Consider the following 144,179-nt stretch of genomic DNA (forward strand, 5'->3'; position numbering starts at 1 on the left):
CAACATTCATTAGGCACTCACTGTGTGCTCGCCTGTGTTCGAGGTCATTAAATCCTCCCGACAATATGATAAAGTAAGTATTCTTAAATTTCCACCGTTGAGGGGCAAAGGCTTCTGTTGCAAAAGTGCCTTAGCTGTCCCCTCCCTCAGGCTCTGTAAGAGGAGGAGGAAGCAAATATCCTGGGAGAGGTAATGAGATTTAGCAGAAAGAGTACATAAAATTTGGAGTCAGACTGGGCTAGAATCCCAACTTCTCCATGGATAGCCTGTAGATCCTGGGAGAGTCACATGACTCCTCTGCATTTCAGATTCCTCACCTGTAAAGTGGGAAAAATACTATGTACTTCAAAGGGTTGTAAGAAGATGACAGAGAATGTATTAAAGCTCCTGTCTCCTGGTTTGTACTCAGGAAAAGGCATCATTGTTATTAAGTCTGCTCTGAGCTCCCAGATCCCATGCCTGGGCTTGGCCTGGCATGCTAGTGTGTGCAAGTCTATTTCTTTTCCCGAACTGCTTCAGTTTCCTTTGGGCACCTGTGGGCAACTGTATGAAGGCAGAGGGGAGGAGCTGTAGCTACCTTTAGCCACCACCCTGTCCAACCGGTGTTGAGCTAGAACTCCAGCCTGGCTCTCTTAGGTCGCCAGTGCACATAGGTCTGGCCAGCCTGACTCAGATGTCCTAATCCTTTTATAATTCTTCTTGGGGCTGTCCTGACTTCAAGGCAGTTTAATTAGGTTTATATTTAACTCTCCCTGAACACAGAGATGGGGCCCAACAAGTCTTTGCAGAGGGAGAAGGTTGTGGGGTGAGGGTTTATGGCCAAGCCAGAGCTGGGGGTAGGCAAAGCAAGCCCCAACTTTGTGGCCTTAACAGGACAGAACTCCAGGCTCCAGGTAATTTCCTGTCAGTCGGTCACTTCTCAACCTGCCTTCTCAAATGCCAGGAACATAGCTGGAATCTTGGCTGGAAATCCCCAGGCATTGCTAGATAATGCCTTTTAACTTGTACCATAGCAGAACAGTCCTTGCTCATTTAAACTATATTTAACCTCTTTAAATGCAATCCATTTCTAGCTTTCTGTTTTGCTTGGTCTGTGTCTTTAACAATCTGGTTAACATGTCCTACAAGCTCTGGCAATGACAACTCTGAAGATCCCTGGCTAATCTCACTTGAACCTGAAAACAACGCTACAAAGTAAGCAGGTCAGAAATGGTTATCCTGAGGGAGAGGTACTTGGCAGAGGTCGTATAGTGTAAGCCCGGCAGAACAGGGATCCAAATCCTCAGGTCTTACTATTACTCCATACTCTTAATTTAGAAAGTTGACAAGACATATGAAGTCAGTGACCTTAGAGTAAAATCCACAGTCCTTACTCGGGTCTGCAAAAGCCTGCATGATCTGGCCAGCTCTCCAATGTCTTCGGGCATCTTTGTCGCTTCCCTCTCTGCTCTTCTGCCCCTCTGGCCATCTGTTATTTCCTAGAACCTATTCAGCTCTCACTACCTCCAGGACTTCGCACTGATGTTCTTTGCCTGTATCTTTCACAGTGACTCCTTCTCATCCTTCAGGTCTTGTTTCGAAGTCCTTTTCTCAGGGAAAAGACTTTTACCCTGCCTAGGTAGAGCCCCTCTGCTATTTATTCCATAGTATTTTCCTTCCCAGCCCTTACTTATCACAATCTGTAATTATTTTAATTATTGAATGAACAGATGGATTAATGACTTGGTACCCAAGTCATTCAATTCAATTAATTTAATTATTCACTTATTAGGCAAACATTTATTGAGCACCTACTAAGGGCCACTCTTTCAGGAGCTGAGGTTACAATAGTGAACAAAGATACAAGTCTCTGCACGATGGGGAAAATGTCTAGGGAAGAGAAGAAAAACAAATGGAGTTAAGGGTCACTCCAAGGGTTTTGGCTTGAAAGACTAGAAGGATGGTGCTGCCATTTGCTAAAATGGGGACGAGAGTAGGTCGAGTGGATGAGAAGGTAAAAAGGAATTGCTTTTTGGCTATGTTAATTTTAAGATGCCCTTTAGACAGTAAGGTGGAGATGTCAGCTTGGCAATAGTATATATATCTCCAGAGTCAAGGGGAGAGATATGGGCTGGAAATACATTGGGGAATCTTCTGAACATTAATTATATTAAAAGCCATGATCCTGGATGAGTGATTCTGAGAAGTGAATGTAGTTAGAGAAAAGGTCCAAGAGCCTCCAATATTTAGAGTTCAAAGAGATGAGGAAGAAATTGATTGATGGCCAGAAAGGTAGGAATAGGAAGCAGAGTCTTCACTTGAGAATGAAGATGAGGGAGGAGGTATTGGAGGTTTGAAAGAAAGAGGAGAAAGCAGGAAGACATCCTCTAGGAGCGAGAGAGTACGAATGAACTAGAGTACAGTGAAATGAGGGAGGGCCCAAAAAAAGAATGTTTGCAAGGATGGGATTATATGTTTGATTGTGGACTTAAACTGAATAGGAAGGGAATTGGGGACATGGCAGGTGGGAGGGGGATGGACAGTAAAAAGTGAGTTGAAGGTCCCAGTGGGCTGAAGGGTTATTTTGAGTCAGGGTACTAAAGGGAGTGGGATAGGAAGTAGGCATTGACAAGAGGATGCTTGAAACGGAAATTCAGGTCTTTAAGGCCTAAGGTATGAGCAGGAAGGGAGTAACGAAGGGGAAGGAGAAGCAGAGGTTGAGGAAGTCAGAAGCTAGGATATTGAAAGGATCATCTATGTGCATATTGAAATCATCAGGAATTATGACAGATTAGTTTTGGAGAGTCTTAGTGTGGTTTTGGGGAATATTTATGGGAGATAAGGTGTGTGCCTGGCACAGATTGGGTTCTCAATCAATGCAATTTGATCACTTATTTGCTTAATATTTATTCAGGGCGCTGGGGCTTCTCCCTCAGGTGCTTCCAATGGAGGGCCCCGTGGAGGGTCGTGACACTGCATTTCAGGTTGGGGTGGGGGTTGGGACACACGGTTGGGGTACGATCCTGCCCTCAAGGGAATGTATGGGTCCCTGCTGCGAGGCTGCCCCCTAGTCTAGGGTGCAGGCCTTTCTGCGGGCTTCAGGCTGGACTCCCACCAGAACCGCACGCCTTCAGCTCCGCGGCGGCAGCAGCAGATGGTGAGAAGTGGGTGGGCTGGGGGTATCTGCAGCTGATCCCACAGTCGCTGGATTAATGAGGCCTCGTGCCCGCCTTCTTTTCTGCAGCGTGCCAGCCGACAGTAGCTTCCTTTGCTGGGGTGGGTTTGTTTGTGGGAAATTTTTTGGCAGTGAAAGCCCAGCACCTGATTGAAAACTTCCTCTCCCCCTCATTTTCCCCCTCCCCCAGCTCCTAGGCTTGTTTTAATGTATTCTGGGGCCTCAAGCCTGCCCCCGGGGTTCTTCCTGCTATCAGACTGATGAAGCTAAGATCAGGTAGTCCTGCTCCTGCATCTACCAATGGGGAAACTGAGGCCTAGAGAATTTAAATATTCATTCTGTCACAGGAGGCTCAGGACTCTGCACATATTCTAGGCCCTTTCGGTGTCTAGCTGCCTCCCCAGGGTAGCACAGGCTCCACAAGTAAGAACTTGGACTGTTCATATCTGAGGTTCAGATGTATATAAGCATATCTGATGGATATTGAGGTTGTGGGGAAAGGAGGCATTGGAAGCCAGATCACAATGGAGACAAGGGGGTCCCGAGAGAAAACATCGCTGTAAGTGTGGAGGGAGGCTGGCACAGAGGACCAGGTTAGTCAAGTGGCTTGAAGATAAGAAGCACTAGTTGTGGGCATAGTGTAAAGCTCTTCTTAGCCCACTTTGGTCTGGCCAAAAAACTATTTCAGTAAGACACTCGGGGTCCAGCAAAGTGGGATAAGAGAAATAAAGGGTGCACCCCTAATGATAAGCAAGAGTGAGAGAGCAGGTGAGAAAGAGAGATAGCCCTGGGGATCTGGAGGTGAGCGAAGATGCTGAGTTAGTGGGGTGGCAGGGATTGAGCTCACACGGAGCATGAGAGGTCAAAGGTAGGTCAGTGCCCCTGAATGGGTAGCCCAAGAGGAGCCCTGGCTGCACGGCAGACTGAGGCAGGCAGCAAAGCAGCAATGACAATCTGGAGGTGAGTTGGGATGGAACTCATAGCAGTGGAGACAGTAGGGGCAGTGGACATCTGGGGTGAACCTGAAGTCCCATATAGGCTTCATCAAAGTGGTCAAACTGAGAGACGCAGGCAACGGCCAAGTGGGACAGAGTAATAAGCAAACTTAAACCACTGAGACAAAGTTTTCTAATCTTTGTCACATAGTGGTGTATGTACAAAAATATTTATTTGTCCCAGCAGCGTAGAGGGACAGACTGTTTGGGGCCAGAGATGAATGGATTGGGGGTTGTAAGAGCCCAGGGCTTGGGTTGTAAAAGCCCAACCCCCTGGCTGCTCAGAGGCTTGAGGAAATAAACTGAACACATCAATAAGAATGTGTTCACTGGTTGGGAAGCTCTGCAGTAAGGAATGTATTTTTCTCAAGTAAGAAGAGGTCTTGGGGAGATAATCCAGGGTTGCTGTAACAGCTTAGAGATACCACTGAGGACCTAGGCACCTCATGTGCTTCTAATGTGTTGTTCATAGTTTTCGACTATTGCCTTCATGGTTGCAACAAGACACTTGCAGCTCCAGACATCACATGAGCATTCCAAGTGGGAGGAAGGAAGAGGGGAAGGAGGGCAATGGCAAAGGGAAAACACTGTGTCATCTTTTTTTTTTTTTTTTTTTTGCGGTACGCGGGCCTCTCACTGCTGTGGCCTCTCCTGTTGCAGAGCAGAGGCTCTGGACGCGCAGGCTCAGCGGCCATTGCTCACGGGTCTAGCCGCTCCATGGCATGTGGGATCTTCCTGGACCAGGACACGAATCCATGTCCCCTGCATCGGCAGGCAGACTCTCAGCCATTGCACCATGAGGGAAGCCCTGTGTCATCTTTTAAAGAGCTTTCCTGAAAGCCTCACCAAGGACTTGTTACATCTCATTGGCCAGAGCTGTGTGATGTGGCCACCTCTAACTGTAAGGAAAACTGAATGTAGCTAAGCATTTTGTTGCCCCAATAAAATCAGAGTTCTGTTAGAAAGGGAGAAGAAATGTGGGTAGGCCTGTGACAAATGCTGCATGTATTCAGGGAACAGTACATAGTTTTGCATAGTTGGACCACAAACTGTGAGGCAGGAAGAGGAGAAGGATGTGGCTAGTTGAGCCATCAGAGCCTAGGTGATGCAGGGCCTTGGAAGTCATTCTCAGGCTTCTGGACCATATCACCTTGGTGATGGGACTCCACCGATGGGATGTAGGCCGGGAAGTGGTTTGGTCAGATTAGTGTTTTTGGCAGATCATTCTGGCTGAGGGGATGAAAGGAGTGCAGATGTTGAGGAGGAGAGGTCTCCTATGAGGTTAGTACCATAATCCATGTACATACATAGAAGGTCTCCAGTTAATCTCTGAATGAGATGATAAGACTTAAACTAGGATATCAGCCATGAGGAGGGGGAGGAGGGGAAGAATCTGAGAAATTTTCAGGGGTAAAAATGACAGGGTTTGGTAAATGATTGTATAGTTAGGGGAAGGGGGTTGGAGTTTAGAAATACCCCTGGATTTCCCTCATTTATTGGGATAAGGAATACAAGAGAAAAAGTAGGTCTGGAATATATAGTTGACACTTGAACAACATGGGTTTGAACTGCATGAGTCCACTTATACACGAATTCTTTTCAATAGTAAATACCACAGTACTATACAATCCATGGTTGGTTGAATCCGGGATGCAGAGGGCTGACTATAAGTTATATTCAGATTTTCAACTGCCAGGAGAGTTGGTGCCCCTAATCCCCGAGTTGTTCAAGGGTCAACTGTATAATTTGTTCAAAATCTCACAGGACGTTGGTGGCAGAGCTAGGAACTGAGTCCTGCTCTCCTGGGCCAGTGCTCTTTCTATTACTCTATTCTCCAACCTCTATCCTCTGGAGCCAGGAAAAACAGTCCACTGATGTCATTGGATACACTGATTCTTCTCCCCCTTCTCTACTCACCAAGTCATGAGAGTCCAGAGATGAAGTTAATATGATGGTAGCACCTTGCTCCTGGAGGGCCCAGTTTGACGAGGATGTGCTAAGGGGGTGGGCAGATGGGGCCACCATAAACCCCAGCCCTGCTCTCACTGATGCTGGGGATCAGGGAGGGCCTGAACTGAGCATTAGCTTCTCCCCACAACTATTCTTTCTCTAATCCCTGCTTCATGGTTGGCTTGTATGTTAATTTCCCATTGCTGCTATAGCAAATTACCACAAACTTTGTGGCTTAAAACAACACAAATTTATTCTCTTATAGTTCTAGAGGTCTGAAGTCTAAGATCAAGGTGAGGGACTTCCCTGGTGGTCCAGTGGTTAAGAATCCACCTTCCAACACAGGGGACGTGGGTTCGATCCCAGGTCGGGGAACTAAGATCCCATGTGCCATGGGACAACTAAGCCCGTGCTGCAACTACTGAGCCCACGCGCTCTGGAGCCCGAGCAACAACCAGAGAAGCCCATGCGCTGCAACAAAGAGCCTGCATGCCTCAACGAAAGATCCCGCATGCGGCAACTAAGACCCGACGCAGCCAGAAATAAATAAATAAATAAATAAATATTAAAAAAAAAAGATCATGGTGAGGACAGGGCTGTGTTCTTTATGGAGTCTTTATGGGAGAATCCATTTCCTTACCTTTTTCAGCTTTTGGAGGCCACCTGTGCTCCTTGGCTTGTGGGCCCTTTTTCACATCACCAGCACATTTTGCTTCCATCATCACATCTCCTATACTACTGACTGATCCTCCTGCCTCCCTTTTATAAGGACTCTGTGATCACATTAAGCTCATCTAGATAATCCAGATATAATAATCCAGAATAATCTCTCCATCTCAACAGAATCACATTTGCCAAGTACTTTTGACCATGTAAGGTAACATACCCTTGAGGTCCAGGGATTGGGATGTGAACATCTTTGGAGGGGCCGTTATTCAGCCTACCACAGCTGAGCACCTTCATTCTTTTTGTGCTCAGCCTTGTGCCTGACAAATAGAGCACAATCCTTGCCCTTGATGAACTCACGGTTTAGGGGCAAAGGCAGAGAAGTCAATAGCAAATTACCGTGCAGTGTGAGAGAGGGAAGAACAGGGACTTTGGGAAACCAGAGGACTAGTACATAACCTGGTGTGGGTGGTCGATGGGGGGAGGGAGCTCCAGAAGAGACAGTATCCATGCTGAATTTTGAGGAATGTGTAAGAATTAACCAAATGAATAATAATGATAATAATAATAATAAAAGCAAACATTTATTAGTTACTGCTATCTGCCAGGTTGTGTTTTAAGCACTTAACACATGTTAATGCATTTGATCCTCTCTATACCATGTAAGGTGGGTACTTTATCATCGCTGTTTTATAGATGAGTAAACTGAGGCTTTGAGAAGATGATCCATCAGCTGGAATTTAGGTCCTTCCCACTACTCTTTTTTTAAAAAAATATTTGTTTATTTATTTTTTAATTTTGGCCGTGCCGGGTCTTAGTTGTGTCATGTGGAATCTTTGCTGAGGTATGCGAACTCTTAGTTGTGGCATGCAAGCAGGATCTAGTTCTGTGACCAGGGATCGAACCTGGGCCCCCTCCATTGGGAACACGGAGTCTTACCCACTGGACCACCAGGGAAGTCCCCCTTCCCACTACTCTTCAGGTAAATATCAATGTCTTTCCACGACTCATGAGGTCCTTGGTGATCAGGTCCCTTCTACCACTCCCATCCCAGACCCATCCCCACCTCCAATGCTGAGTCACTGGGGGCTCCTTTCAGCAGAGCCTCGTTCCTCTCCACCTCTGGGCCTTTGCCCAGGCTATTACCCTCTGCCTAGGATGGGACATACTCACCTTATCCTTCAGATCTCAGCTGAAATGCCACAGTATCAGGGCATTCCTGTCCTCAGCGGGGCAGGTGTCCTTGTTACTCACTGTCAGAGTAGCCTGCACTTAACCTTAACAGCACTTACCCCCTACTGTATTCAAACATCTCTTTTGTCCCCTCATTGTATTCTCAGTGCTATATAGTAGGGGGTCAATGAATATTTGCTGAATCAATAAAAAATATAGGGGAAGATGAGTCTAGGAGTAAAAACAGGAGCAAGACTGTCAGACAGCACCTAGTCCAACACTTTCTTTAAATCTTTGGGAAATTGAGGCCCAAAGAGGTGCAGTGACTTGCCCAATATCACACAGTAAGTCAGAGGAAGAGCTGAAGATTCTGACCCCTGGTTCTGGGTTACTTCCATGGTTCCCAGTGTGATGCACCTGACCTTGCCCCAATGTCTGCCTGTCCAAGTATGATTCATCCTTCAAGATATAGCTGATTCCTAAACATCTCTAGGATGCCTTTCTTTTTACACCTCAATTTCATCCCACCCTGCCAAAGTTAGAATTGACTGCTCTTTTCTCTGTGCTCCCCAAACACCCTCTGGCTTTGATCTCACCCTGCGATGCTCAGCTTACATTTTTTTTTTTTTTTTTTTGTGGGCTGCGTTGGGTCTTTGTTGCTGCGCGTAGGCTCTCTCCAGCTGTGGTGAGCAGGGGCCACTCTTCATTGCCGTGTGCAGGCTTCTCATTGAGGTGGCCCCTCTTGTTGCAGAGCATGGGCTCCGGGCGCCCTGGCTTCAGGAGTTGTGTCTCGCAGGCTCTGGAGCACAGGCTCAGTAGTTGTGGTTCATGGGCTTAGTTGCTCTGTGGCATGTGGGATCCTCCCGAACCAGGGCTCGAACCTGTGTCCCCTGCATTAGCAGGTGGATTCTTAACCACTGCACCACCAGGGAAGCCCTCAGCTTACATTTGAGCTCTTCCAAGGCAAGCACTGTGTCTGATTCCTCTGTACAGAGGTGATGTGTGAAGTGTGCTGTGATACAGGAAAGCAGAGAGAGGTGGGATTGTCCAGGAATCCCTAACCCAGCCTGAGGGTCAGGGAAGGTTCTCTGGAGGCAGTGAATCATGAGCTGAACAAGCTGGATTAGCCATGTGGGTGGTACATGTGTGTATGTGTGTGCTTTGAGTGAAATGGGGCCTGGTGGTGGAGGGCAGGGCATTCTAAGGAGGGGAATCTTAATATTTGTGAGTTGGGATAATGAGATATTCACATGGTGGGTGGGTTGGGGGGCAACCCAAAGCCCCTTTTCTCCGAAGGATTCAAATAAGGAGGTCGAACTGACTTCCAAGGACTTTCCATAGCTAACAAAGCAGGCAAGGCCAAGACCAATTGTGTGACAAGTTGGGGAGGGCTTCCCTTTACAGATAGTCTGATTGGATCATCTTGGGTGAGACAGAACTTATGACTCTTGTGCCTACAGCCAAGAGGAGTAGGGCTTGGGGATAACAGTCTTTTCCCAGGTGTTTGCTTGTGAATGGAAGAGCCTCATTCTCTGCTCCAAAGCCTTCTGGCATCCTGCTTTTCTAAAGAAGTCCCCTGCCTCAGCCTGAGCATTCAACTCTTTTTCTGTTATTCTGCTGCCATCCACCCACCACTGCCTACCTAAGCTCCTCAGTACCTGCCATCATCCCTTCACCATCCCCAGGAAGGCCTGTCTTAGCTCCACCTTGCCCAACCACTCCCCACTGTACTGCACAGGCTGCTCAAGCTGCCTGCCCTGCCCAAGCCATTCTTTACCAGCGGGCCATGTTGTCTAGCACATGACCCCAGCCCTGGCTTCAGCTATTTGGACCAGGTTGGGCTGTGAGAAGGCGAATTAATGGTACCAGCAACTTGTAAACACCAACCAACCAGGGCCAATCCGGTCCCACTCTCTGGAATTTGAACTGTTTATTCAGGGAGAAGTGGACCTCTGGTAAAGAGAAACCATTGAAAAGCCACAGTGAGTAAGGAAGTGAAATGGCTGAGTCACTGTAGTGGCCGGGCTCCAGAGGACGGACCAATTTGTTCTCTGTTGGCTGAGGAACAATCAGAGCCTCTGCTGGTGTGCGGCTGGAGTTACTGTATTTCGAAAGCAGCTGAAGTGCAATGAGACCAAGTGAGATTTCCAAGAGCTTATTCCCACACGCATCCCTACTATTTTGTCTCTCCTTTACTTCAGGGTTTCTCTGTTCTTTACATCCAGGGGCATCCACCAACCTGGCCAGTCGGCCCTGTCCAAGGTGGTCTTTTCCTCTGGGAATCTTTCTGGCTACAATTTAATTCCTACTATTCTTCACTGAGTGCTAGAGACTTGATGTATTTTATCTCTAATTCTTCCTTCTCTGATGAGGAATCTCGGAGACATTAAACAATTTGCCAGGGAATTCAAACCCAGAACTTTCTTTCACCAGAACTCTCCTCTTACCTCCAGGCCATATTCTCTTCCCTTTCTGGGCCCCGGAATACTCCTTTCACTCCCCACAGATTTTATAAAATTTCCTGTAATTCTCCTTTCAGCACAGAAACTATCTGGCATGGCTAAATAATTGTTTCATATGGCTTGTCTTTGTAACAGAATCCCAAACTTCCATGCCTGTTTCTTGTTTGTTTGTCTTCTGTCATAGCCTACTGCACAGTGTCATGCACGAAATAGGTGGAAGAAAAAAAAAAGGCTGCATATGTTTACTCATCGTGTGCCCCTAGCTCAGTGCCTGGCATGTGGCAGATGTTCAGGGTAAGGATTCTAATGTAGACAAGGCTTAGGTGGGTTTCTTCCTGCCCCCCACCACCCTGCAGTACCTCACAGGTAGGTGGGTGTTCAACTGATGGTGGTGGTCACATTAAAAGGCCGTCAGTGTGCTTTAGTGGAAAGACACTGAGTTGGAGCCAGATGGCATGGGTGTAAATTCCAGTTCCGCACAACCTTGGGCAAGATACTTAACGTCTCTATTTTGTCAGATGTAAAGTGGGGATTATGTTCTGTGCCTCCCAGGATTGTTTTGAGGATTTGGGGGCAACACAGGTAATGAAGGAGCTCCCACCGCAGTAATACTGGTTCACACAATGCTTTAGTTTGTAGGGAGACTCATAGGGCCAGCTCCAAGGGCAGCTAAGGTGGCTTGTAAACACTCTTACCTTCTGATCCTATCCTTGAGTCTTTTCTACCTCAATGACTTTTGGTGGTTTAAATAGATCTATCAACCAATAATCTTGTTTTTTGGCACTGCTGAGCAAACTGTGTTTAAAAACCATTACTTTTAGTTTTTCCTTGTCAATTTGCTTATAAACCAATATTATTGGATCTGTTTTTCCATTAAAGATTTGGGGAGAAGGTTAGCCCCAGGCACAGGGCATTAATGTTATTTCCCTTGTTCGTTACATAACAGGACTCATCTCCACCTTTAATTGAAATGAAGCTCTAATTGTGACAGAATTGGATCATAGCCAGGGTGGTATAACCGGGGGCTTTGGGGCCAGATAGGCCTGGGTTTGAATTCTGTCTTCACCACCTACTCACTTGCAAAAGATATCAAATCTCTCTGAATCTCTTTGTGTTCAATGTTAACGGGTGATGTTACCCTTCACTGGGTTGGCAGAAGGACAGAATGCTAAATGTATAGTGTCTGGCATATTGGAAAGATAATAAATGCTAGTGCTCTTTCTAGAAAACATTTCTTAAACCTCGAGGACTTTGCTGGAAACTCTTTAAAATAATTACATGGCATCTTGGAGTGGCATGTGAGTCCACTTTGTATTTGAACTACTAGTAGATCAAGCTGGACTTGCATAGGGAAGCTTTTTGGTAATTAACCCGGGGTTGGGTGATTTTAAGCCAGTTTTCATCCTGCTGCAGAAACAAAAAAAGATGAGACTGGAGAAATGCTATTCCTTTAATTGAAGGAACACTTTTATGTTCTCAGGTCTATTTTAATCTTAAGTGCCGATTATGCATCATTCTCTCCTGTTAACAGACACTTCTGTAAGTGATCTGCACAGAGAGAAATATGATTCTAACATAAATACTGTACCATGAGAAATTATCTTATTACTTAATATGCCAAAAAGTTAATAAGATAAAGGAACAGTACGAGCCATTTTTGGACAATGTTAAAACTTGATTTTAGCTCATGGAAATAAAATGTAATTTCCTTTTATCATTCTCTTTTTCAGGTAGAACAAAGGCAGTGAAAGGTGTAAGGATATTATACAGCTGTGTTCTGTGAACTCCTGTTAAGGCTGTGGAATGGATCCAGGAAGGATGGCCTCAAATTAAGATTTTAATGGCTCTTCCATTTAGAAATTACACTCTTGCTTTTAATGCTGTCTTGTTAGATCTGATTTTTGACTTTGCAGGTGAAAGTAGAAAACTCCATTTCCTATTCAACTGTACAAATGTTTGCCTCTGTGTGTTTGCACGTGTATGTCTGTTAGGGAACAAATGCATAGTGCCTACGGAAAGTCAGGACAAAACAATTTCAGGAACTGGGAGTTTCCTGAATCATCTATGGTAAAAGGCAATTAAATGCCAAATTTTGACAAGGATAAAGTAGCCAAACCCAAATACTGACTGAGTAGGGGCCCCGAGAGACTTTGTGAATGTCAAATGTACTTTTAAATGTTATTCTTTGGGGTTTAAATGTTTTATTCAATAAATAATGATTAATTTTGATGAAGGAAATTTAAACAGGACTCAAGTTGATAAAAACTGCTGGCTGCAACCATCATTTGGCCAGTGCTTGATCTTTGGTAGTGGATGTAAGTAGTTTTGATGCTGGTGGTGATGATGTGGGGTGGTTATAGATACTAGCACGTGTTTTTGGCCCTCTTCTGTTCCTATCACTTTGACAGAAATAACACTAAGTAAATGCCTTCAGCCTTCTCTGGCATGCCAATTCTTCATCCAAGCAAAACATAACGTACCTAGGACCTGAAATTTAATAATCTCTGCATTCTTGCGATTTGTTAGACCTTTCCTACAAACACCTACAGAAACTATACAATGTTTGCCTGGAGATTTGAGGTAACAGGCTTACACTTGCAGCAAGACAGATTTTTTATTAGATGTTAGGCAGACAACTTGTGCTGATGATGGGAAGTGTTGCCAAGAGAGTGTATGTAGAATGTCCTTCATTGGATGTTTTAAAGATCTATTGAAACACCTACAGCTAATTGTGAAACTTTCAGGACCGATCTGTTGGAGGCTGGGGAATGAACTACATGAACTGGTGAGATTCCATCAACTTCCAATATTCCAAAATAAGTATCCATTTGTTTAAAGTGCACTAAAATGACCCCTTTAACGAGCAGGGGTGGTGATGATTGCTAATAACTATCATAGGTTTGGCAGCAACATTTTTAGACCCTATGTACACATTTGCGAAGCTCTGTTATTACTGGGGGTAGTAATTCATTTGAATGCCCATTTCTCTTCAGAAAAGGAACATAGCAGCTTGTCTTTAAGACAAAACTAAAAGAAGAATCTTTAAGTATGTGAAGTTCAGGCTGACTTAGAGTTTTAATATTTAGCTTGGTTAATTAAATCCTATTCTTTGCCCTGAATTTAATTATCCCAACCATTGAGGTAATTTAATATAATAATAAAAAAGGAGCTAATGAGAAATGGAAGAGACTCTGACTATTCCTTCATCTGGATCAGTGGGGGCATTTCTTCTTCAAGTGTCAGTTTGTGGATGGTGATGTGATGTTTTATGGGGTATTATGAATTTTCAATTAGTGAGAAGATGAAAAAGACAGACAGTAGATCATCAATGAATGATCATATCAGGAAATCACTGAAAAGCTCATCTGTAAAGTTCAGGGCATATTTTAATATGACTTCATGATACCTTAGGCAGTCTTTTCCCCCTAGGCTGAGCTTGAATCACGTTCTTCTACGCAGTATGAAAAAGTCCTTGTTTAAGGTTTCTGTTCAAAGGTAAGAAAGTCAGATACTTGACACTTCTAAGCAAAAATGAGTTTAAATAAAGAGGTGACCTTTCTTTTCACTTCGAGTACAAAATGGTCTGTTTCCTTACTGTTGCGCAAGCTTTGCCACCTCAATGCTGAGGTGCTGTGCAGTTGTATCAGACTTGGATTCAAATCCCAGCTGGAAATTTGCTAGCTGTTTCAAGTTAATCTCACTGAGCCTCAGTCTTGTCATCTGTGAAATGAGGATAGTGCTATCTCCTTCTTCCAGATGGCTGCAGGACCAAGAGAGAGAACGTAGAGGGCACCACACAGCCTGTCTGACGCATAATAGAAGCTCTGCAAATAGTGACTCCCTTTCTTCTGCACAAGTCACAAGTATGCTTATAAATGAATAACAGACACTAGTGGATCATAATGCCAAACACAGTGCCAAATGTGTCGGCTCATTATCAACCAGGACAGTGCTCCTCACACTTTAAAGTACCAGTGATTCACCTGGGGAGCTGGTTAACTATAGCTTTGCATTCAGCCAGAGATTCTGCATTTTAACAAGCTCTCAGATGACAAACTGCTGGCTGGAGACCATACCTTTAGTAGTGTGGAACTAGGGCAATGACTTTTGAATACTGAGTTGACTTTGAGAGACTGGGCTAAGTTGCAAAACAGAAATTTACTCTACTTTTTTTGTTTGTTTGTTTAATGGTAAAAATATTGGGGAAATCGGAAGATGCTACAGAAAAAAAAGTGTGAGTGAACACATTTAAAAATCTGGGAAGCTCGAATCCATTCTACACACTTTCATTTATTGTCTGGACAAAGTACAAATAATTCAAACACAACAAGATTATGAAAAAAAAACATTTACAATACTTTCCCTCAGAAATCATCTAAACTAGCAAGATTAACATGAAGTCATTCATTATAACTAAAGTATACAACTGCCTGGTCCTAAGATTTTTTTTCCTTTTTTTTCCCCCCCAAGAGTGAACACTTTATAAAGAAGAGATTTTGGCATGCCTTTCCCACTAATGCTTAGCAAATGCATCAAACTTTGCCAGCAAACTGAGTTCATTCATAGCAGGTGATGTTAAAAGGTTTCCCTGAATGTTGAATGAGTGTTCTCTGAACTGAAATCTGGTGTTTTTTTCTCAAAACCGAAAAGAGGAAAAAAAACAGAAAAAAAATTTAAAGGAGGAGTCTATGATGCAGCCGTGGTTTTCGTTACCTCTCTACCACTACGGCTACTACTACAAAGTTTGCCTCTTCAGTGTGAAAACAACAGTTCTGTCTACATGCACTTAGTGGGTTCAGCATGAGAAAAAACGCACAAAATAAGCACAAGTTATAAATAACCATAACGTTTTATTACCATTAAGACTAAACTGGTATTGAAAAGATTGTATATAACAAGACAAGAAAAGCAATAGCAAATTTAACTATCAACTAGATTATGCATAGCGAGTAACTGTTTCTATTACCCAGGGAAGAGCATGAACCCTTGTATTTTTTTGTTTTGTTTTTGTTTTAAATATATAACCGTACAAAGCACAAATATACTAAAATGATCAGTGCACTGGACGTGGGATAATGCTCCCTCAGTCATTTTGTTCCCTTAGCTCTGTTTTGTTTTCCCCAATCTGAATTACGTTAAAATAAAGACCCAGTTGTTTTTATTTTTCTACTGTGCAGTAAGAAAAAATATTCACAACAAACATGACAATATATCAAACAATAGTTCTACACAAGTTACCTTGATACCTCTTTAACTGTCACTTAAATATCATAAGAAAACATTTTAAGACATATACAAACAAAACTAGCCAAGTGTTACAACTTATAATAAATTAACCCAAAGAAAAAATAACTTTATATATATATATTTATATTGTATATACACATACACACACAACAGAATGACACAATAATATGCTTCTTCCCATAGTTTAAGTAAACAAATAAGTAGTCTAGCCAATCTAGCTATATTTGATCTCGGCCATAGGCATCATCACATCTGCGATTAAATAAATAAGTGTTTCAAGCAACATAAACAGTGTTTCAAATGTACCAACACAGCCCAATTCTATCAGCATGGGCTACAAAGTGAATTTGAAAATTCCTTAATGAATTTAAAGCAAATGTAGTTTTTGTTTTCCTCTCCTAAACACATTACATTTAACTATGATACTAAGATATGTAAATAATTTCGTAGCACCTACTGCTCAAACTAAGGAAGTTTTAGATCAAAAGGAAAAATTAATCTTTTTAATTTTTGTTCTGCTGACATCCCATACTGATGACTTAAAGAAAAACTGTCTTTCAACTCATCTCCTTGCTTTTGGGTTTTGACTGTGGGGAACTGTGGTACCCTGGGTAGAATGAACACTCCTTTCCCCTAGTAATTAATAATTTTTTTATTATTATTACATGCTATGAAAAGATATGAAGATCATCTGTTTATAGCCCATCCTTCAAAAAACAGTCTACGAATCCAGTTTAAAACACACATCTTGATCTCTAAAAAGTTACCAGTGCAGTATGAACGCGACAAAGTTGTCAATTTCCCCTAAATTAGCCAGTCAAAATATTTTTTTCTCAAATCCAGATTCTCTTGTAAAAATTCTTTATATTTTATAAAAATAGATTTTTCTTGAAACCCATTTTCAGCAAAGAGACCACCTCTTTGGCAACGTTAATGTTATTAAATTGTTAATGTCATCAGGTATCCCCCTCGCCCCCATCCCCTAACAGAAGACTGTTTTAGTTCACATGATATAAAAGAAAAAAGGAAAAATAAAAAAATTTGCAAAAGTTTCTTTAATTTTTGCAATTTTTATTATTCCTCTTTAATTTGTGTGGGTTTTTTTTTTTTTAACCAATCTGATTGGATCAACATTTTGACAAAAAAGAAAAATCTTTATTTTCTTTCTTTGAATCCCATTACTTTGTAAAAATTGTTTTATTTTTATTATTTTTTTTTTGTTTTTTGTTTTTCTTCTTCAAATGAGCGAATGGTCATCTTAAAAAGACCCACCTTCAAGGAAGGTAGTAAAATTAGCTGGCTGGGTAAAAATCCCTGCACGTCGCTATCTATGTATATTATAGTCAACAACGACAGCTATGAAAGAACATTCAATGCATCAAAGGTATTTTTTTGTGTTTTTTTCTTTTTTTCTAAGCATTATAAAATCCTTTCCTGGTACACCTCAGGATAATCCAATGTTTTAATACTTAGGCAACACTGGCTTATAAAGTCCATGGTTGAATATAAGCCTTGAAAAGTTTGTTTCTCTCTCTTTTGTGTGTGTGCGTGTGTATGTGTGTGTGCGCGCGTGTGTTTTGTTCGTATATATTTATATATATATTTTAATAAGTAAGGATGGGAAATTCAGGACTTGTGGGCTTTGTTGGTTTTAAAGGAAACTTGCAACACTCGGTCTCCCAGGCGGTACCCGTTGAGGCTGGCAATGGCCATGGCTGCCTCATCATAGTTGGTCATGGTGACAAAGCCGAATCCCTTGCACTTGTTGGTGTTGAAGTCACGGATGACTTTGACGTTGTTCACCGCACCAAAGGGGCCGAAGAGCTGCCAGAGGACACTCTCGTCGGAATCAGGGGACAGATTGTAGACAAAGATGCACCAGCCTGTTCCTGTGTGACCAGGGATGTTCATTCCCACAAGGCTTGTCATCCCGTCAATGGTGATTGGGGAGAACCTGGGGGGACAAGCAGAAGGGGGGACTGGTCCAGACATCAGTCTGACCGTGGATAACACACAGATGCACAGACACAGACACGGGGCAGAGGCCTGAGTGAGTGTTTGCAGGAGAGTCTTCAGGGTTTGAAAACCAAAATACAAAGACTAATGTCTGTGGCATTTCTTCTAATGGGAACAGTTAGACTGGCTAAGGCACGTATATGCCAAGAGAAAGGCCTAGGTCAACCACTAAGAACCACGAAGAACTCCCAGAGCAAGTCTCTGTCATACTATCAAGTATATGTTCATAGGGTATCCCACTCTGACCCTCACCCTCCCTCCCCACAATAGAGCGTGAGCTCTTCAGAGAAGGGGCCCCACTTCATTCATCCTTTTGCTCTACTTATTTATTCAGTGGAGCCCATGTGGGAATCTCACAGACATGACACGTAGAAAACACTTAATAACTGCTTATTGATTGAACAGGTGAATAACACTGGTGGATGTCGATGCTCGGGACATTTCATTTATTTTTTAAGGCAGTTTAGGAGATGGCCCAGAAGTGCTCAAGTCTACCATCTTTGCAGTCCCTTGACTTAACGGTTGTCAAAGATCTCTCAGTATTATCAGGCATGGAGAGACATGAGATCTCTAGATATTATGGGGCACGGAGATACACCCATTGTTATTAATCCAATGGGTGGCTTATGTTTCATTTAGCATTTATTCAAAAGAGTTCCAAAAACAACCCTGAGCAATAATAATAAAGATGTATCACTCCTTGATGCTATATTATCTGGAATTCATTTCTAAGCGTCACAGGAGTGAGATTTCAAGTGGTGTGTGCACTTATATATCTTGAATCACTGTACATCAGAAAGGCAAAAAAATGTTTTTTGTCCTATTACAACTACTTTTGTATTAGGCTTCAAAATCTTCTTAGTTTTCACGTAATCTTGAAAAGAAAAACAATCCTTTAGATTCTATTCACGTCTGATAAAATATGTATGTGATTCATGATGGATGCATCAGATGAAACAATTAGGTTACCAGTGCCTACAGCAGAAGAAATATTTATTAACAGTTTACTTTATACCAAACTCATACAGGTATTTTGACTCTATACACTGACTAGTATCTTGCTTTTCATTTGGTTAGTGTTTTTTTTTTTTTTTTTTTTTGAAGTTGGGGATAGGAGGAGAGGAAGCAAAAACTGGGGAAGTGAATGGATAAAGTGTCATTTAGGAATGTTTTAAAAATATGCATATATTATTAGAGATTCAAAAGTCCTATGAAAGAATAGTTGTGTATCTAACTAAAATTTAGATAATCCAATGGCCGCTGAAGATATGCTAAACATAACGACTCAACAGATATTATTTTTGGTATTGTTCACTACATCAGTCTTCCCTCTTACTTAAAAACAAATAACAGGACAAAACCAAAAACATCATGGTACAGATTCTTAGAAGGGCAAACCCATGTCTAATCGTTATTTGCATTATTTCTGAACATTGTCTTCTCAACCTTCTCTCCTCCAACTGAGTCAACTGACCTCTTTCGGTTTATAGGTGGAGAACGGCTAAATATGGTAAGGCCAAAGTCAGGGCCAGCAAAGAGGTTTCAAGGAGACCCTCAACTCTAGATGGTAATGTTACCTGGAGCACTTCGGTAGGAAGGACTCTGGATCCAAATCTGGGTTTAACAGGGAAAGAGAATGCTCTTATCAACTTGTGAAGTTTGCTGTGGGTGGGGAACTGGAGGAGATGGCAGTGTGCACACTGCCTTGCAGTGTCTTCCCTGACCTCACCTATGTATAAGCATCACTCTCTTCACAATATTTGGTGCAACTTCACAAAAGTTCAAGAGGAGCAAAGGTATGGGACAGAGCTGGGGAAAAGTGTAAAATGCATGGGAACAGGCAAGCAGTATGCTAGACATGTGGAGATAATTCACAGTTACCCTCATGGGGGCTGGGATTGAGATTCAAGAGGCTGGCACCCTGACAGTGAAGTCTGCAGTCGAGTTACTTTCTCCACTGCATGCCAGTTTCCAGAGCAGGGTACCTACCATGCACCACAAGTGGTGAAAGGCCTGCCTCATACAGGGAGTGTGACTTGGACTATTCAAGACCACATCTCTTTCCCTTGACCGCAGGAAGGGGAATTAAAGTGTGCGGCTCTACAGAGCAGGATGATGAAGATGCTATCTCCCTAGCAGCTCAGTGGGGCTTATCAAAAGTACACGTGGGAATCTCATGGACACAGTGACATAAAGCACCCAACCTCCCGAGATTCAGTTTTCAGACTAGGTCTGGAACACCCTTGTGACTACATTCAGAAAGTCCCCCAAACCTTAACACCACAAAAAGGTTTTAAATAAAAGAAACAGCAAGTTTAAAACATACATACATATATAACCAAGGGAGGATTGCTAATAGCTGCTAAAACCTGTAACGAAAGAAACCCCTGGTTGAGGTGCACACAGATACACTTCATTCTCAGGCTGGGCCCTGAAATGCACTTTGAGCTGGGGGCGGGAGTCATAAGGTCATCCATGCACTTATTCATGCTTTGGCCAGGGCTGGTAGTCCGAAATCTAATTTTTCCACTGACAATCATAAGATGATTAGCAAAATGTTCTAATTTTCATTTGCTGGAATCTGCCCTCTTAACTGAATCTTGGCATTGCTAATGTAAAACAGTTGCTTTGCAAGTTTGCAAAATCATCTGGCAAAGAGTCACAGCCTTCCCTCTTAGGGGAGCCGCTCAGAGGACCAGATTATTAAAGGCTTGGTAGCTGTGGCACCTGAACCATAGGAGAAGCCCACCTGCAAATAAAAGAAAAAGTGAAACACACAAACACACTTTGTGTGCCCTAAAAGAAACAAAACCAACTGAGGTCTGAAAGTAAAAGAGAATTTGACATGCTGGTGGAAGAAAAAGGAAGAATTAAAAAAAAAAGTAAAGTTAGTGAATTAAAAAAAAAATTCTAGCCCCAGTCTGTGCCAACACGGACATCTGGCAATCTGTGGAGTTTTAATTACCTCTTTACGCCATAGGCCATATTAAGCAAATTGTCCAGCCTGCAAAGAGAAGGAGGGTCTCTGGGTTAATGCCTCACAGATGGCAAGATCGCTCAATGGAACTATTAATAAGAATGCTCCATTTTCAAAGAAGAAAAGCTCAAAAACTTTCCCCAGTGCTTAGGAGTCTATCCACTGGTAGTTCCCCCTTTTCCTGCCTCCAACTAAAGTAATTCATGTTCAGGTCAACGCCGGAGTTTAAAGCAAGTGTCTAATGAACCTTCCTTTCTTTCAAGGTCTCAATTAATCCCCCCCCCCCCCCCCCCACCTCTCAGAACATTTGTGAGGATTTTATTTTACGTTGTGCTGTGAAAATTTTCAAAGAGGGGTGGCATCTTAAGTTGTTCACCTTTTACTGTAATGAAATTTATGAATAAAGGTCTCTGCTCCAGATTAACAATATAAGTACACACGTCCTGCATATCGGAATGGATCTCTTCTCTTAGCCTGGCTACTTTCACTAAATCTTCTTACCACACCCATTTTTTTTTGATGGGGGGGGAGGTTTGAGGGTTCAGATTTTTAAAAAATTAGCTTACTCTTTACAACCTGAAAGCACCTCCCAGCAAACTGCCATTTTGTTATAATCTCCTTCACCTTCAGTATCTTCCTTGGGGATAAGCTATTCACGTCATGGGGCAGTAGTAACCATAGTTTCCACCATTAGAAGCCTGCTGGAAAGGTTTTTTACACAAATACTGCATGTACTCTCACACAAAATAAAAATTAGATGACTTGGACTCTTCGTGAAATCATTAACCCTTTCATGTTCAGGGGGCATGTGGAAGTACACTCCAGAGGCTGATTTTTCTCCTCCTTGTGGCTAGATGGAAGGGCCTACTATCTTCCCATGTGATGTTCGAAAAAGAGAAAGACCCTTTCGTTAAAGGGAAGTTGGGACCTGGGTGGAATAAAATAACTATTTAGAATTATTATGGGTAGGTCAAGAATATTCTTTTTTTTTTTGGTACACGGGCCTCTCACTGTTGTGGCCTCTCCTGTCACGGAGCACAGGCTCCGGACGTGCAGGTTCAGCGGCCATGGCTCACGGGCCCAGCCGCTCCGCGGCATGTGGGATCTTCCCGGACCGGGGCACGAACCCGTGTCCCCTGCATCGGCAGGTGGACTCTCAACCACTGCACCGCCAGGGAAGCCCAAGAATATTCTTATCTCTTGCATAACAGAGGTCGGACTACCTACATGGTCAAGGTTGGACTGCCTACATGGAGAGAAATCTGCCTTTCAGAAATGTCCCAGGAGAAGGGGAATGCCCCGTTGCACCTGGAGCTTCCTGGAGGTTGGGTACCCAGAGGAAACACTAGTAAGGCTTGGACAAAGTCTTCCTCCTTGTCTTTCCGGAGTCTGCTGACAATGTCAGAGTAAAGGTAACACAGAAGAGAGGATCCCCTCTACCCCCACCAACCCAACAGAGTTACTGGCACAAGAAGGAGGAGGGCAGAGACCAAACCATTCCCTCTGGCAAGGATGTGCCTTCTGGGCTACTCTTTTCTTTGACTTTATTAAAAGCCACTGCTTTAGCTTTAAGTCTAAACTGCTGAATGTGGTCACTTATCTGTGATTAACTCTCGTTGAAACTGAACCTCCTTATTTGGTTAAATGAAGAAATTTTGTTTCAATCAAAGAATCTGAAGATTAATCACAGTCACAGCGGTAGTTTGAAAGGGGGCTTAGAAAAGCTTAGAAAAGTCCAATCATCACATTTTACAGCGGTGGAAACTGAGATTTGGGGGCAATTTCCCACAGTGATTCCTAGAGGCAGAGGTTCTCACCCCGCCCCATGCTTCAGGGCCATGGGCTTCCCTGGCTCTTGTCCAGCACTCGTGTAGCAGGGCTCTTTCCCCTGTGGGCACGCCTACCTGAACCTCTGAGCCTGGTGGTGAAGTGGGCCAGGGTAGCGCCGGTTGGGGGACTGGTAGAGCTGGGAGAGCAGGGCCTGGCTGGACTTCTGGCTGGGGTTGTTGGCGAACTTCACAGTAATTGGTTCCGTAGCACCACTGGGCTTCTGGCCATTCAGCCCTTTGATTGCTTCTTCTGCCTCAATCCTCTTATCAAACCGGATAAATCCCACCCCTCTGGACACTCCTGGGGAAAGAGAAAGAGCCTTGATAAAGAGTGAACAAACCAAACTGGTAAACATCTCCAGGAAGAGATGCGCTGGGTCCCATGGATTCCCTTGGGGAGTCAGCCCACCTGTGGGGCCAGGGCTGAGCCTGCCTTCCTGAATCTTTTTCACCCATCAAAATGCACCTGCCTGCATTTCTGCCATCATGGCCCTGGACTGTGACTCCTACCCACAGAACACAGGCATCTTTCTCATCTGTCCCTTCCAGCTCCCCCCCACCACCCTGCTCAATCCTCAGGTCTCCCTTTAGTTGCTGTAACTGATCACCCACTGTCCAGTTTCTAGTCCTCCAATGTGTCCACCACACCTGGCAACTAAATAATCTATTTGAAAAGCAAACTCTGACCATATTATACCAGTTAAAAACATCTTTTATACTTTTTCTGTACCTTTTCAATTTTTTACCTTGTGCATAGTACCCATTCCTCATTGCTCCCTATTCCAAACACAGAAAAACAAATGAAAAAAAACCCCACAAAAATCCCTTCCATAGCTCCATGCTGCACACGGATGAATTCCAGACTGCTTGGCGTGGCATTTAATGTCCCTGATGATCTCGCCCCAACCCCCTGTTGAACCTCATGTCAGCCATGCTGAACTGCCAGATACTCCTTGAACAGGTTATGTTCTGCCTCAACTCCACGCCTTAGGGTATGTCCTATCCACCTATTCTACAGGATACATCCTATCCACCTAGCATGCTCTGTCCCTCCTTCTTGCCAGATAACTGCAAGTCATCCTCCAAAACTCTGTTCAAACATCACCTCCTTGATGGAAACTTCCTTCCCAACAGTGCCCACCAGGCACAGCATGCCTTCTCCTGAGCTCTCGTTGGGCAACGGACAGCCCTAGCAGGTACTCATCACACTGGAGTCTTGTACGGGCAGGACTGTGCCACTTTCATCCCTGGTCGCTGGTGTCCCTCTGCGCAGCGTCTGGGGCAGAGCTGCCTTCAGTGAGGGTTTGTTGCATAGTCAAATGATAAACACATGCTAAATGGCTCCCAGGGGGTGTTTTAAATTAGAGTAGGTGAAAACCTTCTGTCATCAACAATGCAGCCTGGGGGTAAGTGGGGGGAGGGATAAATTGGAAGATTGGGATTGACACATACACACTACTATATGTTATACAGATAACTAATAAGGACCTACTGTATAGCACAGGGAACTCTACTCAATACTCTGTAATGGCCTATGTGGGAAGAGAATCTAAAAAAGGGTGGATATATGTATTTGTATAACAGATTCACTTTGCTGTACACCTGAAACTAACACAACATTGTAAATCAATTATACTCCAATTAAAAAAAAAATGCAACCTGGGTGCCTCTCTTACTGACAGGTGGTGGCCGCGGTTGCTTTTCTTTATGATGGCCAAAGTATCACAGCACCAGATCCTGGGTTATCCCTGCACTGCTGCTAACTAACTGGACAGAAGTCACATGCCCCACTTTGGACCTCTGTTTTCTCATGTGTGAAATGAGGCAGTGTGAGGTTGCCTCTAACTTTACAATGCTATCATTGGAGACAGAGCTATACATATAGGCTCTTTTCACATACAAAAGTAATGTTATTTGGTTGAGGGTTGAAAGAGACTTTGAAGGTCATTCAACCCCACTCCCAGCTTGATGGCTGAATCCTCTTTACAGCTCTGCCAAGTAGTTTAGCTGCTGCTGGAACAATTCCCACGATGGAGATCTCCTACTTCCCAAGATGGCCCATTTTAAATTTCGGCAGTTGATTGACAAAAAGTCTTTCTCTTAGGTCAAAATCTGTTTACTCATGACCCACATCCTTTTCCCCAAGTAACCACTACCTCTCTGCTCTTATGGGTCACAAGGCACTGGCTGGTGACACTGAGACACAAAATAACGGCAAAAAAATACTTAACCTGTGACTTGATCCACCAGGATTCGTGAGGTGATGATACGGCCATATTGTGAGAAGAGCTGCTCCAGTTCCTTCTGGGTCATGGTTTTGGGAAGGCCGCTAACGTAGAGGTTAGCATCCCTGATTGAGGCAGAGCTTGGACGGGCATATGAGACCTAGGAAAAGGCAAGAGGCGCTAAATCCATTACAGGCAACACCCTCTGAGTAGAGACTGAGTTGACAACTGAGATGACAGCCCCGCGTCTATCATTCTAACTCACAGCGTCAGTTCAAATAACTCTGTAGTTCAGATGTTTAGCTACTTTTGTAATAGTAATGAGAACCAGGAGAACAGCAATAGAGGAACAAGAGGAGAGCTGGTGATAACTTAAAACAAATGCACAGATAAGGGTCTCTAAGTGCAGAACGAAATAGCTACTGTATGGCAGCTGTTAAATGCAGAACTACCCACGCATGGAGTTCTGAAGATGAACCTCCTGGATGTGGGTGTATAGAGGATTTACTGTATCCAACACATAATAATCTTTGAAAAAACAAAACAAAAAAACCCCATGAAATTCTGCTCTGCAGATTTCTTTCCTTGCCAACCCCACCCCACCCCCATCCCCTTCTTGAACACATAAAAGCGATCAGGTTCTCTGCAAGATTTTTTTATGTCCCATCCTTTGCGTTGATCCAATCTGTTCCCACAAGGTCTGCTCTCGCTGAATGACAAAGTGCTGGTGAAATGGGGCTGAATGAACATCTGCTTGCGAAACTGGATATATGACCTTGTCATAACATCTGCAAGAACCAGTTGCCTTCTAACTTTGAGGCGGAGCAGATGAAACCACAATAAAAAAAAAATGAGGGCACGATGGAAAGGAGGGAGGGAGAGGGCAGTGGAGAGAGAAGTGAGCCTCACCGATGGTTATAATAAGTTCGACTTTGTAAATCTGTCCTCCCGGATCTCTCAACTGCTTTTTTTTTTTCCCCAAAAAGCTAACACAGAAGTGTAAACAGATCTGAAATTCCATCTGCAAGAAGCCAAATCTGTAGCAGTACACATAAGCAAAGCAAACCCCAGCAGTCATTAATTTTAGACTTTCATTTACTTATTTATTTATTTTTTAAGAAAACAACATCAGACATTTGAAATATAATTTACAGCTAGTCTAACAAAAGCACTTTCCTGCTAAAGCTATTTCTGGGGCGGTTATGGCTCAGAATAGATGATGAAAACAGTCATTTCAGAGCACATCTGACAATGTTGGACAGGGAGGGACCTATATGCCTTATTAGCATTTTTTAGTTTTATTTAATTTGTATAACCAATTCACAGGACCTGCTAAGACTATAGGGGTGAGTGAGTGAGTATGTGTGTGTGTGCTCTGCATACACAAAAGCATGTTTGCAAAAGGAATTATACATGTTAAACTGGACTTTTGGCATTAGGAACTAAACCTCCAGCAGGGAAGGAGACCTTGCATCTGAGAATGGGTCTAGCAGCGGATCACACAGAGGCGTGAAGGATGAGCAGACCCCCTCACCCACGGCACTCTCTCCCTTTCCATGCAGAGATGCCAGGTCCCTTTCTGGGTTCCACACCTAAAAATAGATGTTGACTCAACAGATAAAATGATGTGAGTGACTAATCTGCCTTGCTGGCCTCCTCCTGCCAATGGAGCAAGGCAGCCAGTCTGAGCATTTACCTCTTCTAGAAACTCATGGGTGGCCTCTGTAGGCTCTTTCCCAGCACATGGATGACACGCACAGAGGCCATTTCATGGAGGGTCCCTGTGTGTGTATCTGGGGGTGGGGACTGAAGGACCAAGAATCCCATGCGACTGCCAGCACAGGGCATCACTCTACACAAGGTTCTCCTCCCCCTGTCCTTTCAGGTTATAACTTAGCAGAACTATTTTTTTGGCATGAGGAGGGAATGGTAGGAAGAGGGAAATAAAAACATCACAGCGACATGTCTATGGTAATGAGGGTCACCCTTGTCTCACCCCTGCCAATTACTGACAAATTAATTGTCTGAATGATCTTCATGCTCCTCAAAAACAAACCTTCCCACCTCTATGCTTTTGTTCACAGGGAACATTTTTCCACCTACTTCCTCAGGTCCTAATCCTACTCTTTCTAAGGCCCAGATCAAATGCTACCTTCTCTAGACAGCTTTTCCTAATCTTACCTCCTCCTAAAAATCCCCCTCGCAGTGCTCTCGATGAACCGCACCCATGGCACTTAAGCCATCTGACCTTGATTTTCCATTTATCCAGTCTGCTGATTTCCTTGAGGTCATGGCTTGTGTATGTGTGTCTTATTCATCTCTGTAGTTCTAGCTCCCAACACAGAGCCCGATACTCGCAGGGTGCTTAACACCCACTGAAAGAGCGAATGAACACCCACGGATCATAATGAATGACTTGGGCATTCATAGCTCTTTGGGTTAATTGCAGCTTGGATTCCTCCACTTAAGGGGATCGCTGAGAGTTAAGCATTCTGTTTTCCTACTAAGTCATAGCTGTGTTTCCTACTAAGCTAAGAGCTAAGAGACATGTTTCCCATTCTCCAGTATCTGGGGTTGGAAGGACTAAATCTTGTTCGAGAACTAGACTTAGAGGCCTCTCTTAGCAAGCACTTCCTGAGGATCTACCATGAGCCAGGCATAGTGCTGTATGCTGGGGATACACAACAAGCAAGAACACGCATGGTCTCTTGCACTAAAGGACTTCCAAGTCCAACAGGGGCAACAGACAACACACAGCAGGTACTCAATAAATAAGTTGAATGGAAGAATGGTGCATATATGGACCAGTTATCATAATGCCACAAGATGTGTGCCATTCCAGGGCTGTATATTTGGGGCTGGAACATAGAGAAGGGGAGGCTAGTCTCCCTTTTAATTAAGGGTTAAAAGGGCCAGGAAGGAGACAGAGCTGAAGTGAGACTGGTGGTGAGGCAGGTCGTATCACAGCGTGTGGTGGGGTCAGGGAGCCATGGCCTGATGATAGCCCTCCTCTGTTGTGAGGACAAAAGAGATGATGAAGGTCAAGGGCTTAGCGCAGTGCCTGCCTGGCACCCAATTAATGCACAATGCATAGTAATGACCTTGATCCCCTTATTTTTGTGCAGCTAGAGCTGGGGTACAGGCGAGAGCAGGCCTGGGACAGATCTGCTAGGGAAAAGGAGCTGGAACTGGAAAGTCAAAACCATTTCCCCAAAAGAGGATTCTGACAGAGGCAGAATCTCAGAGAGGGAGAATTACTGTGACAGACCCCAGCCACTGAGCAGTGACACATCCCTAGGGTGAACAGTACCTCAACCATTCACCAAGCCTAAATCCCGCTTAGTTTTTCTCCTCTATTTGGAAACTTAGGTCTATTGTTCTCTTAGTTCCCTGTCTAGGAAACCTGCAGAAGTGGGAGTGGGCGAAAAACAACAGGAAAAGGATCTTCCCACATTCAACATGCAAATGCTTGCCCCAGTGTCGAAACTTTTCAAGTTTCTTCATACATTTATTAAACCCTAACTGACTGACTACAGGTGTCAGGCCCTTTGTTAGGCTGAAACATTTCTAAAAAAATCGCTGACTCTTAGCCCCTCCAGAGAGTCCGCCATTGCTGGCTTATTAACCCCACTAGAGCCCGAGGCTTCCAACGCTGTTAGAAGTGCCCTAAAGAACACTGTGCCTCAGACCATCAGGATCCTGCTCACTTCTTTCATCCAGCACCTCTGAAAACAAGACTGGTATTTCTACGCCCGCACCAATCTTGCTCTGGAGCTCAGGAGCTGGAGTGGGGAAGGGTAAGGGTGGCCCAAAGGCAGGTGACTGTACGAATGATCTTGATGGAAGATTTGCAGTCACTCCAAACTCCTTATCCCTCCCCATCCCTGCAGGCTCACAGTAACCTCTACTCTCTGCAAGGCTGACCGTACAGCACGGAGCTTATGAGACATGGGCTGGCTCCAGTACTCACGAGCTTTGTGACCTTGGGCAAGTAATTTGATCTCGATAAGTTTGTTTCTTTACTGGTAAAAAGGGGAACAATTCTCCTTTGATGGGTTATTGTAAAGAATGAAGACGACAGACTTAATGTGTCTAGCACATACCTAGAATTTAGTATCAACTTGGTAAATATTATTCTGTGATGACTCAGATAGGTTTTTGTGGGTCAGTCTGGGACTAGCCCCCATTGGGACACACCTTCCAATTTTACCACACAAGCAAACATCTGGAACACGACCAGTAAGCGCCTATAAAGCACCGTCCTCCTCCATCAGACTGGTCGGGGTCTGGATCATCCTTTATCACTTCACAGCCATGAATTTCCTTTAGCACATTCCTACAGATTCCACTGCCTCACATCCACAAAGTACTTTCCACATTCCAAAATGACTTTACAAGGCTGTTCTCTGCGGTAAGGCAGGCATTGTCATTCATCACTGATGGGGCAGCAGGACCAGGGCTGGGGCTGCCCCTTGCGACACAGCACTCACAGGTTCCTTCACCTGCTCACAGCCAGGGCTTGGCAAGGTGGGAGGAACAGCACGGCCTGGGGAAAAGCTTTCCTGAGTCATCGGGCAACACCTTGGTCCTTGTCTGTCCCGCCATGGTACAGAAAAAGAGAGCAGTTGGAAAGCATGATAAAGACGTGATCTTGGGTGCTATGAGGAGGGTAAGATGAGAGGAAAGGGGCTTCTTTAGGAAAACACTGGTATTAGAAGATGAGAGTTCATCCATTCCTCCCCTTCTTGAACACTTACTGTGTGCCAGGCCCTGTGCTGGGAGAGTTTTTGCTTTAAGCGTTCCACAGTCTGGTGAGGGAAGTAATCAAACAAGTGGAGAGTGTCATACAGAGGGCTGCTCCTGACAGGGGGAGACTCGTTTCCCACGCCCGGTGTTTCCTCCCATGCGGAGGATATGCCCCCTGGAGTAACATTCCAGGCCCTTTGTACCCCTGCAGCCCCTCTTCTCTGGGGAAGCGGAGCAGTGGCTCTGAATAGGCTTCAACAAGGGAAATGAGCAGGTGTGCCTCAGACTCTGCCTGCTTTCTCCCTTCTGGGAGCCAGATGCCAGCCGGAAGCCCACTTTCTACTCCAGGCTCTAAGTGCTATGGAAGCCGCCTATGCTCTCCTGTGGGGAGGCCTATGGGGTCCAGAGCACCTGTGACACAGTACGTCAATCTGTCAAAGTGTGGGGTTCCATGTTAGGAAGCCCATTGCGTCCACGGAATCCATCTGGGCCTTAATCATTAATAAAGAATTCAGGATTCCATAAGTTTTTCTCTTTTTGTCTTATCTTTCAATTGGTTTAAAACTGGGATGTACAAAACAGGGGTGTCATTTGTTGGGCCCTTTTGAATTACAAGGATGTCTACCATTAACTGGATGTTTTCACGAGCTAGGCATTCTATTCACAAAACTGCTAATCTCCACAACCGTAATTCATGGTAAGTGGAAATAAGGGTGACAGGTGACGCTGGTGAACTCAACAGAAAGCATTATCCTTGAAATCTGTTTCACAGAAACTTGATGTTGGAAGTGACCTCAAAAGTTCAGGGCAGGGCTTCCCTGGTGGCGCAGTGGTTGAGAGTCCGCCTGCCGATGCAGGGGACACGGGTTCATGCCCTGGTCTGGGAAGGTCCCACATGCCGCGGAGCGGCTAGGCCCGTGAGCCATGGCCGCTGAGCCTGTGCGTCTGGAGCCTGTGCTCCGCAACGGGAGAGGCCACAACAGTGAGAGGCCCGCGTACGGGAAAAAAAAAAAGTTCAGGTCAGGATGTAAGACAGCTGGCCAACCACCTTACACATTTCCAAAGACAGGAAGCTCACTACCTTACAAGGCATCCTACACCATCACTGGCCATCACTGATTATTGGAAAGTTCTTCCTTCTGCTGAGTTCAAACCTGTCTCCCCTGTAGCTTCCAACCTTCTCCTATTTCTATTCTGGCTCCACACACTAGGAGCATCCTTCCTGTCCTCTACCCCCTTATCTTGTGGGTCTCACTGATAGGTGATAGAGCATCAGTCAACTATATTTTGAGACAGGTCACTCCAAGGAGTTTCTCATTTATGTTACTTTAACTGAAATGGAGCATCTATTCTGGAATGGAGACAGGGGTTAAGAGCAAGAGTTTTGGGGTTAAAGAGATGTAGATTTAAATCCTAATCACTTACTAGCTATAAATGGTAAGCCTTGAGGTAAGTCACTTACACTTTCTGAGCTGTATCACTTGAATAACCTAGTTGAGAAGCTTTCTAATAGAGCTATTAGAGCGTTAAACAAGCTAATGCGTATACGATTCTTAGGCACTATGCCCGGCACGCAGTAAGTGCTCAATAAATAGTGGCTTGGCTACAATTGTTGTGTACTTAGGCCTTATGTCAGACACTGGGGGTACGAAGATGAATACAACAGTCCCTGACACGTAGGACTATTAGTCTAGCAGAGGAGACACACTCCTTTCAGAAGATCAGGCTGCAGATTTTCCCCTGTCTGCTGTAACACCGTACTCTCTGAGTGAGCAGAAACTCCCTAGAGCAAACAGATCCCTGGGGACAGACATTCCAGAGAGACCAGGAGGATGGCAGCAGAGAACAGACTCTGGTGCTTCCAGGGCCTTCTAGGGGCACACCCTCCCTGGGACTTCTGATCCCACCACCAGGAGCTGGGAAAGAAGAAAGAAGCCAGCTGGCTCCTAGAAACAAGTGTTTTCATTGTGAGGATCAGCTCACCCCTGTGCCCGTGGCTGCAGCCCTGCCCACAGGCAGGACAGGTGTCTGCTTATGTGGCCCCACTCCTCGTACTTCCCCCACCCACCACCTGATATATGATCTATGATTGATATGATATTCTTTTATCATGGGCAACCTGATGGTAATGTTTCTAATGAGCTCTGATTGTGCTCCTTGTTGCTGCTCAAAACCTTCAGTGTTCCTCCAGCACCTTGTGATGGAAGCTCAAATCCCTTACCTGAGCATCCAAGGCCCTCTGGGATCTGGCCCAGCCTCTCATCTCCTGCTAACCCCTCTAAGCACCCTATGCCTCAATTCAAACAAAATGTCTCTGGTTCTTACTATCTGCTCATCCTCGTGGCAAAATGAACTCCTGCCCATCCTTCCAGGCCCAGCCTGAGTGCCACCTCCTCCATGAAACCCAGGCACAAATGCCTGCTCTCTCCTTGGACTCTACAGATGATACACATTTCAGTGGCAGCAGCTATCACACCCTGCCTCCCATCACAGCCATCTGTGCTAACACCTCATCTGCCCAAATAGTCTGAGCATTCTAGCGGTCTCTGCAGACCCCCTGTGGCATCTAGTCTCAAAGCCTTACATAGGGCAGGAGCGCAATAACATTCTCTGAATTGAAACAAAATGTGTAATATACTGTATGTAATGCATTTGAGCTCCTTTCCCAGGCACTGACTCTGACGTGGAGAAGGAGCTAGAGGGAACCACAGATCTGAAGCGAATCCAAGAATATCATGAGAGTACTTCTGGCACAGAGTAGGCTGGATAAATAATTCTTTAAAAAAATGGTGTGGTGATAGAATTCGTGTGCCTTAAAACTTCTTTTAAAAAGTCCATCTAATTATGAAGGGGGATTATTGGTATCAGGACCTTGCTGTCTGTCTAGTGACCCCCAGAAGGGAGAGATGTGCTAAAGGTTTTATGGCCTGGTTAGCGGAAGAGCTGGTCTCAGACTCAGGGTGTAAGATACCGAGTCTCTTCACTAAACTTCAACTCCTGCATCTTGCTATACTGGTAAGACAGCTGTGGCCACTTGGAAGCTCCATGATACTTTCCACTACACAAAGTAAGACTCAGATTCGTTCTTTATGTATCTCTGAAACATGTAGATGGGAAAAAGTCTTCCCCTCTCCCCATGTAATTTTTACCTTAGGGGTAACCCTATTCACTATCATCTTCATGCTGGGGAGCATTACTCAAGCAATCCACTATAAGCCGGGACTACCTATAAGTGAGATATTATTAGTTCCATTTTCCAGACGACAAACTCTGGCTCAGTGAGCTCAAGTACTTGTCCAAGGTCACACAGCTGAACTAAGACAAAGCTGGATATGACTAAGTTCTGGGATCTTTCCGCTATGCCAGGCTATCGTGGACAGTGAAATAGAAGCTGTGTACTTGGCACAAACTGGTACTTTCCCTGGAAAGTTACCAAGCTGGAGAGATCGCGCTATAATATTTTATTAGTTAGACTTAAAGTTGGAAGGAACCATTCTGTAGATGAGGAAGTAAGTCCAGAGAAATCAACTAAGTTGTCCAAGGTCATCCTAGTAGTTTCTAACGGAGCTGGACCGGACTCTCCATCTGAACTCAGAGCTCTTTTGAATGGACAGCAAGGGGAAAAGGGAGAGGGATGTGGCTCTATGACCTTTGACAGACCAGCTGATCTGCTCTGGGGCTTCATGGTAACCATGGAGAAGTGATCCTTTATTCCCCAGGGCTGCTGACGTTCTAGGCCAGCATTGTCCAACAGAACTTTCTGGGATCTAGAAAACGTTCTAGATCTGTGCTGTCCAACATGGTAGCCACCAGCTACAGGTGGCTATTGAGTACTTCAAACATGCCTAGTGTGACTGAGGAACTGAACTTTTCATTTAATTTTAATTATTTTAAACTCAGATGTAAGGAGCCATATATGGCTAGTGGCTACTAGACAGAACAGCTCGAGGCCCAGGAACAACACAAAGTTATAGCATCTCAGAGCTAGAAGGAAACTTTAGATCATTTAGTCAGACTCCAGTCTGGTATAGGAATCCCTCTAAGTCACCCCTAATGACTCCATTTGCATGTGTCTGACAATCAGGGACTCACTACCACCCAAGGCAAATGATAGACACATAGATTCTCTTTCCAGATTCTTGACATATAGGATTGAGCCTCAGAGTCACTTTTTTTTCTCTAGAGAATGGAAAAGCAACCATTGTGGAGTGAATATGTGAGTGCAGTACTGTTTGGCCATCTTCCTCATTTGCCTCTGGACAACCCTTACAGCATCTGGTCTTTTCAAAACGTGGAGCTGAGAAATGGAGACAAGATACCAGGGATGGGTTGACCAGAGTGGACAAGAAAGGACCACTGTTTCCTGGGATCTGGAGTCCACAGTTCTCCTAAGACACCTGGGGTGTGCTGAATTATTTTGTAAGCAGCTCACATCACACCGTGGGATCTTTTACACTTGTAGACAGCTAAAGCCCCCAAGCCTCATTCCACACACTTCTGAAAACTGAAGTGTCCTTGTAACCTGCGCCTGACCAATTTTCTTTTGTAACCCAGACACAGGACACTGTGGATGACCTTTGAGATACTGGGAACATAAGAGCCTCACTGGGCAGAGTAAGGGAACTGTATATCCATCTCTCAAACTCCTACACCTGTATCTGAAATTAATCACTCAATGGAAGTTAACAGGGCGCTAGGAAGCAAAGCAGTCAAACGGAATGTGTCACAGGAGAGAAAGTGCCTGGTACAACTGGGGCAGACGGGTCTCCCGTTTCCACTGGTGTTGCCACCCCCTCTCTTCACTCCTCGGGGATTCAGTGATCCAGTCGCCCCTGCTGACCTTGGCAGGGAAGCATTCCCACACCGGCTCTGACTACAGCCATAATGGGGGAGGAGAGAAAATGCCTTTTTATTATTAACGAGACGGAGGGAGGTAGTCTATCATTTCTGGGTGGGGTGATATCTGCCAGCAGAAAATGATCTGCTAACTCTCCGGGAAGCATTAAGAGCAGTGATAGGAGAAATAATTGCTTATGCCAAGAGCAAAGAAAAGATGCCTCAGCGGAATGGAGGCCCTTAGCAAGGCAGGTGGATTGCGGGCGCGCGGAGGGAGGGAGGTAAGGCTCCCTGATGACCCCTGGCAAGAGAAAGCAGCAGGAGGGGCAAGCTGGAAACTGCAAAACTCAAGTGTGGAAAGATCCCCCGGAGGCACCGTTAGTGCTATTAGAAGAATAACGCGAAAATGGAGAAATGGCTAAGCAACATCAGAGCAAGAGGCTGAAATAAAGGAGCTGCTCTCCTTTCCGGAGAAGCGAGGGTTTTTTCTCCTTCCGAAAAGCCTTCACTCACGCACCTTCCCCTCCTCTAGCTCTGCTCCCTCCGGAACCGGGCTGTTGCCTCGCGATAAAGCTTCTCCTTTACTCTCTCACCTCCTCTCCTGACTGAGCGCCAACCCTCCTGGGTTCGGCCGCAGTGGCAGGAACAGCTTTTTTGTCCCCTCCTCCCGACCTAATCCTGAAATCACTCACGCCTCCAGTTTGCACAAGAGCCGTGCTCTGGGAATGCTTTCTTTAAATTCATATTTTTATAATTTGAGTAATAGTTTAATGCAATGATTAGGAAAAGAAAAGCCACAACATCATTTGTAAATGTAATGCAATGAGAAAAGGAAGGAAAAATATAAAAACGTTAATAGCATGGAGATGGGAATGTCTGACATTGCCTTCATTACATGATAATGAATTTTCCGAATTATTTATAAATAAGCCTGTTTTGCTTTTAAAATGAGTCAAAAAAGCTCCTAATAGAGCTGAGGAAAACCAAAGTCTAAGGCTGACAAAAACCTAGCACAGCAGCCTGCAAGCCTCTGGTTTTGTTCGTCAAACAACCTAAGTGATGCACCAGTGCCAGATGAACCTACTTGGAGCTTTACTTTGATCAGATCCCTCTCCTGCTCAAACTGTGCACAGCTCCCTACTCCAGCTCCTCTACCCCAATCAAGTGGGAACCCCTGCAGCCCTGTGGCAGTCCCCATCTCACCGCATTAGAGGCGCTCCTTCGCATGTTTGTGGCTCCCATGAGAGACGAGTTTCCAGAGGCAGAGCAGTGAACACTTCTCTAATCCTGGTCCTCAAACTCAGGTTAAAACCCAAACAGGTGTCCCACTGCATGGAAAGGGTTAGGATCCTACATCCTCAAATCCCATTCTGGATCACTTTTTACTGAAGGCTCTCAGTGTAACTTGTATATCAATCCAAACTTCCGGTAAACATATCCCTCTTTTGAAGCTACTACAGAACCATCTACTTTTCTTTGTTCCTAATTAATGCAACACAGAGCTGGACTACTGCAACTGCTTTCAACAGAGTGCTTCTTAGAAAGAGGCTGGAATTCAGAAGCTGCTCTTGTAAATGCCCTGCAGAGGTTCAGGACTGCGACAGGCATCCACTGCGGGGTCCAGGAGTACTGGGGATCATCTTCCAGAACCCACAGCCATTTTGCTCAGTGCTTCTCAGCGTCTAAAGTGATCTCTGTTGGAGACAAACGGGGGGTTGGAAGCTAAACAGCACTTCCAAGGCCCTAAACAGGGCAAATAATCTCCACTGGGTTTATGGTTGAAATACTGAGAAAAGACCCAATTTTGGGTCTTTGGCAGCCTAGTCAGTGTAAGCCCATGGTCCATACCCCATGCCTCTCTTTTTTTTTTTTTTTTTTTTTGGTACGCAGGCCTCTCACTGCTGTGGCCTCTCCCATTGTGGAGCACAGGCTCCGGACGCGCAAGCTCAGCGGCCATGGCTCACGGGCCCAGCCGCTCCACGGCATGTGGGATCTTCCCAGACCGGGGCACGAACCCATGTCCCCTGCATCGGCAGGCGGGCTCTCAACCACTACACCACCAGGGAAGCGCCCCCCATGCCTCTCTGACTCACATGGGTGGAAGAATCTCCAGGGCACTGCCATCCCTAGGTCACCGAAGTCCTAGGACCTAGCTCAGGGCCTGGAAAGCAGGGGTCTCAGAAGATACGATCTGAAGTCAGGTCTGTCTCCTGATTGATGGCAGAAGCCCCGAACCACAAGTCTGTTTACTGAAGAACCCGGAGGAGCCATGCAATTCATCTGTTTGCTTTTTATATATCTTCCCTCACCAGGGAGTATAACCCATGTGTGCACAGAACCAAATACACACCCACACACTCACAGAATGCATGTGCCGCTGAGCAAGCAGGCAGTGAGACATTCCCACACTGACGACCTATTGCCAGAGTTATTTTTAAAACATTTTTTTCTTATTCCAAATCTCACTTACTAACTGTGTGATCCTGGATAAGTCTCTTAACCTCTTTGGGCCTCAGTTTCCTCCATTGTATAAAGGAGAGAATCACTATTTTAAGAATCAGAGCTGATGTGTGTAAAGCATCTAGCCCTAGGGAAGCTTCAAGGGTTAAACGTTATTAAACATGCGTAGCGGTTAGAATACTGTTGGACACAGAGTGAATGCTCAATATAAGGTATCATTACTATCATTATTATTATTATTTCCTTTCCAGCTCATGCTCACATATTAAGTAGCTCCTCTTCTGGAAGAATCTTTCACGGCACATTTAGATGCTAACTCAACTCAACTGCTGGCCACTTGTGTGCCTTCGGGCAAGTCAATTCATCTCTGAGCCTAATCTCCAAGAGGCGTGGGAACCTGGCCACTTTCTCCCACTAAAGAAGTTATAATCCAAAGAATAATTCCTCTGCAGTCATGTGTTTGCAAACATGTACTAGATGGTTCCAAGGAGATCTCCGTAATGCATGCTTCCAATGAAGATGCTTGGTTTTTTTCCCCAGATAGGCAAGTTATCTGCAGTCATCCACACTACTTAGAGGGGCTTATTTAAAGAAGCATTCTCTTTCTCTGCTTTGATGCTGTATCTATGCTAAGATTGTATTCTCCTTGAGAACAGGGGCCTGGTCTTCCCTCCACGTGCCCTCAGTATTCACACACAATCACATTACATCCCCCTTAATAAAGGGGAAACGAACATTTGTTAACAGGGAACCATCATTTGTGGGCACCTTCTACTAGCGGCCTAGTAATGAATCATTCACTTTCAAAATGCAAAATAGTGTGTGTGTGTTTAAATTTGAGTTCAGAGGCTGCAAACTGCTTCTCCGTAAGTCATCTCTTAAGTTTTGTTTGTCCCGGCAATCCCACTACTGGGCATATACCCTGAGAAAAGCATAATTCAAAAAGAGTCATGTACCAAAATGTTCACTGCAGCTCCATTTACAATAGCCAGGACATGGGAGCAACCTAAGTGTCCATCAATAGATGAACGGATAAAGAAGATGTGGCACATATATACAATGGAATATTACTCAGCCATAAAAAGAAACGAAATTGAGCTATTTGTAGTGAGGTGGATGGACCTAGAGTCTGTCACACAGCGTGAAGTAAGTCAGAAAGAGAAAAACAAATACCGCATGCTAACACATATATATGCAATCTAAGAAAAAAAAATGTCATGAAGAACCTAGGGGTAAGACGGGAATAAAGACACAGACCTACTAGAGCATGGACTTGAGGATATGGGGAAGGGGAAGGGTAAGCTGTGACAAAGTGAGAGAGTGGCATGGACATATATACACTACCAAATGTAAAATAGATAGCTAGTGGGAAGCAGCTGCATAGCACAGGGAGATCAGCTCCGTGCTTTGTGACCACCTAGAGGGGTGGGATAGGAAGGGTGGGAGGGAGGGAGACACAAGAGGGAAGAGATATGGGAACATATGTACAGCTGATTCACTTTGTTATGAAGCAGAAACTAACACACCATTGTAAAGCAATTATACTCCAATAAAGATGTTAAAAAAAAAAGTTTTGTTTGGCTTGCCTACATAATGCTCTAAAATTTTTTGAGTTGGTTTTTAACCTTTAAAAATTGGGAGATTTTGCATAAAATATCTAGCTTTTGGTTTCTATTGAATAGGTGGAAGATCTGACAATGATCTGGGTTTAAATAATCAGTAGTAGCGGAAGAACAGCTGCCCCTTTTAGTGCTCTCCAGCTCACTATAGTCTCCACTACTCCCTCAGGGCTTTCTAGAACTATCCCTGAATCTAGCTGTTCATCATTAACCTTCAAAGCTTAGGAATTAACTCTTGGTTTGCCTGCATCTATGTTGTACATTACGTTTGAAGTCGTGTGTTTTGCAGGAAGCAAAAGGAGGGACAGACTTGACCGAAGTTTGCAAACATGTACTACATGATTCTGAGGAGATTTCTATGATGCATGCTTCCAAAGAAGATACTTGTTTTTTCCAGATAGGCAAGTTATCTTATTCCTTCATGGGAATAAGAGCAAAGAGATAAATCTCATGTCACTTATCAAAGCAAACTGAAGCAGAAGAAGTAAATAGTGGCCTGAAAGGCAGAAAAGTAATTTAAAAAAAATTAATAAATGATGAGACTATTAACAGCACACAAAAAGGGTTTGCTTTTTTCCTTTCCTTTAATATGATTTTTACCTGAAACACTGTGTCCCTTTAGGAAAGGGAAGAAAAGTTAATAAAGGAACCTATCACTCAAACTTAATTTTTAGTATGGCAAATAAATGCTTTAATGAAAGGGCTGAAATCCCCAGGTTTGCACATTAAATTTTCATTCATCGTAGAGAATGGAAATTATTGATTCAGCCGTGGCATCATGCATTTTGAATCCTACAGTGCCTCGGAAGCCCACGTTGCTGCTGGGTGCAAATGTGTTGGCAGCATTTTGATGCAGGGTGAGCACAGGGTGGGTGAGGGAGTGGGGAAAGGGATATAGAGATGGGAAGGAGGCTGACTGGCTCTTCACAGAAAGAAAATAATCAATGTTCCTTGTTTCTAAGATCCACTGAGACAAAGCACTTCTTCTGATGGCATCATGGGCCAGGGGGGTTGCATTCTGAGATCAGAAAAGCCGGATCCACTCAGCCTTTTGGGAATCTTCAATGGCTTCATGGAATACTTTATTTTAAAAAAGCAGAATGGATGGCTAAGAATTTGACCCTAAGCTCTTGGGGAGGTTTGGGTTTTAAGAAAACTGTAGAGGAAAGAAAAGCATCTTTCTCAGTTTAAGATTAGGGAAGAGCATCAAGGGAAGAGCAAATGTCTGACATTCTAACGCTGAACTGGATAACACAAAAAAATCAATCAAACCCACAAATACACCTCTCAACCTGGTGTGGCCTCATCAAAGAATCAGGTGACAAGAGCATCCCATCTCAAAGCATCGAAAATAGGTATGTTTTTCCTTTGAAAGAAATTAATGCTCCTGTCTCTCAGAGGACTACCCCATCATTAAACAACTCTCGATTACTTCTCCTTTAGAGAACTCACAGGGACTGATTCTAAGCTGAGACTGAGGCAACCTGTGTCAAGCCCATTTTGGGGTCTTTGTGAAGCCCAGACTGTATGAGATCAGGAAAGCGATCATCTTTAGAAAATAAGCTAAACTAAATTGCAAAAGTAGAGTGGCTTAAAAGAAAGGAAAGAAGGAAGCAAGGAAGGAAGGAAGGAAAGAAAGGAGGAGGGAGGGAGTGGAGGAAGAAAGAAAGAAAAAGAAAGAAAGAGAGAGAGAAAGAAAGGGAAAGAAAGGAAGGAAGAAAGAAAGAAGAAAGAAAGATATAAAAGAGAGAGAAAGAAAGATAACCACATAATATATTCCAAAAAGAGAAGGTTTCTGTTTTGTTTTGGTTTTGTTTTGATTACCTCCCAGCTAAGATTTTCTTACACCAGTAGCCTCCTGTCAGTCTGGATGTTGGAAAAGTAGCTCTGTTGAACCATAAAGTTCTGGTTTTGTGTTTTCAAATGCTGAGAGCTGGTGCCATCTGTAGATTTCCGTTCTGGGAGAGGTTTCTCTTTTGTCCTACTTTGCGTCAGACCTGCTGTCGTGAGGATAAGAGCGCCCAGGACACACCTCCCCATGGTTTCATAGGCTATGAAGGATGGGACTCATTAATCGGCTGGCAGCTGCCCCCAAACAGGATGCTGCCTGGAGGTGGGGGAAGAAGGGAGAGGGAGGCTGAGGAAGAGGCAGGCTCCATCCAGGAGACCACCACTGGCTGTCAGGGGCCAGGGGCCGAAAGCAAACAGCACCACCTCCTCAAGGATCCTCACAAGGTGAAGTCTGAACGGAGAGAGTGACTATCCAGCCACAGAAATGTCCATTTGGAGGAGCAGGCTCTGGGGGACTGTTTTTCTTTTCTGACTTGAAACAACCCCTCCTGAGATATTACCTACCAGTCTGATTATTTTTGGATTGCTAGAATGTTTACTTTTTCATTCCTCCCCAGATGTTATAGTACCTGACCCTATTACACCAGTGCATTTCTTTTAAACTGATTTTTCCTTTTCAAGTCTTGTTTAGGAGGGTCCTCTTCACCTTTAGGTAAAACCAAGATGCTTGGCCTCACATGTGAGCCCCCTGCCTACCTCCTATCCTCATCTTTTCATCATCTCCCTGCTCAACCTTAGGCCATAGTGTGTTCTATATGTTGTTCCCCACTCACAATGTTTATATACATTTTCACAGCTTTGCATGTGTTGTTCCCTCTGCCTGGAACAGCTTCTTCCCTTGGCTCTGCTCTGACCATCTTTGCAGGCTTGAGCTCACAGGCATTCTTTTTTTTTTTTTTTTTTTTTTTTTTTTTTTGCGGTACGCGGGCCTCTCACTGTTGTGGCCTCTCCCGTTGTGGAGCACAGGCTCCGGACGTGCAGGCTCAGCGGCCACGGCTCACGGGCCCAGCCGCTCCGCGGCATGTGGGGTCTTCCTGAACCGGGGCACGATCCTGTGTCCGCTGCATCGGCAGGCGGACTCTCAACCACTGCGCCACCAGGGAAGCCCACACAGGCATTCTTGATGGGGTTAGTCATCCCTGGCATCTTACCTGCTTTCTGGAATGGAGGTCCCACAGCTTGTGGTCCCCTCCCTCTACTCAACCCTCACCTTTTTCTTCTGTAATGATCTGTGTCCCTCACTTAGTACAGTGGATGGTAAGTGTCCTTTGAATAATAAATAAAGAATGCCACTGCCAGCTCCCTCATAGCCTGAATTTATTAGATCAAAGGAATGAAATTTAACCAGTGCCTCCCAAATAAGGAGCTAACATGTAACCTCTTACCTTTATGGTTTTGGTCTGGAGTCTGAGTCCATTTAAAGTGTTGATGGCTTTCTCTGCATCCTTTGGATCAATATAGTTAACGAATCCATACCCTAAACTCTGTCCTGTGGAAACATTTTTTAAAAAAGAGAGAGAGAGAGCTCATTATCTTTATAGAGGTAACACTTCCCATTGCAGTGCGTCAAAACCCTCTAGTACATGGTTCCTTTTATACCAGGGTTTACTCCCAGGTTGAGAAGTTTCTAGTTCTTCCATCTCTCACTCTGGTCAGCCTTTAAACTCGTAGGAGCTGCCCCAGCTGGGAATAGATAAGTGCCCGTGCACGTCCACACCATATACACACAAGTGTCCACTTAATTGGGAAGAGGCAGGGCAGGGTAGTGGAAAAGAGCAGGTGTGGTTTGTTAGAAGAGTTCTGAACTGGAGTCCTGGGGCTTTTCCTATCAGCTGTGTGACTCTGAAGAGAATTCACTTAATCTCCTGTTTTCCCCAGACATTTCTTCTCTGCAGATACCAGCACTTGCCACAGACAGGTTTGAGAGGGTTAACGAGATATTGAGCATGCAATGCCTACCTAGAACATAGTAGCTGCTCAACAAAAGACAGCTCTGCTATGTTCAGTCCTGTAAAATTGGGACAAGTGCTGGATGCAGTAGCTGTGTCTGCTGCCTCAGTCATGCTATCCATGCCTACACTCAGAGGACTGTAGCAAGATCTGAGCAGCAAAGACTGGAGACATTTATAGTGAAGGCGCGGCCAGAATTTAAAGCAATTGCAACAAATCATTCATTGCCCTCATCATTCCCCCAGCCTAAGAACAATAAAAAATGGAAAGAACTGGGGAGCTCCTAACACTTTGCAGAGTGCAAATACACTCTGCAAAGAGGATTTAGCTACTTTAGGTGAAGATGGCATCAACTTGTCTGAAAAGAGAGGTAGCAAGTGACAGGGCTCCCCCACTAAGTGAAATAAAAATAATGTGCTTGCGATCGTGCCACTGATTATAAATAGTCCATCAGCTCTGCCATGTGTCATCAGCCAAAAATATCATTAGGAAACTTTACATTTTCTGACATACTCTTTAAGAAATACAGAGCTTGGGGTGGCTGCAAAGCCAGCTTGAACTTCCCAGGCAATGTTATTGATTTGTGGGCGGCAGCAGAGCCGAAGGGGAGGAAAATGACAGGACGTCACATGTCAGGAAAGACTGATTACATAAAGCTCTCTTTGGAGTACACTCAGACCAGGGCTGGGAGACAATACAGCAAAAAGTCTGCCATGTCCTGGTGACAGGAGCCCACTTCAGCAGCCAAAAAATCTTTCCAACAGCTTCTGTTTTGCTGGTAAATGTCTGTGTTTGTGTTGGTCGTAGGAGGGAACCTGGGAAAACAAGTTGGGTTCCGGATCAGAAAATGGATGACTTTATTATCCTTTATAGGGTGGAAGTAAAGAGAATCATGAGGAAACTCAGTTGCGTTTTTGTCCCCAAAATGGAAAACGCCAAATGACAATACATTAGGATATTCCTTCTGTTTTGGAATAACAGGGTTAGAACAGGAAAGACAGGCGCAAACTTCGCCAGATATGCCCTTCACCAGCCAGAATTAGTAACTGAAGAAGGGGGAGAAAATGTTGAGCACGCTGTAGCTACCAGGGCCCTTCTCTTTCTATTTCACTGGGTTATGTGTGGTGTGTGAGAGGTATGTGTGTATGAGTGGCGAGTGCACGTGTGCACACACACGCATGCACACACACACAGGAGAGTAACAGTTAGAGAAAGAGATGCGTGTGAATACAAGACCCTGCTACATGTTCTCAGAAAATTTTTTGCAAATCCAAAAATACATGAGACTAATTCATTGGTTTAAAAATATCATTCATCCTAAATTCAGCTTCACCTCATCAAGCCTAGCTAAATTCACCTAATTAAGTCTATTTTCATCATGCAAATTTATCAGTCCTTATTTACCTTGTATATAAGAGAAGCCTTAAAAATTGCTGTAAAAGTCTTACAGTTATTTCTTTTAAACAGTCATGCACCCAACTGAGGGGTTTAGAGGGCACTTTTACAGTAATAATCTCAATGACAAACCTTATGTATGAGGTCTAGGAAACAGGTCAGAGTCAATCTATCCAACTAAATTTGATTTGTATAAAATTAAAATGAAATACGAAAAATATAGACAAAACACTCACCACTTAACTGCACTTAACCACTTAACAATGACTCATTGTACTGATGGAATATATGTGGAAGAATTTATCATGCCTACCAGTGGTGCATGTTCCCTGATATACTACCTTTCTTTCCAGTTATTCATATATTTACGGAAGTCTTAAATATATATAGTGGCTATGATTTTTATATTCTATATTTTATCTTTATTTTAGAACATTGCTTCAGGAGGAAGGAAAACACACTCAGATTCTAGGAAGGTTCTGAAGGTCAAGTGAAGGAAAGACTCCTGCCCAGCAAGATACGCCACATCTACCCACCTGCCTGTGTAGTCCCAAACCCACCATCACCTTAGTACCTGACTGCAATTAGCACAACCGTGTTATGCTCACCTGCTCTAGGTTTAGAGAGAGACTGCATTTAATGTCAAGAATGAGGGTGCTTTGGGGAAAACTAAAACCTAGATGAACACCGTTTCAGAAAGGAAAGGGATAAAAGATCAGAGGTTTTCCTTGATATGAAATAATGAACTGCAAACTCTAAAACAGGACACTGCACTGAATAGGAGGAGGAGAGAGGTGGAAAGGCTTGCCTGTGAATTGAAAGATATAAGATAAACTGGCAGCACAATAAAACTACCTGTGCTTAGCCTGGTTCATGAACAGGCTTCTTTACGTGCTTCTTTGCCATCATGGAAGGAATACAGCTAAGTCTCATAAAAAAATACTCAGTGGAGCTAAGCATATTCTTTTAAAACACTCTTGAGAGGATTAGATCCCTAGGTAGAAAATATAAAAACCCAAGCCTCATTTCTTTCAGAAACTGTTTTAGTAGTGAGGGAGAGTAAAATGAGGAAGAATTTTATGTTTTAATTTTGGTGGCCATATACTGGTGATGGGTTTTGGATTTGCATTTCTGTATTTAAATTGTACACAGAACATAGAAAAATACAAATGAAACATATTCACAAAGAATACCAACACTATTTCTACGAGGACCAAGAGAGCCACCATGCTGGGAAGGCCCAGGGGACCCAGTCTGGAGCCTAGAACTAAGTGTGTCTATATGCATCCCAGAAATAGATAAGGTTTTCTTTTCTTTCTTCTTCTCAAATAGCTTCATTCTCTCCCTTTATCAGCAGCAGCAAGATTTGACCACACAGGTATGGCAACAGCAATTTCAGAACAGAAAATTAAAACAAACTTTATTTTGCTCCCAGTTTATGAGCTTATTTTGATAGCAAGCCAAGCATACAAATGAAATCATTGAAGTTATGTTTACTGAATCACCAATAAAGAAAAAACAAAATCATTAAAGACAAGATACAATATTATAAAATGAAGACTACCTCCAATATTCAGAAACTATAGTGAGTGCCTGCTCCCTGATGCCCAAGACCTACAACCCTTCCTTGTGACCAGTCCTTAGCAGTCCTGACCAGCAGGCTTGGGTAAGAGGCCCAGTGACCATGAATGGGCAAGAAAGGCATTCTTGGCAGTTTGGGATAGAAACTTAAAATTAGAATGTAGTTTCCAAGGGAAAACTGTTATACACAATGGCTACATTTTTAAGGCGCTTCAGTGTATTTTGGATTAAACAGATTCTTGTTTTTAACAAGCTTTTCTTAAATCTGCACCTGAATATTTCTATTTTTTAAACTGCGCACATATGCATATACACACACAAAGACACGACGTGTCCTCGTACTACAATGTGGCAATATTTCTCTTCTGTTATAATAATTTCTATACCTAACTTCTCCCCTTAGAAAGCAAACACTTCTCCCTACAAGAACTAGTTTATAAAGACTGCGTACTTGAACATGGTAGGTACTCAACAAATATTTGATAAGGGAACAGATGGATACATACACTTGTACTAATTCTCCATTGCTGGAAGCACATGACCAGGATGTGTTTATGTTTGGAGGGAGAAGAGGATGAGAGGGGCACCTGGGGAATTCATTTCGTATTTGTGAAAAAGGGAGAACAGGACAACAAGCTGACATCAGGGACTGGAAAACACAAACAAAAAATGTCCTGGTGGGTTCCCCTCCAGCACAGATCAGGTGAAAAATAAAAACCATCCTGGCTCACGTTTCCAAAGAAATCCTGAGTTTCCAAAGTGTCTTTCCACCCATTATGTCACATTTGAGTCTCCCAACAACCCCGTGGGAGAGAGAGTCATCATTTATAGATGTGGAAACTGAAGTTCTGAGAGAAGAGCGATTTGCTCTACTATCCCTGAATAGCTGAAACTGAGTCTAGATCAGGGGTTGGCAAACTGTTTTGTTGGCAAACTGTTTAGGGTGGGACAGTAAATAGTTTAGGATTGGTGGGTCCTCCAGTCTGTCATGATGACACTGCCATTGTAGCGTGAAGGCAGCCATGTACAATATGTAAACTAATGAGCATAGCTGAGTGCCAATAAAACTTTATTTAGAAAAAAAGAGGCAATGGGCTCAATTTGGCCTTTGGGCCATAGTTTGCTCACACCTTGGTATAGATCTTTTGACTCCAAATCTAGTCCCCTTTGCCATATCCACAGTTACTCCACTGGAACTAGTGTTGTTGACAACTATACTGAGGCCCTGAAGTATCTCTGAAGTTGTTTTGAACTGCCTGAGAAAAAAGTAAATTACCTTCAATAGTTTGTGTTAAGCACTTTTATTGTATTCAAATGCTAGGAAATGTCACCATCATAGCTGATTATAACCCCTCATTTCCCAGTCATTCTGGAGAGAAGTTGTTTTCCCTTGCCTTTGGGGTCCTGTGGGTTATGACAGCAGGACCCTAAATATGACACCCTTATGGCTGATGGCAGCAGCAGAGAAGCTGTCCCCTCACAGGGCTGACCGGGAGGAGCCTCAGCATTTCTGCACTGCCAACCTGCACACATTGCTCTTTCTTTCTTCAAAAACCATCATTCTCCAGAAACCGAACAGCTACTCCCCTCATCTGCAAAGCCCCCAAGGGGGCAGCCAGATGGGTACCTGCTGTTGATGAAACCTTCTGCGCTGAGTAAGGAATTTTTGTGGATGTTGGAACCCTTAGCTCAGGCTGAAATTCTGTTCTCAAAGCACATGATAAAATCCCCAGTCACCTCAAGATCACCTGCAGGGCAGTAATCCACATGCTGGGTTAAACTCAGCCAACTTCAAATCCTAGGACTCCCTCCCTGCCAGTCCTGAGATGACATTCCCTGTTGTCCACTGCCTTGAAATCTACTTCAACACACCCTAAAGAGGGTCAGAGAGCTCTGAGGCTGTTACTGCATGTACTCATGTATGTGTGGCCCAAAACTGTACTTGCTGTATATCCTTGGTTAATTCATTTAAGCTTCACCACCCTGTTCCCTTATCTGGAAAAACAGGGATAATCCCTTATCTTCACAATCAAAGGATCACCGTGAGGATTAACTATATTAACATGAGGATGAACAGAAGCTACAATTTATTCAGTGCCTACTTTGTGCCAGGCACTCTGCTAAGTGGCTTACTAAAATTACCTAATTTAATCCTGTGGAAATGGGTACCATTAGGCCCATTGTAAAGATAAGGAAAGTGAGGCTAACAAATGTTAAATAACCTGCCCCAAGTCAACCAGGAAGTAGGCCTCCAGGCTAGGATTTGAATGAACGCAGGTCTGTGGGACTTCCCAGCTCATGCCTTTTCTCCACAGGGTTTGGTCTCTCTGCAAAGGCACAGCAGTGTCTGGCATCAGGCAAGAACTCAAGGGGATGCACACCCCTTGTGTTGGGAACTCTTCCCCTTCTTCACAGTGACTGGGATGCTTTGAGATGCTAGAGCATCCATGGCTCTCTTCCTTCCCAGCCCACCTCTGTGGGTGTTTACACTTGCTGGACAGTCTGAGTCTTGGATTTTCTCCTGCAAACTCAAGTGTTAGTAGAGCCAACTAATCAGAGGATTTATTTTCTTTTGGTAGTTCACACAATTCCCTCAAATTAAGTATGGTTTAAAGTCTTGCTACTCTTAAGTGTGATCCCTGTACCAGCATCACTGGCATCACTGGGGACTTGTAAGAAATGCAGCTTCAGCTTATTGCTCTGTGACCGAGGCTAAGTTGAATGAACCTCTCCACACCCTGATTTCTGAGAAAACTACACATCTAACTCAGAGTCACAGGGAAGGGAAGCTCTGACAGGAAAGCTCTCAGGATTTCTTAATATATGCTATTTCTTTTCATCCGCAGATTTTGCATTCTTACTTTGCCTCTTTTTGCTAGAGTAATCTCATCTGCAAAATGGACTTAATATTACTTTTTTCATGGTGTTATTAGGAGTACTGAAAGTGATCATGCATGTAAGGTGCCTGGATATAACAGAGGCTCAATAGATGCTGGTTTCTCTTCTTTCGTCTCCCATGCCCCAGTAGATACTGCCTTACACCGTTGCGTCTGAGGATGCTATCTTCTGAATGAGGCCCAACCTCCTCAAAGGTAGAGAATGTTTCTGATGCTTTTCTTTCACATTGGAGTACATAGCATGCAATAGGCATACTAATTCCACAAATAACTGACACCTACTACATGCTAGATACTATGAGTGTGCCTCCAATAACCAAGAAATTGTTCCTGCCTTCAGGTGACTTGTCTCACTCCCTAACCCCCCAATCAGAATATCACTTCACTGATGGCGGAAACCAAGTATTTTTTGTTCTCTGCTATGTTCCCAGAGGATGGTGGTAAGAGGTATGGAACCAGATCCCATGAGACACATCTGAAAGACCTGTGGGCTTTAACCTTGAAGGAGAGAAGATTCTAGGGGTGCTCAATACTTGAAAGGCTGCATGGGAAGTCAGGGGTAGGCTTGCTATGTGGTGTCCCAAGGGAGAGAATGAGAATCAGGCAATAGAAGAAAGTGAGGGAGTAGATTTTTGCCTTGATAAGAGGAAGAACTTTCTACTAATGATTTTATAAGGATACAGGCTGCCTTGTGAGGTGGTAAGGGCCCCCTGACTAGAACTATGCAAACAGATCTACATTTTATCAGGAGATGTTGCAGCAGTTAACAAGATCAATTCATAAGATACCTTCTAATGCTAAGATACAAAGGTTCTAAATTATATTTATTTGAGACCCCATGCTCACAGTTTATCCTGATTTCTAACTGAGAAAATAAAAATAATAGAGAATATTTATTAAGCACCTACTGTGGGCTAAGCACTTTACATATATTATTATTTAAATCTTTACAACCTCTGAAGCAGGCATTTCCATCCCTGTTTTACAGAAGGGGAAACTGAGGCTTCAAAAGGAGAAATAACACACCCAGGGTTATTTGGCTAGAGAATAGTAGCCAGACCCATCTGACTTCAGAGCCTGTGCACTTTCTGCTGTGCCCTGGTTTCTTGAATATGTGCTGATTTGTGTGTTAAACACCTGCCCTGACACAGCACAGCGTGCCTGAGACTTTGAGAGAGCCTGGGTTTTCTAGTACTATCTCCAAGTCTTCATTCTTTCCATTTAATTTCAATATATACCCCAAAGTATCCCATTTCCATCTTCCACATTGGTTGTGTCTGTCAAACTGGATCTGGTAGGTCATAGAATGACAGTCTTGGAAAGGACTTAACTATCAATCATCTTTGAGTCTCTTCTACAGATTTGGCAACTGAGGACCAAGGAAGAAGCAAGCAGTTCATGGTCCAGTAAGAAAATCAGAACTGTGAATCAACAGCTATAGTAGAGTGTGGCTAAGTGTTGTGACAGTGAGAAGGAGAGAGGGCTTTCTGGAGGATATAACTGAGTTGAGACTAATTTGAAAAGATTGATAGGAGATAGCCAGGCCATAGACAGAGAAGGGCGTTCCCGGAGGAGGGGACAGCTTAAGCATCTATCCCTTGAGGAGAGAAGACTGCTATTCAGTTTATAGCTATTACTTCCAGGAGGCCAGTGCAGCTGATGTCAACCTGAACTGTCAATATCGATTCTAAGTTGAGTGCTCAGATGTATACGTGAGATCTCCCCATACCTCTGGCACTGATTTAGGAATCATTTAGACATCTGAAATTTTGAGTGCCTCTGCTCTCTGCCAACAACAAACACTATTAAAAAAAACAGGACCCAGCCTTCTTATTCTGAATTCCCAAAGTATTTAAAATTACATTGAATCAGTACTTGGTTATTTCCAGAGGCTACATTCTGGCTTCCTAAGCAGATGAAACTTCCCAGTTGAGAGCTCATCATGCGGCATCAAGATGATAACAAGCAAAGCACTTGGTCCACAGTGGGCATTCAATATAAACTTGTTGATCTAAATGTATTTCTCAGTGAACCCTAAGTTCCTTAGGGCAGGGACATGGGTCTTATTAATCTTGGTACAACCAATGTCTGGCACATAGTAGGCTTTCAGTAAATCTATGTTGAATGACTGAATGTATGAATTCAATAATCAAATTAATAGTAAAAATATAGTTATCATTTTTTGAGTGCTTACTATGTATACTGAGTGCTTTATTTCTTTTTTTCCAGCTTTACTGAGGTATAATTGACAAATAAGCTTGTAAGATCATACACACTACCATATTTAAAACAGATAACCAGCAAGGACCCTGTGTATAGCACAGGGAACTCAGCTCAGTATTCTCTAATAACCTAAATGGGAAAAGAATTTGAAAAAGAATGGATACTTGTATGGGAATAACTGAATCACATTGCTGTACACTCGTAACTGTGAATCAACTATACTCCAATATAAAATAAAAATTAAAAAAATAAAATAAAGTGTACAGCATGATGATTTATATATATATATATATATATATATATATATATATATATAAACACCTTGTGAAACGATTCCTCCCATCTAGTTAATTAACACATATTTATCTTTTTTTTTTTTGCAGTGAGAACATTTAAATTCTACCTGACTGCTTAATTTGTATCATCTCATCTGCTCCCTAAAACAATCTTACAAGTTAGGTATGGTCACTGCCATTTACCATTGAGAAGACATGTCCAGAGGCCTCAGATCCCAAGACACAAGTCCCTCTGACTCTAAAGCTCATACAGGCTTTCAACAGAGTTTCTTGATTTCAGAGACGATATCAACCAAACTGTTCAAGTAGATGTAAAACAATACCTCTGTTACTGGGGTGAGGTACATGGAAATTCAGAGTATATATGATGATTTCCAGGAGTCCCGAAAGCAGGAAGGACCAGTTACAAAGCTACACTATTTCATAAAGAAAGCCAACCAACCAGTTCTCAAAGGAGTGTTTTTTTAAAAACTTACTCTTTTGGTTTGTTCTATAAAGTAAGTTGCTCCAAGTGACAGATATTCAAACATACACTTCAATAATAAGCCTCAATAAATGAAAAAAGTGAACTAATCTGAAACTTATTTTTCTTCTGCCTATTCAGGAAAGAAAGGCGATTCATAGGATAAAAAGCTAGTATCAAGTACTTAGACTTAGTTAAAAAAAAAACCAAAAGGAAAATGTATTCTAGGTAAAGTACCAGGGAAAATAGAAGCCTCAGTGACAACTAGCTTACCTTCAGCATTTATCACACAAAAAGAAATGTTCAGACTGATGACCCTGGGGCAATAAGAGATTCTTAATAGAAGCAACATTAAATTAAGTTATGTTCAGAATACTCTTACAGACAGGAAAGAATAGTCACATATTTAAATATTTTTAACAAGGGTCAAAACAAAAAGAGGAGGAATTTGGCAAACTCCCAGCTAGCCAAAGAAATGAACTAGAATTCTTAACTCTCGGTTGGCTTACTCTCACGTGAAACAGAGTTCTCGATGTCAGACAGACAAGACCTTCCCCCTAGAATGGATGTGAACCAACAGGTGATTCCAGAACTGCAGCTGATGTCAGAGAAGGGTTTAGCAACAAAGGAAGAAGAGGCAGAAAAAGTTATCAGGTTAATACTAATTATATACACTGTAATCAGCCTTTGGGCAAAATGAGATTGTCTATGGGTGAAATGTCTGTGGGTGAAAGGAATTGCTGCATTTAGGCACAAAGAAAATTACTTCTAAAACTCCCATCAGACACTATTCTTATAAAGGGCAGGTGGAGGCTCCTGATATCATTTGGGATTTAAATTAATTAAGATAAGTTATGTGAGAGGGCTTGGCACAAGGGAGATGTTTCATAAGTACTAACTGAATATAAATCTATTAAAATTGCCTTTATTCGAAGTAAAAGAAAATTCATGGCTCTCAGCGAAGGAGGTGAGATAAATAACTGGTCTGTGCAAAGCTAAGTCAGGATGTCAAATATGAGTTGCAGAAGAATTTTGTCTGAAAACCTTTGCCAGTGTCTTCTCTGAACTAAGGGCATGGGGTTCTCTGGCCTTGGGACTTAACCACTAACGGCTGTGTGGAACTTCCCGTCCCTACCATCAAGGAGTTCAGTGATAGTGAAGTACCATCAGGAAGCTCACGACTGTGGTCTGAAAGCTCAGTCTGGCTCCAACAAATGTTGAAAAAGAAAGAAATTCCCCAGATGCATGAAAAAAAGAAAAGAAATAAGAAGCAAAAGTATATTTTCCCTTTTCTTCACCATTCAGCTTACAGTTAAGAAATAAGACAAAATAAAGAAATCAAAACCCAAGAACAAAAGAACTCACACAGAAATGGGTCTGTGGAGTAAGAATGGAGGAGGGAAGCCATATTCTTTTGTTATTTTTTTTAAAAGCTAAAGGCTTCTGGGGGAATGGCTGCACCAAGCAGGTGTGACCAGCTTCATCACACTGAGTCAAATACCTGGGAGAGGTGAAAATGAAGGAGTGCCTGAGATCTGTGTGAGAATCACCAAATGTAAACTCCTTCTAATGGCTCAGCTCTTTCAGGTGATGGAAAATGAAACGTCACCCTGACAGTCAGGAGACCAAACGAACCCATAAATTAAATAATTCCCAGAACATACCCAGTACTCAATAATTTTCAACAAAAATGCCTAGTATGTGATGGGACTTTGCTGGTGCTAGAGAGATGGACCCATATGGCATCATCTTGTGTCCCTTTTGGGAGTCGGTAACACTTTCCTGGGACACCAAGGCCTCCACTTGCCCATCCACATGCAGTAGATGACCCCACCTCTTTCTTAACAAAAGAAATGAGGTCATCAGGTAGTAACTGGCTCAAACTGTCTTCTTTCCTTCTACCCGGAAAACTTATCCCTAATGGAGCTCCATTTCTCCCTCCTGGCTAAGAATGTACAGTCCACAAACTGCTGGAGAAGAAAAGCTTCTTTGGGTAATGTTACATATTATACACCGTTCTTTTTAAGATTTATAACACACATTAGCACAGACTCAGAGAAGTAGTGATAAAAAGAAACTCCTTTATAACTTGGTTTACTTCAGTTTCCCAAACTCATGCAGTCACATAACCTATTTTAAAAAACATATTACCTATTAAATACCCTTGGGAAAGACTTTTAGATGGGATTTCCAAATGAACATTACTCTTTCAAACAGGACTGAATACTGTCTCAAGATATAATTACCCTAAGGTGGGTGGGTGTGGACCCCGATTCTGAGCTATAGTTCCTAAGATACCAGAGGCACCAGCAGAAAACAAGGAGACCGAGCCAGAGAATACCTCTAAGGTCTCTTTTCACTGTGATAGTCCATGATTCTGTTTCTCAGAAGACATCACACAGACTTGCTTCTGGGATAATCTAGACACAGGACAGAAATGCACAGTGGGGAGGGGGTCAGACATCTGTGTATATATTCACATGTTAGTACACATTGTACAAGTCTGGTTCTAGCTCACTACGTATCAGTAGTCAGCATGCGACGAGCTCAAGGTGTTTCACTAGGAGAACCAAAGATCCGGAGGAAAAACAAAACAAAATTGTGTGTGGCTATGTGGACCCCAAGCAGGAACACACACTTATAGGTACGTACATACAGGCATACACATGAACACTATCTATATTTCACTAACTAGGCATACAACCCTGGGAGGCAGTACAGTACTGTAGGTAAAAATAGAGACTTTGAAGTCAAACAAACACGGGTTCAACTTTTCCCTGCCACTTAGAAGCTGTGTGACCTGGGACAAGTTACTTAACCTTTCTGAGTTCTGTTTCCTCACCTGTTAAATAGAGCAAATAATACCTACACCTTGCAGAACGGCTGTGAGAATTATATATGTCAGGTGCTGTTCTGAGTGTTTTACATATACGGATGCTCACAATAATCCTATCAATATCCCTATCTTACAAATGAGAAAACCGAGGCACAAAGAGAGTAAACATTTTCCTGCTATACAGCTAGTAAGTGGTGAGGCTGGGATGCATACAGAGCAGCTAGCTCTTACTCACTAGGCCCTCCTGCCTCACACAATCCTGGATTATAGTAGGTCCACGATATTCCCCTGGAAGACACAGACACACATACACAAATATATAAACACCCTACACCTCCTCTTCCTCTCCAGCTTTTCAAATCTGCTGGTTTTGTCATTAGTTTATTACACGATGCAGTTCAAGTGGGCAGCATGCAGACACCAGCTTCCCAAACACAAGGATCCTGTATGGCTGCTCAAGGAACAGAAGAACAAATTCAACCCTGAGAAATGTTAGTTCATTCTGAACGATGACTCACAGCCGCTATTTTCACAAACAGCCTGCTAATTAAACTTTCTTATGAACTCTGCTAACCAATTTTTCCAATGCATGGAGAAAAATCATTCATTATAGACCGGAATCCAAAATCTAATATCAAAGTGCAAGTAGGATCTGTGGCATTGTAATTTGATCAGCTTGAGCATTAATAACAGTTACACACTGATGTCTGAGAGAGGTAATCAGCTTTTGTTGAGATGTACGTAGATAACTGAACAAAACATTTGGAAGGCAGACTAGAAAGCAAAGCTAGCTTATCACAGGAGTTTTAGTATTTACTTTACCCTCAGAAATCCCCTGCTTACAATATCCTATCTTCCAGGTGACCACAGTAATATCCTGAACTGGTATAGCACTTTAACGACTTAATGACACATTAGCAGCTCATCTGATGTCACAACACACGGTAAGGTGGAAAGAGCCAGTGTTATCCCCATCTTATGCACAACAACCTGAGGCACCCAACGGCTTGATCCACTGCAAACCCCAGAGCTAGCGCTAGAACGAGAACTTGGTGGATCTGTCCATTTCTTCATGTTGCCACTCATAAAGGTGGCCTGATTTTTAAAACAGTCTCAGAAACCATCCTGACATTTTCAAATATTGAACTAAAGGCTTTAAGTTATAATCTTCCAGAACCACTAACACTGCATTAGTAAAGTGCATTATTACTGTAGCTATTTCTGAGGCTTACGGGGATACATCCTACACAGCCACGTTCACAACTCAGGATGAAACAGCAGAATGCAGGGAACCCTCTCTGTGAAGGACTCCTATCCCAATTGGCAGCAGCATGTGGTCAGAGAGACACAGGTACGCAGACAGCTCGGCCACCTGCCAACTGTGTGACTTCAGGTCAGTCATTTTAAACTCATGAGCCTTGGTTTCCTCATCTGAAGAATGGGGTCACCATTACCTCTTGGAGGCAAGGTCAGGATTAAATGAGATAACACACATAAAGTGACTGGTTTCTAGTACTTAATAAATCTGAGTTCCCATTCCATCCTCCTGCCTTCTCCTACTTGGTCCTTGGAATTACATACTGAGGACTGAACCAGGACAGAAATCCACTTTCCCACTCCTCTCCTTTTGTCTGTTTGTTGGCCCAGTGGTAGAACACTTAGAGAGAAGAGGGAAGGAGTTATGGGATAGAAGGGGTCCCTCACATTTACAGGTTGTTTTCGTTTACAAGTGTCTTTATCTGTCACCTGGTTTGAACTCACAAGTACTATCCAAAGAAGGTAGGGTAAGGATTTATCTTTTTACTGTATATTGAGAAAATGGAGGTCCAGGGGAATGCAGTGACTTATGCAAGGCCATGCCTGCATCTATTAAGTGTGTGTGTGTGGAGGAAGGGGGTTGTGGTGTAGGACTTTGACTGACATCTGTCTCACTTCTGGTTAGTCCAATGCACTGCATCTGGTATTTCTGACCAGGAAGTTGGTGTGTGTGTGTATGTTTGTGTGTGTTGGGGAGTGTAGAGCTCTTGCGTAAGTGCTCATTTCTTTTGTACTTAAAGGGTGGCCTGTCTCATTGGGAAGCCTCCACTGACTGGTGAGGGGCACTGGGAAGAGAAAAGGCAGCTGAGAACTAGTTGCAGTTTCCAGGGTCAGGGCCAGGAAGTGAGAGTGACATTCATATTTTCCTCTTTCTTGTCCAGCTCAGGGTCCCAGACAATGCGGAACCTGCCAGGATTCAGTGTAGGAACCCTCACCAGGGAGATGGAAGCAGAGGACTGATGTTCCTGTGTGCCCAACCTTGGGAGTGAGGGTAAGGGGGAAGACTGCAGAGACTCAGAAGCCACCAATACCTCAGTCCAGGGCAGCAGGCAAAGAATCTCGCTTCAGGACGCCTCCTTTGGCACACTGTCTACACCCTATGTTAATGAAAACAGGGACTCCACTCAGGCAGCTTCTCTGTGTGGCTGCTTGCTCTGGCCATAAAAAACAACTCGATCAATCCAACATGGATTTAATTTGAAAAAAGGAAAACTCTATGTATGTGATTTCAGGCTTCATATCCTATCCTGTAGTAGAGCTGGCAGTGGGCTCCACGATCAGAGGCTCTAGTGAGTGTGGTGGGAAGGGGAGAAGGGCTGAGATCCTGGTTACCATTTGAGAAGGGGATCAAGGTTGTCACCATCCATATTTCCTTGACATAAAGAAAACACAGACTAGGGGGCCAGGTGGTCTGTTACTTCTCAGACAAGTCACCTAGTGACACATAATTTACAAATTTTCTCTCTGGTCTCCTTTTACCATTCTACACCCATTTCCCTTCTACCTTGTTTTTTTAAAAAATCTATGGCTATTTTAATTTTAGCTCTTTTCCATCTCATAAGCCAATTCAAATCCTTTTTGGATCAAATGGCATATAAATAAATAATGAGGCAGGACAGGAAACAAGCCAAGAAAATAAAAAAGAGAGGAAGAAAAAGAAAGGAAAATAAGAAGCCAAATGTTTCTTCTTTGGGGTGCACTGGCCTTATCTGTAAAGTAAGTATAGACATTGCCTATATTGGCTACTTTAATAGGGTCAGAGGAGGTACTGAATATAAAAATCTTTGAAAATAAACATGAAAGGCAAATATCAGGGATTATTAAGTATATATTTTATGCTCATACTACCAATAAAACTATTTAATCTGATTTAAGACGTTTGTGATGAGAAATTCTATTAGCAGCCCTAGGAGTTAGGGTAATTACCCTAATTAGCTGCATCCACTTAGTGTAAATGGTGCCTTGTTTCACCAGACATCCAACTACAAAACAAGGGCCAAGCAGAAAACCAAACTTATAAATCAGCAAGAAATTGAAGTAGGTGGAAAGAGAGTCACTCAGAGAACATGGCCCTGACCTCAGCAAGAAAAACAATGATTCTCAAATCACAGACACCATGGGAAGTCTGAAAGTTGTCCACCTCCTGTGTTAGGTCAGGTTATTTATTAGCGAAGTAGAAGGAACACACTTTGGAGTCTGACAGACTTGGGTTCAAATCATAGCTCCAGAACTTATTAGCTATGGCCTTGGATAAATTACTTAAACTCTCTGAACTTATTTCATAAACACAAAGGGGGTTCTAACTTTACCTCACAGAGTAGTCCTGACTATTCTATTCATTATCCCTTGAAGATATCTCTGAAACTTGGCTCAGCTGTGTACTGGTCTGTGTACACAGACTACAATGTACTCTCTACCAAGTTCAAGGCTTGCTCCTATTTGACACCTGCTCTGAGAACCCCAGCCCACAGTGATCTTTCTATCCTTTGAACACCCATAGCTGATGTTTTCTTCTTCTTCATTCAGCAGAGGCAGGTAAGGGAATAGAAAGACCATAGGTTTTGCACTCTCCAGCTAACTGACTCTAAGCCTTGGCTTTCTTATCTGTAAAATGGGGACAATACCATTGTCCGTGCATAACTGGTACAAAGCTTCAATGAGATAACATATACAGCGTGCCTAGCACTGTAGCTGACACACAGTAGGCAAACCTCCAACTTCATTGTTCTGTTATGAATCCTTTTGTGCTATCTTTCCAGTGAAATTAACAGCTAGGGTCCGGAAAGGTGAGTTTGGGCTTTGGTGAAAAACAAAACAACCCCCCCCCACCCCCACACAAAACAGCAAGGTGGCACCATTTTTATGCATCATAAGCAGGCTCCCAGCCCCTCCCAGACCTGCAGGCTTCTGTAGGGTCCTGTGATTTGTCCTGGCCTCCCCCACTCATTGGCCCTGCTAGCAGCAACATGCGGGCACAAACTATGTCTTACCCTTTTTAGCTTCCTCACAGAACCTGATACAGAATTTAAGAGAAGAGAAGGAAAGTAAATAACATTTATTTGGCCTGAGGGAGCAGACACTAAATAAATATAATTGGCCGATTGAAAATGTTTTACAAATGTAAAAGCCTTATACAAATATATGGCCTCCATCTGAATTTTATCTTCTTTCCAAACTAGAAATATCTTCTCCCATCAAAGTTCAATTTGGGGCCATAGAAAAAACAAAAAGGCAACTTAAAAAGATCTTTAGTTCTAACAAGGAATAAAAGACAGATAACAGAGTTCATCAATTAAGAGCAGTAAGGGAAATGTGGAATGGGGGCAGGGTGGAGGCAGAGTGAAAAAAGAAATCACCACTACCACAGCTCACAGAAGACAAGAAAAAAATGAATTTCCCATTAACACATTTCAGAAAGCACTTTCCTCCTACCCTGAAGCTGATGAATTACATTTTTAGATAATGTGTGGAAATTTCAGTTTGACATTACCTTCCTGCTTAGTTCCTAGTCTCAATCAACCAGGTCATTTTACAGAGAAGGGGGAAATGAGTGAGTGTGTGTGTGGCGGGTGTGTTTATGTGTTGGGGGAAGGAGGGGTGGTTAGTGAACAAGGAATTGGTCTTATGAACCAAACAGTCAGCTAAAGTACAGAAATAGAAAATCCTTAAAATACCCAGTCCTGATTCACATCCTAGGTAAAAATCCTCTGAGACATCTCTCTTGGGATGTGAGAATATTTTCCTACGGGTTATCTGAGTTCAGAAGCAGGGCAGAACCCTCTGATTTGGAAGGGAAGATGAAGGGAAAGATAGCCAGGGGGCAAAAGGAAACCATACCTGGTCTATAATCCTGCCTATTGCCGTCCTGGGGAAAGAAATGTGTCAAAAGAAAAAGATTGTGCCTGCACAAACTCTAAACCTCACAGCTCCACTCAATTGCCAACCTGTCCTAATTAGAAAGGATGGGAGGTCTCTGATTGCCCTTGATGGGTGTGTAAGAGGCACAATGATTACATGGCTTACTGTCTGCACTTAACGTTCTGACGTTCTCTAAGTTCCCCTTAATAAAGCAGACCCCTATTCTCCTGTTCTGTAACTGCATTAGTTTCCCAAATCTTCTCCATACCTAAAAATTTTCCATTCACCTCCAATAATAATCAACCCCCTCCCCAAGTCAACAATTCAAAATTCTTTTATTCGTCTTTGTGGAATACGTATAAAATGACTGCAGGGAGGTGATAAATAAAATAACAGATGCAAATCTGCCTGATTTTCCTCTGAATTCAAGAGGCACATTGTACTGTACCAAGTACATTTTCAAAATCAGCAGCAAAATATGCTGATAAATGCTACTATTTCCTCTACTCTTCCCATCGTTAACGAATATCCCTCTGATATGCATGTAGAAAAGTTCATTTAGCTAATCAATATCTTGGGATTTTCTTGGATATGCATAATTGAGGCCGGGTTTTAAGTATACTTAAACTTAAGGCAGGATCCATTTCAATACGGTGCTTGCAAGATAAAGAAAAGGAGAACACAGTGAGGGGTATTTTGTGAAGAGAGAATCTGAAGGTAAAAACCACTCCAAGTCTATGCTTCCTTGTTCAGGTAAGCAGCAACCTGCTTAATTTAAAAACACTGGCATTAGTGAGAGAGTGGCATGGACGTATATACACTACCAAATGTAAAATAGATAGCTAGTGGGAAGCAGCCGCATAGCACAGGGAGATCAGCTCAGTGCTTTGTGATCACCTAGAGGGGTGGGATAGGGAGAGTGGGAGGGAGGCTCAAGAGGGAGGAGATATGGGGATATATGTATACGTATTGCTGATTCACTTTGCTATACAGCAGAAACTAACACACCATTATAAAGCAATTATACTCCAATAAAGATGTTAAAAAAAAAAGGAAAAAAGGGGAAAAACACTGGCATTTATTTAATTCAATGCATAGCATGCTATTTTCCAAAACAAAAGATTTTGAATTCTAATTATATTTTCCCTGTACTAAAAGTTTTCATTCCCTAGGCAATATAAGCTGAATTGGTTTGTATAGGGGAGATGTCAGTTTAGTATCTTCAGGGAAACTGCCAGAGATAAACTATAATGGGATAACCCACAATTAGTCAGACAGCCAAGAGTTCAAGTCCCAGCTCCCCTACTTGGGAGCTAAGTCACCTTGGGCAAATGACTCAATTGCTCATAAGTCCAAGTTTCTTTGACTGTAAAATGACTGTCTTGTGGATTACGTGAAACTCCATTTATTGATCTTAGCACAATGCTTAGCACATAGTAAGTACTCAATAAACATTGGCTATGATTATGAATCTCCAAGAAGTCCCAATTTACTATTTAAATGAGCAACTATATTTAAAGCTTTTAATATAGTGCCCAGAACACACAGAAGGCACACAAAAACATACAAAAGCTGCTGCTATTATTTTTATTCATCTTTGCTGGGTGCTGTCAGAAATTATACTAATAAAACTTACCCTAGGGCTGAATTCACATTTCAGGAGTGAATTCAAAGCACTTTCATATTTTAGGATTTTTTTCAGCACCTTTTATTGTTTATAAAGTTATCTTAGAAGCAAAACAATTAAGTTCTCAAAGTGTCCCTATTAGTCGTTCCTTGTATATGAGGTAACATGAGGTAACCCACAACCCTCACTCTCCTCTCCCTCTTTAACCCAAGAGACTGTATCCCATGTAATGCCTCTTGGCCTTGATGCTCTAACAGACACAGCCCTCTGCCCAACCCCCCACTGCTGTAGTCCACACTCCACATCTTACCTCCTGAGAGGGACATACAGGAATATTAGCACTTTCACAAATCCGAGAAAGAAGAGAAGTTACCCAATGTCACTGAATCAAAACTGAGATGGTTCCTTTAATTAGAGGTGTGATTCTACATACAAAGCCTGTGGCAAAGAATTCACCCTGATGTCTCCAGTAGCGAAGCATCTTTTTTGCCTTATTCTGCTCTTTCCACTAAATGATAATATTAATTAAGCCAAAGATGTGTTATAAAGGAAGAAATGAAGAGATGGATTAGAGGTGGGGTTTAGGAAGTGTTGTCTTTGTCCGCTGGGGTGCAACTCTAACTGTCTTGGTGTTTTTGTGTGCTTAGCTTCACTTGGCAATGCTGCTTCCATATAAGACTACTGCTTCCAAAGAGGCACGCCCCAGCTCTACTTCCTTTGTCCAAAGCACAGAGGAATAAAAAAGTCTTTTGTTCTTAGACTGGAATTTTAGCTCCATTCCTTTGCTTTTCTTCCCTCTACCTAAATCCTAACCCCATCTTTCAACCACCGCCGCCCCACTCCGGCCAATAGCTCCAACTAACACAGACTTCACCCTTTCTCAGACATCCACAGCCCACATAATCTATTCCATATAGTGGTCACTCCATAGATTCAGTTTTATAATCGATAGTGTTCAGTTTGGACCACGCTGTCCTCAAAACCCCTGCTTCAGAGCTCTCACTTGCCTGAAATGGATAGAAGACTCCTCTTAAAAACTGCATTGTATGGGCACATGGAGAGTGACATGAAGTAAAAGTATAATTCTTTTTTTTATCTCTATGATGCAAATAATCACACAATCTAGACCGGCAGATCAAAACTATTTGTTGTTGCACACGGATTTATTTCTGGCGATTTTTCTCTGTTAGTTTCCCCCATGCTTTCTCTATTCCTTTTGGAGAGAAGTGATAACAAGAGGGACAATTATAAAAATGCAGTTTAGCATTCCAGCTGTTCTGGCTTTAAGACATACCCTGAGCCACCTAACTCTATCCTGGTTCAGCCATATGTTTCCTCCTCTCAAATACCGATCATCTAGGAACCTGGATTTGGAAACGCAATCTCAAAGCTTGAAAAGCAAAAAGGCAACAAAATAAAAAAAAAAAAAAAGAAGAAACGAATTCAATTATCTGCAGTCCACGGGAATAATAGAATTTTTACCAGGGGTTTGGTGTTCTTTGCCTGAGTTCCTCAGTTGCATAAATCCTTGTGGGCCACATGCCGCTTTTCTTCCTCTCTAGCAGCAGAGGCTGCAGATGGATGGAGGAGAAAAATAAAGGACATAGCTTCCAGAGCCTCCTTGTGTTCACAGCTGCACACAAAAGCGACTTGGGACACACGTCTTCTCTCCCTGGTACTTAGATTATCCTGATAAGCAGCCTTTCCCAATTGGAAAAAGAAAATCTAGTATCTCTGAGAAGATATTAACAGAGATGTCCAAAAGCACTGTAAGGGAACCTTAAACCTGGCACTTTCCATAAATTTGGGTCTCCACTGAAGACGGAGTTATATCCCCAGAGGATGATAAATATTGTTATCTTTGCCTCCTGGTATACACAGGAGTATTGTTTGTTTGTTTGTTTGTTTTGCGGTATGCAGGCCTCTCACTGTTGTGGCCTCTCCTGTTGCGGAGCACAGGCTATGGACGCGCAGGCCCAGCGGCCATGGCTCACGGGCCCAGCCACTCCGCGGCATGTGGGATCTTCCCGGATTGGGGCACGAACCCGTGTCCCCTGCATCGGCAGGTGGACTCTCAACCACTGCGCCACCAGGGAAGCCCAGGAGTATTGTTTTAAGCCATGGTACATTAGATGCAGAGTGCGGCCAGCAACTGCTACTCAGAGGAACCCAGTGTTTCATTGGGTTATGGGCTGAGGGTTAGCAGGGATCTTCAGGTACCACAGGCAGGGGCGCCCTGCACGTGCTTCCACATAAGATCACGCTTTTGGAAATTGGGGGTGAATCCCGGTTCTACCACCTGCTAATAGCTGTGCTGTCTGGGGAAGTTACTTAACCTCACTAAGCTTCCGTGTTTTCATCTAAGAAAATGGAGGCTGTTTTTAATGTTAAGTGAAATAAGGTATCTTCAGTGCCTAGCAAGTACCTGGCATAGAGTAAGTACTTGATAAATAATAACAAGTATGTCCTCAGTACCACAACACTTAAGTCCATGCCCAAATTCAAACGGAGAATTCGTTGACAACCTATAGCCAGGAGCGAAGCCAGCTTACTGGCAACACCATTAACAGTTTCTCTTTCCCTCCCTCCCTTCCTTCCTTCCTTCCTCCCTCCCTCCTTCCCTCCCTCCCTCTCTCCCTCCCTTCCTTCTTTCTTTCCTTCCTTCTTTCTCTATCTCCCCCCACCTCGCCCCCTCTCTTACTCTCTCTCTCCATTTTAGAAGCCAGAACCTTCTAAGGGAATCTATTACATTCTCTTAGGGAGTGGTTAGGCTGGAAAATCTTAATCTTGAATTCTTATCTCTTTGCCACTTCCCACCCCCCAAATCCTCCCACTGGATATTTAGAACTCCTTGTAAACTTCACAGGATCAAGATGCATTGAGATCTGTAGGAGGTGTTGGAGGAAAAGGGGGACTGGGGATGTTAAAAATCAGGGCAACAAAAATACCTATGATGTCATTTACCCTGACTTCTGAACCACCAGCAGCAGCCTTTTAACTTGGCTGGTGTGAAACCTCACCTCTCCCAGCCTGCGTTATCACTTAACCCCAAATGTAGGCCTCAGAGCGTCTTCCATCAGAGCGATCCCCACTCCTTCTCCACCTCCCTACAGCCCTCTCTCTCCCTCCTTCTCTGACTTTTAGCGTAGCCAATTAAACCTGAACAACGGGTGGATAGAGGAAATATGCTGCATCTATGGAATGGTACAGCAGGGACCAGTTTCACTGTTAATTTAAAATGCTAGAATTAATTAGGTAGTGTAAATGAAGAATTTAATAAGCACTCTTTACAACCACAAGTTCTACTTTTATTAAACACTGCTGCCAAATGAGGGCAAATATCTCTGGTCTCTCTATATTTCCCTGCCTCATTCCCATACGTTCTCTGCAAATAAAATTCTTTTCCCCCCTGAATTAAAAAAAATGCATAATTATAAATGTATGCCTGCATTGTATTTCTGCTTTCAACCCGTTAAGCTTCTTCTTTAAGCTCAGATGCTACTGTATGTCTCTGCTTGTGCTGGAGAGGGTGCTAAACAAACCAAAGTTGACAATTTTGGTTTCGTATACCAAATTAAAGGCTGTCTTCGAAGCTGTCACTCTTATTCAAATACACTCAGTGAACTACCAAATTAGCATTCTTTCAGTAAAGGAATCTGCTTGTTTAAACATGTGTCTTTAGAAAACAAGGAACAACACCACGAATCAGTACTTCTCAAAAATCTTACTATAGTTCTAAAGGAACTCTTTTGAAAAGGTAATTAATAATATTCACTAATATAGCTGGCAGAGTCCCTATTTAGAAGGTAAGGCTACACCAAAAATACATTTTCTATACAGGAGTGGGAGGAAGAATCATATGGTTAACTGGTTTTAATTTGGTTTGAATTATCATCCTATTATATAAAGATTCTTCAGGAATCTAAACATTGGATTTCTGAGAGCATAGGCAGTTCTGTCAAAGGATAGATGATCCAGGGCTCTGGGATAAGAACACCAAAGCCCTGGCCCATTTGGAGACCTTGATAAAATTTCTCTGTTCTAGCTATTCTCCTTGAAACATACTAACTGTACCTATAATAATAACATGCTCCCCCATTACTGAGAGACTGCTATGCAATAGGTATTGTGCTAGGCAGTATATATCCAGTCTCTCCTTTAATCCTCACAATAAGCCCTTTGAGATAAGTATTCTTTTCCAATTTTACAGAAGAGGAAATTATGTTTAGAGGGTTACGTGACTTATATTTTCGACAGTTATTTTAGTTTTATGATTTTGCAAAATACTTAATATAAATGGACAAATTAACAAGTGAATTAGAAGAAATGGAGAATATATATAGCTACATGCACATAAATACACTGGATTCTCTGATTTAAAAATCAAGATAATGTATCTCTGTATTTTAGAGTTTCCTTTTTCTTATATAGGCCAGCTGCTCTTCAATTAAACTGTCCAGAGAGAGGGAAACAAAAGTCAACACCCCAAAATGACAAATACTCAAAGCTGAGTGTGAATGATTTTAGGACGGGAGCATCAGAGAGCAGTAGCTTCACTGCCGTCACTATGTAGTCCAGTATTTTTCTAAGAAAACATTCCCACTTCCAGAAGGATTACAAGGAAACTACCCTCATCCCCAGCCCCAAAGGATAATAGCGTCAGTATCTGGCAAACATTAAGTCCTCAGTAAATGGCTGTCAGTTAGAAAAAAATCAGAACCTAAAACTTTCAAGTATTGAAGTATAGGGTATTGTTTCAATTTCAAGTAAAAAGTCTCTGACTTCTCAGAGAGTATCTTCACAACAAACAAATAAATAAGATAAAATACCTTCATCAAGCATCTCCCTCCTACTACAGGGTAGTTTTATTCCAGAATCATCTGCTATCCCTGGGGCCTATTTCTCCCAGGGACAATGGGCAGTTGTGACCACCATGGCCCCCTTTAAAAGACAGTTTCAGATACATGGAAATACATTGGACACACGCAAACCAAATGTTTGAGAGGAAAGGGATAAATAGATAAAAACCAGTATAGGGAGGGCAGAGGGCAGAACTGTGAACTAAAGAACAAAGGGTAGGGGTGGCTGATTAAGAATAAAAGAGGACACAGCCAAAGGATCATTTCACATAAACTAAAGCTGAGGGGGCTGCAAAATCTTTATCTGCTTCCCAGTCCTACCAGTCTGCAGTATGGTTTCATGTAGTATACATACGCATGAGTTTATGACTGTGTACCCACGCTGACCTTGAATGCAGGATACACGCTGCAGACACTCAAAAGGCATCACCACACATATGCATTTCTGCTAAGATCTGCACATCTAATGGAACAACGCAGCTGTGAATCCCAAGCCTAGAATATCGAAGAAGAGCATACCTGTAATTTTGTCTCTCACGAGTTTGCAGGATTCTATTTCACCAATGCTCCCAAAGAGACTCCTGAATTCCTCTTGGGTCATATTCTGGGGTAAATAGTTGACTATGAGGTTGGTTTTGCTGTCATCTGTGGCTGCCCCTGTCTGCATGGGAGAAGGACAGTTTCTATTGTTGCTGGAGGGTCCATTGCTTGTATTGGATGTCGGGCCATTTGACACCTGAGGCTCCATGGTGCTAATTATCTAAATAAAAATAAAAATAGTAAACCTTTTGATATCTCAAAGACACAGAGTCTCTTTCAAGATTTTATTTTATTTTTTGTAAAGAAAGAGAACAAGATAAAGCAGGATGGAGCAAAAGAGATGGGGTTGTGAACACAGCCAATTTAGAAACATGTTTTTAACCAAAATGTTAAACTCCCCTTGCTATTTTTAGGCCAGCCCCCCCCCCCCCACCCGTAGATTTTGAGCACAGACTAGAATGCAGTGGGAACTCTCCCATTATTTTGTTAATGAAAAGCTAATTCCTGTTTTCATTACACAATCACTCTCAGAAATGTATACTTAAGCCACACCGAATTATAATTAAAATGTAAAGTAATAATCATGATTAAAATTATAGTTCCATTAAAGCTGAAAAAGCTAAATATAGAGGGCTATGCTCACAAGTTTAAATACAGTACCTGTTTATTAACTGTCTCATAAAGTAAAATGACATTAAATTAAGTGGGGTTGTTCCATATGGGAAGGGTTTAGATTTTCACTGATAATACTGATCAAACTTCAGATTTCATAAAGGCATGCTGGGGAGCTACAAAGTTATCTAATAATTTTTCTCCCCAGTGCCTCTGTTACTATTTCTCCTGGACCTCAAATAAAATTAAAAACATGAAGGAAAAGTTCTCTCTAGGTCTCCACTTTAAGTCTAGCACAGCCCCAGGCTGTCCTCTCACACATTACTTAAAAAGGACTTTCACTGTATCTAAACAGTTAATAAAACAAAATATTTCCACGAATGTGTGAACTGTTTGAGGCAGCAGGCATGGAAATAAAAGAGATAAGTCTCCACCCACAAGGGGCTTATAGTCCACGGAGGACACAGAAGGCAAATGGCTACAGTAGGACAATGGGCCTGTAACAGAGGAGCAATTAAACCTGCTTAAAGGATAGGGGCATTCAGGAAAGTCCCAAGAAGATACTGATAGAATAAGGTTTCACATGAAAAATGGGTTTAAGCTCATGGAGCCAGGTCCTAAAGATGCCTTGTACATAGAATGACAAACATGGAGAATCACAAAACTACAGAGCCAGAAGGCACTTCAGGGAATAAAATTCAGTTCAAAACTCTCATGTTTGAGATGAATTCCAGAGACATCCAGCGACTTCTCTGTCATCACAGGAAAGTGGGGCAGAGTCTGGGCCTGCACCCAGTTTTCCTGGCCCCAAATGCAGCTCATCAGTCCCACTTTTCCATTCTATCCTAGCACCATCCCTTATTCATCCTTCATGGTGTGGTTTCTGTCTTACATGAAATTGACCATCACCTCCTTGGAAATGGAATCATGCTCTGCCATTCCCTAGTTGTGTGACCTTGGGTAAGGGATTTAAATTCTGGGAGACTTAGTTTTCCTCATTTGAAAGAGGAGAACAATGCCACCTGCCTTGCAAGGTGGTAAGAAGGATCTGGTGACAGGATGTATGTAGAGTGCCTGAATAGTTGTGGGAACATAACCACAGTCATTGATATTTATTGAAGTCATTCTGCCAATCACCTGATGTGACTTCTCTCACTGACTCCCCACAAGAAAGCAGTGAGCCATATTCTAATATCCTCTACATTTTATGGACAAGGAAACCAAAGCTTAGCAGATACCTGATTACAAGTAGCTTCCATTACTACCATTTGGCTGCTCAGAGAATTTGGGGGAGATAAGCATGTTTATCTAATATACATGTAGCAAAATGTACAAATCTTAAGGGTACAACTCAAAGAATGTTTACAAAGTAAACACCACTCACACCTAAGTAGCCACCTTTCAGATCACAATACAGAACATGACCAGCATTCCAGAAGCCTTTCTTGTGTCCTCACCCCTGTTATTCATACCACCCCCAAAGGTAAGCACTACTCTTGACTTCTAATCCATAGATTGGTTTTATCTGTTTTTGAAATTTACATACACGGAATCACACAATACATACTCTTTTATGTCTTTTCACACACCATGTCTGGGTGTCATCCATGTTGTGAGGTGTAGTGGTAGGCTGTTGTTCTCCACTTGCTGTAGACAATTCTATTGTATGAAAATATCATGTTTTATTTATCTCTGCTACTTTGATGAACGTGTGGGTTGTTTCTAGTTTTTATCTATTGTAGATAATGCTGCTATGGGCATTATATACATGTCTTTTGGTGTACACACACACACACACACACATTTCTGTTGGGAATATTCCTGAAGTCTATTTTTTGGGTCATAGGGTATATTCTGCTTTAGTACATACTGTCAATAGTTTTCCTAAGTAGATGTACCCGTTGACACTCCCACCAGCAGTGTATGAAAGTTCTAGTTGCTGTTCATCCTCACCAACCTTCAGAGACCGTTTTTTGCTTTTGTTTTGTTCTGTTTTTTGCTTATTTACTCATCTGAAACATAGTGGTAGTAAAAAGGGAATGAGTTTTTAGCCAAGGGAAGAGCTGACTTAAAATTCTAGTTCTATTACTTATTAGCTCTGTGATCTCAGGCAGGTTATTTCAATACTCTTAAGCCTCAGTTTCCTCTGTAAACTGGAATAAAGCCTACTGTGCAAGGTTATTTATATGCATAAGTTGCCTAGAACATAAAGTGGCTAGAAGCATCGTAAGTATTATTCCTCATCATGCCCTACATAGGTGAGCCTTGCTGTAGTCATTTCTTCTTCTGGTAATCACAAATGGGATATGAAACCAAAAGAAAAAAAAAAGAAGTCTCAAGAGGAGTCGTGGAAATAAGGCAGATTGAGGAAGGTGGGAAGCTTCTAAGATTCTTTGCCATCATGTAGATAACTTAAGTGGCTCCACTTAAATCATCACAACTCTCTTGGCTTCAGGTCAACTATGGGATTGCGTGAGGCTGGTCCAAACCGCAAGGAGAAAGCAAAGGGTTCCTGAGAGGAATCGTAAACCAAGCTCTCCTCAGCACTGACAGAAAATGCACCCAGTAAATCCTATGCAGCTGCTCTGCCCTTGAGGCAAGGGCCCAGGAAAGAATGAGGGCGACGTGCCCAGGGGAGGGGTCACGCTAATGGAGATGCTGTTACGGAGCATCACTGAAACTGCTGGCTGTGAGGCAGGTTTCTGCTCTGCCAAGCCGTCGGCCTCCTGGGCCTGTGCAGTGCCTCCGTTTGCTGTGTCGTCTCACTGCTTCACTGAGTCAGGTGTCCAGGCAACAAACACAAGAAGCACTGCCAACTCAATAAGGAACTTAAAAAACAGAATTTATGGGCTTCCCTGGTGGCGCAGTGGTTGAGTCCGCCTGCCGATGCAGGGGACACGGGTTCGTGCCCCGGTCCGGGAGGATCCCACATGCCGCGGAGTGGCTGGGTCCGTGAGCCATGGCCGCTGAGCCTGCGCGTCCGGAGCCTGTGCTCCGCAACGGGAGAGGCCACAACAGTGAGAGGCCCGCGTACCGCAAAAAGAAAACCAAAACAGGATTTATCCAATTCAGGAGGCTCGGGTGGCAGAACCACAGAGCTGCCCAACTACTACATTTTGATTTAGTGGCAAAAAAGCCAGTCCCACAATCTACATAACACCTTCGCTGCTCCACTTTCCTAGGTTACCCTTCTCACGGCTCGGCTCTTGCACAAACACCTAGAAAATATTCTGCAGCGAGGCAGCTTTGCGGGTGTTAATGATGGCGTAAGAAGAATATAAGTCATACCTAAGCAGGCTGTTACCTGACAGCCGTGTTCGGTGTTTGTTCACTGGATGCTTGACTCACAGACACATGTGGCGAAAGCCAGCACTTGTCTCTGTGAACATCTCATGGGTCTCCCTGCTCCAGAAAGGCCTAAGAAGTATCAAATCTGCAGCAAAGAAATTTCAGTTCCCCAATCAGCTTTCTGGATCTCCTTACATCCTATGTGGATTTCCTAATTTATGTTGACTCCTGGAGCTGAGCCCCATCTGGACATCCGACAACCCGAACTGGGCCCAAACCTCTGACAAGGAATCACGAGATACAATGTTCGGTATTGAGGTACCTTAAGCAAACAAACCTATAAATTAGGTCAAGTCATTTCTCGTCTCGTGGAGATGGAGCTCTCTTTGCTCTGCACACACACTACACAGTTATCCTTTTGTGGACTCAGAAGGAACTGAGGAAAATACACATATGCACACATACAGAGTTTTCTCAATAAAAACGTACAGCTTCAAAGCTGAGAAACATTTGCAAATGTGTTAATATACATCATGTAATAAGACCCCTTGCTGGTCTTAATGACGCATCCCAGGATGCAAGACAGGCTTAAAAAAAGAATCAGAAATGTAAAATGTCAGAATCAAATCTGATACACAAGTGAACCAAGAGCATTTTAAAACATTACTTGGAAAATAAGAAAGTTGCCAAGATGTAAATATACTGAATGCAAGAATATGAAACTGTGGCACTTGAAGGTTACATGATAGATCTGAAAGAAAGGACACTTATAATCTCTACTTGGGAAACAGACCAGAGGTAAACGTGTCTATTAGTGGGAAGCACATCCTTCAATAAATTCAGAGGCCGGCTCGGCAAAATCAGAAAGCTTGCTTCCCTACTCTAAGGCCTTTGATATTCTAACAGCACAACTGTCATTGCAAATAAATATATCAGTTACTCAAGTGTGCATATGGACTTTAATGAAGGATTCTGTGTGGGTCTCACAGCCAACTTCGTAGCTGATCAGGTTCCAAACCCCTGACTTGCCTTCCTTCCCTCCTCTAAATGGCAATTAAGAGCAGAATTACAGTCAGCATCCAGGATAGAGCATTGAGGAGGTTCAGTTGACTTCAAACTCTAATGGTTGTACAAAGCACTGCATTAAATCTTTTATGTTCCCGTGATATATTTTAAGAAACATTATACAGGCAGAAAATTTCAGGGGTAAACTATTAGAGCAGTGCACAATAATGTAGGCACTCAAATCCTGTCATTGTAAATGTTGATGGTTTGAATGACTAATTACTCACACTCAAGGCATTAACCTCACCCCTCCCACTCCCCCCCTTTTTTTTCTGCAAAATATACAACAAAAGCGAGAGGGAAGGCCTCAGGCATGCAGCTGCTGGATCATCACTCTGGGTCGTTTATCTCTGCGGAGGCAGTGGGGGTAAGAAGCAGAGGCCAGGCTTCTTTCTTTCTCAGGATATTCTTGAAAATAAGAGCCAACCCTCTCTGCCCTTCATGGCATCTCTGTCACTACAATTCTGGGTCCTTCCCAATGGTCCTAAATTAACTGTTCAATCACATCTTTTGTTATCGTTCGCCCAAGGTATCTGTTACACTACTTCCTGGACATGCCCGGTTATATGCATTAAAAAAGGGTTCATTTCCACAATGGCTAGATCTGGGAATGTTAGATGAACGGAGATGGAGCCCTGGAGTGCCAGGCACTGTGCTAGGTCCTGGGGATACACAGACAACAAAGACAAGGAGCTGGCCCTCACTGAGTTCACAGTGTGGATGCAGGACAGATATCAGAGAACATTAGGGACCACCAAGCCCAACCCTGTAACTTTAATGAGGAAACTGAGGACCAGAAAGGGGAAGTGACTTGCACAGGTCACAGTGCTAGTTAGAGACAGAGCTAGGACTTAAGCCTAGGCCTACAGGCTACTTCACTTGAGTGTTCTTGTGACAATGCAGACATGGCCCCTTAGATGAGAGTTTACTTCTACTTTTTTTTCGGGGAGGGTGTGAAGGTGGCCATATCACAGAAATGCACTTGAATATAGGTGTGGAGACATGTCTACCTCCTTACTTTTCTGAGTAGAGTACTTTAAACAGTTCACAAAGAATGGTGACCTGAACTCTGAGCTCCATCGTACAGAGACCACATCTGTTTTGTTTATAATAGTATCTCCTGCATGTAGGACAGGGCCCGAGAATTGGTAGGTTCTGCATAAAGAACTACTGAATGAATGAAAGTCCTTGAAAGTCCAATAGTTTGCTAGATCCCTCTTAACAACCCTGTGAAGTACAAGCCAATAATTTTATTAATGTCATCTCCATCTTACATATAACAAGAGGACAGAATACTTATTGAGTTGCTATTATATGCCAGGCATACACTTAGATATTATTTCAAATGCAGATTCTAAGAGGCATTCATTCAAGCAGGAGGGCTGAAGCTGTGGCTGACGTGGACCCTGTAGAGAAGCCGGTGAATGCCTTTGCTCTTTCTCCTCAGAAAAATATATATGCACATAATATTTTAGGTACACTAAAGCCAATCCTTTGTCTCAGACTGAAATCTCCCAATTGATTCTAAGAGTAGCAATATAATCAAAGGGCAAAAACTTGCCTTCCTTCCCCAATCACTCTTTTCATGTAATTTCTTGCCCTAAGAATTCATTCATTCATTAAGACAAATATTTATTGCTGAAGGGTCCACATGTCAGAGGAGAGAGCAAGCACATCCTGTGGCCAGAAAGTCCTTTAAGTATATTAAGCGAGACCCATTCTAAAATTCTAGAAAGTACGTAAGGCCTCCTTTAATATTTCTTCCATCGGCTCATGAATCTCTTACAGCTCCCTCTGTCCCCCACTCTTCACAAGGCTTTCATGTGCTCAGGCTTGGGGGGGGTCAGGTAAGCATTATAGAGCTGGTCCTGTTCCTCACAGCTGAGGACATCACTATTCCAGACCCCACGTTGGCACAGCAGGGGTCCTACCATAGCCCTCACACCAATCCTGTCAGCCACACCACCATGGTTTTGCTCCAGAATTTTCCACAGAAATGGCACTCTGACAATAAATTGTATGGTCTTGCATTTACGTACCTTAACCTAGTTGACACTTTCAGTATTTACTTCACAAGGCAAATAGAAGGTTACAACTTTATATTAGAGGGACCTGTGTCGATGTAGAACTCACTACTGACATTCATCATCTGAGAGCCCAGTGCAGGGCCCTTGTACTCCCATCACACCACTCTTAGCTGTCTTCAACTTCTGATTTTTCTTGGGGGGTGGGGCGGTGACCTCGATACTCCATCATCAGTCAAAAGGATCAAGAGAAAAGAACCTAAGAAGGTCACAGGAATGTGATGTTTCTTTAACAAATACTCTCCCATCTACTTTCAGCACCCTCTAAATGTCAAACTAGAAAGATGCTAAAGGAAAGTACTAATTGCAAACTTGCTTCAGGTGTGTACATCTGCGATCCACATATGTATTTTATTAAATATTTTAATGAGTATTTAAAGGTGTTTCCTTTTACCATGCTGGAAGGACTTTTGAAAATTTATGTATAAAGGCTAAGCCTTATGTAATAGAACAAGTGCTCCCAAGAGCATGAAGAATAATGTTTACCAAGGGCAGTCACTGAATCGAACCATTAAAGAAATAGATTTAAATTATTCATGAGAACAAAAATAAAAGTCCTAATTCTCTTTGTAGGCATTTCCCACTTGACCCTTATAAAATTCTGACATGCACTATGTTAGACTCTGGTAGAGCAGCCCAGACTACTGCATCTCACCCACTTTTCAAAAGCCTGAAAAACAAATCCCCAAAGTTAGAAAATTACACAGCAGGCTCTGTGTTCCTGAAGACAGATATTATTTTTAGGAATAATTCCTCACTTCTCTTCTTGCTCCTTGAAAGATACCAAAAATGTCCTTACACGCCCCCCCCCCCAATTTGATATTTCTTTAAAGTTTTGTCCATCAGCTCATAAACTCCATGCTGTCTCCTCCTTTTCAAGAGGTTTTAATTTGCTCAAGTCCCTTCAGATTAATTTTTTTTTTAACGTAACATTTTCCTGGTTATGATTCAACTGGGAAGGAGATACGTTATTAATGGGGCCCACGAGGAGGGGCTGAGATCTATGATGTGATCACTCTAGGAAAAGGGAACTTGGGAATATACACCCACCCCCAACCAAATTATATGTGATGACTCACAAAGACCCCTGGACCAGGGGAATCTGGCTGAACACTGCACTCAGGTCCCCCAAAACCATTTATACCAAGTTTCTGTAGATTCTGCTAGACAGGAAGTAGAAAACTCTAGAAAAAAAAAATTTAATTCCAACTGAGGAAAACATGCTGACAGTTTAATAATGCCTTTGGGCAGATGCACAAATAACCTGAAAGACCTATTTACTCTAGGAAGTTATGTGGTAATAAATTCTCAGCATATCTTTAAAACAAGTGTTTTCAATTCAAGACAAGTTTATCGAATGCTATTATAGACCAAGGCATTGTTTGAGGAATTGGGGAAAGAAAAATAATTTGATCCCTGCCCTTAGAGGGTTCAAGGTGAGAGGATGGGAAAGGAGGGGAGGTAAACAAATAATTAAAATCAATCATATACACCCCTTTCTTTTAAGCAATTCCCTTCAGACTTTGTCTAACAATGCCCCAGCCCCTCACCAAAAGCACGTAAATGAAATTACGCATAGCCTAGTCATACGCCATTCTGACACCGAACTGACAATCCTGCTTCTGGCCTAAATGCTTACGTCCTAAACAAGTGACTATTTGTAACAATGAGGTAAACTTGAGGCATTACTCCTTTGAAACAGCAGCTTCTTCACTGGAGATGAACACCAGGCATGGCAAAAGTATTCTCAGTGCTGACAGTCAGGGCTTTTTAAAAGAATCAGCCGCCGCTGGAGAGAATAAGAGGCATTAATACTTAAAATAGCAGGGCCAGCATTTAATGAAAAGCATAATCAAAATTTAATGTCTTTTAGGCATTATTCTCAAATTCACAGAAATCCAAGTTTTTAATCTTCTTCCCCAGACACATCACATACATTTCTCCTCCTAAATAAATACTGACCTCCTTTATATCTTACAGTGTTTCTTTAGGGCTTCAGTTTGGGCCTAAAATGATTTCCTGGTGTGCCCATCTGGGGCAGTCCTGGTACAACCTCTGAGTATTTGGTTTTTAACAGACTTTTACAGAAAACTCTCCAGGGCTGAGGGATGGCTTGATCATCCAGTTCATTATAAAGACAGGGAAACCTTCAAACGACACCCACCCCCACGCCCCTATTCAGTCTTCTTTTCCAAAATGGCCAATAAGTAAATACAATCCCAAACTTTCAATAGGATTTCTTCATTAAAGGCATATTTGAAAAAGACAAATGTTTTCATTTTAATATAAATGCAATTTCGTGGGCAAGCGCTCAGGCTTCCTGCAAAAATATCAGCTCTAATAAAAAAATCAACTGGAAAACAATTCCTTTCCCATTCTACTCCCTAAGCCCCCAAACTCTGAATGTTTAATGTAGACAAAATAACCAAAATGCCTAATATTAAGCTATGGGCTCCTGTTGGGATGGGAACCAGTTGGGATGGAATATATGTTATCTTCATCTTCCATACGAAGAACATTAATGAGTCACTTGTAAAACTGTCCACAGACTAAATCTGACTTACCTTCTGATTAAATGCATAAACAGTAGCCAGTGGCACAATTCATGTAAACATAAGTACTGTATACTTATAAAATGCCTGGCTAGTGGCTCAGAGTATGAGCAAACTCACCAAGATTCAGCTGTAAAAAGCCACATGTTTTTCTGTATCTATATCATGATTTAAAGCATTGGGTCACTTCTCTGAATTTAAGTTTTGTGCACACTCAGATTGAATTCTTCAGATATCTACTTAAAATATTTTTTCTTTTGAAAATTAACCTTGTTTTCTTAACACAGCTGGGGTAGAGACGAGGAGGAGAGCAGAGGGGAGTAGAGGGAGTTAGTATCTAGAAAAATCTGCACAGAGCAACCTTCTCTTTGTTAAGAGGAATTGTATAATGCCAACAGCCCTTCTAATTCGAAGGAGAGAGATTATCTGGGGACATTCTGAAGCCAAAGTTACTGAGAGAAACAAAAAGGTTCTCAGCACCTCAGTGCATGTAAAAGTGGCCAATGTATAAATTAGACCCATGGACGATTCACACAGCCTCATATTATATCTGTATGTTCACTAGTGAAAAGATCTTGAACAACAATCTGATAGGGCAGTTTTAAATTTGAAAATTCCTGTATCACACTTGAAATTTTATTTTTAACTTCCTCCTTCACTGACTTCGTTTTCTGTTTTTGTATAAGAAAGAAACATTAGAAAAAGGGACACTCTCTGGGAAAGCAAGTGGGTGCAAGTAAAATTGGACTCTAGGAAACCAGGGTTGGTGAGAATGCAGACCTGGGCTGGGAGAAGTGTAGATGTGAATTATTTGTGGACAAAATGTTTACAGAGAACATAGATAGAAATTCAAAGTTTGCAAGTGTCAAGCTTTGAAGGGCAGTGAAATAGTCTCTCTCTCATCATTATTGGTGGAAATAAATATAAATTGGCACAACCTTTCTGAACCTCATGTTCATATTCTTGGACCGATGATCCATTCTGAAGCTCAGAAAAAAATCCAGAATTCTGTAGACCAAAAGTATGCACAACAAGGTATATTAAGAAAAGTGTACCCAGAAGTGTGAAAAAATAGAAACAACCTGAGGGCCCAAAAGAGGGGGTGACTAAGTAAGTTATCACCTCTTTTATGACACGGTATTCCACAACTGTTAAAATTATGTTTATAATGGTTTTTATAACATGAGAAAATGTTTGTAATCAATGTAGAAAAAAGGTGAAATGAAAAATTGACTATGTCGGGCTTCCCTGGTGGCACAGTGGTTGTGGGTCCGCCTGCCGATGCGGGGGGTGCGGGTTCGTGCCCCAGTCCAGGAGGATCCCGTGTGCCGTGGGGCAGCTGGGCCCGTGGGCCGTGGCCGCTGGGTCTGCGCGTCTGGAGCCTGTGCTCCGCGGCAGGAGAGGCCACAACGGTGAGAGGCCCGCATACCGCAAAAAAAAAAAAAAGAAAGAAATTGACTATGTCAATTATAAAACATGCACAGAATAGGAGGGAAAAATTAAAATGTTAATAATAAATAGTAGGATTATAGGTGATTGTTATACTTGTCTCCATCTCTATCTTCCTAGTTTTCTGGTTTTTTGTCTTACAATGAAAATATAGCACTTTTATAGTCTGAAAGGAAGCTATTTTTAAAAAATAAAGAAAATGTCAAATCCTTCAAACCAGTTCGGAGCCACAGTATTAAAAATGATTCCATCTCTCTAGAGACTGTCATACAGAGTGAAGTAAGTCAGAAAGAGAAAAACAAATATCGTATATTAACGCATAGATGTGGAACCTAGAAAAATGGCACAGATGAACCGGTTTGCAGGGCAGAAATAGAGACACAGATGTAGAGAACAAACGTATGGACACCAAGGTGGGGAAAGTGGCGGGGTGGGGTAGTGGTGGTGTGATGAATTGGGCGATTGGGATTGACATGTATACACTGATGTGTATAAAATGGATGACTAATAAGAACCTGCTGTATAAAAAAATAAAATTCAAAAATTCAAAAAACAAAACAAAACAAAAATAAAAACAAACAAACAAAAAATGATTCCATCTCCTTCCCAGAGCTGTCCTGCAGGATCTCTCCTTGGCCACACTCTGCTTGTTTCTACATAGGAGCCCAAATGAATAAAAATCGCATTTCTTGAAACAGTCTCTGATTTGGTCTCCCCTTCACCTACATCACTGCACATTAGTGAGGTTACAATCTAAGACTGCCTTATCGCCTGGCAGCAACCTTCATGAAGACAGCAAGGAGAGTGGATGATTTATAAGAAAACTGTTCCCTGGATCAGGGAGTGAAAAGTACTGATCTGTTCTAAAAGCTCCTGCTGACAAACTCTGATATTATGAACATTCTGCTCTTGGACAAAAGCTCCCACTTTTCTTAATTACATGGTTTGAGCAGGAGCCTGCTTTCAGGATCTGCCCAATCACACAACAGCCATTTATTTTCCCAACTGCAGCTGCCAAAATTTCCCTGATCTCTGTTCTGTGCTCCATCTTCAAGGACATCTTGTGAATGTATGACACTGTCAAGCAGCATTCCACGCCATGCTTTTTGAGTTTCTCTCTCTCTCTTTCCTGCATACGGAGATCCTCCTAATACATATTTATAAAAATCTCATGAACGAGAAGCAAAGCGGAGGCAAAAAAAAAAAAAAAAAAATCACAAATACCAAGTATCAGAATATTTCTATCTGCTTTGAGGCAAATAACTTTATTATGGCAACGAACCACTAATATTCTCTCTTATCTGTGTGATGCGCTTACTTTTATTTTATGAATGCTGCATCCTGTAATTCTTTGGGTCCCCTCTTTGTAATATTGCTAGGAAAATGAGTGCCAAATCTGTAGCCTTCTATGTGTAAAGAAAGAGCATAGGACCTCACTGCAAACTTGATTCTTTTTTTAAGCACAAACCTCACCCCTGAGTTTATCTTATTTTTAAAATTCTCTTAGTTTTCCTTCATCTCAATCTCCTCATTGTTCTATTTTTTAAAATCTCCTACTGTATGCATTATGATTTGCTTCATAACAACAGAAAATTTTGGATTAGAACAGAGGATAAGTAAGTTAATATTTCTGTCTTCACAAACAATCTTTTGTCTTTATCAAAACATGCTTTTGAAATCTCACTAATTCGTATTAATTGGGCAAGAGTCAAACTGGCATTTTAAAAATTGAGAAATAATAAGCCTTTTAAAAACACATGGTAAAGTTCAAAATTATTACCTTTATAATAAAATTCAAACTGCATAATATATAATTCTCAGATAAGACCCTTTTAGGACTAATTTAATATGTCCCTAATAATTTAGATATGACACATCCAAATTATGATACACTAAGGTTACTGAAAAGAGTTGAGTAGGGTAACCATCTCCTTTGAAATCACAGACACAAAGTAAATTTGCTTGCAAACTCTTCCAACTCTTGATATATTCTTTTCATCCCAGAAATTTACCTTTTAAAAGAGTGAAAGACTAACAGATATTCAGAATCAGCTGTTGTCAAATCAGTGCAACCTAAACTTCTTTAGTTACAGGCATATTTTAAAGCAAGTTATAAGTCACAGTTTACTAATGATAATATAGTGCTTCATTTGAATAGCCCCTCCCACAACTGAAGTTATCTTTTAAAAGAAGAAAAGCAGTATAAAGAAACAAAAGCCAAGCTAACTTCCTTAACATTAATGAGTTCCTTCCATGAGCCAAAAGCCATTATGTTAAATGCCAGGGATATAAAGGAAATAAAAGAGGTTCCTGCCTGCAAGGAAGTAAATAAATAAGTAAATAAGTAATTATTATATAATGTCATAAATATGGTAATGGAGAAGCACATACAAAGTGCCTAGCAAAGCCCTTGCCTGGAATATGGCAAAGGCTCACTAAACGGAGATCCTGTTTACACAGGAAAATGTCTAGGCAAGCAATTACCACGAAGTCCGTCCAAAACTGCCAACAGTTAGCACACAATAAATGGTAATAGGTATCTCCACATACAGTACTTCACTTAATTCTCCCACAACTTTGCAAAGTAGGTAATTGTCACTCCTCTCATGTACAGCTGAGGAAACTGAGGCTTGAAGAAGTGAAGTCACTTTACACATGATGGAGAAATGAGGCTTCAGGCAGTGTCCACTGTCACTCAGCCAGAACCGCAACTTGAACTCAAGTCTGAAACCAAATTCTGTGCCCTTCCCTAAACCTCCACGTCTGAGGAAAGAATTCCTATCAGCATAAAATGCAACCCAGTAGTCTCAGAGAAAGTAAATGATCTAATCCGATTAAAAACATTCTAGGCTATGTGTCTGCTATTAGTCAGTAAATACTGCCAAATAAATTGTTGTTACTGGAAAGATCTTAATTCAAAATTCTACGTGGTATAATGGAAAGAGCATGAGGTTTGGAGTCTATCTGATCTGGGTTTGAAAACCAGCTCCAGCCTTGACCTTGGCTCAGCCACTTAAGACTCTCTGAGGTGCAATTCAAATTTACTCATCTGAAAAATGCGAACAATTTTCTGTCTGCCTTGCAGGGTTACTGTGAAGATTGAAAATAACAAATTTAAGGCATTGGGCTCAGAGCTCAGCACACAGTAAGCACTTAATACATGTTCATTCTCCTGGTCCAAAACATAACATACTGAAAATATGTGCCCATTAAAATGTGTTGCAGGTGGCAAAGTTGACTAATCTGAGAGCTGGTACGATTTATCCCTGGAATTTAATTTCTGAAATAGCAAAGAACACTTAAAAACGTTACTACTCATCACTATGTCGATGGCTATTTCCATTTTCAAAATGTTTCACAAACATTAACTAATAAGTTCTCACAGTAATACCAGTCAGGAAAATATAGAGCAAAGGAGGAGAGATTAAGTGAACTTGAAAAAAAAAAGAATAATGAAAGCACCATTTTTAACACTTACAGACAATTTCTGGTACACTTTCCTCTTTTAAAAAACTCTCTACTGTGAATGGGTTAAAGTTAGATACTTCAAATGCAATAAGCAGTCATTAGGGTTTCTGATTTCTCAAAATGAAAACCCTCTTGTTTTCACGGGATATTTCAGGAAATCGACACACTGCTCTGTATACTGAATATGGAGGGCATTCCTGGCTTTCCACATGGACCTGCTCAGGGTGAGAGAGTGCGGGTATTCTTGGTCCACTTGGATGGCTCCTCCCTCCTGTGGACCCCAAGGGGCAGCTACATGGACCAAATGCCCTTCAGGAGGATTTTCCAGGCCACCGTCGGAAAGGCGTGGTGGCAAGTGCAGAGATAACACAGCAAGTGTCATCTCCCTGCAGAAACGAGACGAACCCTTACAAAGCCACTGGAAAGAATTCATTAAATCACATGCCAGACGCAGGGGAGTTGGTAAGCACATTCACACCCAATACCCCTTTTAATCTTCATGAAGATCCTCAGAGATGGATGGGATATGTCCTCCTTCCACCCACCACTTGCATTTTATAGGTGAGCAAACTAAGAGTTAAGGAGAAGACGGAGGGTAGAATGACTAGCCCCTGCTCACAATGTTCAGAGCTGGGATTGGAACTGGGGTCTTCCTGTTACTGACTCCCATCTTCCTCCCTTACCCACCATAACCTCCACAAGCCCTTAGAAAGCTCACTCTGCGGCCAGCAATGACAAACCAGAGCACACTGTGTTCTCTCTCATGCCACACTCTGCAAAACACTCTTGCTGGCCCGGAAGGCCCTCCTCTCTCATCAACAGACCTAACACAACCTTCCTTAGCACCCCATCACGGCTCCCTCCTCTCTCCCTTGTACACATTTCTAACAGGGACATTTAGCACATAGCATCGGGACCCTCCATCTTCCTATCTCTATCACTGGACTGTGAGCTCCTTGAGGACAGGGACTGTGTTTGATTCATTTGTAACCCCAGGGACCAGCTCCAGGTTTTGTTGGTAGGATAAACAAGTGAATGGATGGCTCTCTGCTCTCCATAGTGAAATCTGCTTTCCTTGCTCTGTTCCCCACAATTCAGCTCTTATCATAAACCTCTCTCATCTCTCTTTCTCTCCTCTTCAAAATCAATTTAAAAGTAGGAGCACTTTCATCTTCTAAAGCTATATGTACTTATCATTATTGTTTCCCTCACCTTCTTTCAAACTGTCTCAAAAGACTGTATTTTTAAGGCCAGGGATCTTCCATCTTCTGTGTAAGGCCATCTTTACAGCCTCTGTTTCTTCGCCTCCAGATTCCTTTGACCTCTGATTTCCTCTGTTTCAGGCCTAAACTCATATTTCATTTTCACTTTGGGTTTGAATCTGGCTAAAGTCTGGCGATTAAGAGCCCAGAGAACATTTCCACCTGTGAGAGTTTCCACATGTCACACAAGCCAAAGCCAAAGCCAAGGGGGCTTCTTAACATTTTGCTGCAACAACTGTCAGAGGCTGGCATGCCGGCCACGTTATTTTTTTTAAACAAATGAGAGACTACATTATCATGTAATTACTTCTACATCCATTCAAATCAAATCAATTCAAATACTTACCTATTGCATAGCATAATGGTTAAGAACACAGGCACCAGAGCCTGAATGCCCAGGTTCAAATCCCTGTTGTGCTGTGTGACCTTGGGCATGTTACTTAACAGTCCTATGTCTCAGTTTTCTCAATATTGGTAGAGTTCACAGGAATGTGGCAAAGATTAAATATTTTATTATTATTAGATAATTGAGTTCCAGGGCATTTGATACCTGCCCTCTAGGAATTCAGGTCTTGAGCGATTAGCAGATAGATCTGTAATCAAAGTTCCAAAATGCAATAAGGCAAGTGCCCTACTCTGAATGCCTCCTGCTGTATGTCCCTTCCGTGTTATGTCCCCTCCATGTCTTTGCATGTGTGCTCTCTCTCCCCCCAGCTAAAATGCTTCTTCCACCACCATCTAAATAACCCTGCCATTTTGCAAAATTCAGTTGAAGCCAGCCTCCCTGACCCACAATCTCGGGAACCTCCTCTCTGTCCTCTGTTGTGATACTCACCACCCTGCATTCAGTCACAGTCTACCTGCCTGTCTCTCCACGGACTAGGAGCTTCTTGAGAGCAGGGCCTGAATTTTGCTTGACTTCCTGCTCCCAGCATGCAGTACAGAGAAAGAATTCAACCAAAGCCCACTAAATGAATCGGTAATCAGAAGCAGGGGTAGGGTGTTAGGAGAGTTTGAGGGAGACAGCACAAGGACGTCAGAAGAGACTTCCTTTTCCCCGACTCACCAGACTGCAGTGTGCTGAGAAAACCGTAAGAGGAACGTGTAGTTCTATATTTTTAAATCCTTTTCTTAAGCCTTTTCTTCACTCTTCCTGCTCTGTTTATTTTAGATGAGTGCAGGCATCAAACTCAAAACAAATGTGAACTAATGGCCAGGGGGGTCAAATAAATTCTCTGAGAATCACGATACTAACATGCCACTAACCACAAGAGGAGGAAAATATTTAGGGCTTCATCCGGTGCTCTGCACAAAAGGTGTGCTATCAGATGCGCAGACAAGGATTTTTCTACTGTTAAAAGTCTTTAACGGAGAGTTTGCTTTAAGTAATTTTAAGTCTACACATTGCTAACAAAAACAAAGGCGCTTTGGGATAAGAATAAGCTGTATCTCTCTCTTTTTTAATCTTAAGATTTTAATCTAATTTTATGCAATAGTATACACGATGGAGAGAGCAATTAAAAATATATAGAGGGTTCTATCTATATTGTAGAACTAATATTCTTCAGTTGCTCACACTGGAGCATCAAGTAGATTTATTTATAATTCCCGTTAGAATAGGATCCTTTGCCTGAACATGTTTGACCTACGACAACACACATTTATAAGTACTTAAACTTAAAACTAGAAAGTAGCAGAATCAAGAACTGAACTCAGGATTTCAGATCGCAAAGCCCTTTATCAAGTGCCTTTCTTCACAGAGCCTCAGGCCTCTAAGGGCCTGTGACTCCAGGAGGATGCAGCCAACACAGCTTTGTGACAGAGACTGGCTGTTCCAGTCTCCACCATACTGATTTGGAGCAAATCAAATCTTATTTTCCTCTGGTGTCCACAATCCTTCTGAGATGATATATCCTCGGTTTTGAGGTTACCTGCTCTCGTTTTTGAAGGTTATACAATGGGAAGGAGCTCCCATATTTTAGTCTAAATCTCCCCCTGTGAGCCCCGCAATAAACAGCCGATATATAAAATGCACACCCTGAGGGGACTGAACTTAATAAAAAAAATTCTATTAAAAGCCTACTACATAGCCAGGCCCTGAACCAGGCTCTTTACATATGCTAACAATTAATCCTCTGAACAAGCCACTTAAGTAGGTATTATTAACCCCATTTTATAGAGAAACTGAGGCTCAGACAAGTTAGTGACTTTACGAGACCCCACTACAAGTAAGCAGGGAAGGAAAAAAACCCTTGATTTCTCTGACTCCCAAGCTCATGCTCTTGACCACTATAATGCTCTTACGAACATGAAGAATCCTATGATAGTGTCAATGACTACTGCACTTTTTAGGTCCAGGCTCCTGCAAAGAGCTATCAGGAGATCTTACAAAATTATTTGACAAAACATCCCAGCTGACCCTGTCTTTAGCTGAATGATTGGCCAAAACCTCCTTCTGATCATTTCAGGACATTTATTCCATTTCACAGCCTCAACTGTAAGGAAAGAGAGTGGAGTCTTTCCCCTATAGACTGGAGACCCCTGGCCTATTTACGAGTTCTCTATGTTGGGTTTTCCTGAGGCCCAGACACCTCAACCTAATCATTTAATTTCCTGCCACTCCAGGGATGACCACCCCACCCTGAGTGCAGGTAAGGCGAGCCTGTCATCCCAAGCATCAGCAGCTGGACATGTAAAGCCCAGCCTTTCAGAGCAGGGCCTGGACTGCTCCACCTCACCAAGCAGAAGCAAGACATCGGCTGAACTGTTGTGTTCTCCCTGTGTGTCCCCAAACACGTGCTCATTAGTGCCACTCTCCATTACCTGTATTTTTAAAATAGCATTCCAGTGCTCCCTTCAGCAGCACATATACTAAAATAGCATTTCACTATGTGAACTAAGATATCACAAAATATGTATTATCTAGTACTATCCACTTATTTATTTACTCTGTTAGTCTGTCTTCCCTCTGTAAGATGAAAGCTCCATGATGGCATGTCTTAGTCACCACTGTATCTCCAGCACCTAGACCAGTATCTGGCCTAGAGCAGGCACTAAACAAATATTTGAAGAATGGGACAAAAATTAATATTGTATGATAATAATAATGATCATTAACACTTTATATGCCGAACACTGTTTTTAATCCTTAATATACATTGGTCCATCAAATCCTCACAAGAACCCTAGTTTAAAGATGAAGAAATGGAGGCACAGGGAGGGTAAGTGACTTGCCCAAGGTCACAGCTGGTAAAGCCAGGATTTGAACCCTGGCAATCTTGATCAAAAGTCCCACTAGGCTAAATGGTCCTTATTAATATTAATAACCACTAGGCTAAATGCCTCTTTTTAGTCCCCACCTTTTAAGAGGTGAGTAATAGATACAGGGAGACAGAACATGGGCTTTGGAATCAAACAGAGTAGGCTTGGAATTCCAAGTCTGACATTTCCTAGCCATGTGACCTTGTGTAAGTTATGTAAGCTACATGGTGCTCTTTCTTCAAAATGGGAATAAAAATACCTGCTTCCTAGAATTGTTGTGAGGTTTAATGAGATAACCTAAGTAAAGTTCTTTTGCAAAGTCTGACACGTACACAATAAAGGGCTGCCATTATTGTGATATATCATTGTTAACTGCGTGGTACAGAGAGCAAGTGACAAAGGAATCTAGAGGAAAGAAGAATTACTGAGGAATCACAGGTGAGTCACGGTGCTCAGGAAAAGTTTCACGTAAACAGACATACTCAAGACCTTCAACTTAAAAGTCACAGACTGTGGTTGGTAAACAACAGGAGTGTCAAAACCAGTCTTCTTGATAAGGGGGCTTTGGGTCCAACACATCTCTCATAGGCTAGAGGTTAACAGCACACCTGGTGAGACCCATTTATGGACAATCTAACAGACATCCAACTATATCACTCAGTTAACAATTAATTACTGAGCACCTACTGAGCCAGGAAGAGAGATAAACCCAGTCCTGACTGTTGAGGTGGTGGGAAAACAGACAAATCAACAATTGATTATACCATGCGGAAGACCAATGATGGAAGGATGCCACAGTGCCAACAGAGGAGCTCTAACCCTGCATCACTCAGACAATCTTTCCTGGGTGAGAAGTCACCTCCGATTTGTCTCATGAAGTCAGGTAAAGAAAAGCAGAAGTATGTTTGAGACCCAGGGATCGTTTGGGCATAAGTACAGAAGAGCATGGCACAGTTCCACAGTGGAGAATGAATGGAAGGCAGAGAGCTGCAGGATGGGAGGCTGGAAAGGAGGGCAGGGGCCAGGCCATGGAGGGTCTTCTGGGCCTGGTGAAGGTGGCAGGGCTTGCTCCTGAGCCATTAATCTAAAGTAGCCATCTCTGCAATCGCATCTCAACTCTGTGCCGGTAGCAATACACTGGTTCCCCGTGAAATGCGAACAAAACAGCTCTGAGAAACAGAAAGAATACATTATTTTTTTAGGCTCCCTGCCGAATTTTCTTTGGGGCTCTATTTTCTTCCTGAATAGATCACAGGCATTTTTAGCACTAGTGTAGTTTATCACCACCTCATGATACTGTTCCCCCTTTGTGCTCTAAAGTCATTTTAAACTCAACTCTGTTCAGCAAATGTTACTCTCCCTTCCCTAGCACAGTACCCGAACAACTTGGTAAATATTTGCTGAATTGGGCTGGATTCATTGAGTGACAACTATATAAGGTAACACTGTACCACTGGGCAAGGCTGGGTCCCAGGGGGAGGAGGGGATAAGAAGATGACTGTCACAGCACCCTCAATAAACTTGAACTTCTAATGATGCAAATGAGGCATGCATGACCATAACATGCACGCAAAAGCAGACTGCAGGGTGTTGCGTTCTTTCAGTGGTGGCCTATTCACATGGTGGGAGTCCGAATCCTACTCTCACAGCACTTTCACCAGATACTCAGTTCTTTGAGGGCAGTGGGCTATGTCTCCTTTACTAAGTCCTCAGAGACCACCAAATGGTAAGTGCTTAGTAAATATTTATCAAATGGATCTATTTAATCCTCACAACAACGCTGAGAGGGATAAATACTTTGCAGATGTGGAAACCGAGGCTCAAAGAGGTAATGTGACTTGCTTGAGGTTATAAGGTTAGTAAGTGGTATAGTAAAATTAACAACAACAATTATTATTGTTATTTTAAATTCTAAGGAAGGCTACCCTTCATTTATCATTCTCCAAATGTCTCTGTCACAGGATTCTCTTTTTATACTAAAATGGAAAAAGTTCTCTCTGTCTGAATGAAACTTGAAGTTTATAATTTGAGTTCTTGAACTCCAGTTGGCTTTCCTTGCTGCCATTCTAGGAATTCCAAAAGGCACTGAATGGCTCTAGGACAGATAGATCTGCTGCTTTGCAGGTAAAGACACTCTTTAGCACAAAGCTTCCCCAGTATTGTCCCATTCTCTCCCCAGTCACCAGGTAAGAATTAATCGAATTTCAACTCAGTTTAATAAATCTTTACTGAATACCTACTATTTTCCAGGCACTTTTCTCAGTACTTCCAAAAATAAAATACTTAGTATGAGAGTCTTTGTGCCTGTCCTCTTATGATTAAATCACATTTTACTTACTTTCATGCACAGAAAAATCTCAAGGGCAGGTAGCAAACCCTCAAGGGTAAAGACCAATTGAACCACCTATCTTTGTAGAGGAGTACAGTGCTAATACATAGCAGGCATCTTAATACATCTTCATGGAACTTTAAAATTTTGCTCTGGAAGTAGACCTGGGTTCAAATCGAATCCTTGCCCAATCAATTATTGGCTATATAACTTTAATTTACTTTCCAAAACCTCAGTTAGCTCATCCATAAAACAGGAAAATTAACATTTACCTTTTAAGGTTGTTCTAAGGATTAAAAGGGATGCTGTCTGACAGTGCCTGACTCATAGTAAGAGCTCAACAAATGAAAGCTTATTTCATTATTTCTAGTCTCACATCTAGGTCACCTCCACTACTTATTACTGTCATTATTATCATTACTTTGCAGGTTCAGCTAAAATAGCTCGACAAAGGAATGAGATTTGCTAGTTAATAAATATTGTAATTAATAGAAAGCCCCAACATATATCATGCAGACATTAACTTTCAAAGATTTAGAATACAATGTTCCACATTAAATCTAAAATAATCAGAAGTCATCCTTTCTTTAATAATTTGGAAAATACTAGAGAATTTGCATTGCATAGCTCTGAGAAAAGTTGACTGGTTTTTTTCCCTTCGGATAATTCAGAGATCATTATCATCTAGAATAGTGTTTTACTAACCATGATCCAACAAAGTAAAAAAAATTAAGTAGTATATTGAACACAGCAACTTCATATCACAACTCAGAACATAGGTAACTGAAACAAAAGTTTCATGAAATAATGCCCTTACTAAGTACCGGCCACTGAAATTTTCATTTCTATTTCATTTGTTGTTTTAATTTTTAAAAATTCTGGTCAAGACTCAGTAAAACAATTTTAGGCAAACTAGAACTTCGTAATTTAACTAATATTGTTATCCTGTCTGTTCAAGTGTATTAAGGATATAGCTTAACTAATCTTCCCATCAAGCTATGAAGTTGTATTAATTCTATTTTACATATTAAGAAACTGAAACACAGAAAGGTCAGGTGACTTGTACTAAATAGACTCCCACAAATTGATGACAGATCCAAGATTCACAAGTTTTCCAACTCTGCAATTCAGACTCTTTAAAAATATTATGATAATTCAACAAACATTTATTGTACCTATCACGTGCCCAACATTGAAATAAGAGAGCATTTGACGTGATCTCCACCCTCCAGGGCTCCCAGACTACCAGAGGAGACAAGCGTGCCTCAGCACATGCACTTGGAAGTCTGAAGCGGGTACTTTTCTATTCTGGAGGAAATCAGTTTATTCCAAAACCACCACCATCCTCTCTCTGGCCACACATCCCACAAAATGAGCACTGGTACCTGTTGATGAGAGAATGCAGCAAACTCCTCTAATGGCACATTTCTTTATGATCTGAAATAAAGTCGATATTTTCCCTCCTACTGCTCTTTGGCATTGTAACCCTAAAAGCAATTCTCAGCGTGACTGTACCAATGAGTAGTATCATCATAACATCACACCGTGACCAGAAGAGTGCTTTAATGCCGATTCCCTCTAAATAACAAATATCTATTTTAGAAGCATCTTTATGGTGACTTCAACGTCTAAGAAATCATGATTAAATAAAGACAGGTCTTGACCCTGCTAAACCATCAGGAAACTATAGTTTTCTGATCTAAGACATTGCATAGCTACCAATTAAAGTCAAAACACCCGAACCACCTTAAACCATAGCTTTTACCCATCTCTCTAGCTTCACCTTTACACATCCTATGCTGCACTCATACCAGACTACTTATTCCTTAAGTAATTTCCCACCTCTGTGGGAAATTTACTCATACTCTTTTACTCATACTCTTCCCTCCACACGGAATCCCCTTTGTCCTAATTCTTCTGCCTAGCCATCTTTCCTGGCTCCACTCCAATGGCATTTCCTCCAACAACAGTGAATGTCTCCCTCTTGTGCACATTGTACCTCCTCTGCTGAGACAATTTTCACATTCTGTCATGTCCTTACCCACTATATTAGAGTATGTTTAAAATACTGTGACATTCCAGGAGGCACCTAGAGTGTGGTTTATATGCAATAGACACACAATTGTGTTTGCTGATTCCACACTGAAAAACTTGATCTGAAAAAGGAATTGCTCCCCCTCGCTCCCCGAGAAGTAAACTTTGGCCAAGCTGGATGTATTCCCAAACACTCTGGATCTAGGACTGCTGATATTGCTAACTATGTAACCTAAGGCAGGCGGCCGAGCTTTATTTTCTATAAAAAGGGGTTAACAGTCTCTGCCCTAACTACATGAAAGAGATTAAGCGGCCATCACAGGGTCAAAATTATGCAATGTTAAGTGAATATGAGAAATGATCTCCATAGTCACAGATCCATTACAGCAAAACTGTGCTGAGAACAGCTGACGTTCTAGAAATGCAAACTTGCTCCTCTATTCTTGAACAACTGATAGTTCAGGAGCAGTACTGTTAAGATTATACCAACTGCAAGCCCGTGTCTCCAAAGTTCACCTGTTCAAGAGTTCTTATTAAAGCTCTTCTAAGCTAGAAGTCTTTTTTTATCTTCTTGCAGATAACCTTAAGCCAGAGGCGTAAAGCAAGAAGGAACTGAGATTCAAATATGGGCTTAAATATGGGTCACTTTTAAATAATGCAAACCCTTATCTGGCAAGGAGATCCTAAGAATATCTACCTGCTACTTCCCTGTCCATTCACCTGCTCAAATCACTCACCCAATCATCTCTTTTTGGTCTTTCATTAATAGGTATGAGATTTCCCTAGGACAAAATATGTGAAAATGTCTTCTACCTTCTCAAATTTAAGCCCCTTTCTTCCACAGATATATTTCTGCCCATATAAACACAGTCTAAAAATCAACTGAATTCTTCCAGAGAGCTTGCATACCACATACAAGGCTGCTTACAAAATCCTTTGATGAATCTTGCTGAAGCCTTGAAATAGATACATGTGGAAAGAGAAAAAGTTCAACTGTCTGTCTGCTTCACAGTAAAGGGTCTTTTTCATAGAAACACAGGACCTGCAAAATGGCACCTGGGGGATCAGATCAATTTATAATCCCTCCCCCTAGTTTTAAGTATTAAATTGAAGGAAAGAAAATTGCTCCCTTCACATCCTTCCTATGATCATATGAAGTGGAATTCAAAATCCACGATACTAAAACAGTAGTCTAAGGTTATGTTTTCGGTTTAATTCTTGAATCCTCGGAAGGGACTACTTGTGTTATTTCTTCATCCTCACTGGTGACAGCAACAGGTCCCAATTTAAAACAGTTTGTGAATTTATTATGTGCCTATTTATTTCCCCCTTCAGAACCTTGGGAAAGGTATAAACTAAATTAGGCTTGGCCTAATACCAGTCCTGACACCACCCATACCCCTTTCCATGTGTGTGTGATCAACAACTATGTCAAGGCCTTCGGGGTGATTTTCCTCCTTTCTCTTTTCTTCCTTTAAATGGGAGGCTAATCAATTGAGGGCCAGCATTCCGCTCCCATCTCCCACACCTCTCAGTCAATCCGATCACTTCTAGAGCTGTTTATACTGCCAAAGCCATCCATCATCTTGCCTCACCAAGCAGGAGAAGAAAAACTGATGGCAAGTTAGAAAAACCTCATTAAGCCGGTTTCTACCTCAACCTCTTCCCCACTCCTTGAGAAACAGAACTTCAGAATTCAGCCTACTGGGGAAAAGAGGGATAAAGGAAAAAAAGCTGATGTGGTGAAGGGGAAAAATAGGTCCAAAGTAAGTTGGTTTCGGTGCCAAAGTCAAATAACTCACTCACTCACTCACTCTATCTATCTTAGACAACAAAGATGAGATCATATCAATTAACCTTAACTTCTTTTCATTTTCTTTCTGGATGAGTTATGAAGTTCCTAACAGACTCTATCAAGAAATGGGAAAACAGCATCAATTAAAATTAATTTTATGTTCACCTTTTTTCTAATGACTAAATCCCGAGTTAATTCGAACTCCAAAGGAGATCATGGATGTACCTTGCAAAAACCTAGGAGAATATAGAAAACTTAATAAAGTCACACAATTCCAGGGAAGAACTGAGGGCTTGTCTATGTTTAAAAACCACTGTGTGTCAAACACAACCCCCATCCCCATGAGCTCTGGGGAGAGGATGGAGACCGTGAGGGTAGCATGCAATGTCACTTCTCCCCAGGACATCTGGCACGGAGGATAGAATGACTACAGACTGAAAGAGAGTGAACGTCCTCTAGGCACCTTTAATTTTCAACTCCTGTATGTGACTGGTGCCTTCAAATTCTGTTTCTCGTCTGATCTTCACAGAACCCCTGTGAGTCAGGCATTATCATTCCCATCTTAAAGATGAGGTAACGGAGGCTCAGAAAGCTCAAGTACCTCATCCGAGATCACCCTCTTACTATTCGGAAAAGTCAGGATTCTAACCCAAGTTCACCTGACTCAAGTCCTTTGCACGTCCTGGTTTCTTAAGACAAAGAGCAATCTTTCCAGAGGCTTGCCTGTACAGGCGCCCTGTGCAGGTCCTCCGAGCCCAAGGCAGACTTGCGGTTCCCTGGCCTCTGCTAACAAGAACATGGGAATAGTGGCATCTAGTTAGAAACAAATCTAATTTTTCTACACGTGCACCAGTTGATGTAATATGTTTTTAGTCCCATCTGTACACTGGCCCTCTGGTTTCTAATCACAATAACCAGGTTGGTTTCAGGTCTGGAACCTTTTCTACCACAGAGACAATTAAAATCTAATCAAGCTAAAAAGTTATCCTTCCCCAAAGCCACCTAAAACAGAGCAACTCCAAAATAAAACCAATTTACATATTTTAGCCCAAATTAAAAAGTAAAATCTAAGGATTCCCTTTTAATATCCTGAATAATAAATGAATATTTATGTAAAGGTTCCTTTGGGGAACAGTTACTATAGGACAACTTTCCCAATACTGTTCATAAATATCACTTTTGTTTTAGTGTTACAGTAAGAATCTGGACTTGTGGGAATTGTACTGTCTGTACCCAGTGCATCAACATAGATAATTAATATTGAAGACATGTACAATATCCAGAATTTTAGATGTGTGGTTGGCTGTATTACAAAAAGTAACATAAGAAAAGATGAGTCAAATCTGGTCAAAATCACAAATTACAGGGACTTAGTCGGTTACTCCGTTTTAAGTGAGCACTTTCCTAATGAAAGTTTCATCAGTAAAGATTGCAAGTTCTCAGGCTTTCCACTACAGACTTTTAAATAGCACTTAGAGCTAAAGTTTATCATTAAAGCTGTATTTACTACTGTTGTATCTTCAAAGGGGGCACTAGAAAAAAAAGTTCAACTCAGTTATTTTTCATGTACAAATTAGAAAGCAAAACTCTAAAGGGTTTAGACTGGCAGCTTAGGAAAGCACAGGTTACTTGAGAAGCCATTACTGATACTTCCCAGGGCACATCGGGGGTCATGGCTGTCTATCTATACCACACACGTATACACACTGCACACAGTATCTAGGTATGTATGACAAAGTAACTCTCCACTAGCAAATGTCAAGTTTGCACAGGGGTTATATCAACTGTACTTCTACACAACTAAAAAAAGTTTGCACAGGGGTATGCCAAGGAGGTCGCTATCTTCTCAAATTGTCCCTGGAGAGTAACATGGGAAAAGTTATTCTAAGAGTCATCTCTGTCAGAAGCAAGGCATTCTTATTTCTGTAAAATTAACAGGTTATCTAGCCAAGCTCCATGGGCAGCTGACGGCAGATAGACAAGTTCTTTTCAACTGTCCAAACTTTACCTTTTCCTAAGAGTGAAATCTGGATACATGGAACCTTATAGACAAAAATGCCCAGAATAGCTTTTATTTCTATCTTTTAGAGTCATGCATAGACTCTTATAAATACAAAAGGAAAAACACTAATGTACTTGAATGCTTCAACAGATCTTTTCCCATAATTTGACATAAACCTCATTGAATGACGTCCAACCTTAAAATCCCTCACGCAATTTTATCCCTACAGAGATTTAGCCTCTAATATAGCTTTTGATTAGTGTCAGAAGAAATGGTGACTTTGAGTTCCGTGTTTCAAAGAAATGCACATAGTAAGTCTTCAACAAATATTTCTTCATCCAACAACAAATGATAGCCAGCCTCCACTATGAACACAGTTGGCAAAATAACGTCAAGGGCCAGTTGTTCCAAGAAAGTAGACAATAGAAGGTTTAACTGACTCAGAATGAGCAGGAGTAGATTCAATGCCACAAAGTGCAAAACAGAGGAAGCCTCCACGCTGTGGTGTGTTTTTCAGAATTCGCCATCTTGACTGGAATTGTTTCTCTGCTTCCTCATATACTGCAAAAAGAACTAAACCTCTTATAGAAAAAATACTTACGAATTACTACATTTTTATAGCTTCAAAATGAATAATTAAGAAGTGAACTTTGATTTTAAATGTTATTTTCAAACCAAGAGTCCAGGGAAAGTTATTTTCAGGAGAGACCTATGACTTGTAATTTTTGTCCATTAAAAAAAAAAATCACATATGCTATTTTTGTGTTTTACTTTTGTGGTTAAAAATAAGGCTTTCCAAGAACAACAAAAAACAAAAATTCAAGTACAACAATTACACTGACCTTATTTCTTCAATATTTCACTGCTTTTTCAACCAAAATTTATTTAAGAATTCCTTTATGGCATTCAGCATTTCTTGATCCTTGTACAGGGGGATCCACATTGGGGGGAAAATATTTCTGGTGTTTAATACAATGAAGATGTGAATAACGTTCTTCACCAAAGCAAAAATGGTCAGTGCTAAAATGGTCTGGCAAAAGGTGAAAATCTCAGGAGTTGGGAGAGGGCACGGGGAGAGACAGAGATAAAGAGACAGGGAGGGGAGAGAGAAAGAGAGAGAGAGAGAGAGAGAAAGCCAGCAGCCTATTAGGAGCACTGACCCTGCATAAGTTATTTCTTAATGAATGTACAAGGAACAGCATAAATATTACCACTAAGCAGAGTGGATGTGAACATCCAAAGCAAGCTAGCTGGCTGATTGCTTCCTCATTTTTTGTTCTTTTGTAACAATTTCATTTCCAAAGTGCTTGATTTCTATGGCTGATGCTCCAAAGCTATTGTGAGCACACTGCCTGAATGCTTAATGAGCTAAACAACAAAATGGCTCATCTTTGGTGCCCCCAGCTAGCATCCCAAACTGGATATAATTAAAGGTGTGAACAAGCAAGCAAAGAAGTAATGAACCTGCAAAGTCAAGGTTCTGAGAAATTATTGGGCAACCTACACTGCACCAGTTCAGATTTATCACTCATTATCTCTTATACCGGCAAGGTGCAGGTCCACATGTTGGTACCCCTCTCCACTCTTGTCCTCCAGCTTTCTTTCTTCTTTCCACTTCTAGATGGCTAACTTATGACAATTACTGCTTGTGACAACTCCCACCCACCCACAGATCACCTTTCTTTGTACACTTAAAAAGCTGCTGACCTATAAAAAGCCCTCTACCCTTAAAACACACTGAGATTTAAAAAATACAAGGATGTTCCTAAAACACACACACACACTCACAAAATGAAGTACGAGAAGCTAACACAGCCACGCTCCCTCCTCCTTGTTTTTACCAATGGTTAAAGATTAGGTGCAAATGCTCCCAAAGAAAACAAAATTCTCATTTCACATATACATATATTTTAATTTGAACCCAACCCCTTGATTGAAAGGGTAGCTTCTAGTTCACAAATATTGTTATGAATTTACACATTATGGTTTCTCAAGTGTCAACTAAAGAAAGGTGTTTGGTCTAATGGTCTGTGGGGTCTAGATATATCTTTTTCATGAATTTTTGTATTTTCCTAATAAAGGAACTTGGAATTTGTGAGGAGAGGCCACTTCTTAGGGGAAAACAGCCCAGTTTGGTTTTCTTTCCATTTTTAGATGCGCATATACTTGCAAGTATGTATACACATTTGGTAATACCAAAAGAGGAAAACCTAAGACAGGTGCAGGATTCCAGAAACACAAATGCTTACAATGATACACACACACACACACACACACACACACACACACACACACAGTCCCTCTCTCTCACATACACGTATCTATCAAAAGGATAGGACATGGATAGTGGGCAATAAAAGGTTGACTTCACTTTCAAAAGGGGAATTGGCCAGCTCTGTACAACACAGCCCATCTACTGGAAAATAGTAAGATAAAAGCTTGAGACTGTTTATGTCCCCTCATACCCCCCAAATTCCCAATGACATTGGGAAAAAATACTGCATTGCAGCATTTGCCAGTGCATACTCATGTGTCTAGCATCCGCTGGCCAGCTCACCAACAAATGTACATATTAAGTGTCCAGGCATATAAATTAAGTGCCTGGTGGCCACAGATCATTGAAACTGATGAAGAAATTTGTCAAGGCCAAAGGACTTCTGTCTACGTACAATGACCTCTATCAAGACCGCCATTCCTTACTTGTGGCACACACTGATAATTTGCTTCAGCCTTTTTTTAATTAAAATAAGGCATTAAGAAGCCAAGGGCTAACTGAAGCATCATATCAACATATCTCCTCATAGACGGAGTAGTTTTTGGTCTACATATAGGAGGAGAATCCACCCACAATAAGGAAATAAGAGCAAAGGGAAGAAATCAAACCAAAGAAAAGAACTTGCCCTGAGGAAACCCTTTTCATTGTCAGTGGTAACTCTTATTTGAGTAAAACACCTTGACTCACTTACAAATTCTTTTAGAGATATTAAACACACACACACAAAGCACCATTCATGCAATGATTTCCAGATTTAAAATTTCAAATAGATTATCCCCAGTAGAAATGCTAAGTTTAAAATATGTGAAGTCTAACATGTCTCAGACCCTATTTCAAGAGTTTTAATACTAAAGTGTGTAGCTCATTTTCTTTCTCTTTCTTTAAAAAAAATTCTATTGTTATTACCTCACAACAATCTGGACGTCCTCTTATAACAAAATCCTTGAATATTCAAAGGACCAAGGAAGGGCTATAGGGAGAGAAAAAAGTTTTAAGGCTTTGGAAAACTATCAAACAGAAGCAAGTTCATCTATACCTGGCCAGGAGGATGACTTGAATGAATGGCAGTTAGGAATGAATGGAACTGAGATCACAAATGAATGGTTAAGTTGCTTGTTAGTTTTTTTAAACGGGATATTAAAATTGTCCTATAAATCAATGATTTTCAAAGAAATTTTTCAGCTATTTCCCCACCTATGTTCATTCAAAATTTTAAATATTAAATGATTTAACTATTATATTTCAATGAGATACAAGAATATTCTGATCATTAAAACTGTGATGTAGTCAGGTGTTTTTCGCAGAAATATTTCCAATCAGATTTCATTTCTTAATAAATGCACACTCAGCCTTGTGCTTCCGTAAAGACACACCTCCACATGCAGGTAGTAGGTATTAATATTTTTAAGACAAAGAAGCGAGAAAGGTCAGCAGTAGAACCACGTGTCTTTTTTACAACCCAAGCCAAGGTGACAGTTCCTACAGAAATTATTTTCCCCTTAACTAAAATGTGCAGAAAAATTCTCAGAAAAAAATAAATTTTAGATAATCAGAAAACTATTCTATTTTTTAATAACAACATATGTTTACACACTCAAGATATGAGAGTAAGAGGTTCAAGCGTATGACAAAAAATATAAGTTTATTTTTTTTTTAATACTTCAATAGTCAAAACAAATTTTTAAAATCCCCCAATAAGAAGACAAAACAAAAAGAAGCATCTGCAAGGAAGAAAGAACGGGAGGGGTGCAGAGATTTGCAATGGAGAGAGTAAAAATTAAGAGTACTTTCAATAAAGCCAATTATATTTCCTAACCTTTTAGCATATTCCAGTGTCTTTTAATCTCTCATTCTGGGGCTTAAAATTATCACATACTTAATTTGTCTCTCCAGAAGAAACCGTAATAGATCATCGTTTCAGTTGTTTCTATGCTACCTCCTATTCACCTAAGTAATATACCTTTCAGTCCTTCTGGTACCCACCATCATAAGAAAAAGAGACTACTAGCAAAGCACACTTTGAGAGAGAAAAAGCAAGAGATGCCTGTCACCCGTGCACACATGGGTCCCAGACGTTCAGAGACGCTGGAAAAAAAATCAGCTTTTCACTCAGTTTATGCCAAGACCAGGACCAAATGCTGAATGGAAGGCAGTGGTTGCAAGGGTGCAGCCTGATGGATCTTGTGGCTGGAGGCATGGAGAGGGAGGCGAAGCAGAAGACTAGAATAGAGCTTTCCATTTATTATTTTAAAAAGTAATTTCTACTCGGGGTATAAAATGAGAAATACAATGAACTCCCCGGAACTGTAGTATCAATATCTGATTTAGGAAAAACACCAATACCACCTAGCACAAGATCATTGCTTAGGGTAAATGTATTCTACCTACATTTCTCCTATGGATATTTGCTGGAAATTTCTAAGAAATCATTTGCAGAACGTATCAGCTGTGGGAGTTCACTATTATGCTTCTGTCAACTTCATTCAATATAATTTACATTTTTTTCAAATGGCCTCACAGGATTCCTTGCGATTTTTGCAGCACAATTTCACAGCAGGGAAAAAGGGGAAAGAGAGAGAGGGAGAGAGAGAAAAAAAAGCAAGATTCCCTACCTCCCTTCCCCCTCTCCTTCTCTCTCTGTTTTTTAAACCAAAACACACACACACACACACACACACACACACACACACACAACAGGGGAGACAGAACAGATGCTTAAAAATAGATTTCTAAAAATCACTGTAAACCAGAGTTAGAAATGTAATTAACACCTATTTATAAAGAATAATTAAAGTTGGGCCGGCCACAAAGAACAGCAAAGATAATCAAGGTCCTGTCCCCCCCACCCCCCCGCCTTTTTTACACTGTTTGCAGTGTGTTCTCATGATAGCCACCTGCTCCCTACCCGGCTTTTCCTCTGTTCGTTTCCCCGGCAACCTTTCATTGGGTTTTCCTCCCAGCTATCGCTTTCAGTTGGGCTGCTCGGTCTAATCTTATTTGTTTTACACCCATCAAAACAAGCAGCCAGACAAAGGCAATCCGCTAAGAATGGGAAAAAGACCACAGCTTTGTTATAACATCTATGCAGAGCGAAAAGTCCTCCCCAGGCTTTTCTAGCAAAAAATAAGTGAGATGGATATGAATTTACAGCCTCCCCCCATACCAAGCTTTGAAACCCTGTGAAAGCTATGGCTAGTGAAATTCAAAGTCAAAGTGGGCACTCGTGGCATCTGATCATGCCATTTTGTGCCATATCTTCAGGGTCAACATCAGGCAACAGGAGCGGCACTCAAGGAGTTTCCCTGCTTCTTTTTTTTTTCCAGAAAAAGATGATGCTAAAAATAGATTTACTACTTTGGCAGAAAGGTTTTCTACTTCCCCTTCTACATCCAAAAGTCCTGTTCCACAATTGCATCTGCTGGTACTGAACCTCACCTCCTCCACCCCTCATTCCCAGCCTTCCCCATCACTCCGAGTAGGAGACTGAAAAAAGAAATGTGCCTTTAACTTTAACAGTCGTGCAATTCTGTTGAAAGCTCACAGAGGCGGTGGACACGCCAGCCAACAGCGATGGTGACACTGTGATTGTCAAAAAAGACACCAACCTTGCTTGGCTAAAATGTGTGTTCGATAAAAGAGGCAGTGTGTGTGCCTTGTGTGCGTGCAGTGCCATTATACTTGGAGATGGATTCTGGTTTTCAGAAAAGAGAGACACTAATAAACACACACATACACACACAAACGATCTGCACAGTGATTTACGATGCACAGTCCACCATCCTTATGCGCGCGCACGAACACACACACACACACACACACACACACACACACACACACACGGCTGGAACCTCCAAGCTGTCTTCCTCTTTTCACTTACCATCTTCAAGCCATTCCACTCCATCTGTGATCAGAAGAAGATGGACCCTCACACAGTGTGTCAAAAGCGGAAAGGAACGTTATGTAAAAGCTGACATTCCTTCTTACAGAGCTGCTGCCCAGAGAAGGAAGCAACAACTCAACACGCCAGGCACCGCTACACATACAAGCCGCCTCCTCTTTTTTATGAGGTCATGACAGGAAACTCTTTGAAATACAAGATGCAGCATTTACTGAAGCCCAAATAAATCACTCTCTTTGCCATTTTGAATGCGCAGCCCCCCGAAACACAACTGCCCATGTCAACGTTCAGTATTCAGGAGCTGCCTCTCAAGGTTTAAATTTCCAGCACGGAAATGGAGAGATTCCCAAGCCCGCGGCAGCCACCTCGAGCCCCACAAAACCGAGGAGGCACATAGACAAACCCGAGGAGGCACATAGACAAACCCCCTCTCCCTTACAAAAAGAAAATCCTTCTTTTGCCATTATGGTCTCAGGTAATATAACCTATTTCAACAAACCAGCAATTATTTCAGCCCACCTCCCCTTCCCCACCCCCACCTTTATGTTGAAGGGAAAATTGACAATGACCTGTTAAAAATGACAATCTATTTCCCAACTGCTTTTCAATAAAAGGACCTACCCGCACTCTCTACACAAAAGAGATAGTAAATGTAGGAACCAAACAGCAGCAGAGAACTGAAGTCTTGTGCAAGCATAAGACTGGTCAAGGTGGATATGCTTTTCTCCCCTCCAGCGGCACAAACAACAGATTATAAATCTAGTCATACCTACCATAACCATTCTTATTGGCAAATATTGGGTCTCGCAGAGCTTCGACTCTTCTGTTAAAATTTGCAAAGATTTCAGAATATATTTTTAAAATGACTACTATTGTTATATATTTTTAAAGATCCACAAAACACAGTGTGGATGACTGTAAAGTAAATCAATTATTTTGGGGGGGTAGGGGGAGAGAAAGAAAAATAAAAGAAATAAAAGGAGCAGTGAGCTGAAACCCCTGATTCTAGGATGTAGATAAGAACAACTGAACAGAGCCTTGCTGAAATTGGCTCGAAGCTTCCCCTTTTTACATCCATTTATGGGACCATCTGTCAGCTGAAGCCAGGATCTGATTGGCTGCGGAAACGAAGGGAGGCGTTGCAACATCAGGTGCTATTTAAATTAGCTACTGCCAGATTGACGATGTTAATGATTTGGTGACCTCTACAACAACAGAGACCAGATTTCTGAACTGCTTCTTGTGTCTGGTAATTAAGGCCAGGCTGAAGCAACACAGCCATACTTGTATATTTACCTTTTCCTTCCTCCCAGCCCAAAAGTACTGTAACAACTGCAGGTCACTGGCGGCTTGCAAACCTTAACAGTGGGAGTGTTCTCCCTTTCCCCTGTCCTGAGGGCTGTATCACCCCACCCCTCTGACTGAGCGCTTTTCCCTTATAGAATGTTTTCAACCACCTTATCTTTTTCGACAGTTGCTTTCTAGCAAAATGCATATTTAATGACCTGCCTCTGGGCTTAAAGATACAACAAAAGCGCTTTAATGTGCTAATATATCTACATTTTAACTTTATTATTCCCCAATAGTGCTGATTTTTAGTGAGCAATGCTCCTTCTGCAGCTAATATGGCCAGCGTTTCAAAAGAAAGCAAGTTTGAGATCAGGCTTGCTCTGTTAACTAGGTTCATACAAGTTTGCTTCAGAAAACTACTTCCTAATAAACAAAAAAGAAAAAAAGCTGTGGGGGAGAAGGGGGGCAGCTGTCAGCCTCTACCTTTCTGCCTTCCGCCTGAGCTTTTCAAAACAGAGAATGATGAATGATTTATTTAAATGAATTTATTTCTCAACTTGGATAGGAGCATGATCTGAATTTTTAAAAATCCACTAAAATACATTCTTTCTTTGCTTTCTCTACTGCTTCAGAGAAAGGTAAAACATACTTTTGACAACAGCCTCATTTCATAACCGGTACAGGGTGCTCATCTTGCTTAACTGAACACGTGATTTTGCTTCTCTCCTTCCAAGGATGTCTTTTTTCTTTGGCCTCTTAAAAGACTTGCAAAGAGACATTTAGCAAGTGTGTGGTGATGTATACAGTTTGTCTGCCCATTTTATACATTTCATAACCGCTATGCTACCAAGCCTTTAGTAGTATAGTTTTTTGTTCTAGTTTGGGTTTTGAAGTGGCTTATCTGAGGAGTTTATGTTTTACTTTAACCCCAAAGGCTAATTTATCACGATTTATTTAATTCATAATTTAGTCAATTTGTTCCTCAATAAATACACAGAGGTAACACATATTACTAAAGACATAATTTATCATAATTTTTCATCTTTGGCTGGAGTCGACAGCGGGATGGGATTGGGCCAAGTGGAAATATAGGCCGAAAATCATGCTATGCTCTAGGCTTCAAAGTCCAAGAATAAATGGGTCTGTGAAAAATTATTATAAAAGAAAACAACTTTACATTAGAAAATTAAAGCTATTTTCTCCAAGCTACTATTTCATGAACACACATACAAATATACACATATATACACACTTTAAAAATACAGATACACCATAAAACAGTATCTGTTGGGTATACAACATGAGCTATTAGACTTGAATATAAATAAATTCAGCTATTAGAAATGAAAGTACGTGAAATAGAAAAGTAGAAATGTTAAAACTATGATCCCATCAAGTGGAACACTACTGAATTAAGTAAACTTTTAAAATAATTTCTTGAACAAATGTATAAAGAGTCCTACAAGTCACAATAGTACTACAGTATCCCTTGAACTGTGTATGAAGGACAAATTCACAGGTTAAGTGCTCTAAAGAGCTCAACATACGTACACAGGTCAGGTACAGGTGCCCCAAATCAACAACAGAAACTCTGAGTACGATCTCACCAATATCAAAATACTGTGAAAAGTAAACATGAACACAATGCTGACTAACACACAAATAAAAACAGCTCACTGGGAACAAAAATATTTACTGTGTATTTCTCTGGAGGTTTTAAAAGTCGGAATTTCTTAAAACCCCTTTCTTCCATCCATACTAATTTCAGCACACTTAGTGAGCCATAAATTAACATTAGGGATATCAAAAGGTATTCTGGCCAGTTTTCCAAAATAGTAACTGTATATTACAGTATAAACAATTAGCTGGTTTTGCTAGGCTAAAAATCCATGCAGTTTGTATATTGATCACTTTTCCAAAAACCTCCACTCTAAAGCCTTTCAACGGAATCCTCAAACAAATGCACAAATGTCCTCAGAGGCCTTTTCTCTAAAGACAAAGGCAGAATCCTATTGTTGGGAAAAGTCAACCTTATTATTGCGTTTCCAGTAGTACCATTCATCTTTCAGAGTGAGGGGCTGACCGCTACATTAGTGGTGTGACATTTGTAAAGCAACAGATTCTTAACATATTATCTCAAGAATCAGGCAGGCGAGTCTCCCAGTCATGCATGATATTTTTTTTCCGCCACAATCCTCCACCACCACAGAAAGAAACTTGTCTCACTCAAGCAGCTAAGGCAACCTAAAAATGATATCCCAGAGCTGTGGGGCTGCCAGTGCCGCTGTATCCTTCTTACCATAAATGAGCAGTTTCTTGACTCATTAAAAACAATTTCCCTTAAAAGAAGTAATCTCATATCAGTCAGCCCCTCGCCACCATGCACACATCCCAAAGGTTGCAGATATCTCAGCATCAGTCGCCGGCAGCCAGCTTTCCCACACAGAGTCCAGATGGACTGTACCAGAAGCCAATTCAGCGTTAATAACTACCTACTCCGCGCAGTGGAGAAGCCTTACGTGGCACAATGGGCTAGGAAACAGCAGCCGGCTGAAACTGCAAATAAAAAAAGACAACCAAATTCTCCAAAAGCACCGAAAGGAAGGAACACAAATGGAAGCGTGAATTCTATTTCCTTGACTTCAGTGAGAAGAAAAAGAAAGAAAGAAAGAAAGAAAAAAAGAAAGAAAGAAAGAAGGAAAGAAAGAAAAGAAAGAAAGAAATAGAATCCTTCATAAACACAGGAAAAAAATGAAGGGGGAGGGAAACAGATGCTGCCCAGAAAAAAGTGACAAAATATTACCTCATTATTTAACAAAGCAGCATTAAGCGTCCTGCTGATTTCAAACATCTTGCCACAGATTTTGTTTTAAGAGAAACAGATAGAATCCTTTGCAAATCACTCCGTCTGCAAAGGGTTCTTCAATTTTCTTGCGTGCCACGGAACAGTCAATATATTATTTCCCTAGAGTTCGCACATTAAAACCTCTAGTCAGTGAGCTGAATTTTCCCCTTATCTCACACACAGTAGACGCCTGTTATATGTACTGCTCTCTTTGCAAGAGCAGCCTGCCCCAAACATGGCTGGTGTTTCAACTACTCTTTAAAGTAACAGTTCACTGTATAACCACCAGGTGGGTAGAGTGCACAGATTCAAATGAACCATCTTAAAAGACTTTTTTTTTTTTCCCTTGGAACAGCTTTTGGGTGTAGGGTGTGACATGAGAAACGCCAGCATCCTAACAGGCATCTGTCTTGTATCTCTCTCTGTATCTTGTCAAAATAAATAAATAAAATTCCCTCTCCTGACTTACAGTGAGGAAACAAAACAAAACACCATCACCAATTCTAATAAGAACTGTGAAGAATGAAACACAAACAAGCTTTGTTTCATTCAGCAAAGGATGCAAAAGGAAAATCCAATCAACGCAGAGCAAGGGGGAAAACCAAAAACTTCATGGAGATATTTTCTTTTAGCAAAAGGAGAGAAATATTGACAAGTGTGATAAACACCCAGTTCAAAAGTAGGCATATGAATGAAGCACACACAAGATGGAGGCAAGAGTTTAAGGGTGTAACTTTTCTTCATAGTGATATTTGATATGATCTTTCATGATACGAAATAACCAAAAGCTTAAAAGTAGAGACACTGAAAAAGACAAACAAACAAAAAACAAACAAACAAAAAAGCCTTGAGCACCTCTTTTTAAAACACAATTATTATTAGCAAACTAATGATATATACTTCCCCAGTGCTGTTCTTTTTCCCTAAGATCTGCCTCAAAGTGGAACGTTTCTGTTGTGTACAATTTTGTCTGTATAGTTAACTTGGTGTCTCCTTTGTACAATTCTATTCCAATTAATCTGCTCCTCTGCCAGGAATAAATAGAATGTCTCAAGTTGAAAGCCCCAAGTGATGATGTTAAAAGGATAAGGAACCACCTGGACAAAAATAAACCTCATCACTCATATCATTATATGACCTGTTTTTAAGGAGGCTTTTACTACTCACAGAGTATGCATGCACCATTCTATGTTCCCTCGTATCTAAAAGAGAAACCAACATACACAGATACCTGGGATTTTGTTTTCTTGGCTGGACAAAAATTAAAGCTCTGAAACTTCCACATCCTCTTGCAAACACGGATCTCGATACTAGTATTTGTCCAGCCCATCCGGCAACATTGAGCCATATACAACAGTGACTGTCTCCTTCATCTTTAAGTCCAGTCTGCATCACTTAATACCATTTAACCTCCTCAAATATATTAAGTTCCAAGTGACAATTTTTAACTGGGGAGTGAGAAGGAGGAGTTGCTCTCATCAAATTCTGGTTGTGTGAAATAAGCTAATTTGTACACTCACCATATGTCTTAAACACTAATTTTAAAATGCCACTTTCTTCAAACATTAAAATGTAATCAGCCTAGTAAATAAAATATTCTCGAGTTTTCTTGCCTTGGTGATAATTTAAAGAGTGTTTATCTCAAGGTAACCTCTCTATTTTGGTTACCAAGGAAGGCTTTTGATTTGTAAAGGGAAAAAAGGAGATATTGGGGACTGGGGGAGTGAGAAGAGAAACCACAACTGTACGTAGCTGCACAAAGGAAAATAAGATGAAGCGGGTTTTTAAGGACCCATAGTCTTGTTACCCTAAGGCAAATCCAGCCAATCAATACCACCCATTGACGGTCTACCATCTGCCATGCTACCCAGCGATGTGGCTAAACAGACCTGTTCCATATGACCGTAGCCGGTTCATTTTCAGTCGATTAGAGCAGTTCCAGAGCATTCACATGCAATAGCACAAAACTCCAAGTCAGACTGAGCCTCTCTCTTCACACCAGTCCCTCCGAGCACAGCTGCAGACCTTTTCCTCCTGTTCCGGGTGTCTGGATTACCTCTTCTTGCCCCTCAATTGAATTATCAAAATGGGGTGGGAAGGTAGAGTGAGCAGACACTCACATATCCACACACACACACAGATAATTGCTGGCCCTTCTTCACTGTCATGCAGAAATCGGGAATTCCATGTGCTCTGCCCTAATGTGATTATTGCACACCATTTAAATAGCGTCATCAGTGACTATGACCTGACATTTTCCTGTGGTTCAATTTCTTTTTATCCTCTCTCTCTTCCCTTGAAAAATAAACCTGAGCTGCTGGCATTTCTTCTTTTAGGGAAAATACAGTCAGTATGCCCAGACAATGGTATACTATATTTAAGAGCTTCTGATAAAATTTAAAGCCTAATTTTCCTTTGATGAATTGTGGTGTTGGTTTTGCCTTTTTTTTTTTTTTTCCTGCAGAAACATTAAATCAAATGTTGTAAGAAAATGCAAACATACCACAGAGGAAAGAACGATGTGCCCGACTGACATGGCGTCTGTCAGTTGGATCAGGAATTCACTGTTGATGTGCTATTAGAGGTACATGACCTGACTGCGTCACGCCTTTCTCTTTCCTAAGTAGTTTTGTCTACTATGGATTGTTGGAAAGGGCTAGAAGAGTGCTACTGTGTGGAGAAATATGACAAATGGATGTTTAGTCAACTTATATGACCAAGAGTTCACCTAGGCAGGTAAGCTAACTTAAGGGTAGATCCACACTTGATCTGACTGTCTTCTTTCCATACTCCTAAGCCTATGCTAGAACAGCAGTTGAAAGCAGAGGCTTCTTTCCAGAATCAATGCATGATTTTTCAAATGTGCCTTTGCTCGCACGCTTAAAGCACTAGGGTGTCTTTCTGGGAAAGAAAATTTAAAGGACAGGAAAACTGCCTTACTTACAAAATTCTAAAAACCGGTAAGTACATATTTATCAAAGAAATCTAATTGAAGGGAGTCCCTGTCTGGACTTTTCACTGATATATTCTTCAGCATAGCTTAAGAAAACTCAGCAGGGTCAATGTGCAAACACACAGAGATTTCTGAAGATCTCTATATTAAGGGATTTGAGGCCTTCTCATTTCAGTTCAGATGAGCTTTACTAAAAATAAGATAAATAAAATAAAAAACAAAGAAACAAACAAAAAAACTCCTTAGTATAGATATAAATCTTCACAAATCAAAGGCCACTGAATAAATGAAATATGGAGTAGCGACTCATACCACTAAAGGATGCAGTGTTTAACGAGATTAATACAGTACTGGAAATAATTCAATGTAGGGCCTTTTAAAACTCTGGACTCATTTATAATTCTGTAACTACAAATAAACAGATGTACTGTAAAGGCAAGGAAGGTAATTTGTGGAAGAAGGAGGAAGAGGAGGAGTAGAAGGAAAGGTAAAGGTAAAGGGGAGGAGAGGAAAGCGAGGACAAGAAGAAAGAAAAATAGTAGGACTTACAGTGTGAGTAAAAACTGCTCTTTTACTAGGAGTCTACTGTACATCAAACACTGTACTAGGCACTTGACATGCACAATCTCACTCAAGTGACAATTGTTATAACTAAGAATTCTTCTAGAAAGGTGTTTGACTCATCTAAAAGTAAGATCTCCCCTCCTCATACCACAGAAGAATATGCTTAGTAAATATGTGTTGAATAAATGAGAAAGATGGGCACAGACTGGAAGAGAAAGCAGAGGGAAGATGGAAGGTGTGTTTGACTTTTCTCAAAACAAACAAAGTGAGAGAGAAACAAAGAATTAAAACTACAAAGCACAAAATCTTAGAAGGCAGGATTAAGTCCCCAGCCCTATTCCCTACTTCCTCTTCCAAAACTGGCAAAACTCCTTACATAGAGTATCTGCTCAGCAAACACTGATTCATTTAACTTCTTTGTCCTCCGCCCTTTATAATACAGAGCATGGCTCCAGGCAGCACTCCAGTCATGGGGAATGAATGAAGATCAATAGTTGCCCTCATCACCTCAAATACTATCCCAAGGCCTATTTGTTTTGATTCAACTAGCAGTTGCTGAACACCTTCTCAGGGGGAAATGATATGCTAGGCTCCTTAATCTTCAGTTTCCCCATCTGTAAAATGGACACAGTAATACTTCTCTTAAGGTTTGTTGCCAGAATTAAGTAGATATAGGCTTGGTGGAGGCAGCACTCTAAATGGTAGCTATTATTATTAATGTGGAAAATAGGGAAAAACTGTATGAATTAGTACCTGGCTACAAGATAAGTCAATCTTGTTGAAGAAAATACAATTCAAAGCCTCTCTAAACAATTAGAGCATAAAAAGACAATAATAACTAAGAAAGGCTAAAAGGTCTGTTCCTGTTCTAATGAAAAATGTCTGCTGCAGATAAACATTTACTTAGTCCTGTGTGCAAAGTTCAGTGCTAAAATCTTAACATGAAGAATAAAAGAAATAAAAGTCATAGTGCTCACCAAGGAGCTTACGATCTGGCTAGGAAAGGAGCTTCATTTTTATGCATAAATCCTAATAGTGTAAGGAAGAACGTAAAGAGAATAGTATCAAAATGAAATACTGACAGGCAGTCAATGCTGAGGATACCACCTGAGTGATGGGGAAGGCTTCATGAGAGAAGCTGGAACTGAAGCTAGGCTTAAAGAATGATAGGATTTGTTTTGGACAGTGGAGGGTATTTCATACAGGAACAAAGATCAGGGAGAAGGGCAGGAAGGGGATACTGGCAGCCAGCTCCTTCTAGCTAGATGCCCTCTGAGGTCTCCTCTGAATCTATCCCAACCTATTCCATTTTTAAAAGTTGTAAAGAGAGGAATATTATGATATGATGACTGTGGGAAAGAGGACCTCTTATACAGTAAGTACTTTTATGAAAAGAACAAGAATTAGCATTTATTGAGCATCCACTATGTGTCAAACATTGCATTAGATGCTTTGCCTATAAATCTCATTTAATCTCACAACTCTGAGATTCCCAATAAGAAAACTAAAGATTAGAGAATTTAAGTGATTTGCTCAAGATCACACAGCTAGTAAGAGGCAAATTTAAGTTTCAAACTTATATATGTTTAACCTCAGTCCACACTCTTTTTGCTATAAATTCTACCTTATATAGAAAAGTGTAGATCTAAAAAACTTAAATGTTTTTCTCTGTTAGTCTGTAATCAGAAACTAACATTCAGAGTAATGCTGTTGCCATCTGCTGACACTTAAAACAATAACAATAATTTTAAATAAAAAAAAAAAGAAAAAAACATCCACCTAACTTACACCTGTAATTTTAGTATTTTGCCACCAGGTGATGATAGAATCCTGGTCCTGTGAAAATTACAAGGGTCATGCTTTTGTCTGCTATTATTTTGTGTGTGTGCTATTCCCTCCTACATCTCTGGAAGTAAAGGTAAGAGTGCCTGATCTTCAGATAGAATCATCTACTAAAACCCCAAGACATTAAACTTTCCAAATATTTTCCAAATTTTATTTATCAAAAATTCAACTGTGAGCATAATTCTGAACTTCAACAATTTTCAAACAATTCTATAACAGATTGTACTCAATGAATTATAGTTCTTTGTTACTCTCACACTGTATTGTGAGCTTGCAGGGTAGAAATTGTATGTTATTTGCCTTATATCCCCAGCATGTAGAATATCAGTACCTTGAACATAATGGGCACACAATAAGAGAACATAAATAATTGATTCCAAATATTTTAGAACTTTTGAACCAAATGCTTAGGGCACAATGATTTGGTACTTCATTCATTAATACATAATTTTCTTTTTCAAGTCACCCTTACTGTTCGCTGGGTTATTGTAAAAAGCCCTTTTCTGAGGCTGGTCATCAGCAGAAGCATTTCTCTCAGTGGTCAGGCACCTCTTTCTGCCTTAGTCAGGCACAGTCTACATTCATTATAAGCCTTGCCCTGCTCGGTAGCCTAGTTTACCTTTTCAACCCTCTTATGCCTAGGAAGGTCATTTCCTTTCTCTACAAAAGGTGAAGGAAAAAAATGTGAAAAACAAGAGAGGCATGCTATATAACTGTCAGAAAAAGGCAACTCTCCACTTGACCCTTTTTAGTCCTTTCCCTCTCTGACTCTGAAGCTGGAGGAATGATTTAACTACTTTTAGGCAGAAGAGTAAAGTTACACATTAGTGCTGAGTAGCTCATTTCCCTTAGCAACGCCTTAGCAACAGCAGCTTCAAGTTCAAAATACCACCTTGAAAAGGGTCACATCTTTAACGAGGATGAGTATTTTTTTTAATGTAAGATTTTTGAACAGAAGTTGTAACATTATAACCCCCAAAGCCTTGTAGGCTAACAAATACCTATTTCATGCTAACCTTCCTCTATGATATTATGTGGTAACCATAAAGATTCTGGGCTCCTGTGAAATTTCAGTGCCTGGAAAAGCCCTGGTCCTACTCTGAAATTATTCACAAATACATAACTTTTATTTTATCAAGGCACCATTAATTCTAGGTAATTACAGAAATTATACTTAAGTTCTTTTAAAAGGGTTATTGTTATTGACCTCACTATTCAGTTTTCTCCCTTACTGAGAAGAGTGAATAACTAAAATCACAGTTTTAAAACCCACATCAGGATTTTACAAACTATGTTACATGTAACTTATGGTTCTGTGGACAGTTTCAAGAAAAATATAAAATAGAATTCCAATTTTACCCCAAAACTGGTACTTACTGATTTTGTTATTCAATACTTACCTTGCCTACTTTATTATCCATAAAATGGATCATGGGATTATCAAATAATTATCACATTTGATTTTTTTTTACACTGTCAATAAAATGAGAATGCTTGCAGAAGGTTTTGCTAGCCTTCAAAAACCCTAGGAATGTAAACTGTGTGGGTCATATATGTTATGTATATTATTAAAACTTCCACCTTATTCAAGAATTTTGAAACTCTTGTCATCTTAAAGATTTCACAACTCAGATAATATACAAGCTACTGCTTGAAATTTGTTCTTTATTGTCTATCAGCATTATGGGTACCTTGGGGTACAGGGAAACAAACCCCACAAGGGCATGGAACAGTAATTTCAATGGAATTCTTCACTGTTAAAATTTATTATCAAGTAAGACGACACAAACTATGTGTGCCAATTACAAGACACAGATAGGTAAAGGACAGATTTTTCCCCTATATCTTTTATTTGGTATCAGTATATAGCCAAACTGTGCCATCCACTTAACATGAAATTTTACACGTGTCCATGTATAAGGGTATTACTGAAGAACATTCCGAGAACAATGGCTCTTATACACAGGAGGTGTTCAATGTGTGTTCTTGAAAGTAAGATCCATTTTAAATCACAAGGAAACAGAGAGGAGCCAGGAGATCTCAAAGTCAGTTCCATCTCTACTGCTAATAATTCTATGACTTTGGGCAAATCACTTCTCTTTGGGCCAGAATCTTCTTGAGTAAAGGAGAAATGAAACTGGATGCCAGCTCTAATATGTCAGGGTCTGTATATAAATAGTTTTCAATTAGCGAACAAAATTTTTGGTAAGGCTAACTCAGATTTTCAACTGACATTCCAGTATAAGAATGCTGGCTAAAGGGAAATCAAGCTTTTGAAGGAAATTTTAAAATTTTAAAATTTTAAAATTTTAAAATCTGCCACAAATGAAGAGCCAGATTAGTATAATGTTCCTCCAATGTCCACCCTGGTCACTAGAGTTATTTTAATAAAATACAGAACTGGAAATGGTAGGTTAAAATCATAAAACCAACGGTTTTGACTAGGACCTTGATTAAGTCCAAAGATGCTCTCAAGTGTCATCATACTTAAAATGCAGACAGCAATAATGCCTAGGGTTGTGAAGATTAAATGAGATAATGCATGTAAGGCATGTATTACAGGGTATATGGCATACGGTTAAGTACTCAAAAATGTTAACTATGTTTTACATTAGGTTGAACACATGAAATTGTTTTTACAGGTCAAAAGCAGTCAAATACTGTCAATTTCATATGATTCAATCTATGTTCTGTTACTTTTTACCGGAAAAACCTTCATGATCCTCACTGCTTAAATCAAATCCAACTATGCAGTATGGCGTTCAAGCCTCCTTATAATCCGACCTTCGCTTAAGCTTCCTGACTTCTCTGGGATATTCCCTTTTATATACACTGCTCTAAACATGCCACTCTATTCTCCTACATGGCCCTTCTACCCCGTGCCTTTGTTCCTGTAGTTTCATTCCACTTGGAATGACTTCTCTCCCTGGAAAATATACCCATCCTTCAAGGCTTCAACCTCACTAGGAAAATTTAGCTGCTTCATTATCTGAGCTTTTATAGCAGCTTGTTCTTCCTGCCTCCACAGAATTCATGCCAGAGTATTACCACAGTTGTTTACAGGTCTGTCTCCCAGAGTGTTTTCAAGGTACTCCAGGGCAAGGACTGTCTGTCTTTGTTTCCCTCCAGGTGAGCACAGTGGCTGTCTCACAGTTGGCACTCAGTAAATATTTGTTCAAGTAAAATGAATACATTCACATGGCAGGTTAATATATGGCCTCTCTTAGAAATAAATGATAAATAGATGAATCCCAAAGTTGACTCCAAAAAGAAAAATCTTTTGGAATCCACCTTTCCACAGAATCATTTTTTCTGATGTAAGAAATTTCTGCTAAAGGACAGTCTTTTTCCCTCTAAGAAATGTTCAAGTGACTAAAATCAGAAACTCTAAAGTGGAAGTTGCTCTTTAGAACAAACCCACAAACTGAAGCCATGAGCTTTCAACAGAGACATTGTTTTATTGCTAGAGGGGGGAATGCTCTGGCTGCAACCTTCTTTAGTGAATATAATGTGAGGGTCTGCACACCGAATTCGTGCTTCTGTAGCTGGAGAGGTCTTCAGTCACAGAGAACTCCAATAAGGCCTGGATGATGTGGAAGGTATGGAAAAGAGGAGGGTGTTGCTGATGTTGCAGCTTAGAGCATGAATTCATCACCTGCCCACATTCCCACGCTCCATGAAACCACGACTCTGGAAGAACTCTAGGAAATGCAAGTGCTTAAGAGAATTAATACTGTATTCTAAATATTATCTAACTAATGTTACTAGCTATATAGGCAGTAACATTAGTTAATATTTAATATGTGTATGTACGTATGTGTAAAGTTAAATCATTATATAATTGCATATAGGTAGATATATAATTAGTTTAAAAGGAGAGAAACAGTTCTGCACTATAGGAATATCATGCTATTTATAGCCAGTTTGTAACTCCAGAGGATGTACTTTCAAACTTTTTTTCCAGCAAGTGATTTTTCGAAGTAAAATCTTAGACAAACCTCTAACGTATAAACAAATAAAATAATGCTGGTTTCCTGGTGGGGGGAAGAGTGGGCCCCACTAAACATTTACCCCACCCTCACATACTTCCTGGGGCACTCTGAGGAACTCAGCAACCAGTGAGGAAACAAATCTAGTCTAGTCTGAATGATACTGCAGTGGGTAAATGGTGAATTGAGAGTCAAAAGACTTGGGTTCCAGCACCAATGCTACCACCCTTAGGCCCAAGCCTCCTCGTCTATGATATCTAATTTAAAGCCTTTGGTAATTGCTATCCAAGATTCCAAATGGAATGTCTCAGCTTCTGAGGCTTCCCAACCACACAGGTTAATAGTGCTTACTCCTCTCATACTATCTACCTACACTAAAGCTTCACAATTAATCCACTTCCCAATTATTCTTCACTTACAGAGACACAAACTTTAACAATTAATAGTGGGACAACACAGGTTTCACAAGAACCCAGTGAGGGCTTGGAAAATAAACCTGGTGTCTTTTTTTTTTTTTTAAAACATCTTTATTGGAGTATAATTGCTTTACAATGGTGTGTTAGTTTCTGCTTTACAACAAAGTGAATCAGTTATACATATACATATGTTCCCATATCACTTCCCTCTTGTGTCTCCCTCCCTCCCACCCTCCCTATCCCACCCCTCCAGGTGGTCACAAAGCACCGAGCTGATCTCCCTGTGCTATGCGGCTGCTTCCCACTAGCTTTCTATTTTACGTTTGGTAGTGTATATATGTCCATGCCACTCTCTCACTTTGTCACAGAAACCTGGTGTTTTGATCTTATCATTTAAGCTATACCTCTTTTAGTTGAGAAAAGCTGTCTGTAAGTTTCTCAAGAGTCCTGCCAACTGCTTAGTTGTGTAGATTATATCTCCTTAACTTTTCTTATACCCACTGCTACTGTCTTGGTTCAAGTCTCTGCATCTCTTTCCTGGATTATTATCCACATATTCTTACCTCCAATTTTGACTGAATCCCATTTACCAACCACGGTGACCTTTCTAAAATTTCAATCTAACCACATCGCTTCCTCGATTAATATCAATGTCCATCTCCTTTTCTACTGTGCCCATCCCCTTCTCTACTGAGATTTTCAGTGAGTCGTCTATGAAGGGGTACCCAGCAGACCTCTAACAAACTCCACAAATTTATAAGACATTGTTTCATGACACAAATACAGGTAAGTTCATAGTCTTCTTTTGCATATCTGTTTCTCTTACTAGGCTTGAGCTCCTTAAGGGTGGGGTCATATCTGATTCATAATCAAATGGTTGAATAAATTTAAAAATGTAACCTTCCTTAAGCAAAGCTTCCAACTAGCTGTTTTTCTCATTTTTAAGCTGTAGAAAGCTATAGGTAGCTCCGTTTCATTTGCAAAGTGCTTTCACATAATAACTACTTTCTATTGAGCATAAATGCTCAATAAATAATGTGTCAGGTACCAGTCTTAGCTCTTTTTTTTTTTTTTTGCGGTACGCGGGCCTCTCACTGTTGTGGCCTCTCCCGTTGCGGAGCACAGGCTTGGGACGCACAGGCTCAGCGGCCATGGCTCACGGGCCCAGCCGCTCCGCAGCATGTGGGATCCTCCCGGACCCGGGCACGAATCCTCATCTGCCGCATCGGCAAGCAGACTCTCAACCACAGCGCCACCAGGGAAGCCCCAGTCTTAGCTCTTTGCATGCATTAACTCACTTAATATCACAATAATCCTATAAGGTAGGTACTATTATTGCTATCCCTGCATTGACAGATGAGGACAGCTAAGGCAGAGAGAGGTGAAGTACACATACATTAACTCATTATAATCATTCAACAAACATGTTCAGAGTATTTATTTTGCTATTCACACAACCAACCATGAGAAAGACAGGATATATACAATCATCACTTTGAAATAAGGGCCAAGGAGAAACCATGTCTTGGTCATCCTTGGAGATTCCTGGAGTATCCAGAATAGAATCGCATTCAGTGAATATCTGTTGAATAAGTGTTGAATTAGTGCTCCTGAAATCTGGTAGTGGGGTTTTCTACATCAACCACTTTCCTTGACTGATGCTTGAGAGAAGGGACCCCACCTTCTCTTGGTCAAACCCAGACACTTTTGAGAGTGCAAGGAGGCTCTATTAATAATTATATGTAGACAACAGGCATATATACCAGTACTGTCCAAGGTTAATCAGGTTACATGGTCACATTACTATAACCAACTTAACCTGATACCTATTTATGATGTTGACAAAGTTCCTGGTGAATATGTGCTGGTATGGTCAACCTTGGTAAGATACTTAGCACAGCAATATGTGAGGAGCATTTGGTCAAAAACTGAAAAAAAAGACAGGCCATTGTCCAGAAAGCTATACAAGAACACTCTCTGGAACTACATTCAAGGAAACATTTAGGTAAATAAAAACGTATTCTTGTGTATGTGTCTTCGTACAAACTATTCTCTCTGCCTGGATTATAACTTCCCCTGCTTCTTCTACTTGGTGAACACGTACTCACCCCACAAAATCAAGTTCAAGTGTTAATTTCCATAAATTCATGCAGCATATATTTATTGACCACCTGCTACCTGCCAGACACTAGGGATTCAACACTAAGCAAGGCACACAAATCCCCTGCCTTGAGAGTTTACGTCGGACTGGGAACAGACAGTAAAGACTCCCAATTTCCCCCACACAGAATTAACAGTTCCCTATTTGACATCTCACAGAACTTGTTCCTCAGACTATCCCATTCCCCATGGAATTGCAATTACTGCCTTCCATGTCTACCTTCCACTCAAGACTGTGAGCTCTTTTAGCTCTTTTAGGGCAAGAACCAGTCTTCATCTATGTCCCCGTGACTGGCACAGTGTTGGGTTACCTGATTGAACTGAAGGCCACTTGCCTCCCCTCTCATGATGTTACACCCTGAGAACATTCCCTAGAGTTCACTGCTTGATTTCTGAATATTTAAAAATCACTAATCAGTTCCTTGGCACCACAATGTACTGTTCTTGGTGCTGGGATATGGGAGGCAGCAAGAATGTGACATGGTTCAGGATCTTTGAACATTTACAATCAGACTAAGGAGTCCAGGTTTACTGATGAGAATAAGAACAGAATAAGACAAGAGAGTACATAATCAAGGACTAGATCATGTGGGTCAGATCCAAAACATTCCCTAAGTTCAGAGAAGTGAGATGTCACTATGGGCTCAGGGACAAGGGTGAACACAGCATTACAGAATATCATCCTTCATTTTTAGTCCAGCAATGCTTCCAGGTGCTCCCTGGGGTTCTCCACTCTCCAAAACCATCCCCAAATATGCCAGAATATCCTTACACGGGCCATATCCTCTCAAGCTTTTATGCTTTTGCATAAGCTGGTGCCCTGGGTTGGGATGCCCCAATACCCCTAATGTATCTGACAGTCATTAAGATTCAGCTCAAATGTCACTCCCCTTGTGACACCATCCCTGACCTTCCCAGGAAGAACTAACCATGCTTTCACTGTGTGTCCAATCCTGCTCCTTCTCCCACATACATACCCATCATACCCTGGGGTCTTCACATATAATTGTATCCATCACATTTATCTACGTGTCCATCTCCCCTACTAAGCTGTGAACTTGTTGAAGGCAAAGACCCTCATTCATTTTTATAGCTCAGGCACAATGCCTGGTACAGAGTTTGTGGATGGACAGATGGATGAATGAGTCAACATACAGACGGAGTCAGTTATAAAGGGCTGGAGCACACCGCCCTCCCCAAGAAAAAGCATCAGCTGATATAACGTCATGTGGTCTAGTGAAAGAGTTTGGAAGTGTAGATAATTGGGTACTAATCTTGAATTCATATCTCACAGACCTTAAGCAAGTCCCTTAATAATCTCTCTGGAACTTAAGTAGTTTTATCTATTAAATGGGGATACATCATGAAATCCCTACCTCACACAATAATGACTGGGAGTTTTAAACGAGATTATAGACACAATTATATAACTTTCACTTATAGAAGTGAAAGTGCTTAGAAAAAAATATTATTTCAATTTAACATGACTTCGGGGGAAAAAGCATCAACCATAGTAATGTTATCTAGAGATATTTTTAACGAAGGCCAATACTTTTTTTCCTTCCAAACTAACACATGGCTGTGCTTTTTCTAGGCTGTTAAGAGAACAAATAGGTGACAAACCTCTGTGTTGGCAGTCTCTGGGGTGAGTTTCTTTTTCTCTTGCTGGATAGGAAAAAGAGGATTTATCCTTTTTATGGGTTGGGGGTTTCAGGTCTCAAGGTCTAAACATTTTTGATGGCCTTGAACTAATTTCGGCCACCATCGACAGAATGGGAGTGGAAAAATCCCCACCACATCTGCCTTGTCAGGTGGTAGAGGAAAGAACTTTCTAAATAGCCTCATTATTGGTCCCAGCTGAATTCTGCTCCTGTTCCATGATGCCAGCAAAAGCATTTTAGTAAGATGCTGCCAGCATCGAAAGCAGATCCACTCACGGCTTCCTGTAAGCGTATCTGCAATGGCAGAAGGTGGCGGGCAGCCAGGTGTGAGCGTGCGTGCTAAAAATCTCCAATACGTCAAACTGGAAGAACAATCTATGAAATGAAATTCAACGTTCTATTTCTACTCCAAGAACTCAGTTTAAGGCACCAGAAATTCAGCTGGGTAATTCAGCTCCAATTCTCTGCTGCTTTACTGCATCAGAGAAGCTCAGAAAGAGAAATGTCCTCTCATTCTTCTAGCTTGAATGCCCCCCACCACACCCCAACAGGACATTCCAAACAAAGGGTCACAGGGCTCTGTTTATATAGCTTAAATGAGAGGATCTTATTCACTTTTTATCCAATAATTTGCCCAATGTTCTGGCCATGGGGCAGGGACTATCATATGTCCACCAAATCCTGTCTCCTTTTCTGCCTGGCCACCCAGCTAGGCTATAGTGGGGCTGAGTAACTTGAGTTATGGAATGTGGGTAGAAATGATCACTTCTACACCTGGTCCCTAAACAACTTCTGTATGATGTTTTATCTTCTCATTCTTTCCTGCCTACTCAGTAGATGCAGAGGGTACAAGGGAGAACTCCGAGGCCCTGAAGGAAAGTAGAGCCACTAAATGGGAGGGGTTGGGTCCCTGAATGACAGCAGCACAGCCTCCTGCAAACCCATGTTGAACTCTGGTATGAGTAAGAAGTAACCTTGCTAAGTCTCTGAGAGTTGAGGGTTGTTTGCTACAATAATTCACCTATTCTGACTAATACAGACTGTCCCTTCCATTTTTCAAATGGCAGAACCACACTAAGTGTCTCAGAAGTTATTGTATCGCCACCTCCCTTAGAAGCCTGAGTGGCACATTTTGTATATAACATTTTAGTATAGCTCCATGTACTACTATCTCCTGAAAAGTGAAAAGGAGTAGTACAGGAAGGCAGGGGAAGGGGGTATGGGAAGGAAGGAGGGGTGGGGAAGGCTACATTTTTTTTCAAGGACCAGTGTCCTTATGCACGTGAGTTTCATTTATCCCTTATAACAGTGGTCCCCAACCTTTTTGGCACCAGGGACCGGTTTCGTGGAAGACAATTTTTCCATGAACCAGGGCTGGGGGGTTGGTTCAGGGGGTGATGGGAGCAATGGGGAGTGGCAGATGAAGCTTAGCTGGCTCGTCCACCACTCACCTCCTGCTGTGCAGCCCGGTTCCTAACAGGCCGTGGACCAGTACCGGTCCATGGCCTGGGGGTTGGGGACCCCTGGCTTACAACATCCTAATGAGACAGACAGAACTATCACCATTTTAAACAGGAGGAAAAGGAGACTCATGCAGGTTGATGTACAGAACCTCTGACTGAGCCTGCTTGGCCTCTGCCATTTTCCACTGATCTCAGCACCATAATCTTCCAACTGCCTCCTGTGGACAGACCTTCTCACAATCTCCACCTGCCTCTCTAATGCCCAAACACCAACCTCAGAATCCTTGTTGCCATACTTTCCATGCTGGGACCCCAAATGACAGGTTTTTACATAACTCTTAAAACAAATAACCGAGTTCCTTGGACACTGGGATTCCCCACTTGGCTGTTCTTCCACAGGTGGCCTTAGCCAGCAGCTGTGTTCTCCTGCACCTGGCTTCATCCTTCCCATCCAGGGTAGCATCCACTGAAAACACACACCCACCCCTCCAGTTCATTCTAACTACAGAAAGGGTGAGAAAGATGTTTTTAAGAAGCCAACACTTGAGACAATGCTGAAATTAAATCAAAGTTAAAAAACCATATATCAAAAGTTTGTGTTTTTAAAATCACAATTAGAAACTATGAAGGTTATCTTGGAATCTAAAAGGAAAACCTTCCAAGGTAAAAACGCCTTATCTCTTTAACTTAATTTGGCCAGTTTTTAAGAACCTGCATTAGGTACCCTCCTCTCCGCTCCTATGGCCTCCCGTTTCCTTTCCTCCATTACAGCACTTTTCATGCTGTAATGATGGGTTTATAGGTCTTTCTTTCTCGCTACGTTGAGAGCTCTGCAAGGCCAGGGACCATGTCTAATTCTCCTGTTTATCCCAGTGCCCAGAAGAGTGCCAGATAATCCTTGAGGAACTAGTTGGTTTTCAGGGTGGATTTGCTATGGAGTTCTCAAGCCCACTTTGGGTCAGCATCATCAGCTGTTAAATAGGGCTATGGCTGCACCCTGCCTGCTTCACAGAGTAACTGCCAACCCTGCGTAGGAACCAAATACAGTCATTTGAATGGATCTGAAGTGTCACTGCTGCTCGCCAAGGTTTAACTGATTATTCTACCATCTAGCATTTGGAAGAACAGGGTCTGTAGGAGAATGTGAGAGGTGCTCGCTGGCTATGTGGGTGGGTGCTCTTTCTTGTTTCCTGGTTTCTAGTACCCTGAGTGATCCAAGGAGCCTGTCCGTCCTCAGAGGTGGAGGACATTTGGTGATTAACATTATGAAAGTAGCATTACCACTCTGCTAAGACCTGCAGACCAGGAGCTGGCTTTCTTTTATTTCAAGAACTTTATGAGGTATAAGGTCGTACATTTTTAGATCTCATACTTTGTCCGAGGTTGCATTGTTAAATATTTGTTTCCAATTTTGACATTAGCTGGATCCATTTGTGTGAGGGCACCAGATCTGCGGTGGGGAAGATTGAGGCTCAGAATTTCGTTAGAGATGCTTGAGTTAGAGTTGGTCTACAGAGAGAAGCGATGACCTCCTGAAAGGATTTTATGATTCAGATATTTTATACAAATGTTAACGAATAATTCAGCATGGCAGGAAAGACAAAACTAGCACAGTAATGCTGTTCAGGTATTATGTGCTTTTGCCTTTAATTAAGTGATTTCAGGAGCCCAGAAGTGAGTTCCCAGCGTAGCAAAGACCTCTGGCTGCAGTGACATCACAATGCTAATGCATCCTTTACTCCTGGTTTAGTGGAGGATAGGCCATCTTCTACCCACCAGTCCCATTTGTGAGGATATTTCCAGTCAACAAAAAGCTATTTCTTACAATTAAAGCAAGTGCTCTGAAGCACTCACAAGTCAAACCCACAAAAGGTACCCAGAGCATCAAAGGAACAATCAGAACAATTTTTCTAAAACATGGATCATGGGACTTCCCTGGAGGTCCAGTGGTTGAGACTCCATGCTTCCATTGCAGAGGGTGTGGGTTCCATCCCTGGTCAGGGAACTAAGATCCTGTATGCCACGTGGTGTGGTCAAAAAAATAAATAAAACTCAATCAATCAATCATGGATCATCTTCAATGATCTTGTAATTTGCATGTCTACTGGCTCTAGGAACCAGGATTTAGTAAGACAGTAATTTACTATATTAGTCAGCTTGGACTATCATAACAAAATAGACTGCGTGACTTAAACAACAGAAATTTATTTTCTCACAGTTTGGAGGTTGGAAGCCTGAGATCAGGGTGCCAGGGTTCTGGTGAGGGTGATTTTCCTGGCTTGCAGATGTGATCACCTTCACGTTGGCTGTGGGCTCACATGGCAGAGAGAGAAAAATCTCTCTCTTCCTCTTCTTATAAGGTCACCAATCCTATTGGATTAGGACCCTACGCTTATGACCTCATTTAACCTCAATTACCTCCTAAAACCCCTATCTCTAAATAGAGTCACAGGACTTGAGGACACGGGGACAGGGAAGGGTAAGCTGGGATGAAGTGAGAGAGTAGCATTGACATATATACACTACCAAATGTCAAATAGATAGCTAGTGGGAAGCAGCTACATAGCACAGGGAGATCAGCTCAGTGCTTTGTGACCACCTAGAGGGGTGGGATAGGGAGGGTGGGAGGGAGATGCAAGAGGGAGGGGATATGGGGATATATGAACACATATAGCTGATCCACTTTGTTATACAGCAGAAAATAACACAACATTGTAAAGCAATTATACTCCAATAAAGATGTGAAAGAAAATAAATAAATAGAGTCGCATTGGGTGTTAGAGCTTCAACATACGAATTTTGGAGGGACACAATTCAGTCCATAGCAACTTTCATGTAGAAAATTCAGCATCTACCTCAGGTATTTACAATTTATGTCACATCACTAAGGTGAAATTCACAAAAATAAAAATATATTTGTCCTCAATGGGTTATTTTAGCAAAGAATTTTTAAAAGTAGAATCTAGGAGATGTATTCTGTTTGTTGTTCATAGCCAAAGTTGTAAAATATACTTCTTTGGAGATTGTGAGAAAAGAAGCAATGGAAAGTATTGGAGTGGAAGGCATGAACACCAAGCATCTTTACTCCATAACTATCTGTGTCTAGTTAGTTACATCTTGGCTAAGTCCCTAGCCCTCTCTGTGCCTCTGTTTCCTCATTACACCAAGCTGGTTTAAATAAGAAAACACATTCATTTAAAATAAACCATGTTGGGCTTCCCTGGTGACGCAGTGGTTGAGAGTCCGCATGCCGATGCATGGGACACGGGTTTGTGCCCTGGTCCAGGAAGATCCCACATGCTGCGGAGTGGCTGGGCCTGTGGGCCATGGCCGCTGAGCCTGCACATCCAGAGCCTGTGCTCCGCAACGGGAGAGGCCATAACAATGAGAGGCCCACATACCGCAAAAAATAAATAAATAAACAAATAAATAATAAAATAAACCATGTTTCAGAGCTCCATTTCTGGGTAGCTGTTTTGGAGATTCAAATCAGTATAGTGATCAGGAAAAGAATCTCCTGCCCCAAAGGGGGGTCTACATAAGGAAAATAATGGATGATAAAATAAATATCCTTGAAGCTTCAAGATGGCGGAAGAGTAAGACGCAGAGATCATCTTCCTCCCCACAGATACATAAGAAATACATCTACAGGTGGAACTGCTCCTACAGAACACCTACTGAATGCTGGCAGAAGACCTCAGACCTCCCCAAACGAAAGAAACTCCCCACGTACCTGGGTAGGGCAAAAGAAAAAAGAAAAAACAGAGACAAAGAATAGGGACGGGACCTGGACCAGTGGGAGGGAGCTGTGAAGGAGGAAAGGTTTCCACACACTAGAAAGCCCCTTCGTGGGCGGAGACTGCGGGTGGTGGAGTGGGGAAGCTTCGGAGCCGTGGAGGAGAGTGCAGCAACTGGGGTGTGGAGGGCAAAGTGGAGAGATTCCCGCACAGAGGATCGGTGCCAACCAGCACTCACCAGTCTGAGAGGCTTGTCTCCTCACCCGCCGGGGCGGGCAGGGGATGGGAGCTGAGGCTCGGGCTTTGGTCAGATACCAGGGAGAGGACTGGGGTTAGCTGCGTGAACACAGCCTGAAGGGGGCTAGTGCACCACAGCTAGCCGGGAGGGAGTCCGGGAGAAAGTCTGGAGCTGCCGAAGAGGCAAGAGACTTTTTCTTCCCTCTTTGTTTCCTGGTGCGTGAGGAGAGGGGATTAAGGGCGCCGCTTAAAGGAGCTCCAGAGACGGGCAGGAGCCGTGGCTATCAGCGCAGACCCCAGAGACAGGCATGAAACGCTGAGGCTGCTGCTGCCCCCACCAAGAAGTCTGGGTGTGAGTATAGGTCACTATCCACCCCTCCAGAGAGCCTGTGCAGCCCGCACTGCCAGGGTCCTGTAATCCAGGGACAACTACCCTGGGAGAACGCTCGGCGCACCTCAGGCTGCTGCAACATCAGGCTGGCCTCTGCCACCGCAGGCCCGTCCCACACTCTGTGCCCCTCCCTCCCCCCGCCTGAGTGAGCCAGAGCCCCCGAATCAATGGCTCCTTTAACCCCATCCTGTCTGAGCAAAGAACAGATGCCCTCAGGTGACCTACACACAGAGGTGGGGCCAAATCCAAAGTTGAACACCCAGAGCTGTGCGAAGGAAGAAGAGAAAGGGAAAAATCCCCCAGTAGCCTCAGGAGCAGCAGATTAAATCTCCACAATCAACTTGATGTACCCTGCATCTGTGGAATAACTGAATAGGCAATGAATCATCCCAAATTGAGGAGGTGGACTCTGGAAGCAAAAATATATTCTTTTTTCCCTTTTTTCTCTTTAGTGAGTGTGTATGTGTATGCTTCTGTGTGTGATCTTGTCTGTATAGCTTTGCTTTCAACATTTGTCCTAGGGGTCTGTCCGTCCATTTGGTTTTTACTTTAAAAATTTTTTTTCTTAATAATTATTTTTATTTTAATAACTTTATTTTACTTTATTTTATTTTATCTTCTTTCTTTCTTTCTTTATTTCTTTCTTTCGTTCTTTCTTTCCTTCTTGCTTTCTTTCCATTTTTTTCTCCCTTTTATTCTGAGCCATGTGGAGGAAAGGCTCTTGGTGCTCCAGCCAGGAGTCAGTGCTGTGCCTCTGAAGTGGGAGAGCCAACTTCAGAACACTGGTCCACCAGAGACCTCCCAGGTCCACGTGACACCAAACGGCAAAAATCTCCCAGAGATCTCCATCTCAACACCAACACCCAGCTTTACTCAACGACCAGCAATCTACTGTGCTGGACATCCTATGCCAAACAACTAGCAAGACAGGAACACAGCCCCATCCATTAGCAGAGAGGCTGCCAAAAATCATAATAAGGCCACAGACACCCCAAAACACACCACCAGACGTGGACCTGCCCACCAGAAAGACAAGATCCAGCCTCATGCACCAGAACACAGGCACTAGTCCCCTCCACCAGGAAGCCTACACAACCCACTGAACCAACCTTAGCCACTGGGGACAGACACCAAAAACAACGGGAACTACGAACCTGCAGCCTGTGAAAAGGAGACCCCAAACACAGTAAGTTCAGCAAAATGACAAGACAGAATAACACATAGCAGATGAAGGAGCAAGATAAAAACCCACCAGTCCTAACAAATGAAGAGGAAATAGGCAGTCTACCTGAAAAAGAATTCAGAATAATGACAGTAAAGATGATCCAAAATCTTGGAAATAGAATAGACAAACTGCAAGAAATATTTAACAAGGACCTAGAAGAACTAAAGATGAAACAAACAACGATGAACAGCACAATAGATGAAATTAAAAATACTCTAGATGGGATCAATAGCAGAATAACTGAGGCAGAAGAACGGATAAATGACCTGGAAGATAAAATCGTGGAAATAACTACTGCAGAGCAGAATAAAGAAAAAAGAATGAAAACAACTGAGGACAGTTTCAGAGACTTCTGGGACAAGATTAAATGCACCAACATTCGAATTATAGGGGTTCCAGAAGAAGAAGAGAAAAAGAAAGGGACTGAGAAAATATTTGAAGAGATTATAGCTGAAAACTTCCCTAATATGGGAAAGGAAATAGTTAATCAAGTCCAGGAAGCACAGAGAGTCCCATACAGGATAAATCCAAGGAGAAACACGCCAAGACACATATTAATCAAGCAGTCAAAAATTAAATACAAAGAAAACATATTAAAAGCAGCAAGGGAAAAACAACAAAAAACACAAAAGGGAATCCCCATAAGGTTAACAGCTGATCTTTCAGCAGAAACTCTGCAAGTCAGAAGGGAATAGCAGGACATATTTAAAGTGATGAAGGAGAAAAACCTACAACCAAGACTACTCTACCCAGCAAGGATCTCATTCAGATTTGATGGAGAAATTAAAACCTTTACAGACAAGCAAAAGCTGAGCGAGTGCAGCACCACCAAACCAGCTTCACAACAAATGCTAAAGGAACTTCTCTAGGCAGGAAACACAAGAGAAGGAAAAGACCTACAATAACAAACCCAAAACAATTAAGAAAATGGGAATAGGAACATACATATTGATAATTACCTTAAATGTAAATGGATTAAATGCTCCCAAAAAAGACACATATTGGCTGAATGGATACAAAAACAAGACCCATATATTTGCTGTCTACAAGAGACCCACTTCAGACCTAGAGACACATACAGACTGAAAGTAAGGGGATGGAAAAAGATATTTCATGAAAATAGAAACCAAAAGAAAGCTGGAGTAGCAATTCTCATATCAGACAAAATAGACTTTAAAATAAAGACTATTACAAGAGACAAAGAAGGACACTACATAATGATCAAGGGATCAATCCAAGAAGAATATATAACAATTGTAAATATTTATGCACCCAACTTAGGAGCACCAAAATACATAAGGCAAATACTAACAGCCATAAAAGGGGAAATTGACAGTAATACATTCATAGTAGGGGACTTTAACACCCCACTTTCACCAATGGACAGATCATCCAAAAAGAAAATAAACAGGGAAACACAAGATTTAAATGATACATTAATCAAGATGACTTAATTGATATGTATAGGAAATTCCATCCAAAAACATCAGAATACACATTTTTCTCAAGTGCTCATGGAACATTCTCCAGGATAGATCATACCTTGGGTCACAAGACAAGCCTTGGTGAATTTAAGAAAATTGAAGTTGATTCAAGTATCTTTTCTGACCACAATGCTATGAGACTAGGTATCAATTACAGGAAAAGATCTGTAAAAAATAGAAACACATGGAGGCTAAACAATACACTACTTAATAACCAAGTGATCACTGAAGAAATCAAAGAGGAAATCAAAAAATACCTAGAAACAAATGACAATGGAGACACGACGACCCAAAACCTATGGGATGCAACAAAAGCAGTTCTAAGAGGGAAGTTTATAGCAATACAATCCTACCTTAAGAAACAGGAAACATCTCAAATGAACAACCTAACTTTGCACCTAAAGCAACTAGAGAAAGAAGAACAAAAAAACTCCAAAGTTAGCAGAAGGAAAGAAATCATAAATATCAGATCAGAAATAAATGAAAAAGAAATGAAGGAAACGATAGCAAAGATCAATAAAACTAAAAGCTGGTTCTTTGAGAAGATAAACAAAATTTATAAACCATTAGCCAGCCTCATCAAGAAAAAAAGGGAGAACACTCAAATCAATAGAATTAGAAATGAAAAACGAGAAGTAACAACTGACACTGCAGAAATACAAAGGATTATGAGAGATTACTACAAGCAACTCTATGCCAATAAAATGGACAACCTGGAAGAAATGGACAAATTCTTAGAAATGCACAACCTTCCAAGACTGAACCAGGAAGAAATAGAAAATACGAACAGACCAATCACAAGCACTGAAATTGAAACTGTGATTAAAAGTCTTCCAACAAACAAAAGCCCAGGACCAGATGGCTTCACAGGCGAATTCTATCAAACATTTAGAGAAGAGCTAACATCTATCCTTCTCAAACTCTTCCAAAGTATAGCAGAGGGAGGAAAACTCCCAAACTCATTCTACGAGGCCACCATCACCCTGATACCAAAACCAGACAAGGATGTCACAAAGAAAGAAAACTACAGGCCAATATCACTGATGAACATAGATGCAAAAATCCTCAATAAAATACTAGCAAACAGAACCCAACAGCACATTAATAGGATCATACACCATGATCAAGTGGGGTTTATTCCAGGAGTGCAAGGATTCTTCAGTATATGCAAATCAATCAATGTGATACACCATATTAAATTGAAGGTGAAAAACCATATGATCATCTCAATCGATGCAGAGAAAGCTTTCAACAAAATTCAACACCCATTTATGATAAAAACCCTGCAGAAAGTAGGCATAGAGGGAACTTTCCTCAACATAATAAAGGCCATATATGACAAACCCACAGCCAACATCGTCCTCAATGGTGAAAAACTGGAACCATTTCCACTAAGATAAGGAAGAAGACAAGGTTGCCCACTCTCACCACTCTTCTTCAACATAGTTTTGGAAGTTTTAGCCACAGCAATCAGAGAAGGAAAAGAAGTAAAAGGAATCCAATTTGGAAAAGAGAAGTAAAGCTGTCACTGTTTGCAGATGACATGATACTATACATAGAGAATCCTAAAGATGCTACCAGAAAACTACTAGAGCTAATCAACGAATTTGGTAAAGTAGCAGGATACAAAATTAATGCACAGAAATCTCCAGCATTCCTATATACTAATGACGAAAAATCTGAAAGTGAAATCAAGAAAATACTCCCATTTACCACTGCAACAAAAAGAATAAAATATCTAGGAATAAACCAACCTAAGGAGACAAAAGACCTGTATGCAGAAGACTATAAGATACTGATGAAAGAAATTAAAGATGATACAAATAGATGGAGAGATATACCATGTTCTTGGATTGGAAGAACCTACATTGTGAAAATGACTCTACTACCCAAAGCAATCTACAGATTTAATGCAATCCCTATCAAATTACCACTGGTATTTTTCACAGAACTAGAACAAAAAATTTCAATATTTGTGTGGAAACATAAAATACCCCGCATAGCCAAAGCAATCTTGAGAACGAAAAATGGAGCTGGAGGAATCAGGCTCCCTGACTTCAGACTATACTACAAAGCTACAGTAATTAAGACAATATGGTACTGGCACAACAACAGAAATATAGATCAATGGAACAGGATAGAAAGCCCAGAGATAAACCTACGCACATATGGTCACCTTAACTTTGACAAAGGAGGCGAGAATATACAGTGGAGAAAAGACAGCCTCTTCAATAAGTGGTGCTGGGAAAACTGGGCAGCTACATGTAAAAGAATGAAATTAGAACATTCCCTAACACCATACACAAAAATAAACTCAAAATGGATTAAAGACCTAAATGTAAGGCCAGACACTATAAAACTCTTAGAGGAAAACATAGGCAGAACACTTTATGACATAAATCGCAGCAAGATCCTTTTTGACCCACCTCCTAGAGAAATGGAAATAAAAACAAAAATAAACAAATGGGACCTAAGGAAACTTAAAAGCTTTTGCACAGCTAAGGAAACCTTAAATAAGACCAAAAGACAACCCTCAGAATGGGAGAAAATATTTGCAAATGAAGCAACTGACAAAGGATTAATCTCCAAAATTTAGAAGCAGCTCATGCAGCTCAATATCAAAAAAAACAAACAACCCAATCCAAAAATGGGCAGAAGACCTAAATAGACATTTCTCCAAAGAAGATATACAGATTGCTAACAAACACATGAAAGAATGCTCAACATCATTCGTCATTAGAGAAATGCAAATCAAAACTACAATGAGATTTCATCTCACACTGGTCAGAATGGCCATCATCACAAAATCTAGAAACAATAAATGCTGGAGAGGGTGTGGAGAAAAGGGAACATTCTTGCACTGTTGGTGGGAATGCAAATTGATATAGCCACTATGGAGAACAATATGGAGGTTCCTTAAAAAACTAAAAATAGAACTAACATATGACCCAGCAATCCCACTACTGGGCATATACCCTGAGAAAACCATAATTCAAAAAAATCTTGTACCAAAATATTCATTGCAGCTCTATTTACAATAGCCAGGACATGGAAGCAACCTAAGTGTCCATCAGCAGATGAATGGATAAAGTAGATGTGGCACATATATACAATGGAATATTACTCAGCCATAAAAAGAAATGAAATTGAGTTATTTGTAGTGAGGTGGATGGGCCTAGATTCTGTCATACAGAGTGAAGTAAGTCAGAAAGAGAAAAAGAAATACCGTATGCTAACACATATATATGGAATCTAAGAAAAAAAAAAAAGGTCATGAAGAACCTAGGGGCAAGACGGGAATAAAGACACAGACCTACTAGAGAATGGACTTGAGGATATGGGGAGGGGGAAGGGTAAGCTGTGACAAAGTGAGAGAGTGGCATGGACATATATACACTACCAAACGTAAAATAGATAGCTAGTGGGAAGCAGCCGCATAGCACAGGGACATCAGCTAGGTGGTTTGTGACCACCTAGAGGGGTGGGATAGGGAGGGAGGGAGACGCAAGAGGGAAGAGATATGGGAACATATGTATATGTATAACTGATTCACTTTGTTATAAAGCAGAAATTAATAAATATCCTTAAATTGTGGGCTCATTTTCTTTAGTTTTAAGCTGATATGATAATTCATTGCCCCTCTATACCCACCCTCTTCCTTGGTACTAGCATTATCCCTTTGGAAAAATAGATAAGAACAATCGGTAGCATTTGGGAATCTCTCCTTTCAGCTGACAAACAGCCAAGACCAAGGAGTGATTTGAGGGCTCCAGAATGAAGGAGTGGCCTTGGATCTGCAGAGCCCCTGAGACAATGCACTCACGCTACAGCAGCCCCCAGCCCTCTGGGATAATACACAATCTCCCCTCTCTGAAAAGCAAGCAACAAAGGAACACTGACCGCAATCCAATTATCTGGGGGGTGCACCACTCCCAGGACAGCAGGAGGGAGGGGCTGGGAGAGCTCACAGCAAGACCAGCTCTGAAAATGTATCTCTTACACAGAATGCAGGCTTGAAAACATTAATTCCATTGCAGAGAGTCAATGAACAATTTCCCAAGGATTCCCAAGATCTCCAGAGCCATGAAAAGCATCCTTATTACGTTAGTATGCTAAAGGGTTCCCCTGCATATACTATTCCAGGAGATAGCAGGGAGAGCATAAAAAAGCTGAATGACTCCCAGGAACTAAACAAAGAAATACCTTTAAAGCTTATCTAGTTATACCTCTCTTTGAAATCTATTTTTTTTCAAAGCCAAATTGGAAAAAAAGTTTATACCAGTTTTGGGGAAGGTACTACAGAACCAGGTATTTACAACTCAAACAATTTCAATGTTCCCTTATACAACTAAAAAGCACCTTCTAAACTAGACATGCTTATCAAACAGTAAAATAAGAAAAAATATAAGTAACCATTTATCTGGGACTTTTCTAAGCTTAAAAGCAACCAACAAGAAAAAATATTGATACAATGGACTACATGTAAATTTAAAACTTTAGTAAGACTAAAACAGTAAAAATTATAAGAAAGTTAAGCTGGAAAAACATTTGCCACAGATATAAAAACGGATTACTGCTTTTACTATTTAAAGCACTCACATAAATATATTACAAAAGACATCAATATAGACTCAGAAAAAAACACATGAACAGTTACCCATAAGAGGACTTAAAACTGGCTAACAATGGGACTTCCCTGATGGTTCAGTGGGTGAGACTCTGAGCTCCCAATGTAGGGGGCCTGGGTTCAATCCCTAGTCAAGGAACTAGATCCCGCATGCATGTCACAACTAAGAGTCTGCATGCCACAACTAAGAAGACTGCATTGCCGCAACTAAAGATCCCACATGCCGCAGCGAAGGTCTTGTGTGCCACAACTAAGACTGAGTGCAGCCTAAATAAATAAATAAATAAAAGAAAAAAAATAAATAAAACTGGCTAACAAACATTTGGAAAATATCTAACCTCATGACTAGTTTAAAAAGCATGCACATGAAAACAACACTGATAAGGGGAGGTCTCAGTATCTATCTCCCCTTCACTGCTCTCTTGAAAAAGAGGCTTGCAGGAATAAATCCAGTCAGGTTCAAGAGCTTTTTATTGGCTCACAGTCTCAGATGGTAAATTTTTTACTATGCCATGCATTAAATATTATCAGTTTTTAAAGTCTTTGTTCATTTGATACATGTGAATACAAATGTAACCTCATCTGTTAAGGAGATGATATTGAAATGACATTTGGACAGGTCTATAGCAGCAATGATAGGGCAAATTGATAGGGCAAATATTCTTCTTTTGCTCTGAACAGGTCTTTGCTCACCATTCTGATGCAGATGTAGGGAAAAGGGGTAGGGGGCAACCTTATTTTTAGGCTCTGGCTGCTTCTAGGCCCAGCAAAAGTAATCATTTTCAAGGTCTAGCCCAGGTTACAAGGGCTGAAGGTGGAGCCTAGCTGTGCACCTCTGCTTGCCGTCATCCTCCGCACTTACATGTCTCTGTGTGACCTTATAGGAAAATGGGCCCAGAAGAGGATTCAGGTGTTCTTGGAACTCTGGCCATGTGTCAACTTTATATTATCCCCTTATCAAGTGAGATTCCTTTATTCATTCAACAAAAATGTTCTGGGCATCTACAATGTACAGGCATCATTTGAGTCAGCTATCAAAATAGCTAATGCTTTCTTTTTTTTGTCTATTTCACTTTATTTTAAAACCACTTTATTGAGGTGATCGTTTTATAGATGTATACTTAGCTAAAACTTTTGAAACTGATCACACTAGCAAGGGTACCCTCACACAGAACTTGCAGTTATATACGTTTTGGAATGTGGGGATGAAATTTTTGCAGTAATATGAAGCAAGAGCCTTAAAAATGTTCCTACATTCTTTTTTCTCTCTTTTTTTTTTTTTTCTTTTTTTTGCGGTACGTGGGCCTCTCACTGTTGTGGCCTCTCCCGTTGCGGAGCACAGGCTCCGGACGCGCAGGCTCAGCGGCCATGGCTCACGGACACAGCCACTCTGCGGCATGTGGGATCTTCCCGGACCGGGGCACGAACCCATGTTCCCTGCATCGGCAGGTGGACTCTCAACCACTGCGCCACCAGGGAAGCCCCTGTTCCTACATTTTGACACAGTATTTGAACTTCTATGAAACCATCAGGATAATAAATTGTTTTATATACAAACATGTTCAGTATAGAATTATGTATAGGCCCATGCTAGGCTAGACCTACAAAGATGAAGGTGACATGAGGATACAATAAAAAGGCAAATAAAATAAACTAATAGTAAGTTGTAACAGGTGCTATGAAGAAAACCCACAAGGGGCTAAGAAAGAGAACAGGACCTACTTGAGACAGACATTCAGGAAAAGCCTACACATTTAAGCTGGGACCTAAAGGATGAGAAAAAACTAACCATTTGAGAGCTGATACGTGAGCAGCTGATCCAGAGGGAGTGGCCAGTGCAAAGGCCCTGAGGCAAGAACATTCTGGACTTTTTCCAGGAACAGACAGGCCAGTGTGGCTGGAGTATGACACTCAAGGTGGAAGGAGGTATGAGATGGAGTCAGAGAGGAAGGCACAGCCAGACCATGTAGGAAAAATGCTTATGCCGTTATGTTAAGTGAAATCGGGAGGGTCGAAAATTGTGTTCACAGTATGATCTTAGCCACAAAAAAATGTGCCCAAAAAAGACTTGGCAGAAACATACTAGAATGTTAACAGTGGTTATGTGGGAGAGGCACAAAAAGAGTACTGGCTTTGGAACTAGGAAAAAAAAGAATGTTATATCCAGGCTTCACTACTTACCACTTAGGGGGACAGTTATTTAACTTTTCGAAGCCTTAGTTAGCAAGTCTACAAAGTTAGGATTATCTCACCTATCTCACAACAGTGGCTGACACACAATAAGCATATCTTACTTAAAGAGCATTTTTATTATTACTACCATTACTCTTGGATAAGAGGATTATGGGTGATTCATCTTTTATACTGTTTTATATTTTCCTGATTTTAAACACCTGAACATGTTTCTTTCATAATCAGAAAAATATAAACTTTATTTTTTTAATGTTCTGAAGGCTAAAGGAAAATGAACTACACTGTGTTAAATCAAATGCCTTTCCACTGCAACAAATGCATTTCCATTGGCGTAAAAGGCATTCAAGGCAACCCCAAACATTAAGAGCAATGCAACATTTATAAGGGACCTTTAGCAATAAAGGTTCAGCTATGCAAACATGCAGAGACTCACAATTAACTTGAAATATCAAACAAGTTGTTACTGACCTTTTAGGAGTGTCAACAATGCCTCAGGTTCTCTACAAAATACAAAATTAAGAAACATGGCTGCCCAGTTTGGTCCTAAAACAACCTTCAGAAACCTCTTTAAAAAATCACAGTAAGCATTCTTCTTTTTGCTTAAATACAACTGATTTTTAGATTTCCCAGAAACTGGGAAGATGTTAGTAGCAGTGCCCTGAAGAAATTCTTGATTTGATAATTTACTTCCTTGAAAATGGAGTTTTCACCTAAAATTCTACGTTTAATGAGAAATAAACTGACTGATGGACCTAGAAAAGGCTGATGAGCTTTGGTGCCCACCTGCAGGTAGCCAGAGATATGTTCATCCAGAAAAAGCAAGCAGGGAGATTTGGAGTAGGACACACCTGGGTTCAAGTTACAGTTCAACCTTCATGACTCCGAATGACTTAAATGGTTACATAATCTCTTTTAAGTTTCTGGTTTGCTCACCTGTGAAACACTTTGCAGGGTTAGTAACAATGTACCTAAGAAGACTTGTAGAATGCTTGGCACCAGGTAGGTGCTCAAGAAATGGTAGTTGGTATTATTCTCCAGGGGAGGTTATTTCCTGGCCAGTTCCTTTTACCTCTTCTTATCAAAAATGCCCAAAAAAAAAAAAAAAAAAGCCCAAATCCTAGGGTAACCCTTGTTCCAAAAGGCTGACTCTTTCTGTGGTTCATGTTGTTTCAAGGCACAGAGAATAGGTTGATTCATAAATACGAGTAGGCAGGTACAAAGGCAAATAGGTAGTCCGGTAGACAGGCAAGTAGGTACAAAGGAAGGGAGGAAGAGAGGAAAGGAGTTAGGAAATCTGTCCTATAGTCATAGATCAAATACTAATTCTAACTAGCAACCCCATGTATGGAAATGAATACCACCATGTCTTTCAAGCCAAAAGTCTGGGCACAAGGTCTAAAAAGCGCACTATATGGAATAATGGGTCAGAATATGTGATCATGACTTATACAGAAAGTTGTCCTAGTTGTGGAAAAGCATGTAAATGGCTGTGTAAAACCCATCTCCAATGAAAGATGTAGGGTACTTATTAAAATTCATATTCCTGGGTTCCGGCCCAGATTCACTGAATCAGAATCTGGATTAGAGGTTCAGAAATCAGTGTTTTAACCTAGCTCAGCTGATGATTCTTGGGCATGGCTAGAGCCACTGGTCTAGGGGAAACAGAACTTAGTGTTCTTGCTTAATAGTACTTCCTTCAGCTTGTGAAGATGTGGTAGTGAAAACTGGTGTGCATCTACACTTCATCTTAAGAGACTTCTCTTAACCTCTCTTTCTCCCTGTGCTGTTCATTAACCTTCATGCTGGGTATTCTAACATTCTTGAGGAACCATCTGATCCACCAGAGACAAACTGAATTCAGTTTGAGGCATGTCTTGCTATACTCTAATTTTTTTAAAATCTGTAATTATCTACATATGGCAGCTTGAGTAAACAGAACAATGAACAATCCAGAACACTGCTCTCTCAACCTGGGGAAGGAGGTTTATGTTTTTGTCTATAATCTCTGGGCTCTTTCAGCACCTCCACAAGAGGGCAGTCAGGGGAAAGTTTTACTTGTGTCAGAAAGCCTCTCCTCAGAAGCTCTTCTAGTCTTTGGATCAAAAGATGGTTCTTGGTTCTTCTTAAAACCGAGAACGAAATCAAATATCAGACACATTAAGTCATACCTTTAGAGAGATACATAATTGAGTACTGACTCTACAGAATGTAAGTTTTAACTAAAAGGGCTTTGCATATAACTTCTCTCATTCTCTCTGCACCCTGACCCTCTCACCTCTCTGTCAGGTCCATGAATTAATTTCCCTCCCATCTGGTGGCTCACGGTCTGGAAGGAAAGGAAATACAGAGTGGCAAGTGTTGTAGCATTGTGGGGAAGCCAGGGAAGGCTGCCCGGTGGAGGTGACATTTGAACTGAGACCTGAAGGATGCATAGGCAGTGAGAAGGCTTTCTGAGGGAAGGAAATGGCATGGACAAAGACACAGCAGCATAAAAGATCCTGATATATGCAGAGAACTAAAAGAGCTTTGCTAAGACTTTAGAGTTTATGGTGGAGATGTTAGGGAGCTACAGAAGGTATTTTGGCAGGGAAGTGACACAATGAGATTTGTGACTTAGAAATATATATGCATACATGCATGTTTGAGAGAAATCATACAATGATGAAATTCATAGAATAACTGCCTGAGTACATCTGTGTGTGTGTGTGTGTGTGTGTGTGTGTGTGTGTGTGAAATCAACAATATATTATACCTCTGAACTCCTGTACACAGTTCTTTCTATAAGCAGCTCGTCCCTAGAATTGACTCAGAGCTGCTCAATATTCTTGATCTCTGGAACATTCATCTTTCACATTGATGGCTTTTGCCAAGGTGTTCTCATGTCTGAGTCCTATAAACTGACAGAACTGACTCCAGGGCCAGTACAAAGTTGGGAATGCGAGGGCCAGCACTCAGTGACGTTTAATTAACCTCGCTGATAGGAATAGTTAATGTTAGCAATATTTAAAAACTGCACTAGGACTTAGAATTTCTCTGAGCATATATGGGATATAAAGTGTGAAGATAGATAGAGTCAAGAAAGTGTTTCCAGCTGCTCTAACCATCCTGGATTAAGGTCAGAGTTCAGAATAGTCATTTCAGTGGAAATGAAATGAAATCAAACCAACCCTAGAGGTTTTAAAATATGATGGCATAGGCACTTTTAAGACAAGATTAATAACAAAAGAGAGAGGGGCAAGCGTGTCTTTGGGGAAGTGAGAGGAATAAAAACAAGGGTATAAAACGACTTCACGATTCTTACTGAGAACCTACTCTGAGAAAATAGACTTAACTCAGTTGAAGAAATATTTACTGATTGTTATATATATATATAATTACTATTCACAACTAAAACTTTCCATTTGTTTATCACTTTTGAGTATGCTTTTGTATGTGTCAGCTTCCCAATAACCCTGCAAGTTGCTACTGCCATAGAGGCTGTGATAAGCCACCCAGATCTTCCTTCAGAACTGAAGGGCTCAGTCTCCTGGAGAGCCCTCGGCTGACTAAAGAGAGCTGTCTCCCCCAAGGTCATGCCCCCTTCTTGGGGCACCCCATATCCAGTGACTAGGGTGTGAAGACCTGACACCCTTACCCCGACTCAAGACACTTTTGAAGGGCTATCTCAGCTTCGGACGTCCCCCTGGGGTTGACCGAGGCCTTCAGTGAGACTGTACTGCAGCCCCACTTCTCCCTCTGCCTGATCCAGCTTCTTCCCCTCTCCTCCCCTCCCATCCTTTCCCTGGTGATGATCGCAAGAGCACTCCTTAATGAACCTCTTGCATGCTAGTCTACATCTCAGAGTATGCTTCCTGGGGAATCTAACCCGTGACAGTTATTAACCCCATTTTGAAGATGGCAAACCGAACATCTCAGACAGTAAATTGATGGCCTGAGTTCACCACCTGATGAGATGGGTCAGACCAGACTCAGACCCAGCAGATGTTACTCAATGGATGCCAGTGTGCAAGTGTGGCAGGGAATGAAAAGATGAATAAGGGCCCAACCCTTCTGAACTCATGAAGGAGTGAGCAACACAAATACAAACATAGTCATAACCTGCATGGACATCAACAGAGGCTCCTGTGACAGGCATGAGAATGGAGCAGAGAGAGTGATGTCAGCAGGATGTGTGATTTGTACAGGGAGGTCCCTGAAGACATTCCAGGGAGACTGCAAGGAACAAGGGCACCTTTCTTATTTTACTTGCCCTACCTCTACCCCTGAGAAAAGCCGATCAGCAAGAGAGCACACCCATAAGGGAGTCAATGTTGACAGACAGACTGTAGGATGGACCTACTGCCCCAGTTCCACTCACCCAGCATCCTCTACACCATACAGCAGGGTCAAAAGAGTACTACTGGCTTTGGAGTCAGGCCTCTGTTCCCTTTGTTCAGTCCCAGTTCCCTCTGGTACTTACTACCTGGCAAGTGAGCTTTGATTTTGACATCATCTGTAAAATAGACCAGCCCGCTAACAAGACTGTTAAGGGAACTACTTGTAAAACACTCATTATGCAGCTTGGCACATGGCAGACCAGGGGTCAAAAACTGATGTTGGCCGAGCAGTGTTTTGTAAATTCCAAGATTTCAATATCTTTAAGTTAAGAGGACACTCTCTAGTTCTCCACATACCCTACTACTCCTTCCGACTTATTCCTGGCTGCTTCACACACTGATGTTACCTGACTGGTCCCTGAAGCCATGTGAGTTTGTATAATCACTGTCACCACCACCACTACTACAACATATATACCATCTATACATATATACATAGTTAGTATATATTTTATATACTAAATGCCAGCTCTATTCTAAGCACTTTACAATTTTTGTGCCATTTCACAGAGGAGAAAATTGAGGCATAGAGAAGTTAATAACTGGCCCCTTGCAGCCAGTAAAAGAGTTGGGATTCAAGCCACGGCAGACTGGCTCCATAGCCTGTGCTCCTCTTCATGCTGGGTATGAACACTATGCACTAATGTCATAGTGCAGGCAGTCTGTGTGCAGTAACAATTATAGACATGGACCCCCTCCAAGGGGTAAAAGGGGAGATAAGGTCATTGTGAGAGTTAACTGCGAGAAAATAAGTTAAACAGAACAGTAACTGGTACTTGTGAAGCACTAGATAAATATAAGCTATTATCATCAAGGAATACCTTTTCCCTCTGAATAAACAGTGACACTCCCTGATATTCATACAGTGTTTTTTAACCTCACACAGCATTTCCACCACAAGCATGGGAAATGTGACGGTCAATTTATATGTCAACTTGCTGGGGCTACATGGTGCCCAGATATTTGGTCAAACATTATTCTGGGTATGGTTGAGGGTGTTTTAGATGAGATTAACATTTGAATCAGTATACTTAGTAAAGGAGATTGCTCTCCTCAGTGTGGCTGGGCCTCATCCAATCCGTTGAAGCCAGAATAGAACAAAAAGACCAACCGTTCTGTGAATAAAAGGGAACTTCTGCCTGACTGCATTGAGCTGGGACAACAGTTCTTTCCTGTCTTAGGACTCCAGCTGAAACATCTTTCTGGGTCTTGAGCCTGCAGGCATTCAGAGTGGAACTACACCGTCAGCTCCCCTGGTTCTCAGGCCTTTGGACTCATACTAGAACCACACCATTGGCTCTCCTGGGTCTCCAGCTTGCTGACTGCATATCTGGAGACCTGTCAGCCTCTATAATTAGATGAACCAATTCTTTATAGATACAAACATACATGGTATTGGTTCCGTTTCTCTGGAGAACCCTGACTAATGCAGGAAGTATTCTCACCTTTCCCATCTTACAGATGAGGAACTGAGGCTCAGAGAGGTTGAATGACCTGCACAGTTTACATCTCATCTCCTTGTCCTTCATCCCCAGGACTTCTTAAATCCTGTAGATTGTACTTTCATTCATTTGGCAAACACTTATCAAGCAAATGTTATGGGCCAGGCATTGTACCCCTAAATAATTTTCAAATCCACACTCTCCCTCTCTATCCTACTCCCCCTGGCTCTACTGTGCACGGCATCACTTGCAGCCATGACTGGCCAAATACTAGCTCACAGTCTTGTTCACATGGTCCAATGAAGATGTCTGGAAGGCAGCTGGGGACATAGGAGTCTTACTTGGAAGTCGAGAGCATGGTCACAGTTAGATCTCTACTTTCCTAAGCACCAAAAGCCTTTGGTACCTGTGGCCTATCTAGTTTGGTTCTGGTCACCATTATATTCAGACAAGTCTCTTGGTATTTTCCTCATTTATAAAGCCACTAGGTCTCAAACTCCAGTGGATGACCAGAAGTTAACATTGCATATTAATGTTTCATACATGTGTATGTATTCACTAGAAGGTAATGAGTTGTTTTATCTTTAATTCATCTTTTCATAAATTTTTCATGTATACTATTGATTTTGCATTGAAATAGTTTTGCAAAGCATTTTAGCTAGAATCCTTACTTAGCATCTTGCAGACCACAACACCTAGTAATAAAGATTTTCACAAAAAGAGGGACATGGGTTTTTGCTACTTTACTTTAAAAAAATTAATATAGCATTTGTGCCTGTATTAGAGATTAAAATAGCTTCTGCCTCACAATTAGAGTAAGCTTATATACTTTTTTAAAGAATATAAGAGACTTTGTCAAATATCCTTGCCCCCATATACAAAATTTCTGTTTCTTAAAGGTTTAAAGATACAGAGGAGGTGAAATAATAAAATATAAAATTAAGGACCCTGAGTTTTTATCCCAACTCCACTGCCTACTAAGAAGGACTGGGAGAATATTCCTTACTCTATAAAGATGGAGTAATGCCCTCCACTCCCAAGTGCTATGAGTCTTGAGGGAGACTGTGTGTCTGAGCAAAGGGCTGAGCTTAATATGCAGACAAGTATACCCATACCTTCTAGTATCATAGAAGCATTCAGGTATAGGCACCTTCTATCCTGCACCTCAAGATACATATTAGGGCATCATCCACACAGAGGGGATTTAAAATTCTTCATCTTAATAACCATTGACTGAGCTGGGCATTGGGGATGAATGGAAATGAAAGGTGAATAAGATTTGTTTCATCTCCTAAACAGTTCACAGTCTGGCAGAGACAACAGACCACCTTGGAGAGTGATAACTCAGCTCAGGCTCTGGGATCAAATGATTTCACTTGACCTCCCAACTCCTCCATTTTCTAGCTGGGGTACTTTGGGAAAGTCATTTCATCCCTTGAAACCTCAGTTTCCTCATCTGAAAAGTGAATGAAGACAACAATAGTATCTATACCTTCTAATGTTGTAGAAGGATTCAGACAGAGGATTGAGCACAATGTCTGACATTAGCAAGTACTCAATCAATCTCTGTATCAGGATTATTATTTATGTCATTCCCAGCAGTTGCAAAGACCACAGATTTGAAGGACCTTCAAAGTAGGCTGAAGTCTAATGACTGAGACAAGGAGGATCTACATATGCCCCTTGATGATCTAGAGGGAAAGATGACTTGCCCTTAGCCTTTTCTTTTCCAGGCCTCTTGTCCCTCACCAGTGATGGTGACAGTGAGTGGCTGCCACTCTCATGGGTCTTGTCATCTGTCCAATAAAACATTGGGAAGTCCCAGTAAGGCTGTGTGGACCAAGCATGCCCATGCCTCTGTTGGGGAGGAAACACAAGGTGGTTCACATTCATACAGGGGTACAGAAGGCATCTGTGAATTATCCAGGCCATAGTTTACTTCTCTTGCTTTTGGCTTTTGGCCACAGTGCCTCCTACAAATGATGGGCAGGAATTTGACGGGGAAAGAAAATTGAAACTTGTATGGGCTAAGATTAGGTTTGGGCACTAGTCCATTTGCCTATTCACTTATTCATTCACTTCAGGACTTGCATTTATTTCTGTCTGATTCCAGAATCCAGATTCTTGCTATGCTCAAGAGACTTCCCGTGCTTACTAAATGCAAACAGGGGGCAGAAGAATCCAACAGTTTGCTTAAATTCAAGGAAATCTAATCATTAACACCAGACATCCAAATCTTTACAAGTGTTTCAAATCATTTTTGTGTTTCAATAATTTTAATATAAATAATAGGTACTATTTGTTGAGTACTTACTGGGTGCCAAGCACTTTATATCCATTTATATCAATTTAGGTGAGCGCCACTTGACATAAACTGTTATCACATATATTCTCTCAACGGTTTTACAATAACCCTTATGTGGTAGACAGTGCCTCCCCTACCTCCCTTCCCCAGTTATGGGCCTCATTTTACAGACAAGGAATCTGAAGTGCATAGGAGGTCAAAAGGCTTGAACAAGATCACACCACCAGTAAGTACAAGGCCTTTACCACTCATTGACTATCCAGTTTGGTTACAGCCCCCATCATGTTCAGACAAAAAGCTTGGTGTTCTCTTCATCTACTCATCTCCAGGTTTTACCATTCTACATTAGCTACCTCTCTAAAAATCAGCTTCCAATGATAAGCCTGCACCTAACAATTTCTACCCAAAAGGCAGTCACCTAGTCCATAGGAAGCTGTATCTACAGTGAACCTCAACTTGACTCTGAGTCTCTTAATCAAATTGTCCAATAAACTTTTACTAGTTAAATTAGTAAAAATAAAAGATAATGTAACTCAGGCTGTTCTAGGAGCCAGCCCTGCTCACCAGCACCCGGCAGCCACCACAGACAAGCCTCCAGCTGTTCCAGGGGCCAGCCCCACACACTGCAGACAGGTCCTGAAGCCTTTCTGGGGGAGCAGCCCTGTTCACTAGCACATCACAGCAGCAGTGGCAAACCTGCCACAATAGGAGGCACACATAGCCCTTATAGGGGACATCCTTTGAGCACCTGGCTCTGGTGATCAGGCAGGACTGTGTTTCTGAACCCCACAGGACATCTACATAAGATGATGCCTTCAAGATTGAGAGGAGCAGCTGATTTACCTAATGCATACAAACAAACAGAGAATTAAGCAAAGTGAAGAGTCAGAGGAATATGTTCCAATCAAAAGAACAAGACAAAACCTCAGAAGAAGAACTAAATGAAATGGAGATAAGCAACCTGCCTGATAAAGAGTTAAAAGTAATGGTCATAAAGATTCTCACTGAACTAAAGAGAAGAATAGATGAACACATTGAAACTGCAACAGAGAGGTAGTAAATATAAGAAAATATCAAACAAGTTATAACTGAACTGAAAAGTAACTAGAGGGGTAAAACAGCAGATTGGATGAAGTAAAAGAACAAATCAGCAAGCTGGAAACAAAGCAATGGAACTCAACCAGACAGAGGAGCAAAATAAAAAAATAATTTTAAAAAGTGAAGATATCTTAAGAAACCTTTGGGACAACATCAATTGGAATAACATTTGCTTTATAGGTGTTCCAGAAGGAGAGGAGAGAGAGAAAGGGTCAGAAAAATAATTTGAAGACACAATGGCTGAAAACTTCTCTAGTCTGGGGAAGAAAACAAATATCCATGTCCAGGAAGCCCAGAAATTTTCAAATAAGATGAACCCAGAGAGATGCACAGAAAGACACAATGTAATTAAAATGGTAAAAGTTAAGAATAAAGAGAGAATCCTAAAAGCAGCAAGGGAAAAACAAATTGTTACATACAAGAGAAATCCCATAAAGCTGTCAGCAGATTTTTCAGCAGAAACCTTAAATGCCAGAAGGGAGTGGCATGACATATTTAAAGTGCTGAAATTAAAAAAAATTTCCAACCAAGAATTCTATATCCAGCAAGGTTATCACTCAGAATTGAAGGAGAGATTAAGAGTTTCCCAGATAAGCAAAAGCTAAAGAATTAAACTGTTCCTACAAGAAGTGGTAAGGGATTTCTTTAGGCTGAAAAGAAATGGCACTAATTAATAATAAGAAAATATATGAAAGTAAAAATCTCACTGGAAAAGGTAAAGTTAGTAGATAAATCACATAAAGTAAACACGAAGGTTAAAAGACAAAAGTAGTGGGCTTCCCTGGTGGCAGAGTGGTTGAGAGTCCGCCTGCCAATGCAGGGGACACGGGTTCATGCCCTGGTCTGGGAGGACCCCACGTGCCATGGAGCGGCTGGGCCTGTGGGCCGTGGCCGCTGGGCCTGCACGTCCAGAGCCTGTGCTCTGCGGTGGGAGGGGCCGCAGCGGTGAGAGGGCTGCGTACCCTGCCCCCCCCAAAAAAAAAGCTATTAGTGGGACTTACCTGGTGGTCCCGTGGTAAAGAATCTGCCTTGCCCTGCAGGGGATGCAGGATTGATCCCTGGTAAGGGAACTAAGATCTCACATGCTGTGGGGCAACTAAGCCCGTGTGCCACAACTACTGAGCTCATATGCCTCAACTAGAGCCTTTGTGCTGCAAACTACAGAGCCCATATGCTCTGGAACCCACGTGCCACAACTACACAGCCCACGTGCCCTGGAGTCTGTGCACCACAACTACAGAAGAGAAAACCTGCACACCACAACTAGTGAAGAGCCCACGAACCACAATGAAAGATTCTGCATGCCTCAACAAAGATCCCTCATGCTGCAACTAAGACCCGACACAGCTGAAATAAATGAAATAAATAATAAATTTTTCATTTTAAAAGCTATTAGCTAGACTAGCCAAGAAAAAAAGAAAGAGGGCTCAAATAAATAAAATCAGAAACAAAATAGATGTTACAATTGATACCACAGAAATATAAAGGATCATAAGAGACTACTAAGAACAATTATATGCCAAGAAATTGGACAACATAGTAGAAATGGATACATTTCTAGAAACATGCCATCTTCCAAGACTGAACCATGAAGAAATAGAAAATCTGAATAGACCAATTACTAATAAGGAGACTGAAACAGTAATGAAAAAGCTCCCCAAAAACAAAAGCCCAGGATCAGACAGCTTCACTGGCAAGTTCTACAAAACACTCAAAGAAGATTTAATACCAATCCTTCTTAAACTCTTCCAAAAAACTGAAGAGGAAGAAAACCTTCCAAATACATTTATGAAGTCAGTATTCCTCAGATACCAAAACCAGACAAAGATACCACACACACACACACACACACACACACATCAAAAAACCACAAGGCAATATACTTGGTGAACCCAGATGCAAAATTCCTCAACAAAATATTAGCAAACTGAATCCAACAATACATTAAAGGGAATCATACACCACAATCTAGTGAGATTTATTCCAGGGATGCAAGAATGTTTCAACATCTGCAAATCAATAAATGTGATACATCACATTTACAAAATGAAGGATAAAAATCATCTGATCATCTCAATAGATGCAGGAAAGCATTTGACAAAATTCAACATCCATTTAAGAGAAAAACTCTCAACAAAGTGGGCATAGAGGGAACCTACCTCAACATAATAAAGAAAATATATGACAAACACATAGCTAACATCAAACTCCACAATGAAAAGCTGAAAGCTTCTCCTCTAAGATCAGGGCAAGACCAGGATGCCTACTCTCACCACTTTTACTCAACAAAGTATTGTAATCCTATCAAGAGCAATTAAGCAAGGAAAAGAAGTAAAAGACACCTAAATTGGAAAAGAAGAAGTAAAACTGTCACTATTTGCAGATGACATGATACTATATATAGAAAACCCTACAAACTCCACCAAAAACCTGTTAGAATAAGTGAATTCAGTAAA

General features: G+C 41.6%; 1 protein-coding gene across 8 annotated transcripts; it reads right to left on the reverse strand.

The window, feature by feature from the left end:
• Positions 1-14,657: 14,657 nt before the first annotated feature.
• Positions 14,658-105,537, reverse strand: ELAVL4 (ELAV like RNA binding protein 4). 8 transcript variants are annotated; one of them, XM_027110689.1, is made up of 8 exons: positions 66,028-66,262; positions 41,592-41,695; positions 24,701-24,854; positions 22,545-22,770; positions 20,629-20,667; positions 19,700-19,704; positions 19,393-19,408; positions 17,274-17,601 (listed from the first exon to the last, which is right to left on the reverse strand). In XM_027110689.1, the coding sequence occupies exons 1-8, from the start codon at positions 66,254-66,256 to the stop codon at positions 17,274-17,276; spliced, it is 1,101 nt and encodes a 366-aa protein (XP_026966490.1). In that variant the 5' UTR covers positions 66,257-66,262. The 8 variants fall into 8 exon arrangements, with proteins under 8 accessions (XP_026966488.1, XP_026966483.1, XP_026966487.1 ...); XM_027110687.1 differs by lacking the exons at positions 19,393-19,408; positions 19,700-19,704 and adding an exon at positions 105,447-105,537 and having other exon boundaries at positions 14,658-17,601; positions 66,028-66,268; XM_027110682.1 differs by lacking the exons at positions 19,393-19,408; positions 19,700-19,704 and adding an exon at positions 103,012-103,134 and having other exon boundaries at positions 14,658-17,601; positions 66,028-66,268.
• Positions 105,538-144,179: the final 38,642 nt, after the last annotated feature.

The sequence above is a fragment of the Aethalodelphis obliquidens genome, unplaced genomic scaffold, assembly GCF_003676395.1.
Source record: "Aethalodelphis obliquidens isolate GAN/ISIS:26980383/991018 unplaced genomic scaffold, ASM367639v1 scaffold9, whole genome shotgun sequence".
NCBI lineage: Eukaryota > Metazoa > Chordata > Mammalia > Artiodactyla > Delphinidae > Aethalodelphis > Aethalodelphis obliquidens.

Bases quoted from the DNA above. Each gene is read 5' to 3' on its own strand.
- ELAVL4 (XM_027110682.1), bottom strand. From the start codon at position 103,128: ATGCTGAGATATCTGCAACCTTTGGGATGTGTGCATGGTGGCGAGGGG. The intron at 24,855-41,591 runs GTAAGAGGTTAC...GCCTTTTCCTAG, and splicing joins TCCAGACCAAAACCATAAAG to GTCTCATATGCCCGTCCAAG. The intron at 22,771-24,700 runs GTTAAGTATTTT...CTCTTTCCCCAG, and splicing joins CCTGGTGGATCAAGTCACAG to GAGTGTCCAGAGGGGTGGGA.